Source organism: Xiphophorus maculatus, chromosome 1 (assembly GCF_002775205.1).
Source record: "Xiphophorus maculatus strain JP 163 A chromosome 1, X_maculatus-5.0-male, whole genome shotgun sequence".
Taxonomy (NCBI): Eukaryota; Metazoa; Chordata; class Actinopteri; order Cyprinodontiformes; family Poeciliidae; genus Xiphophorus; species Xiphophorus maculatus.
In genome coordinates this window covers 20,238,129-20,341,881 of record NC_036443.1, presented here as the reverse complement: position 1 = coordinate 20,341,881, position 103,753 = coordinate 20,238,129, and the positions used below count along the sequence as shown (strand labels likewise).

The window sequence follows — 103,753 nt, the reverse complement described above, 5'->3', positions numbered from 1 at the left end:
CTGTTCTGTTGGCTTTCTGTTGTATCCTGAAAGGCACAAATCCCTCTCAGGATACAACATGACAAGCAGCACAATGTGTTTATGAGAATATAGACACAACAGTGGATGCGACTTGTAGATTTAGGCCAGCACCCTTCGTCCTATATAGACCAAAATATAAGAAGCGTTCCTGCACAAAGCGAGCCCCTCTGCACAGTTAACATGTCTCATTTCTTCTGCTCTACTTTGTATGTAGGTCATCTGTAGTAGAGTGACAGTTCGACACTGCTTTGCATTTCTGCCCGCTCTTATCAGTCACAGCAATTAAAATAATCTCTCAAATAGAAGAATAACAACAAAACATAGGATCTTGTGTGTTGGAATGGAATTCAGCCATTTTAATGATAAAATAGACAATATTCTAAATATTATATATCTCATCCTGAGGGTTATCATAAAAAAAACTTGTGGAAGGTTTAAAATATGAATAAAAATCTGTCTTGAGATTTGAGAAGAACATGCCTTCATAATGTGTTTAGTAATTTTACATTATGTTTGAACAAATATTAAGAAAATGTGATCATTCATATGTGTTGACATTAAAATAACTAAAAAGGGTTTTATCAATAATTCTTTCTGGAAAATCTAATTAATTGAACTAAACATTTTTACATTTTATAACTAACACTTCATTGAGTAAATCATTCAGTGATACATAGTGGGGTGATACATTCTCAAGAGTAAATTAAGTCAAGTTTAAATTAGATTTTGAGGTGATTTTGTTTGTTTTTCTGACTTCTAAATTTTATTTAAAGAGCACCATTTTAGTTCTGAAAGAACATATTTTATTGTATATGTAAATGACTCATCAATATTAGGTGAACATACATTTTAGTGTGTATTTTCTATTATCTTGTATTGCAACAACACCAGTATTGGACTCCAAAGTGAACTTGCCACTCACAATATGGCGGATGCGATGACGAGCAATTTCTACTGATCCGGCCTCTTCTGTTGAGTCATCATCAGCTCAGCAGCGATTTGTTGTACTTTTCCCTTCAAACCATATCAACGTCGTCTGTTGGAAAATCTGAAATAAAGTCTACAGATGCATCAAATGTCTGCCAAGGCTCCTCTCAGATGATCAACCACCCGAAGCAGAAGAAATGCTGCATCATCTTCAGTGCCTCTCTGTGCAAGAAGCCATCAAACCCGTCTACTGCAGATACACAGGGCCACGTTTCAGTCTGCCTCGATCATGACACCCAGTGGTAAATATTGGACTTCAGAATGAATTACTAAACTGATTTTCAAAACTGACCACAAAGGGCTTGAGTTACGTTTCTCAGGTCAAGAAATAATTTGTACATTATTTTTTAAAATGTACAAATTAGTTGGTTTTTTTAAACAAAACTATGACTTATGAAATTCTATTTAAACTGTTATGTAGCATCAGGCTAATAATACTGTAATGTCCTTCTGCTTTCCTTTGAAAATTAGATTATTTAGTAAAAAAAATATATATATATTCATAATGGCAACACATTTTCCTGTTGGATGTTACTTTTAATTGCACTATATAATGGGTAAAACATAACGCTAACATATGTTAGGTTCTGAAAACTATAAGTCAGTTGGATTCATTCATTTAATTTTGGTTATACTGTATTGTATTTACATTGCTTTTTGCTATTTTTTGTATTCTTATCAATGGAAATGTGATTTTACATATCCCATATAAATATATTTTGACTGATATCCATAGAAATGAAGTACAACACTCCTTTGAAAAGCCTTTAATGCAGGTTTATTTAAATGTTAATCGTAAACATATACTTTACAATTCCTGTGGTCAGACAGAGGCAAACTGGAGGCGGTGCTTTCACTTTAAAAGATTGACCGAATCGTGTTGTGGCCCTGTTTCCCCTAATGATGAGTGATAATCAATGAGTTTCACCAGAGCAAACATAATCTGACAAAGCTAACAGCATGCTGCTCTGTGACATTTTATTTGAAACTCCAGTCACAGACGTTTTAGACCTAAGACAGCAGTAGGACCGAAACAGTTTTTCCATGTGCTTTCATGTGACAGAGGAAAAAGAGCAAGAAATTTCATGAAAAGTAAGTCTGTTGCCTTTTGGAAAATGCATGATACAGAATAGACCATTTCCTCTGTGTTTATTAAACATGGTCCCTTTCCGTCAGTTTTCTGGATTTTTAGGGCAGCCATGGCAGCTGAACTGGATGTAGTGAACCTGTTCTTCATTGCTGGAGCAACACTGGCTATTCCCATCCTGGCTTTTCTGGCTTCCTTCCTTCTTTGGCCATCTGTACTCATTAAAGTGTATTACTGGTAAAGCAGCTTGCTATGCATGATGATATAACATCAGTAACACTGAATTTAGTTTCCCTTTGGGATCAATAAAGTATTTCTGAACTGAATTGAATAATGGGTGCCAGTGTTGTAAATGTCTCACTCACCCATCCTTTAAGTTTAGTTTAATTTTTTGTTACATTATTGGCATATTACTCTATTCTAGTCAATATGAAGAATCTGAGAACTTTCCAAGCTACATTACACTACATTTTCATTAAAAATCTGATAGGCTTTTGTAATTGATAGTCCAGATGCAGCATGTAAACAGGGAGCAAAGTGTGTGTATTAATATCCGAGGAGACGCTTCACTGATATATCAATGAATGTCTCGTTATCTTTATGAAACAGGAGTTGTTCACTACTTTACAGCTGTCCAGGATTATAGATAAGATCTATTTCAAGATCTCTTCTGAGACAAGTCTTCACCAACTCGTAAATGAGGGGAATAATTCTGCTCTGACAGTAAACTGTGAATTGAGGAACCACAAAAAAAAACAGCATGTAAAGACAACACTGCAAGACAGTGTTTATGAGAAGAACACACCACAAAGGACCAGTGGTGGTTCTTGTATGATTAGCGCCCTGGAAATACAGAAATGTATCTACATCTTAGAAGATAAAATTCAGTGCAGTCCCTCACAAAGCATGCAAAGTTCCTATTCTCAGTTGCAGCTGCAACTGCAGTTTACCCATTAAAACATTTGCATTTTTTTTTATAATCTGAAAAGACATGTACTCACTGATGATAAAAATGTGCAAGTAAAAACTAAAGATTTTGCCAACTCCTGTCATTGGTAGAAGATCTCCTGATCTGAGTTTCTCCTCTAAAACTTGTCATTATAAATAGATAAAACTGCAAACAGTGGGTAGGCATCTTCCAAAGAGCTCCAAGTAATTTTCCCATCCAATATTTGTGCTTGTGTTAAGGTACTGGAGAAGGACTTTGGGCCTGCAGGTTCACTATGCAGACTGTGGAGGTTATCGCTTCTGCTATTCCTACAGAGGAAAACCTGGGATGAGACCCTCCATCCTGATGCTTCATGGCTTCTCTGCTCACAAAGACATGTGGCTGACTGTTGTCAAGGTTGGACAAACTAGAAATTACTGAGAAAAACTAATGGAACAAGCCATAATAATTAAACACTGAAAGTACACACAATTAATGAAAAACTGGGTTTTTAGCTGTTCTACTTTCTCATTATCTATTTTGCAGTATTTACCAAAGCACCTGCACATTGTGTGCGTGGACATGCCTGGCCACGAGGGGACGACACGCACCAACACTGAGGATTACTCCGTTCAGGGGCAGGTCAGAAGGATCCATCAGGTACTCTGAGGAAAGGTCTTTCAAAATATCTTGTATAAGAGTATTTGTTAGTTCCCCAAATATTTTAACATCTCTCATGCTTCTTAGTTTGTAGGAAGCATTCACTTAAACAGAAAAGCGTTCCATCTGGTGGGAACCTCCATGGGGGGAAATGTTGCTGGGGTTTATGCAGCCTGCTATCCCTCGGAAATCTGCAGCATGACTCTCATCTGTCCCGATGGTCAGTTATACTGCACAATTCTTGAACTTTTCCACATTTTGTCATGTTACAACCACACACTCAGTTCATATACAATTATTTGAATTGTATATTACAAACCAAGACAAAGGGAGGAAAATGAATTGGAAGGAAAATGATGCATGGATTTCAAAAAGTTTTATGATTGCAACCAACTGTCTTTGCAAGTAACTTAGATATCCTAATGTGCGTGATTTTATCCTTGTTATAAGTGCAGGTGTTTTATACCAGCAAACAAACAGCATCATGACAACCAAGCACCAAGGAACACAACAGGAAGCTCAGGGAGAAAGTTGTGGAGAAACATAAAGGTTATAAAACATGTGCCTGTTCTGAAAATAGAAAAACTATGACAGACGTGCAAACCAATCATGGTCACTCTCGAAAACCTCCAGAGACCCACAGCTCATTTGGGAGAATCTGTGGACTGGATAAGCATTTTTCTCACTTCACAAATCTGGTCTTTATGGTAGTTTATTGACTTCTTCAATGAAATGTTTCCCATGCCACAAGCCATAAAGAAGGAATAAGGGGGAAAAAAACGTGCTCTGATCAAAGCATTATGCTGTGGGTATACCTTTTTAATTCACCCTGCATTTAGAGAAAAATACTGGGCAATTCTGGAAGAAAACTCATTTAAGACTGCAAAGGTCTTGAGGCCAGGGTGGAGGTTAAATTTCAATCAACCATAAACATCCAGCCAGAGCAGAACAGAGCGGCAAAGGAATGGTTTAGGTCAAAGCATGTTGAGAACTTGAAAAAAACATGTTCACAGTCTGACAGGGTTTGGACTATTTTTTTAAAAAAGAATGGACAAAAATGTCAGACCATACACATAGATTGAAAAGGCACATCCCAGATGACTCAGAACTGTAACTGTAGCAAAAGAAGGTTCAACAAGATGCTAGAACAGAGGTCTGAACAAGAACTTTTCAAAATTTTACTACATTTGGCTTTTCTTTGTAAATTTGGAAACCACACATCACTTCCCATCCACCTTAAAATAGTGCACTATGTTGCTTTATCACATCGATCTGAGAAAAATACACTCAAACTTTGCAGTTATAATGTTACCAAATGTGAAAAGGCATGTTTCTAATCAGTAAGACTCTGGGTACGTCTTTCAGGAATCAGACATCCATGTGAGACCAAATTTGACAATCACCTTCAAGATCTGGAACACAGCAACTTCACACTGAACATCCCGCTGATCCCAACTACACCAGACGAGATGGAGGACATGTTCAAACTCTGTTCTCATGTTCGCTTTAAAATTCCTCAGCAGGTCAGTCATGAAAAGTGAATTTAACTCTAAACTAATAAGGGGTGCAGACCATGAAACGATTGTCACATTCTGAGGATTTTCAAGGCTTTGTTACATTTTCTTTTAGATTCTTCAGGGACTGGTTGATGTGCGAGAACCTCACAACGCGTTTTATGAAGAAGGTTAGTTCATTGTTGTTGTTTTTTTAAATGTCTTACTATGATGAATATATTGAACAAATAAAATAGGGCTTTTTTCTATTAGTTTTTATGGAGATCATCGGTGAGAAATCAAGATATGCCTTACACGAGCATTTGCATCTCATAACCTCACCTTTACAAGTGATTTGGGGCAAACAAGATCAGGTAACTATGATGTTTGATCATTTTGCAAAATCTCTTTAGACACATAAGGCGCATGTGCTGTCAAACCTATAAGCTTTTAAAGATTGTGCCACAATTTTCCCTTCTGAAATCACAGTGAAAAAGTGTGAAGAATATATGAAAGTCTTGTATATATGTCCAGGTGGTGGATGTCTCTGGAGCTACAGTCATTGCTGAATTGGTGCCTGGATGCAGGGTGGACTTGCTGGACAACTGTGGTCACTCTGTGGTGATGGAGAAGCCGTGTCGGACAGCCAAACTTATTCTGGAGTTTATTATCCTGCAGCAAACTGCCAGGAGCGGCACAAAGAAGTCTTCTTGAATATTTAATGTTTCCATTACTGTGTCACAGTTTTATAAAGTCTTCAACACGTGGCCCAAAAGGCAAGAATTACAATGTAGAGTTTTATTGTTTTAAGGAACTGCATTTTATAAATTACTTAAACTTGTTGTCAGTAGGTTTTGGATATTGCTAAGCTTTTGCTAGTGTGCCCGGATGTTTCTGGCAAGATTTACCCTAACTTTCAAAGAATACATTTCCTGCTCACAACTGGAAAAAAAAAATCTCACTATAAGAAATATCAAAACTGATATTTTAAATTTTTTAAATGTAAGTTTGTTTTTTGATCATGTTTTTCATATTATTACTGATAAACTGACATATGTGTATAATAGCACATCCTATTTCACTCTCACCTATTTCAGTTAAACTCAGTTTTGTGAAGCGATTTAAGCTTGATATCCACTATTGTACATTCTGTGAATAAAGTCATAGAAAAATCTTCTGGTTGGTGCAGGACCTCCGAACTCGGGATTTCGCCTGTCTGCACCTAATCAAATAGTCGTTTGGCGTCTCAGTCATGCAGTTTCGTGTCTTCTTTGGCTGTGCAGAAACGGAAGTGCTATCCAAATCTACGTGATGGGTGTCTCTTTCCGCTCGTCTCGCCTGTAACCCTTCCAGTGCTGTGTTTTTAAGATGTGGCTGTAGTTTCAGCGGGACCTCCTCCCCTCTTTCACCCGCCTTGGCTGCATCCTGGAGTCGACCACAGCTGCCCCAATGCAGCATCATCAGTGACCGCCTGTCTCTTCGGTTAAAATCTTACCCCGATCTGCTTTTATTGGCTGAGAAAAAAATATTACCAATCCCTAAAGTTGACCTGGTAAGGCTGTGCTTCATTGCGGTCCGTTTATATCCGCAGTTAGTTCGGTTCTGATCCAGTTGTTGAGCTGAGTTGTAACAGCGGCTAGTTTAATGGGTTGCTAGCTTTGTTAGCTTGTTAGCTAAAAACTAGCAGTGAGCTAGGCTAGCAAGGGCTGGGTTTAATATGTTCGGTTGTGTTTTCGTGTTTTTTTGATGGCCAGACAAAAGCGAAATGAACGATTGATTTGTACAGATTTATAATTAAAAATTAAAACACACTGATAGAGATACTTATTGCTACCTAAAAGCTTATTCCAAGCTTTTTAAATTTTCGTTCCAGCAAATGCATAAAAAATTCTAGTGTGTAGCTTTATACGTTAAGACTCAAATGTATTACGATACTGCACTAAATAATATGCTGCCTACCCAGATTATCATGGTCGTAAGACTATGCTTTCTGCTGACTTGTACACATGCTCACACGGAGAATAGTATAAAGGTTTGAATCATATCGAGCTGCCTTGTTAAATGTGGCACTTAGATTTTCCTTCAGTCTCAACACTAGTTTCATGCAACTAAAATTAAATAACTGAATCTTTGGTTGAAAAGAGATTTATAAAAGGGGTTGATGCTGAAGGCAGTGCTGGGTTCCACCTTCATGTGCTCTCTCCTGACCTGCTTTAGCCACATCAGCATTACTGCTCAGTACTGCAGAGAAAATTTTGCAATACATCTGGCAGGGCAAGCCATGTGAGATTATTTCATTATGATGATTTTACAAACACTTTTGGTGTTATTAACATTTACAACACCAGATCTTAACTGTTCGTAACTAATGAATAGTTAAGATTCATTAACTATTTTTTAATGAATCTTTAAAGATTTATTAAGAATTGTTCATAATATTTGTCCTCAGTCAGTGTTATATCATAGCATTTTGAAAACATGTCTCCATATTTTGATGTTTACGTACTATTCTTAATCTTATAAAGGATCTTTTTTTAATTTAAAAATTAACTGATTTAAAAAAAAATCAGTTAATTTATGTAGCACCTATTTATCAAAGGCCTTCTCACTTCCAGATATGTGTTATATCAGATATAATATAAACTCTTCCACTTGGGGAGGAATTTAGGAGTCATCTGGGAGGGACTCAAAGTAGAGCTGCTGCTTCTCCACGTAAAGAGGAGCCAGTTAAGATGGTTCGGGCAACTGTTTAGGATGCCTCCCCGGTGAAGTGTTCCAGGAAGACCTAGAAGATGCGGCAGGGTCTGTCTTTTTAGGTTGGCCTGGGAACAATTTGGGCTAGCTCCACTTTTCTCAATTCCTGCTTTAGCTCAGCACAAAAAGTGAACCAGCTCTGAACTACAAAGCTAATAATGTAATTTAACATACTTGCATTGTGAAAAACACAATTTGATTGAATTCTAAAGACCATCTCTAACTTGACCTGCTAGTCTATTTGTTTTGGGCCTCACATTCTTCTTGTTTTCCCACAGGTAAAGTTAAAGTGAACCAACTTTAATCCCTTCTCTGTTTTGGTTCGGACCTTGTGGGTATTAGTCTACAAATGGATAATGGAGACTGGGGCCATAGGGTAAGAGTTGAATGAAGTCCATTTTTTCGGTGTTAAAAACTGTCAAAATTGCAGTTAGTGTGTATTTTTCCTGACAGATGACTACTCCTGTTACCCTGAACGTGGGAGGCCATCTGTACACCACCAGTCTATCCACCCTCCAGCGTTATCCAGACTCCATGCTCGGTGCCATGTTCCGGGGAGACTTCCCCACAACTCGTGATTCCCACGGGAATTATTTCATCGACCGCGATGGAACCCTTTTCCGATACATCCTGAACTTCTTGCGGACGTCCGAGCTCACCCTTCCTGTGGATTTCACAGAAACAGACCTGCTGAGGAAGGAGGCAGACTTCTACCAGATTGAACCTTTGATCCAGTGCCTTAACGACCCCAAGCCACTGTACCCCCCAGATATCTTTGAGCAGGTGGTGGAGCTCTCTAGCACTCGAAAACTGTCGAAATACTCAAACCCTGTTGCGGTAATTATTACACAGCTGACCATAACAACAAAGGTTCACGCACTGCTAGAGGGCATTTCCAACAACTTTACCAAGTGGAACAAACACATGATGGACACCAGAGACTGCCAGGTGTCTTTCACCTTCGGACCATGTGACTATCATCAAGAGGTGTCTTTAAGAGTTCACCTCATGGACTACATAATGAAACAAGGCTTCACTATTCGGAACACGAGGGTGCACCACATGAGTGAGCGTGCAAACGAGAACACCGTGGAGCATCACTGGACTTTCTGTAGACCAGCTCACAAAGTCGAAGACTGACTTATGGCACAGCAGTTGTTGCTGGGACGTTACAGTGAGACTTGTCTTTGTATTACATAAATCATTATTAAGCAAAAAAAGAAATCGTCCTCTGTTTTAATGATGTACTGCTGTTTTTTATGTTTCGCCCTATATGAGAGAAGGCTTGAGCTTAATAGCAAGGTCCATGCAGCAAAAGTAAATTAAAAATATAAATTTATGATTTGTGAAACTATTTAAGGAAAATATTTCTTGAGCTCAACCCGCATGTAGATTTTCTTGGAGTATTTGGAATCTACAAAACATCAAATGTGTTTTTCACATGTCTAATGATGCAAAAACGTAATTTTGACAGAATTGAAAATGAGCAAGTAATAAAAGTGATGCAGGTATTTGAGACACATTGCCTGAGTTTGGTAGCAAATCTTTGATTGTAACACTAATTTAGTTAAAACCTCAATTTGTAGGAACAAGTTTAAAAATTTTTTTTTTTGGAAAACGTTCTCTTTAGCAAAAAAGTAAACATTTTTCCCTCCGCTGATTGTGGAGTGTACTACGGTAATTAATTTCTCTACTTGTATGTTTTGTCCAGTAGATGGTGAGTAAAATTAGACTTAGTCTCTTAGATCCCCTGTACGGTACTATTAGGCCCCTTCATAGTTGATGCATGTGTCTTGTGTATGTATAAGTTATGTATCTGCTGTGTGCATTTTATGATACTCTGTCATAATGTCAACAGTTATGTGTTTAATTGTTCCTGCCAAAAATAAACCAGTTTGTGTATTTCATTTTAATCATTTAGCTCTGTTGTTAAGATTTTTCCCTTATCAATGACATCTTGAGTTGCAACTCATAAAAGGGTGCAACCAGTTTTAAAAATGTCTTTTTCTTCTTTCATTGGATGAAAATAATGCCTTGTTTCAGTATGATTTCTAAGTAAAATATAAGTTGCTTTTTATTGTTTTGGTGTCAATCTGTGTTATATATTTGACCTCAAAATAGATGTCAAGTGTGTCTAAATGCAAAATGTTTTCCATGTTTGGGATAAAAAGCAAGAGGAAAGTGAATATGCATTTATTACACTGGTTAGTTTCAAATTTATTTTTCCGAATTTGGACGAAAAATTCGGAAATATAACATCTTGTTCCTCAAATTAGAATATTACATTAGATTTTTTTTAAAAAGGAAAAATATTTAATGTTTGTCAGTGGCGATTTTAGCCCTGTTTTAGGTGTGCTTTAGCACTCTAAAACTGTTTCTCAGCACCATTGAGTGGGATCGCCACCCATCCAGTAAAATACGGAGTCGTCCCATATTTGGCCGTTAAGTGTGCGTCCCGTATTGAACCGATACATAATTGTCCGATAGACACGCCTATAATACACACATCAACACTAAGTTTAACAATAATGGCCAAAATAAAACAGGAAATATGAAGGTCAGCTACATTGTCGTGGCGGGAGCTAAAGGACCCCTGAACGCTACGGACCGACGCTGAACGTCACGGTTGCCTAGAGACGGACACTACGCAGCCGCGGTGAGCTGCTTTCAGGACTGTTTTATTGGTGGAAAAACTCAATATCTGTTGTCAGTTTAAATATTCACTCTGCTGAGACGTTCCTCATTTTTAGATGTTCTCTTGTTAGAGCTTTATCTGATAACTGACCATCTGGTTGCTTTTGGTTTTCATTTGCAGATAAATGACGGAGTTTCAAAGAAACTGTCGACTCCTTCATAAGAACCTGGAGTGAAAACTGACCCATAGTTTGCAGCCATTTTCATGTGAGCGTAAACATTGAATTGTGGGGCGTGGCCAAAAGCAGCTTATTGGGATTTAAAGTGACAGAACTTGGATTCTGACAGGAGCTCAAAATATGCAGAACTGATCAGACTAAATTCTCATTATCTAATGATTTTCATTCAACTCTAGTAAGATAAAAAAAAATGTAATGAACATGTTTTGTATAGACCATAAATTTATCCTAACATTTCCATAATGGGTCACCTTTAAACATACGATTATTATTAAAGTTGAATTTTAATAAAAGCTCCTTTTTATGTACTTAGTTTGGGTGTTTCTATTCTGGAGCTGGCCTTTAACAGTGGTGAAGGATGGCAGCAGCTCCAACAGCGCCACCTTCCCTCAGAGTTCACCAGCGGTAACATCCGCCCTCCGTCTGCCAGTAATGATTCTATACAGATAAAATAAGGATTTTTTTCTGCCTGTGTTTCCAGGCCTGTCTGTTGAGCTTCAGTCAGTCCTGAGGATGAAGCTGGTCCCAGAACCAAATGAAACACCAACCGTCTCTCAGCTTCTCGCTCTGCCATTCGTCAGGAAACGCAGATGGACTTACCGCATCGTTGCTGAGACCATCCCGACACTGCTCTCCTTCTGCCGAGTACTGGTTCCACTCTACATTTTGCATCAAAAATACATTTATTAAAGGTAAAGGTTTTTAATGTTGGATTGTCTGATCAATAATCTTTTCATCATTGCATCTTTTATTAGTGACATTCATGCTAATATTTAATGTGTTTTAATAACTAATATAAATTACCTAACTCTTTTTTTTTTTTCACTTTTCCCCTCAGAATTAAATCCCGACAGTCAGTGGAAAGCACATCCACTCCTCTGCCGAGTTCTCCGGTCCACGGCCCGGTCCACTCAGTCGGTTCTGGGCGGCTGGTCGTCCTGTAATCTGCCTCTGACTCCAACCAGCTCCCACCTGACTGGCTCCTGCCCCAAACATGCAGAGCGCCGCCCGGGCTCCCAGTCCACCGCGTCCTCCGAGCGGCGCCGACGCGGCCGGGTCTGGGGGACGAGGAGGCGGCACCGCGACCCAACTTTGAACCAAAGATCCTCCTCAGCCTGTTTGAGGGCACTACTAAGAGTTTATTTTACGGCGTCCCCTAGTGGACAGAGGGGCTATTTTTCTCTCTGCTTTTGCCTTCCCTTGTAATAAATGAGCAATTTCTATTTTATACACAGTCACAGTGATTACAAATGTCAATTTAATACCACAAATACCTTTAAAGTTCCTCAGTGAAAAAGTGTTAATGCATTCTTAACCATAACTATTTTTGTCGCCTTCCAGACAATAAGGCCACATTAATAGAACTTTTAAAGTAACATTTGTGTTCAAATACTGTTTTATCAATCAAGTCAAAGCAGTCTTTATCGTATGCTAGAGGTGCCATTTGTAAAGTTACACAGTAAAAAATAGCAATAATTTGATTTAATTTGGCCTATCATACCTGTCACAAATTTATAAAGGTAAGATTTCCAAACTGAATATTTAATGCAGATAAATATTTATCTAGCTTTATTTAGCTTTCAAATTTAATATTTTGAATTTTGATTAGCTTGAAAATTCAAAGCTAAATTTCAACTTTAGCATCAAATTTAACTTGAAGCTTAAAAATTAGGTAAATTTGAATTGAAAATTTTAAATATTGAATTTCAAATTTGTTAAATTCAATATTTGAAAGTTAGGTAGTAGTTAGCTTCCATTTGGGTAGTTGGGAAGATAATTATTTAGTTCAACTAAATATTCCTGAATAAATCTTTAATTGTCTCCCAAATAAATATTTAATTTTAATTTAATTTTAATTTATAAAAACTTGTAAATTGAAGGTCAGTTTTCTCTGCATTTACGTAATATAGTTAAGTTGAAATTGTTTGCCCCTGTCATCTTGAAGTTCTTATTCAGTAATAAACTTTTAAATTTCAATTCAATTTTTTTACCTTTAAACTGTCACAATTTTTAACAGACAGAAACTTTAAATAACTATCAGATACTGAAAGCTGAGGTTGTTCTGGAAAAAAGAGCAAAAATACCAACTCCATGCAAAATTTTTGAGAATTTTATAGCCATAAAATCAAAAAAATACCAGGCGGCCCAGTTACAATTATGGGAATAAGAGGGTTAACAGGAAGAATTTCCTAAAAGAAGAACTTCCTTTTAACAGGAAGACTTCCAAACACACCCAGCACCGAACCATTTATTTACATTTGATAAAATTACGTTTAAGCAATGCCTCCTATTGGGGATTAATGTGGTGACAGTGATGAGGAAAAAGTTTCCTTTAACAGAAAAACTTTCCAAAAAAGCTTGTGCAGAAGAAATTAAATCAAGATTAAATTTGAAGAGGCTGCGTGTTTCGACACAAAACCGGTTTTCACATTTAAATTTAAATTGTTGAACGTAAATGAAATTTGTTTCAGTTATTGACTTATTAAAATATGGACCCTGTGTTTGAAATATTTAGATTAAATTTAAAACTAAATGTTAAGTAGATGCAAAAAATAAAAAGGTATGTATTTTCAAAAATAAAAAAAATACACTATTTTCACCCAAAACCATTTAATATACATCCAAAAGATAATTATCTTAATGCAGCTATACTATGTCAACATAGCCACATTCAATTATCACTAAGAATATATAGGTATGCTATGAATTTTATTATAGTAATTTGCTAAGCTGAGTCCCTTCCTGCAGTCTCTGAACTGTATTTGCCAAATCCTTGGCAGCCATTTTTCTTTCACATCACAACTGATTTTCAACCATGCATACCACAGCACAAAGAACCAATAACACACACACATAGCACAAAAAAGACAATGATTTGCAACAGCAGAATTCTTCTCAGCTCATTGACTCTCAGCAAAGAATCAAACCAAAAAAGCAAAGCTTAGGCCTTCAACAGCGTTAGCATCAAACGACGTTAGCATCAAACAGCGTTAGTATAGCATCAAACCCGCAGAAGACATGGCGGGTCACAGAAGCTTGACTTAACTTACCTTTGATGGAGCTTGAAGCGGCCCTCAGCTTTATTGTCGTTCACCCAAGATATCTATTATCGATCAGCTACTAGTTCCAGACGCCATTTTCTTCCTCCTCAGATATTTCAGGGATGCCAGCAGCTAAACAAACAAACCGCTGCTGAAACGCCATAGTCGCTCCTCCTCTCCTGCTCTGTTTAAACAGTAAAAAAATAGCTTCAATAACTTTATCAGGGACAAAACAAACAACTTTGAATAAAGTTTCTGAAAAATAACTTATCAAATAAACAACGCAGCTATTTCAAAAATGGCGCTTCCGCGGCCTGCTCGCCCTCAGTCGTGTATGGACCTTACCAAGCTCCGCCCACAACCGACCCACGTGACCGCAAGTCTCACAAAGTCTCGCGGCGCGTTGTTTCTACGTAAACATGACTCGATTTGTACATCATTTCTACCGGATTTTCACAATCGGCAGATCCACACACCCTCTACATCAGGGGTACCCAAACTTTTTGAGACCAAGATCTACTTTTTCTCTCACCAGCCGGCTGAGATCTACCTCATGACACGAAGACATAAATATTGTAAATTAAACTCTATTGACTTATTTTATATGCGAATATACATCAGTTATAGCAGAAATATTAAAGTGAATGCAGTTTCTTCCTCAGTGAGACTCTGTCACTGGTTTCTCAGTCACAAGCTGGTTGCAAACCTGAGGCCAGCAGGTGTCAGTCAGTTATGGTAGATCTGAACTTTGGTTTGATGACCTCAATATGAGAAGCTGCAGACTGACAGGAGGAACCAAAGGGCTCTGTAAAGGTGAAGGCAAATCTTCTGAAGTTGGGATATAATTAATTTAATTTCATATAGTTATCGCGGTAGAAGCCATTTGTTTGTTAAAATTTTACGAAATATATTTGTTCTATTTGATGTTTGTTGTGAATGACGTAAACTCACAAACGAACGAGGTAATTAGTCCAACGTTTAGAAACTACAGCGGCTGTAATGCGCCACAGCAAATGTAAACAAAGGTAAAATAACCCGAACAGGTGATCAACTCAAAACCACTCGTACCTTTTTATTCTCTCTCTCTTTGTAGTTTAAGCACACCTGTTACCGTGGCAACCACCTGACGAGCAAGACGAGCAAAGATTACGTTAAAAACATAACATTCAGTCCGTTACGATATCAAGTTTCCAGGCTTGGAAACTTGATATCGATTATTAACCAGCGAATAACCAGGGAAGCGCTGTTCAGGGAACCAGCGCTTCCCTGAACACAGCGATGGTTGATTGACTAGCTGTACTTGGTGCTAGAGTGGCTAACACGAGTAACAGTTTAGTCCAAAGCCTTTTCTGCTAAAATAAAATCTTTGGTGTATGTCAGATACAGACACATTGCATATTGACCTGTTTAACTAACGTAAGACTGTGTAGCAGACAGGCTTCAAGGTGTAGAAGTTGTATCAGTTCTGCCATTATGCTGTACTTAGCTAACGGGAAGCTAAGTGTGTTTGTGAGACGGCCACGCATGTTGTAGCCGCGCTACTACGTAGAATGGGCAAAGCGAAGCAAAAGCTGCCCCTGTGGTAAGGTCTGTTAGATTACCAGTGAAACGTGAATCATTTCATAATTCATTTGCACGCGCAGCACAGCCGGATGTCGCAAACTCCTGCATGGTGCGTTCGTTTTAAACTCCATCACCGTTCGTCCCTGATGTGTCCGTAGCTTGCAACACACTCCGCCTATCTCAACTGACTCTTAAAACGAGCGCACCTCATCATTGCTCTCGTAACGTCAGTAAAGGACGCAGTAAAGGTGGCTTCCTCTGCTTCTTCGTTTTGAACCGCTTTAATGAAAACGCGGCTGTAGGAGTGTTTAGGAAGAGAAACACAAGCTTGTTCGCCGAGATGTTTCACAGAAGTAAAACCATGAAAGGTTTGCTAAGTATTGTCCCTGGGAAACAACGACTAGGGGCGTACAGGTTCCTACCTATCTTTTTCTGCATTGGAGGAGTCATGGAGTGGATCATGATCAACGTGAGGATAGGACATGAAACTTTCTGTAAGTGTAAACACAAAGTCCGCGTCTGCTTCTTGTGCACGTTTGACCTTGATGGGAGATTAGCATGTGTTAGCCTTAGCAGTTCAAAATTTGATTTCTTTAAATGACAACTTGTCATATTACAGGTAATCACCAAAATAAAAGCTTTGTATTTTAAGACGGTTGATTGGTTAGTGGTGTTTACTGTAGTCACAATATTGCTCTTCCTTGCGGAAGTATTTATACGTTTATGGCTGTATATTTACAGTTATTTACTGTGAAGTGCAGCCTTTCTTACAGTATTTAGCTTCATCCATCTTCGGTTCAACTCTATCTACATTTCTATTCCTTGCTAATGAAATGTATCCACAAAGCATGATTCTGGCACTACCACATTTTACTGAGGGCATGCTGTATTCAAATTGATGTCTAGTGTTAATTTTCTTCTACATGTGGTATTTTTTTTATGTATTAAAAAAGGCTTAATTTTGGTTTTATATAAGTTGTCATGCCTTAAATTTAAAAGTGGATTTCTTTTAAGGACTACATCCTTCTCGAAGTGCATCACTAATATTTCCCATCGCTCAGCCAGCTCAAAACAAAGTGCATCAAAAAACATGCTGCTGGTTACTGTGTATAAAGACTGAAAATGTATGAACTTTCAGTTTTTATATGTGCAATGAACTGGAAAAAAATAAAATCCTAATTTTAAAATTTGATTACCTGATCACTGGCAAGAATCAATCAATGGACCAATTTGTAGGTCCAGTGACCTACAAAATGGTCATAGGTAATAGGCGCATCAATATCCATCCACCCACCCACAAAAAAACTTTGTCACAAAATATTGAACATCCTCGTATTTTGTGTAGCACCTCAAAAACTAAGGTTTTTTTGTTGTTCTTTTTTATTATTATAAAAGCAAAACATGAAAAATCTTGAATCAGCCAAGATAACAATTATCTGCAGGTGAACTCTGTACAGCTCAAACAAATGCTACTTACTGTATAACTGGATTTAATTAGAACCGCTCTACAGATTGTGTCTGAACAATATGAACATACAACAGATATTGTATATCTTACAGTTTTGTAAAATGTTACCTCCCTAGGACATAAACTTCATTCCAAGTATGTCAATAATAGTATTTTAGTAGTTTTTCTGTTTTTGCACCTGTGATTACACCTATGCCTGGGAGAACAGAATAAATGAAAAGATGAAAAGCAATAAACCAGTTATTAAACCACCTCTGTTAAGGCTGAACCACTGTTATTTTTTTTTTGTCATTTTGTACAGAGGTTCTCACTTATGTGGTTTCAGGAAAACTAACATGATTCAAAAGCCTCTGCTGATTTAAAAAAAAATGAAACCGCGTTTTATCCTTTTGTATTCTGAGCTTCTCCAAGATAGAGAGGAATGTTGGGGTTTTTTTCTACAAGAAGAAGACAAAATTTTTTATTCCTCAGATTCTGGTGACTGTAAAACTGCCTTTATTCTGTTGTTTATATTGAGGTTGTGTCAGAAAATGTGCAGGTAAAAAAAAAAAAAAGATTTTTATCTATTAAACATCCTGGTTAATCAATATAGGAAGTACCAGAAAGGCAGCAAATATGAAATTAGATTCCACATATGCTGCAGTGACAAGTATGTTTGTCACTTCAGCTGGGTCATGTAAGTGGAACATGAATAGTAACACGTGTTCTTTTCCTGCTGTTCCACATTAAACACCCTAGGAAGTAAGGATGCCAAGTATCAGTCAGCTAAGTGTTTTACTGTATTCATAAGAAGGCAACACTTCATTTCTCATGTCTCCATTGTTTGGTTTTTTTCTTAACAGACGATGTCTACAGAAGAAAAAAATCAGAGCGGCAGTACCAGCAGAAGACAGCAGACAGCAGTTGATCTAGTACTCATTGTACTAGATCAACACGGAGCCAAGTGAATGATGGTCAAACTTCACAAGAGTCGCCTAAGGACGCACCGCTGGACTCAAACTCCCTCACAATTAAATCGCAAGCATAGAGACGCTCTGGACGAAAAAAAGATGTTGGAGGAATCCCTACCAGCTTGCAAGTTTTACAGGCTTTACTCTGAAAATACAGAGTCAAAAAAAACAAAAAAACAACACAAGTTAATCTTAGTGTAATATTATCACATGTTTGAGATTAAGACTGTTTTAAGTGACAATAAATAATACTAAAGCAACAGAACAAAATATTTGTATCTATAATTTGAGGTATTGTATGGTTGAGGTAATGACAGTATAAAAATGCATCTCAAAACTAATCAGCCAGATTGTTCTTATTCTGTCATTCGTCCTTATCCCTCATTCACTCAGTGAAATTGTGCGTTTTTATGTGTCAGTTGTACCAGCCGACAGAAAGAGACTGCAGGCAGATGAAACTGTTTGGGTATCCCGACAGCTTGATGGGGTCCCCATTCAGCCTCACACGGTCCAGGTTGGATCGTATGTAGTGGCTGGTGTCGCCTTTGCAGAACATCTCGTCCGTTATAGTTGAGATATTGTTGTTCTGTAGGAAAAAATGAAAGGAAAAAAAAGCCTGAAGTGCTAAAAGGATTAACTGTACGTCTTTCTCTTCTCTTTAATTAAAACAAAAAAAACTTGCAATAGACCTTACATGCAGGTGAAAAATACGAAGGGATTCTGTAAGTTTAGACACTGCTGTTAGTTCATTATCTTCGAAGTATTTTGAACAGTTCCACATTTTGCATTGTTACAGTGATGAGGAAAATAATGATGGATGGCTTTGAACATATACAAATAAAAAAAATCTATATCTTTCAGCATTGATCCCTTTTAGTCAGAAACCCTTCAATAACATCAAATACTCCCAGTTGCATTCAGAATAATTCAAACTGAGTCACATGAATAAAAATAAAGCACTTACTCTGTGAAGGCATCAGCCAGTGCTACAACAGGAGCATCTTAAGCAAAGCATTTTCATGTGTTAGAATGGCCCAGTCAAAGTCCAGACCTATAGCCAACTTGAATAAAGCTTAGCAACAGCGGTTTTTGCAATAATAAACAAAACTTTCATTCCCTTCCTATGCAAAGCTGGGAGAAATGCACTCTGAAAGCTGTTAGCTGTACTGGCAACAAACAGTGGTTCTGTAAAGAATTGACTCACGGAGGCTAAATAGAAATGTAGAGATTTTTCAGATTTTTATTTGAAACAAATATTGAAAATCATTGTACTTCCTTTCCACTTACAATTATGCACTACTTTATGTTGTTGTCTATCATCAAATTTTAATGAAATACATTAAAGTTTGTGCTACCAGCTTGACAAAAGGTGAAGTCCCTGGTGTGTGAATACTTTTACAAGGCATAGCATATAATTAATTCTATGTTACCCAGGTCAATAGAGTTTTGTTTGCTTATTTTTGAGATTTTGTTGAAATGTGTATGCAGGTATGCAGTTTCTTTCGGCAGTGATGGCACAGCAGCCAGGTCAGGGGGAAATCTCCTCACATTTAACGAATGCGCTCAGGCAGACACACATCAGACATGCTGGCAGCTCTGAAAAAGGTCACATCTGCTCTTTAGATTCTTTATACATGCCCAGACTGCCTAATGAACAGTCCAGCTCAGTGGTCTCACCAATGTCACTTTGCTGTTTAAAATGTGACACATGTAGTTTTGAGGGGATCACATAATCAATCCTTTTATTGCATCAGAATCACAGTAAAAAAAAAAAAAAGAAGTGGAAAACACCTCAACAAGTGTTACATAATCAGACTGAACAGTTTTCAAAAACTAATTTCCTTAATAAATGTCACTTTTGGCCTCCTGAACTGCTGCCATGTCAGGGTCCACATCATGCTGGAGGCCGTCATCGGGAATATTCACAATCTCAGTCTAAAAAAAGGTAAAAAAGTGTTTCTCAGCTCTTCTTCTATCACCCTCAAACCTGTTTTACCTGTTTATTTATTTGAATGGTACATCAACACCAGAAGACACTCATTACAGGTTGCCTTGCTTCCATGGATTCATCCTCTTTGAGCTAAAGGTCTGACAGAGAGAAAAATGGATGCAAAGATTAAAATCCATGGATGCATTATTGTCGAAGAGCCTAGTCAAAGAGATCGCTGCCTCCTCAGCTGTGAGCAGAAAAACATTTCAATTCAGTTTTCATTAAATGCCTGTTTAGAACAAATAAAGTCTGAGATTAGTCAAATGTGGAGTGACTTGGCATGAGCTGGTAGGAGATTCTGTATGTTAACCTTGTTTAAAAATATAGTGGTTTAAATTTACAATTTTGAAATATGTAATGTGGTCTTTTATTAAACACTGGACAACAACAATTATTACTACTTTTAAAATGCAACATTGACTTTTAACCTCAAAGTAATGTTAAGTGTAATTACACAGTTAAAACTGTATAACACTGAACACATAGTTTTTCTCACAGAAATTAAATCAGACACATTTTGGTAGTCCATTTAGCAAAATTATTTATATTAGCTGAATGCTAAAATGTTCTTATTACTTTGACATGCTGTGACATTACTAAAGGTTTTGGGAAGCCCAGATGATTGTTATATTTTAGACTTCTGATTGTTTAGCGTTTGAGTGAATTAAAGTCTCAATAAGCTTTGCCTAAATGAATAAAGAAATAAAAATGATACATTGCCTTGTAATAAAATGTAGTTTTAGTACATTCTTGTTGACTTTGGTGCATTAAATAGTTTGTATTTAAATATTGATACCAAGACTTTTGGCAGTTCTTGTGTGAAGTGTGATATGGAGAGTTGAAGCCTGCTTTGCATCAACACTGATGATGAATACATGAAGCAAAAGGGGAGGCTTTATGTATCCAAACATTTTACTTTTCTGATAAAAAAGTATTTGCCTATTCACACATTTTATCAATAACATCAAATTAGGTTCATAGTTAAAAGTATCTTAACTGGGTACTTACCCTGTTAGGAAGTATTTGAAACTACTATTTATCATGAATGATATGTACATACTGTACCACCATTTTATTTCTATTTTTACGTTTTGCAAAAATAGGATGGATACATCTTCTTCCATGGGATGTTGATATTTATGAAAGAGCACATTGCTTTTAACCTAATGACAAGAAAATTGGAACACAAGTAAAATATTGGTACTTTTAGTGGCAATATGTTGTGAAATTTCAATGAAATTATTCAAGGAAAAACCTGAAAATCTGCTAAAAGCCGCATTTGTTATGTCTGTACTTAAAAGCATTAAGTTGACTCTTTATCATTTTTAGCTTCAGTTCAGAGCCATTGTAAGGAGCCATCTGCAGGTTAGACACCTTGGATAGAGGATGCAGAAGACAGTACTAAACAGACACATGAGCTGTTCGCTGTGGTGACGCTTTAAGGGAAGAGAGAAGAGTCTAATTTAATAACATGCAGACTTTATTGATGTGGATTTGAACAAACTTTCATGCTTAGAGAAATTTTGCAACAACACTCTGAAGTTGGAAATCAGTTCTATCTTAGTACGAAGCCTAGAAGAGCTGCAACAGATTATATAAGAAGTATGAAGACATTAAAAACATACAACCATATAAGCTAATATACTCGTTCTGAAACGGTAACAAGTTAACTTAGTCTTCGTAAACGATGTTTTATCTTCGGCAGAAAAGCAGCGCCTGCATTACGTAAGGCAGATGTGTGGTGAGAAAGGAGGAAACAGAAGTGCCAGTGTAGCGGAAGTGGTACTGCCCTGAACGCTGAGCGAGACGGAGGACGGAGGCTGAATCGTCCAGAGAGTGAAAAAAACGACAAAAAAAGCAGGATTAAAAGTCACCAATTTTGTAAGTGTAGTAACCTAGCGCGTCGGAATATCGCACGATAGCACTACCTTTTCATTGGTAATTCGGCGGGAGAAGAGCTGTTTTTCATCGTGTGCGGCTGGATCCTGTTGAGAAGCCATCATAACCGAGAGGCTAGGCTAGCTGCTAACCGACGGTCGGATTCCATGACACTTTGTTCTGACAGGCTCGGCAGCCTGGGCGGGCCGAGTCTTACAGCAGGGGAAAATACACTAAAACGTTCACGTAGCTCACCGAATTGCCACGATTTGTTCTCGTCTGGTTTAACAGTTCCACAAGAAGAACCGTTGCTGTCCCGTTCTTGTTCTAAATAATTTAACGTGGCCGTTGAAATTTTCTCTACTGGCCTAGCGAAAGACAGCGGCAGCCAGGCGACGGTAGCTAGCCAACTGTTAGCTTCTCCATTCGTTTTGCGTTATCACGACATATTATCTCCCTGCGCGTTCTCTGGTCAATTAAGGACACACCCTTAAATGTAATCTAATAGAAAACTTCAACCACTTCTGACGTATTTGTCAAAATAGCGTTAATATTGGGCCATTAAATACTGCAGCCCGCTAGCGCTACTAGCAACCTCAAGGGAGGGCATTAAAGGCTGACCCGGGAAAGCTTCGGTTGGTTTTGTAGATTAGGGGATTAATTCGAAATATATTGATCCAATAAAACATTCACGAGTGTTAAATTTAAGCACCTTACACCTGTGCATGCTGACGAGTGAACACATAGCAGGTTAGGGAAGAGTCAAGATTGGGGAGTGCTACGAACGAGCTAACAGCTAAACCTTAGCTAGTGATGTGTATGGCTGACCCAGTTGCCAGGGGGCCCAGTTCAAACTTACACATAATTTCTGTATAACATAATGGTTTCTACCAAAGAGCTAGCAAACGGTGTTAATTTCAACAGAAAGTTATGATTATTCCATAGAAATGTGAACTATCCACCTTAAAATATGACTACCCATGTGTACTGTTCACATATCTAGCTCTTGACATTGCCTCTTCTTTTTTTCCAGTCTAGAAAATGGATAAGAACGACCTGGTACAGAAGGCCAAGCTTGCTGAGCAGGCTGAGCGCTATGATGACATGGCTGCAGCCATGAAGTCAGTGACAGAGCAAGGCGCAGAGCTGTCGAATGAGGAGCGTAACCTTCTCTCTGTGGCCTACAAGAATGTGGTTGGGGCACGTCGTTCATCCTGGCGTGTAATTTCCAGCATCGAGCAGAAGACTGAAGGCAATGACAAAAAACAGCAGATGGCACGTGAATACCGGGAGAAGATAGAAGCTGAACTGCAAGAAATCTGCCATGATGTGCTTGTAAGCGTTTAATTGTGAGAACTGTGCCCTTTCTTGTATTCCAGGGGATGTTTCTAAACTGGTTATCTCGTGTATTGATTTCAGGGGCTACTGGACAACTATCTCATTGCCAACGCATCTGCTGCTGAGAGCAAGGTGTTCTACCTGAAGATGAAAGGCGACTATTATAGATACCTTTCTGAGGTTGCATCTGGAGACTCTAAGAAGGGTAATTATATTACTTAAACATCGCACAACAATGTTTAACTTGACTTGAAAATAGGGATTTGAAAGATGATTAAAACGCTCATGAAAATCCTGATTCTCAAAAGAATATTTAAATAAAACAATTGCATTTTCTGTCAAACTGGAAATTTTCTTTTAACAGAATATTTTCTGCTTCAAAATTCCGTCAGTTTTTACTTTGGTAATATTTCCTTAACAGAAATCAAAGGAAAACACAAAACGTCTCATAACTTGAGTTGCATACTACCTTGGTGTTTGAGACATTTTTATGTAAACTTATTAAAGTATTCTGCTTAGACAGCGTATTAGTTTCTTTTCTTTTTTTTGCTGCTCTGGTGTCTACCTTAAAAGTTTGTTAATAATTGATCATTTCATTTTTTTTTCTTCTGCTAATACAGATACAGTGGATAATTCCCAGCAGGCGTACCAGCAAGCTTTTGACATTAGCAAGGGGGAGATGCAGCCAACACACCCCATTAGGCTTGGCCTGGCTCTCAACTTCTCAGTCTTCTATTATGAAATCCTCAACAACCCGGACAAGGCCTGTAGCCTGGCTAAGACGGTATGAACCAAACCCTACTAACAATCTACTTGTAGTCTCTTTTTTTTATTTATTTTTTTTATGTAAAACTATGGCAAACTGATTGACGATCAGTTTTAAATTTAACAATTTGGAGATGGTATAAATCAGAGGAAATTAGACCAACTATTGTGGAAGTTTAAGTTTTGTGGTTTTTGGATATTTTTTTTTCTGTCAGGCATTTGATGAAGCAATTGCTGAACTCGACACTTTGAACGAGGACTCTTACAAAGACAGCACCCTGATCATGCAACTACTAAGGGACAACCTGACTGTGAGTTCCATATTTGGGCTATCCTGTGTGATCTTGATGTCTTTCCCGACAAATATTACTCTAACTTTTCTCTTGCTTTCTTTCTCCAGCTGTGGACATCAGAAAACCAGGCAGATGAGGGAGAGACCGGAGACGGGGAAAACTAATGGAATTGCACTGTTAATCCACCTACACTCTTATCTTAAACACAGACAGCTTATATACATCCCCCCCTCCACTCCATCAGCCCCTCCCACTTCTGTATGACAAGCAGCCTGAATTGCTCCTGACCAACTAGTTTACCCCTCTCAGTTCACTGTGAGGTGACAGGGTAATTTTCAGTTGTTAGCAGATTCAGTCACTTTGTGGAAACATGTTGTATTGATTAGTGAGTCCATGTTGCTGTTGTTTTTGTCAGCTTCGTGTGTAGGTCTGTATGTAGTGAGTGTGAAAGTGCGAGCGAGTGTGAAATGATTGCGCGTGTGTGTTTCTGGGGGGGAGGGGGGTGTTGTGAATTCGAATCGTCCTTCCAACTTCCTTTATCCCAGCTAGTTTGGTGTGCATTTTTCATCCCTTTTTTTTTGTTACTTTTCTTATTTGTGATTCCTCATGATATTTACAGGTTTTATTGTATGGTAATTAAACTGGCAGTTGATTTCCACCAAACACTGTGATGGTAGGCTTTCCATTTGCTTCACAACCCTCAAAATAGTTTTTGTTTTTGTTCCAGACACGTACGATCCTGTATTCAGTTAACTGCAATTCTGCTGTGGGCTCATACAGAAAGGAGGCAGGCTGTATTGTGACACTGACATCTTGGTGTAATATTCCTTGATCATGTTCACAAATTCAGTTTTCAAGTTCTAAGGGACCCCGTAAATTGTCATAATAGATTTGTTCAGACATAAGACATTCCACATTATTAGGCATCTTGAAAACAGCAGTGCTCCTTATTGTTTTTTGAACTAAGTATAGATTGTCATTGTAGTTTTCTCACTGTTCTGGTGCTGCTTGATCTCAGTACAATGAAAATTGTATGCGTAAATGTGGTTCCATGTATTTTGCAAGATTGACTATCATCTGTATGTAAAACCTAAAGTAACCTTTTATTGATGTTAATTGAAAATGTCTTGCCACACTGTATCAACCCTGCTTGCAAAATATTCCTCTTAAAGCGGTTGTTTTCTCCAAAAAAGCTTTTGTGCCTGGCTTTCTCTTGCAGCCTCCTGCATTTTTTTCCTTTTAAGGTAGCAGCATCTGCTTGTTTAAAATCTCATAGAACGAGTTAGACCACAAAAACATAAACCCTGACCTCAGTTTTTACCCAGGTGAATCTCTCGGCTATTTAAGCTAGCTGGTGGGAATAATTGCCTCTAAAAATCAGGTTTTAGAAGGTGAAAAGAAGCTCAGTGTCACAATACCATGTATCACCACTACATTCCACATTACTGTAGTTGAAGACACCATTCCACGTTATAGCTGGCGGTCTGTTTACTCTGACAATGCTCCAATAAATTGAAATCTTTTGTTGGGGGAAAAAAAAAAAAAAATGTCAGTTCATTATTTTGCTTGATGAAAATGCAGTTAGTGAATGTGGAACGAAGCCTGTCTGTATATCAGGTATTTACTTGCTTTGTTTTTACTGACAAGTCTTATGGCTAAAATTTGCTTCTGTAACAGTCTATTACCCAGTGCACACACGTGGTTGTGAAAATTTAGAATAGCTATTAAAAAAGCAGTGATGAAATGGAGATAAACAATGGTTGGTGTAATTCTAGCTTTGTGTTTATGTATCTTAAAACCATTCTAGTTTCACTATACATGTAAGAAATAGGAAAGTGTCAAAGACCATTCAGTGAAATAAAGTTTCGTTTAAGATAAGAGGCAAATTACGTCTTTATTTCTGTTCAGAAAGTCCTGTTAATTTTTTTTAAAAATGTATCAAACGTGGCTTTAAATACATGGACTCATTCCACTGCATGTATTTTACTAGGCTAAGAACTAGTTTTTATCGCGGAATGTGACGTACTTTTTGTCAGTGCCTTCTCACGTCTTAATTGAAATTGCACTGCGCGGAGCAAGCGTGCAGGTGTTCGGCGATGCTAATTAAATCAAAACAAGCTGAGGTTCACGTGGAAAGTGTTCACAAACTGCTGCGCTGAATAAAAAGACATCCTCGCTTTAAACGTAAGTTTATTTGGTTTGAAACGTTGGGGTGTATTTATTTGTAGAACTGCGAGTTTCTTTCAGTGCGTGATGCGCACGCACTGGAAAATTTAGCTAACGACTGTTTTAGCTTAATGTTTTTTCTTTGATAAATGTGTTGCTTGTACCGTTAGCTACATCATTAAACTTTTAAAAGTATTTGCTTCCCCGCTTTTATGTTAAGATAATAGTTTTATCTAAACATTTCAGCTGAAAATCTTCTGCCCACTGTTAAAACTACCACCGAGTGTCAGGTTGCTTCTTCTGTTTCAACTAGAAACAGAACGTTTCTAGTTGAGTGGAAAAAGGTCTAAACTCAACAAATCTTTGTGAATTCTCTTTAAATTTAGTATATACCGAGGTGTCTACATAAGTGAGAATATAATCAAGTTAATTCAATTAAAAAAAGTTTAGATTACGTACTGTTTTAAGCCTCCACTTAACACGGAGACAGTTTTATTTTGCCTGAGGCTCACAATAAAAACCTTATGCTTTTTAGGGATCGTATATAAGCCAAATTAAACAAGGGATTTCAATACCGAAATGTTGGCCCTCTGAAAGGATGTGTATGTGCTGCTATATGCACTAAATATCTGGTTCTGCATGAATTACTACATCAATGCAGCAGAATGGATTAAGGAGATCGGCCCCTGTACGTGCACCGATTGCAGTTTTCTGGTCGATTATTAATCTTTAAGAAGCCTCACTGAAAATTCCCTATTTTTTGTGTCTGAAATGTTGCTAAATATAGCAAGAAATTCACTGAGCTGGCAACAGTGGGGTGACCATTGCTAACTACAAATGTGCAGACATGAACTGGTGAGTAGGTCTGTCAGTCAAACCTCTCTCAGAGCAGAGCAAAAGAGGACAGTGGTTAAGATCGTCTTCACATGTAACGGCCAATCACCAATCTTCCAAAATTAAGGGTATTGGGAGCCAATTTACCAGTGCAGTAAAACATGCATAGTTGCGTTCTACTCTCCATAACCCCCTTTTGTTTTTTCATCCAGCTGGTACGCAACATGAACAGCAGTGGTCCAGCGTATCCTCTAGCCTCTTTGTATGTTGGGGACCTGCACCCTGATGTTACAGAAGCCATGCTATATCAGAAGTTTTCTCCTGCTGGACCCATCATGTCGATCCGCGTGTGCCGGGACATCATCACCCGCAGATCCCTAGGATACGCCTACATAAACTTCCAGCAGCCAGCTGACGGTACTGCTGCCTTTATTTAAATACAGTTGGGCACAATTTATTTACAGTCCTGATTTGAATCTGACAGAGTGGGGGTTTTCAAAGTGTGGGAGAGCTAGCCTTCCTTCTGAGAGCAAATGATCAACTGTCACCTGATATTTCTATTACTTTTCTTATTGCTGTTTCTATATTTTATGAGATTTACCTGCTTAAGCTATCTTTGGCTTAAGCATGATGGCCTAATTCCTTCATCAGGATATCGTCAGTTCTGCATAGGCATGATAATGAGCCATTCATTTAAGAAGGGGTGCAACGAAAAGTTGCAGGGTGATGGACTTGCTAAACCAGATCTACAGAAATGGGAATAAACACAGGTGGATGTTGATTCAAAATCCCCTGCATTCAAAATAACTTAAATAAAATAAATCTTGTTCCATTGTTTTATACATGGATGCCCTTAATTATTTTGTTAAGCTCAGCAAAGACAGACTGTAAATTAGGAAAACTTTGCTAGAGGGTACAGTATTACATTTGTATGTAAAGTTGTGGCTTATTTTTGATACGTCTTCCTTCCTGATGGTGTTTTAATTTTTTAAAATAATTTTTAGCGGAGTGTGCCCTAGATACGATGAACTATGACGTCATTAAGGGTCGACCCATTCGGATAATGTGGTCTCAGCGTGACCCAGGTCTCAGGAAGTCCGGTGTGGGAAACATCTTTATCAAGAACATGGATGAGTCCATTGACAACAAGGCGCTGTATGATACCTTCTCTGCCTTTGGCAATATTTTATCCTGCAAGGTAGGCCTTTTTTTCTTTTTTGAAGATTGTTGTATAATTTTTCTTTTTTTAGCATGACTCAAAATATCTGGATATTTGTAGGTTGTCTGTGATGAGAAAGGATCAAAAGGCTATGGCTTTGTTCACTTTGAGACTCAGGAGGCTGCAAATCGGGCCATTGAAACAATGAATGGGATGCTTCTGAATGACAGGAAAGTGTGAGTAAACTTTCACTAAAAGTGCTTTTGCAAATAAGTCCATCTGAAGGCTACAGACTCACTTGTTGCACTGGTGGCACCTAACTTTCTTTTTCAGTGAGCTGCACCACAACAATACTGAGGTGCACCCAAGTTCTCACAGTTTCTATCCTGCTTCTTTCTAGTGGTACTGCTTCAGGAATGATTGTCTTGAATGCCTTTGAGAGGCTGGTTGTTATACATCATTTTGGCTGTCTTTTTGTGTCTAAGGCCTGCAAGCTGGATAGCCCAGATGCATGAATTAATATGCACTGAGATGAGGTCCAAACTCATTCCATATTTTATTTTCTTATTGGGCCTCTTTTTCCTAACAGTGGAGCTGCTCCACAGCAGAAAAAGAGATGTACAGGAATTTGTTCACAAACTTAAGTTCATGTTTTAGTCCAGCAGATTAGCTTCTGTTGTTTGATGAATTTAAAACTAACACAAATTGTCACAGCTGCTCTATTGATGCACTTGCAATGTACAAGGATGGTTTGAATCAGATAATCTTAACATCCGTAATTTCCTCCGATTCTTATTGAAAGTTGAGCATATCACCTGTGGCTGGGGAGACAAATGATCACCTTACTTTATGAGTACAAAGTGTCATATCTAAGGGAAGCTCTGATTGGTGTTGATGTTCTACCTTGAATGAGTGCATGAAAGACAGTTTAACAGAAATGCAAAAAGTTAGGCGCACCAGTGCTATCAAGGAGAAAAAAGTGATTGCACTCCAAAGACTTTGCCATATGTGTGACCAGATTGGTCACACATGAGCCCATTTGTCTAAACCTGAGGCCAGGCAAAGAAGTGAGCAGATATTAATTGTGCTGCTTTTTTAAGAGAGAATTTTTGCAGATGATTTCTCCATGTGTCTTTTTGTTGTTGTTGTTTACTCAGTCAAAAGACAGGTAAAAAGGAATCTGGCATTGTCAACCCAAAGGACCGTTTCCTGTGGGAAAAATGTCAGTTCTCCCAGCTTAGGTCAGCAAATAGGTAGGATCTTTGTCTAGGTTTGTTGCTCATGTTTGTATTTTAATTATTCATGAAGGCAAAACTGATACACAAACTATTTGAAAGCTTTACTTAAACCATATTAATTCTGAAGCTGAAGTATGAAGTGTTGTAATTCGTATATTGCAAAGATATTGTTTGTCACGTTTTGCCATTGCAACCAAAATCCTCGTATTTTATTGGGATTTCATGTGAGACCTAAACACAAAGTAGTGGGTAACAGAAAGGTGGAAGGAAAGTGATGAATACTTTTTAAAATTCTTCTAAATTAAAATCTAATCTCTTTAGTAAATGCAGTGTTCAAACACCTTGTGCTGTACTTACCACTAGTGGAGAGTCAGACTGCAAGGCAGGGATGTCCAAAGTGCGGTTCTGTATGGCCCTGATCAGTGTTGACAAATAGCACAAAATAAGTCTGAAAACATAGGTGATTGATGCAGATAAAGTTTGTTAAAAATATTTATTTGCATGATTTTTACAGACAAATGATAAAATGGATTTTTTTTTAGCTATAGCAGATTGAATTTTTTTCATTAATCTTTCTTTATTTCTTTCACTTTTATTTAATAGTAAATTGGACCACAAATGTTCAGCCGATTTCTGTCTTTTAAGCATTTTTAAGCCTAGCAATTGTAGTGCACATGACAAGGCATCGTTTGATGGCAGTTGATTGCACTAGATTTTATTTAGGGATGTTGGAGATGCCTGAATACAAGTAATGACACTTTTCTTGTGAAACCATTTATTATTTTGCAATTATACATTATTGATTTGTCACCTAAAAATAATATAGTAAAGTATGCTGAAGTTTGTGGGGAAAGTATGGATTGAGTGCCCAGAAATCACTCCTAATTTTAAGATTTAAAAAGTTCCTAATTTAAGAAAAGCTGAGACCCAGTTTTATTTAAACTGGGTCTGATTTTTAGATTAAAAAATAACAAACAATGCATTGACAGTTTTATTTCTTCAAGTTTTTATAAACAAAGTTGTCAAAAAAATTATTAGACAATCTGTATTCAATGTAAATAATCCAATCCACATTTTAAAATCTTTAGAATATGTTTTGAATTGAATCTTCTACAAGTTGGTCTAGATACCACAAAATGTCAATACTGAATCATAATCCAACCTCAGCTTGATTAAAAATATTGTACATGTAAATCTGACATTTTTGCCTTTAATTTGTTGTCATCTGGTTGGGTTCCTTGGCTCTGTCTCCAGGTTTGTTGGCCACTTCAAGTCTCGCAAGGAAAGGGAAGTTGAGTTTGGCTCCAAAGCTATGAAGTTTACCAATGTCTACATCAAGAACTTTGGAGACGACTTCACTGACGAGAACCTGAAGGAGGTTTTTTCTGCTTTTGGTAAGGAAATTCTCATTCTTGTTGATGACTGGCTCTGCCAAGGCAATGTGCTTTAGTATTAGTACATCCTTAACCTGTTTGCCTTCAGGGAGGACTCTCAGTGTGCGGGTGATGAAGGATGAGAAAGGCCAATCCCGAGGGTTTGGGTTTGTCAACTATGCTCACCATGAGGATGCTCAGAAGGTAGCAAATGCCAGCTGACTTTATTTTATCAAACTGACTACAAACCAGTTGTCTTTTAAACAATATACTGTGGCTATTGGTATGAGTATCGTTAATAATTTTGATGTCCAAAGGAAATAATGATTTTGATTTGAACTTTCGTATAACCTTATGTTAAAAAGTAGTCTTCTGGGAACCAGGACTAGACCAGGGTAGAAATCTACCCCAGAAAGCAGTCCTGGTGAAGACACAGCTCTATTTAGATGGACACTGAACCATCTGTGAAATTTTGTGATGGGATAATTAACATCTCTTAATGGATCAATTTTCCCAGCATTTTTTTCAGTTGTCTCAATTTAAATTTCCCTGTATTTAAGTTTGGCACAAATAAACCCAGTCACTCATATTGAACAGTTTATACTTGAATAAAACCATCTAACATTATTGGAGATATTAGTTAAATGTATTAAATTAAATACTGATGCTATCTGTGGTTACTAAAGGAGTAACGATCAGGCCAAAGTCCTTTTCTTTTGTCACGCCTTATGAACCCAGACGTATAGTTTACCAAAGCAGAAACACGCCAGAAAGTCTAAAGAATATTGGTGTGGGTATAAATAGACAGTATATGTTAATCAGCTTTTTACTGTTGAATAAAACCATCTAACCTTTTATTCAAGGTTAGATGCTGAAACGAGGAAGTAGCAAAATGAAAGAACAGGATTTCTGTGGGGTATCTAAAGAAAGTAAAGTCCAAATTTGAAAATCACAATTCAGGCTTTAAAATTACTGAATTATTTGGTAGTCTTAAATGATTTTAAATGCCTTAAATTTTTCCTCTTGTGTAATGAAATCTCCATCCCTTCTGATGAACAGAGAGATGCAAAACTATCATTTAAAGATGCCAGGAGTGTCTACAGTCAGTGGTGAGAGTGACACTTTGTGCTGTTCACTTGAGCTGCCTTTTTGTTGTAGCACCTCTAAATGGGTTGTTAGAAATGTTAATATGTTTCATGGAGCCAGGTTTTAATTCACCATCATCCGTTGCTATTCATATTACAATTTTTCTGTGCTATGCCCTCTGCTTTTTTTGTCATCATATCTTTGCCTTTGTAGCGAAGATGTAATGAGAAGTTATGATTACAGTAGCAGCTGCTAAGGCAGCTGAATGAGCGATATTTAGGTGAAACTTAAGGAGCTTGTTCAGTGTTTATATTTTAAATTGGAACAACATGAAGTGCATGTAGCATCCCACACTGTCCATTCGGACAGTTTCACTTTCCTGTTCTGGGATCCCGCTGCCATCTTTATTTTTGTGTCAACTGGCTCTACTTAAGGATGAGCACTGGCACCCTCTCCTGGATGGTGGCCACACTACAACACTGGAGGGTTTAAGTGAATGTTATTAATCGATTGGAACTCATTTTAATCTAATGAATCATTAATCAACAACTAATTGTAAGTGGATTAATTGTTTGCTCCTTTTGTTTGTTTCCCAGGCTGTGGATGAAATGAATGGAAAGGAGCTTAATGGGAAGACCATTTATGTAGGTCGCGCTCAGAAGCGTATGGAGCGCCAGGGGGAGCTGAAGCGCAAGTTTGACCAGATCAAACAGGATCGCATCCAACGCTATCAGGTGTGGCTGTGTTTGACCCCAGATTACCAGAATTGTAGATTTAATCAAATTTGACACTTCAAAGATGTTTTGAAGTGTCTTTCAGGAGAATGTTGTTTTTATTTCATTCTCTTGAGAGACACTAGCTTTCTAAATTAAAGTTTCAGTGTTGATCATAACTGAATTCCCCAGACATGTTCAACAGGTCTCTAAATGTGAATGAAAAAAGGAACAAATAATAATTTGATGCTCTTTTTCATGGTTCAGGGGGTGAATCTGTATGTGAAGAACTTGGATGATAGCATAAATGATGATAGACTCCGGAAGGAATTTTCTCCTTATGGTACAATCACAAGTGCTAAGGTAATATTTCTGCAAAATCCACCCAATGGTGGCTATAAAGATTATATACATATATATTGACAGTTTAGTCCATTCATTTTTTAACCTATTCTCTCTCATTAACTGCAGGTGATGACTGAAGGTGGCCAAAGCAAGGGCTTCGGCTTCGTCTGCTTCTCGTCTCCAGAGGAAGCAACCAAAGCAGTGACTGAAATGAACGGGAGAATTGTTGCGACCAAGCCACTGTATGTTGCGCTGGCGCAAAGGAGGGAGGAGCGGAAAGCTATTCTAACTAACAAGTACATGCAGAGACTCGCTACCCTGAGGACCATGAGCAACCCCATCATCGACTCGTACCCCCAGTCGGGATACTACATGACCGTACCACAGGTATATTATTTGGACTATTAAGAGGAGAATTATGAACATGATTATTTGTCTGATATCAACCATCTGCCCTGTAGAATGTGTGAAGCAAAAAAAACAAACTCTTTTTTTTTTTGGTAGTGTAATTACCTTTGCTGGCTTAAAAACAGCAAATTTGCATAAATCATTTTAAAAACTTTGACTTTCTGCCCTGAAAACTCTATCCATCTAAATTGTTTTTTCTATTTAACCCTGTTCATAGTCTCTCAGGGATTTGAAATAATCCAGTGGCCTTATGTGCTTTCCATTCAGTCAAAACAACCCCTTATCTTGCAGCCTCCCACTCGCTCTTTCTACAACCACAGTGCAGTCAGCAACCTGAGACCAGTCCCTCGTTGGATGGGGCAGCCGCCCAGAGCCCAGGGTAAATTTCTTCAATTCTTTATTTAAAACAGATGTTTTTTGCTTTTTTTTTCTGATAATGGGTAAATAAAAGTGTTCATGCATCCAGGACCTTACTCAGCCCAGTATATAGGGAGTCCTCTTCCTCGCCGCGGTTCACCAACCATCACTACAGTCCGACAAGCTTCCACTCAGGCTCCACGCATCATAACCTCCTCACAAAAGACGAGTACCTAAACTATAACGGGTTTTTTTCTGGATGATTTAATTGAAGTCTTACTGTTTGACGTGTTGGAGCTCTTCCTTCAGATAACATAGGGACGCAGACTGGAGGAGTGCCCAGAGGAAATCAGTACAAGTATTCGTCTGGAGTGAGGAACCCTCTGCATGTCGTTACGGTTCCTGCTCCCATGACGAGACCACAGGTACAGCTGCTGGGCCTCCATTATGTGACTTATAAACTGGATTGAGAAACAAACTTAAATATTTTAAGAGACGGTAGCTGCGTTTCCATTACAAATATGTGAAATCTTTGTTGGTAGTAAACTAATAAAAAAAATTAAAAAAAACAGTTTCACAATTGTGGTGTTTCTATTTACGGAGCCAATCGGATGAACTTTAAACAATAGCAGGAATGTTCTAACTCTTCAAACAGGAGTTTTGATGCGTTTCAAAATGATATGCATAAAAAGATAAAAAATATTGTCTTTGCTTTGTTCCACCCTAATAGAAGTCAGCGAGTTTTTAAGTTGATCTGTGCAAGTCTGACATTATTTGTGTTGTGGTTTTTACATCAAAGCATTAGGGTGTGTATGTGGGAACATTATGAGCTTTTTATTTGTGGTTAGGAAAAATAAAATTACAATAATGAATGTGGTGACTGCTTACATTCTCAGGTTGCTCCTGTGCCTGTGGCTGAACCAGCAGCTCACATTCCAGGCCCGGAGTCTCTCACCGCTTCAATGCTGGCTGCAGCTCCGCTCATGGATCAGAAACAACTCCTTGGTCTGTCTTCTCTCAGTTTATCCTTTCCCTTTATCATGTCGTCTGTTTGTATTTGTTTCCATACTTCCTTCTCCCTGCTGTGACACACAGGGGAGCGACTGTATCCACTGATTCATGCCCTTCACCCAAACCTGGCAGGAAAGATCACAGGGATGCTGCTAGAGATCGACAATTCAGAGCTGCTGCTCATGCTGGAATCACCGGAGTCCCTGAACTCTAAGGCACATTAATTTTTCATTCAGTCCCTTCAGATTTTACACATCTTTATTAGGACAGACTGTCATCATAGACTGTGTAGTACATACCTCCACAAAAATCTATTAAGTATCAAATAGTGTCGATCCCAAAGTTGTATAAATAACACCTGCAGTAATTTTTGTGGATACAAGAATGAGATTAAGGCAAAGTATAGTGAAATATTTTTTATTTGCCCATTTGTCTTGTTTTGGTGAATTGAATATGTTTATTCTCAATGAGAATTAGATGTGTAGTTTTTTTTTCGTCCTTAACTTATGAGTGTCCAGCTCCAATCCTCAAGGGTTCCAACCCATGATTTAAATGTCCATCTACCTTCTCAGCATATCGATGTTCACACTGCAAATGTAGTCCAAATCTGATTGTTTTTCTTTCTCTTTTTTGTGACCAGATTAGACTTGTTGAAATAAATGTAAAGGCTCGGATATGGGCCATATCTGATTTTTGTTTTTTTGTCAGATTTGAGTCACTTCTGTATGTAGTCCTTTATCTGATTTGTATTCAAGCGTTTTGAATGCGATTTCAGTTGGACCTACCAAAGTGGTTTTGATGTGACTTTGATCCCTCTTTCCATTGTCGTTCCCCAATACTGTGCACCGGCAGGAGGTGTTAGTAGTGACAACATTTCACTCTTTCAATCTGTGTTGAACACTTTGGAAATGTAAATGCACATTTCCTTCATGTTTTCCACACCAATGAGTACAGTGCAAGATATTATCATTCTTTTGTGCATGCCGGTCAGATTGGAACCAAATAGTTCACACTGAATTCAGATATGGGCAAGATTTTCAAAGTATTGTGAATGACCATACAAAAAAAACTGATTCGAGCATCAAGATCTGCAGTGTGAATGTAGCTGTAATGTTCTACTGAGGCCTGCTAATGAACCATCATGTGATTCAGGCAGGGAAAGAACCAGAACATGTAGGATACCGACCGCAGAGGACACTGCTGAAACTGGTGCTGTTCTTGGTAATCCAGAGGAATCCGGGAGTTAAGATGTTCTTTTCATCTCTGTCCCGTTTCTTCTTTCTTTCAGGTGGAAGAGGCAATCGCTGTCTTGCAGGCTCACAAGGCAAAAGAGTGTTCTCCAAAAAAGTGAAACAATTTAAGGTCTGCTTTAAATCTTTTAAATGCATTTGCAGCATTTTGTTCATAAGTACAAAATGGGTTGCAGCATTTTTGTTTTTTGCAATAGTTAGGTATATTTGTTAGACTGTTTCATCTTTCTAGTGCTAGTGCTTCAGTCATAAACCATTCAAGCTATAAAAAGTAATAGAGGTTTAATTAATGTTTTTAAATCAGGTGGCTAATTTTTCAAAAATATGTAACACTTTTTGATCTTTAGAGTGATATCATATCTTGAGGCTGCTGTTGCACCTGAATTGTCCCACAGTTTTATTGTCTGTGGGGCAATAAAGGCTATTTCTATTCTATTTGATTTAAATCGGCTCAAAATTTAACTGCTGGTAGCTTTTGATGCATTTTACTTGCTGTACTTCTCAATTGCAGGTGTTTTTAAAAATACTGCTTTATGTAGTGATTTTTATGGAAGTAAAAAATAAAATAATCTTTAGCTCTAGATGCATAGTTTACAATACATCTCAGTAAATGTCCAACTAATTGGCTTATATTTTGGAAAGATTACTCACCAGCTAACAGCTAAAAATGGGCATGAATAAATAGTTTATTCATGCCATATTTTTCCCAGCACAAAGACCTAATTATGTGTTTTGTTTTTCCCAGGTGTGAAGATTATTCTAGAGGAGAAAAAAGGTTCTAAGTATCAGTTTTGGGAAAAAGAGAGCAAAGAATAAAACTTGACATGTTTAGAATGATAGTGAAATGTTTCTGAAGTTCAAGCTATTTTGTTGTTGCGGTGACTTTTGTTAGAAGATAAAGTTTCCAGAATATGCATGAAAATTGTGTTGTCATATTTTTTTTTATATCAAAAGTGAATACTTCTATACCATTTCATCCCCTGGTTTGCATTTAATCAATTTACATAAATGGACCAGAATTCAGAGCTAGTCAAAGATGTGAGAATATTGAGATGTCTTTATTGCTTCATCTACAAGTGCACCGCAGTAAACTGGAAAATCACCAAAAGGTTATTCAGTAATTCAGTTCAAATGGTCAAGCTCGTATAGTTTTATTAGACGTTGATGTATTAAGTGTTGTAAGATAACAAATGACCACAAAAATCAGCTTCCTAGAAAATTACAAAACACTTTTTTTCCAATTCATTGTCAGCATGTACTGTACAGTGTATGTACTCATTACTTGGTCAGGATTTCCTTCGCTACATCAGTGGAGACAAACTGCTTGTGGCTCTGAAATGAATAACAAAGACCAGGTGTCTTCAATGCGGCCTTAATCCGATTACATTTGGTCTGTTTTCTCATCCTGTTGACAGACTTTTATAGATTGTCTTGGGGGTCTAGGTTTGGTAGTTTACATCAAATAAAGTGCCATAGTTGTTAAATTAGGTACTCTAGGCAGTACAGGCAGGTGCCAAGTCCAGCTGGAAATTTAAATCGGGATCATTTTAGGGTTTATCACCAGAGGAAAGCATGAAGTACTTTAAAAACAAACCTGGTGGACAGCTGTTTTCATGTTGGACTGGACAAGACAGTGGACCAGCAGATGGACTCCCTGAATCATCTCTGGCTGTAGAAATTAAACACTTGACCTCAAGTAATTTGGGGACTCTCCAGACTTTAAGGATCTTGATTTCCATATAAAATCTGAAAAGAGGACTTTGAATTAAGCACAACAATCCAAACCCTCCAGCCCAGGCAAGATTTGAGGCCGTCTCCAGTCTGGGATAAATCTATGTGGCAACTCTCACAAAACCTGAATGGACGTCGCTTTAAAATCACAAAGGCGACGGTTCTCTTTTACAAACAGCCTTCCATTTATGGAGTCTGTTTCTTGATCTGTTTAACTTCAGTGCAGACAGTTCAAAGAGGTGTACCGTTTCCCTTTACTGTAATGACAGCGAGGAAGGAGACTCGGTTTATTTTGAATATCTGTACTGGCTAGCCACATGGATGCATGTGATGGAGCATTGTCCTGCATAAAACAAATCTTTTTGAAAGATGACCCCTTCCTGTAGCACTGCTTTAAGGTAAATAGTTATGGAATATGACATAACTGGAAGATAATGATTCCTGGTAGCTTCATGCTAGTTGATAATTATTTGCATCTTTCAAGTTTATTATGACCCTGCTCACAAAGTTGCAACAATGTTAAGAATTTAGAGTGCTAGGCAGTTTTCAGTGTTAACTGTTTTTGGCCATGTTAAGTTGCCTAATAATTCTGCACAGCTTGTTACAGTGTTGATGTTGTTAGGCCACATCACCTGTTATGTTTAAATCCATTAAGTATGCAAAGTTTATCCAGCTTGGGTTTAGAAACTGCCTAAAAATATGGTCAAAAAACTTGATAATTATGTGCTGTGATTTACAATATTGGTGTACTTTGAAGTCTATTTTACACCCACATACAATTAGTATATCAGCAATACATTTGTGAACATTTTATCTACAGGTAAAGTTAAAATTTTTGCTAATTCACTTATCACCATGCATACAATAGAGTTCCTGGTGTCCTCTGTAAAATGAAAACCACAGGCTCCAATGCTGCTATTAAGACTTTAATCACAAATTGAACCTGGCCTGACAAACTCAAATGGGAACAAAAGAATGAACTGAGGTTTGCCAGATTTATTGGAAGCCTTCATACAAAAGAAATTATGGCTGTATAAAGTTACAAAGGATTACCATTGACATCAATATACTTTCAGCATTTTAGGTCAATTAACCCAACAGTATTCTGTAATTTCAAGGTAATGAATTTAAAACGGCGGAGTTTAACGAGCAGATAAGACGATATTTAAAAATGTACAGACCAATAGATATCTGCAGATTACTTTTCAGTGGTAGTATACAACACAGACCACAAATCTGAAAAGCAACTTCAAAAAAAGAAAAAAAAACCTTGATAAATGTCAGGCCACTTCATCAGTACACAGCCAACTAAATTCCAATGCATCTTTGCTTCAATTGAGATTTTTATGAAATGCAAACAAATGTATTTACACAGATTTTCTGAAACACGTCTCAGACTATCGACGTGAAGGCATTAGAAGCTGCTTTGCCGTTACTGAATCTGGGAAGAGGTTGTGGTAGGTTGGTAAAGGAACATAAGCAGCTGTTATCATTTTACCTGAAAGGGAAAAAAAAAATAAAAAAAACGTCATTCATAGCTTACAAGTCTCCATTTACTGCTGCAGCAGCTACTTAACATACCTGCAAACCAGCGTCCATGAAGTGCATTTACTGTTGCCATTGCTGCAGGTATTGAGGGACACTTCACATACACATTACCCTGTGCACAAAAGAGACAATTGATTAAAATATGAAAGACTGTTGTAAACTATAGAACATTGCTGGATGATTACAAATTTACCTGAGGAGAGTTCTTATCAACGTAGATGTGTACGACTCCCCCGTGCTTGTTGCATTCATCAATCACATCATCTTGGATTTCAGAGGCCCAGTTGGGATCGTTTTCTCTAATGGGAAAAAAAAATAGATAAGTATATCATGCCAGATGATATACATGGTGATAGTCATGTTTTTTATTCCTTTTGCTACCAAAAATATTTCACAAAGTAACTTTCTACATACAAATAAAAAAGGACGTAACAGCAGCCAAACACTTAAAAGAAATGTGAGAAGATCTGTGAAGCAATTAGAAACGGTTCTTACGCCTGCGGGTTAAACAGGTTGGACAGCTGCAGACAGTGTGTGGCCAGTGGCTGTGATGGGAGGTTCAAGGCTTGGCTTGGTGCAGGAGTAGGAACTATGAGAAGAATACAGATCTGTTACTGACATTTTTGTGGTGAAGTAGGCTTAAGAGAGGGCGGGGTTACTATTTTGCTATTCACCTGATGGAGGAGGTATGCCCCCAAAAGGTATGGATCCAGTCATCTGCAGAGCCTGCTGAGCAGCAGGGGGGATTTTCAAGCCAGTTCCTGTGGAGGAAGAGGAACATTTTTCAACTTTCATATTGAAATTAATTTATAACCAGGACTGAAAAACACATCTGCATTTGTAACAAACCTTCCGCCAGCCGAGCCATGAGCTGCAGACGGCCTGTTGTGCCAAGGTCGATGCCAGTCCTCTCCAGCTCATCGTTGTCCAGGAAAGAACTAGCCGTGGAAGAATCTGAACGTTCTGTGACGTGTCCCACCTTCATGGGACGTCCTGCCAGCTCAAACCCGTTCAATTGCTCCAACGCCTTCTTTGCACACTCTGCATCTGCAAACTTCAGAAAAAAAAAAGAGTCTAAAGACTGAAGCTGGCAGCGAGCATTGGTTCTAACAGCAGAGCTTCAGTTACCGATATGAAACCATATCCTTTGGATCTCCCAGTCTCGCTGTCCATCATGAGTTGGATCCCTTCAATCTACGAAAAACCAACAGGAAAAGATGATTAATATCAGAGCACGTGAAATGAACATGCACTGTGAAACATAAATTATCTTTCTAACCTTTCCAAAAGGTTCAAAAATTCCTCGCAGCATTTCTTCAGTGATGTTAAAATGTAGTGAACCCACATAAAGTCTCATTGGACCTGCGCTGCCCTTCTGTAGGTTATTGGCTGCAGCAGCAGCTCTATTTTTCTCCGCCTGGAAACAAGTTAACAAGATTTAATTAAACTGAGAAGAAATTGTACAATAAATACTGCTTCCTTAATAATGTTACATCACGTAAAATTAATTTGTTCAACTTCTAGCAAAGCTTTTACCATCATTTCATATCAGACTAATGTCTCTAAAGCATCTACATGTTTGGTGGATTGAGCTGAACTGACCTGAGAAGCCTGGACAATGATGGGCACACCTAAAAGCCTCTGACCAGTTAGTCCAATTGCCAGTGGTACAGAAGACGACTCCACAAACTCTATGTATGCAATACCCTTTGACCTCCGAGAGTTTCTATCAGAGATGATTCTCACATCTCTGACCTGCAGTTAAGTGAGAAGAAAAAAAAAGACATAAGATAATTTCCAAATCAAAGCTGATCAGTCAGAAAATGTATCTAATGGAGCCGACCTTTCCAACAGCTGAGAAGAAATCCTCCAGGTCACGAGCTCTGATTCTAGCAGCAAGCTGCATGCAGAAAACCGTGCGGGCATCCCTTTCCTCTGGTGTCAGATTGTCGATTGGTTGCCTTGATGACAGGAAGAAAAATGGTCAAATACAATTCTGTTGAAAGTCCAACAAACAGCAGCCACAACATGCTCATAAAATATCTGCTTAAAACAAAAGTTTCTGATGTGAAACAGGAGAACAGGAAAAGCTTTTGACTTTCATACCCAAGCATGAAAACAAGCTGAACTGTTTGGTGAACTTACCTAACGGGACTCTTTTCTTTTTTGAAGGGACTTCGACTTCTGGAACGTTTTCGACTAAAATAATGAACAGGAAAAAAAAGTCAGCTTTTGTTTTGAATGTTACACTTGAATAGCTGCCTCTCTAACCATCCTTATCAAACAACATATAGAGTTCCCAGAACATGTATGCTCTGGCTGAGTGAATGTGCCACATTAACAGTTAAGGAGCTACATACATGGGGCTCTTGCGTGCTTTGTAGCGCCCAGCCCGATCCCTGCTTTTGGAGCCACTGCGATGGCGCTCCCTGCTGCGGCTGCGCTTTTTATCTTTGCTCCTGCTTCTTTTCTTGCTCTTCTTCCTGTCTCTGCTCCTGCTACGGCTTTTCTTCTTCTTTGAGCCTGGACTGCGGCTCCTACTCCGACTCCTTCTCTTCCTGAGGCACATCAAAACCAAGAAGGAAAATTACCACAAGCAACATTTTTGTAAAGTGCGAAACTTAACTTGATCTAAATCTATAAAGATTTTGATCAAGACAATTTCAATTTATTAATATGGTGTGAATCACAACACCTTTTTTGGAAAATTCTGTGAAAGAGTAATGACCAAAACTTACTTCTTGCCGTGTTCATCGTGTCCATTTGCATGATAGGACTTGTTCTCATCCTAAGCAAGGTTTATAGAAGAACATCATGAGGACGTAGATGAAACATTTCAAGTCGTCAAGGTAAAGGGGGTTGGGGGTGAGAAGAGAAAATGCAAAAATATATTCAATTAATAATAATTCATACTTTCTAACAAATCTGGACAGTTCTTCCACCACCCCAATACCTTCCTTCCCCCCCCCAATATAAGGCTGGTCAGTACTTAATGCTACAATGAAAAAGTTAAAGGGATGTCCAACATATTAGCAGAGTTCAGGAAGCTTTGATAACTGTCAGGTCCTCTCCACCATCCCCCCCTCCCCTAGCAGGTCGTACCAATGCCACTATTTGTGCCTAAACACGTGACCACGCATGGCCCATGGCCACTAAAAGAGATCCTGTGTGGTTGGTGTCAGTCCAGTGATCTTCACCCATTTTCGTTCTTGGACTGTAAGAGCTCGATGCCACCTCTGTCACACATCTTGCCCTGAAGCAAACAGGGATTCACACTTCTTAGTAATACTGACGCCCAAAAAATAAATAAAAATGATCAAAAAAAGCCACCTTTTAACACTAAAATTATCTGAAGATTGCATGAATATTTACAATTGTTTGGCTTAAGAAAAATAACAACTGAAAATACAAGGTTTTCTTAAACAACAATTACACTAAATAAGTTGTATTTTACAGTCATTTCACTAAAATGTCATGGTAATATGTCTTGTGTAGCATGCAATTAAATCAAGATGCTGAAAGAGGCAGTATTCATATTTACGAGAAAAATATTCATCTAAACTAACCAGCGTAACTGGCATAATTAAATACTTTGTTAGGGGAATAAGTGCATCAAAAGTCTTTGTGGCTCAGGGACATCCTAGTGCAATTAAGTAATCAAATATTTAAGGAAGTTCATACAAGTAATGTTCTCCACACAGTGAAATGTTATGAATATTCACAATTAAATGCACATTACAAAGGGGGATAGGAGTCAACAAGCCAATTGTAAATCTGAATACTGCCTCCTTTGCTGGACAGATAAAGATGGGCTCATCAACCATTGGCATTCACCTTGTTGGAACCGAATTGGGACTGGATGGTTCTAGGTTGAATCTCTTTTAGTCCTAAAGTGAACCACAGTACATCAGTATATGCGCAATAACTACCTTCCTTTTTTTTCACAGTTCACAGTGGAATCAAAGATGAATTCATGGGAGTAGAGGTGAGATATCATTAGGGAAGTCTATAAAGAGAGATAGATGTGGATTTATTTATATTTCTGTATTGCGTTTTTAAATAACTCAATCACCAGACACAACATTCAAGTGAACTTCTTCATAACAACAACACTTTAAGATCTAAGCAAAACAAGGACTATAACAGTTTACAGGCCCCATTTCTTCAACTCTCAACTCACCTTTCTGTAAGGCGCTTCCAGCATGGCCTCGACGTCAAAATCATCCGCCATTTCGATCCTGCAAATAAAAAAAATAAAATAAAATAAAAACCCACTTCTGATCAAATAAAAACACCCAAACACACACACGAGAAGATTCCAGGAGGGAGGTAGACGGGTTAGACATGATGGGTGCTCCTATAGTATCAAAAAAAACCATTTAGTTTTTCATGTAAACACATGTTCAGGTTATTATTCGGATAATGGCGCCAATTGTGAAGCTACGCATATAACTACGGTCTGCTAAAACGTTTTAACACAATTCTCAAGCCACGCACGGGTGTACGTCGCTTCAAGCTATTGCTAACTAGCTGTAGCTTGAAGACACTTTACCGTCACTTTAATTTTAACCAATTTCTTTTCAAAAACTAAGCTTTAACAAACAGACAAACGAGACTCTCGATAAACAGATAAACCAGTTAGCATAATAAATAAAATACTCAACTACCTAGAAACGGTTACAGTTACAGGGCCGCAGAATGCGCCTGGGTGGATAAAACAAGCGTTTAGTTCAGGGTGCCAAAATGGCCACTCTGACTCGAAGCGTTTCCGCGGCAGCGAGCTGAAAGTGGCAAACAATGACGTTACCGTCTGAAATGGAGGATATGCTGGGCCAAAGTCTGAATACCACGGCTAATATGCTGCTGACGAGATTGGCGTCGACGGTTATCCCCTTCTTAAACACAGACAGCAGCAGTGAAATAAGACGTTTTGAAGTTATGTAACCTTTTCTTTTTCCTTTTCTGCTATTAGAAGCTACTCGAGGCAGGTCGTGGCTTTACGATCTCCTTCCGTCTCCTTCGTCTTCTTCTTCTTCGATTGTTGCTCAAGTGGTGAAAAATTACAACGTTACTGCCACCTGCTGGTTCGAGGTATACATTGAGTGTATACAGTATTTATGTCCTATCTAGAAGGCATTAAACGTTCAGATTATCAGAGATTTTTTTGTGTGCTAATATATCAAGTTGAAAGTTTAAGGACTTATTAATGGCTGCGTATTTTGTGAAAATCAGACTGAAGATTTGGATAATTTATCTTTTTCACTGTAAGTTCGTTCAGACTTTTTGAAATGATATGTAGAACTGCAGCTCAAGAAAATCTATCTGCCCCCATTGATAGGAAAAAAATAAACACTAGGTGATTTTATTTCGGAAAATTGTTTGTAATGTAAAATTCTGATAAAATGCGGACGTTTGCATTTATTGAATGACAAAGAATGACAAATATGAAGTGTCAAGTGGTATATGTTTGCAAGGCAATGTACAGTAGACCATTTTTCAAAGGTTTAAAATTAGCTTGCGGAGATAGAATCCAAATACATTTAACAAAAACACTTATGTATTATTTAGACTTATTTAGTCTGCACTAGCCTACAACAAAGGGATGGCCAAATTTATATTGGTTCCCTTGGTTTTTAACTTCTACTATTAGTAATAGTTAAATCTGTACATTTTTTAAAAATAACAACATTCTATTTTTACTCATATTTTGTAATTCTTTTAGAATGAAGATTATATAACTTAAAAATTATTACAAATTTTGGCAGAATGTATTGGGGTATCTTTGGAATTAGTCTGAAACAATGGAAAACAAATATACAGTGCCTCTATGTTTATTTCACTGCAATACATCTAAATGCAGATCATTTTTCATTTTGTTTAAAGTCTCACACATTACTTTGTAATTGGATTTTACTTTTTTAAACACTCATTTCCATCCAAACCTAAAATAACATTGATAGCAGCTCATCCAATGCAAGAGTTACACATTAGTTATTTTTTTAGGGTGAGAAGGAGGTCAACATTAAGTATACTTGAGGAGTTAAATGTTGAACAGTAAGAGGTGTGAGGGTAATTAAGTGTCTAACATTCAAAACTGTAGTCTTGAAACAAACAACTTTTTTTAAACACCTGATTTAAAATGTAATCTAAACGGTAACCTCATATTGAAACGTATTTCTTTAAAATTTGTGATTCTAAACATTTATTGTAAATAAAAACATATTCTAATTGTAATTTGTGTTTCAACTAAAGCACATTGGGTTTGTTTCAGTTATTTGTTGCCATCTATTCAATGATGTAGCATTTGCAGCAGCAGAACTGCTTATTGTTGTAAACACAGAACGGATTGTTTTCTTGACAATGAACACCTTTCTCAGACAAATATGTTTAATGGAAGAGTGGCTGCTTATTAGCAGCACATAAAAGGATATATTCTTTTGTCATCCCTAAAGGAAATGTGGATGAAATACATAGGGATAAGATCAGACTTCTCTCCACTAACCTAAAACAACATCTCAGTTCAAAATAATTTTGATCCAAGAATGTTAAGCAATTGTATTTGCATAAATCTGTGTCTAAAGCAGCAAGGGATTGAGCTGGCTAAGGTTCAGAGATGAAGACGTGGTTTTGCTTTCTCTAAAATACAGGATTAAATGTTAAATTAACTAAGCAATTGCATAACAATGTAGTATTCAGTACTTTATTAATTTTAGTGTTTGATAATACAATTACTTTTTGCAGGTAGCAGCTGACAGCTCTGTTTTTGTGGAGCATGAATTATATCAACAAAGTTACTGAAAGGTATTGCAAAAATATAAATGCCTACAAGAATTCTAGAGTGTAATGAATATAAACATGTATTTAATAGTGAGATACACACGCCTTCAGTCAGTTCAAAAGACCAAGTCAGGCACATTTATTTTCCATGTTATTGTCCATTAATTGGATGACAACTCTTTGGTGCTGCACATCTGGAGACTCCTCTGCAGTCATTTTGTAGCTGAGTTTAAGTGGTGCATCATAATCTGGGGGAACTTCAAAAAACACCACATCATCAAAGCAGAGATCATCCGAAGGAGCTGCAAGGTAAGGCAGCTTCAACACATAACCTGTCAGAATGCCCCCCAGTGCCGACAGTCCTATCGTGGAGAATAGAGCTGCAACCTGGAAGAGAGCCTGCTCCCTTGCAGTCCTTCCCAATCCCGGTTTTAAACCTGGAATCAGCATCTGCAGTTCTTGCAGTTTCGGGTCCCCCTCCACTGGTGCTCTGTGAGTAAAGATCTCATACAGACTTGGGCCGTAAACTTCCTCATCAGCCATCAGAATAGCACATATCCCTGCTGCGCATGATATAAGTCCTGTTAGTCCGTGCAGATTGTGTATCCCACACTGATCCTGGATCCTGCAGCGTTGTGCTAAGAATGGGCTCAGGTACTTGTAGCCCAGCATGCAGGCAGTGCAGCCCATCATACCCAGCACATACGCAGCTGCAGGTGATATCATCATATCCACAGATGCCCCAACTGTTACTCCCCCAGCCAGGGTCACATTCTGAATATCTGCCATGGTGAGCTTTCCTTTTTTGTTCAGCATTGCAGACAGAGCAAATGCAGTCAGTGTGGAGGCGCTGAGGCCAATAAAGGTGTGCAGGATGGCTCTGTGCTGGTCATCCCCTTTAAGGGTCAGTGCTGAGTTGAATGAGGGCCAGAACACCCAGAGGAACAAGGTGCCCATCACAGACAGGATGTCCGAGTGGTAGCTGCTGTTCTCCTTAACATGACCCTCCGTTAAACCTGACCTGTACAGCACAAACGTCACACCCAGTCCAAAATAACAGGCAAAGAGATGGATGAGAATAGACCCTCCTGCATCATTAATCTTCAGATACTTCAGAACGATCCACTCTGTGACCGCAAACACAGGCACCTCCAACAGAGTCATGACCAGCAGCTGCAGCGGGCTGGTCTTCCCCAGCACCGCTCCGAAAGAGATGAGGACCACCGCACAAGCAAATTCTGCATTTATGAGGTTCATAACTCCAAAGTGGATCTTCCCATTATGATAGAACTGGAAGTAGCCCTGCACCAGGATGGCCCATTGGATGGCAAAGGTGGCAGTCAGAAAGTTAAAAACCATCCCACCGAAGCCGTAGAGTCGGAAAAATGCCAGCAAACATCCAAAGCCGAGAAAAATCATGACCTGTATATCTGTGAAGAATGGGTAATCCTTGTACATGTCATTGTGCATTGGATTTGTCTGATTGGTCTGAAAACGGGCATCAGCATGCTCGTCGTAGGTCACAAAGCCAAAGTAGATTGCAACAAAAATCACCTGGGATACAAACAGGAAAACGGGTAATCTTACTCGAAGGTTAGTCGACCGCTTCTTCATCCTGACAGCTGTCTGGTGCTAATAACAGTATTCGTTTTTGCTGCTTGGACTGTCTCTGTTTACACAAGATAGGTAAAAAAAACATTGGTCAACCCTGCTCTCAGTCAGACAATTACTGTACTGTTTTCTCTGCATGAAAAATGGAGCGGTGCGGACTTTGTCTGTTGTAATAAACAGTTCTGAAAGGTCAGCAGTTTTTACTCAGCTCTTTTTTTAGTATTTTATTACATTTATCTTTGAATTCCTGTTTCAAAGTAAATGTGGTGAAGAGGAACACAATAAGCAAACCTGTATCTGGCTGAATTGTAATCTGCTCATGAAAAATGTGCCCCAATGATAAAAAAATTTATTATCCTGGAACTCCTAACAACAGCTGTGTTACAGCAGCAGCCACAACACTTGCACTCTCTGTCCCCAGTAATAGACTTAATAATCATTGCCTATTTCTGTGTAAAACTGTGGGAACTATTCAAGGAAGCTTATCACTGAAATGGGGAGGGGGAGGGGAAGCTGAGTTTGCAGTTTGCAGGCTCCTGCTTCTTATATTTCTTCCTAAAAAAACACTGGAGTGCCACAAATATTAAGAGAAAGAATGACTCTGCGTGTAACAGTTCATACTTAGCCTTGACCAAGAAGTCAAGGCCAAGTATGTGCCTCAATGATAAAAAAAATCATACTTAGCCTTGACCAAAAAGTCAAGGCTAAGTATAAACAGATTTTTCAGTTTTAAATGCACACTGCCCTGCAAAAGTATTCACACATCTTAAACTTGTTCAGGTTTTTGTCACATTGTAGTTAGAGCAAGGTGGCTCAATCCAAAAGATTGATAATGTTGACAACAAGTCATCAATATTGGATTTGATTGAAAATGTTTCACATTCCCTTTTGAAATTGCATTTTATTTTTGTATTGTAGCTTCTCAACTCTACCTTTGAAACCTCAAAGTTCACTTTTAAATAAAATATTTCTTTTTACTGGACAATGAAGATTCCGGCTCCTTGATTTGGATTCACAGCACAATTGTTACCTTTCTCCTAGAGCTAATGCCTGCATATGACCAAGAATAATGAACAAAGCAAAGTGGATCAGGTTGGTCTCTTATCTTTGTCCTGTATGGTTCATATCCCCTACACAAGGTCAAAGGTAGCTTGAACCACAAGTTCATGCAACGGGCACAATTAACTTCAGACACTGTGTTGGATGCCTTCAGCAGACGCAGCTTCCTTATTACTGAAAAATGTAAAATAAGCTCTCAAAAGAAAAGAGTCCTCATATTTCCAACTTTTATTAATTTAAAAGTTATTACACTTTGTGCAGACATAAAAATATGTAATAGTTTTAAACACATTCCTAACTTAAACCGGTCAACAATGCTAAATGTATCATTATGTTTTGTGTCTTTAATATACCATTTAGTGTAAAACAAACCCAGCATGCACAGTCTGCAAGAAAGAGTTTAAAACAGTGCAAACTAGGAACCAGTATGTATGACTTGTAAAATAACATCCAGTACATGCACAGGGGGTGTTGCTGCAACCACCTTTATCAGTAAAATAAAGCAAACACTTCTCTGTACAAACATTATTAAATAAAGCAATATATTATTGTATTAAGGATGAGGTAAGATTTGCAAACTGTATGCTATCATACAAATGAGAGAAAATTAAAACACAAAGTGAGTCCTATACGAAAGGATGGGGTAATAGTAGATAGAGAGGGAAGTGGGCTTTCGTCATTAAACTTTAATCACAAAGGTCCGTCCAACTCCATAAAGATAATCTATACATGTTCTGGATGCTGGAAACACACTCTGATTTATGAGTTATGTGACACCAAGCGGTGAAACTGCTGACCAAAAACATACAGTAATGTAAATAACTTGATATGCCCCATTAATTTACAGTCTCTTATCAAGAAATTCCCACATGTTGATTACTAATCTATTTCTTTGTCTGGAAAAGAAAATAACTAACTGCACTTAACAATTATTAAACTTGTTTTAGTCTAGGAACAAGAGAGATAAGCAAAAATGTATATTCTGAAGAAAAAGTTAGGACACCCTACCCACCTAACTGATGTTGCCGCCATCAGTGAGATTCTTTTAGCTGTCTACCAGTCTCTGTCCTCTGCCTGAGCCTCTGATATCGGTCTCCTCACTTTCATCTTTTAAGATGTTTGAGGGGTATGCTTGATGTACAATTTTTTTTCAGGTCACAACATGTTCATAATAAAAAGATCTGGGTTTGAACTAGGCTGAGGACTTTCTTCTTCTTAATTCTTAAACATTCTTTAGTGGATTACTGCCATATTTGGGTCATTGCCTCACTTTCCCCCCAAGCACAGAAGCATTCATGGTGGATCATAAGATGATGAGCTGGCTGTCATTTACAAATAAATGAAACTTTAATACCAATGATATTCTTCCTTTGACTGTTCAGCTAAAATAAAACTTTGCAAACACACACGACCAATAAGCTCTCCGTAATATCTAAGCAATTGAACAGTTTTCTTATTAGGAGTCAGAAATGTTCATAAACACTGACCTCCAGTGGTGTAAGTTATACAGATGAAGTTCTCCAAAGGGAATTTGACTGCTTGTTCACAGTTTAATCTAATGGCAACATTGTTAGAAAAACAATCTATAGACAAATAAAACATTAAGATATTTATTTAAGTTGCAAATGTAAAAAATAAACAAAAACACTAAATAACACAATCTAACAGGAAAGGAGCAGCATATTTGGAAAACATGTTGGTAATATAATGATCTGGGCCTGTTTAGCTGCATCAGAACTATACAACACTGTAAATGTTAATAAAACTATGGTTAAAGCAATCCCCCAGCAATAACATCAGATCCATGAATGCAAAAGCTATTTAACCAAAATGTGAAAAACAATTAACAAAAAAAAAAAGAAAAAAGAAATACTAAAGTTTTAGATAAGCCAAGTGAAAGTCCTCAACTTAGTCAAATCAAAAGCTTAAAAATCAAAGTTATTTTATACAGAATAAACTAAAATTAAAACACTTTGATTTGAGGTTGTTGCTACACAGGGAGTGTCAGACTAAATATTACATCTAAGGATCCAATTTTTTCCTTCTTCATTTACCTAAATGAATAAAATATATTATGACATGTGGATATTTTAGGCCTATCTGTCCTCCACAGTTATCTGATGAAGTTTTATGCCAAATATAGACAAAGCTTTGTGGTTTAGCCTTTCTGTAAAAGCTAATGTAATGTAAACTAAACATAAAAACATAAAATAAGCTGGAGAATTAAATAAACCATTAAAACATATACACCCTAATGAATGTAGTTTCTGATGAACAAAGTCTTCTCAAAATTGTAGCAGACACCCTCTGAAATTCACTTTCAATACATTTGTGTTTGTATTTGTGCGTATTTGTATTTTGCAGGTTTTGTGCAGCTGTGAGTTAGTGAGTGACCTTTAGTCAACAGGGTTACCTTTAAACAGATGTTTCTGCATGATTCAATTCAACATGTCAGAAATTCTCAGTACCGCAACTTGTGAAATAAGCTAATAAAAAAGTGCCAGAACATTTCTCCATTGTAATCTCATTTAGGACTAAATTGCATCTGTAAACCTATTTCTAAACCACATACTTTACTGTCCCTATCAATTAAAAGGGTATTTTTTAAAATAGTTTTAAAATTTGGATCTAATACAAAGTTGTTCCTCTAACTTTTAGCAGTTACACAGCGTGCCAGCAGAATGAGGGCAAGGTATAATCAGACCACAAAGTTGACCAATAAAAACTGACAGAGCTTTTTGTGAGGGAACGAGACTTTCTCTCTATTTAGTGCTGCAAAGCTTGGTCAATTTACGAAATTAACTGCAACAGATTCAGCTGACATGCACAATCCTGCCTTTCGAAAAAAGAAAAACAACATCTGAATAAGAGCATTGATATAAAAAATTCATCTTTAAAAATAAGCTAGCATGTGGACATTTTAGATAAAAAATGGCTCTGACACAGCAGAAAGAAAATACATCGTGATGAAGCACATTGTTTTCTATTTTGTAATGTCATCTGCAGTAATGTGATATTGCTCTTCAAAAAGAGATACCACCTAGAATTTTTACTTTTTCCACCGATAATTCTTCAATTATTTAAAAATATTTTATAAAATATATACTTGAATATGAATTCTACAATTTACTAGGTGGTTAACAATTCAAAAGAATGCAAAAATGACCAGATTTATGGCCATGATTTCTATAAAATATTTGTTCTTAGATCTAAAGCTCTATCAAATTTTCTAAAAATGAAATTGAACAAAAGCAATTTGAATGAATGTCATTTCTTTGTATTGAAGTAAAAAAGAACCCACCCTTAGTTGCTTTTACACACTAGTTTTATCTAAATGAACACAGAATAGTCGCCTCCATTAATTTAGTAATTTAAATTACTACGTGGGTGTTGTCATTCATACAATCTCGGACAAAAACCAAGATGATTTAGGTTGAAAAAACTCTCAAATAGCACAGATGTCAAATGACAGATCAAAGACATAAAGGAATTTTTTTTCTTATAGATGAGCAGGAAAAATCCAGAATAAATCAGAAAGTTCTTCCAAAACGTTATCAGGTGAAGTGAGCTCAGATGGGTTGGAGGTAATAGATGGAGTTAGGTCATGGGTCGACGTTCCCGGAAGCTCTGCAGTCTGGTTGCCAGGTGAGGGGACAGGTGATGGGTTTAAGAGAGGATTTTCCTAGAATCACAGAGAAGCAGAAGAACTCACAAGTTCTTTTAGATGCTAATTTAAGCCTCTCAGGAGTAGATGGTGATGACTTCTCGCCCGCCTCCTCGCACTAGGAGAACCCTGTTGAGACCTTCAGTGAGAACCTCAAGGAACTCCATATCTGAGAGACACTCCAAGTGAAGGATTATCACATTAAATAATATGAAGTCTATGCTGTTTTTTTCTAATGCTTATTTTGAGCACACAGAATAATATGAAGTGTAACAACTTTAGAAAATGTGCTTTATTTTTTTATTATTATAATGTTTGAAATTTCACCAAATCCTGAAGAATCCTATTTCTTTGTCATATTTTAAGAATTTTATTATGTTACTTATTTTGATAAGCACTAGTACCTGTACTGTCACTTTAAGAGAGTGTCTTATGACATCAGTACTGTACTACCTTCAGTTGGTGCTAGGCTGCCTGAGAAGAGGTAGGAACTTTTCTTTGCTTTAGGTTACGCTCACGTTTTATGAAATATATCAAATATTTGTAAGTACATGCAGCTGTGAATGTTAATTTGCTTAAATCCATACAGAGGAGTATTCTTTTTAACAAGTTAAAAACATTTTTCTTAAATGTTAGAGCAGATATTGTTGTTAGTTAGTCACAGGGTTTCTCCATGTGTTTGTCTGCTAGGGGAATTCTGACTCCTGTGAATGGAAGAGCTGCATGTTAAAGGGCATTTTTATTTCTATTTATTTCTATCTGCCAGCAACCTGCATTAAAGAACAACCAGCAACTCCTGTGGTCTGACTCCCTTCTTCATCTGAACACAACGCAGAACTCATAAAGGTTAACCGACTGTATAAGACCAAGTAATCAGTAAAGAACACTAATGGTATACACCGGTTACAGAAGGATACAGTTTTCATCGCCCACTCGGTTCTTTGGTGGTCCTGGCATGTTGAGCAGGACTAATTTTGCCTCCTTGGACTTCTTTGTGATGACCTCATTGAGTCTCATTGCTGTGTGCATGCGCCTCACATCTGTCTGGTTCCTGAAACCAGAGAAATTCAACTCACAACTGGAAAAAAGAAAAACAGCTTTTTAGATGCTCCAATCAGAAAGGAAATACAATTGATTAGAAAATGTGAATACTCACAAGCTCTCCCATTCCCTGAAGCGTGAGTTAAAAAAAATAGCAATATTTTTTCAAAGAGCTGCTAACATGTAGCTGCATTTATAAGTTCAATAGATTTCTTTTTATATATGATATATATATATATAAATTATATTTTAACACATGACCCAAAGGTATTTTACTTGGAGAGATTAAAATGTTCAAAGGTAGGCTTTATGTAAAAAGTACACACACAAACTACTAATATGTTTCAAGATTTCACAAATTCATTTTGTGAAAATTTGTATTCCTTCAACAAGGGAAAAGACAAAGTGTAAGTTGACGCAAAAAACGTGTATCTCATGGAAACAATGTAAAAAAAAATAAAAATCATATGTGAACACAGTAATTTAGGTTCAGTTTAATTTGAAGTTACAATTTCATAAAAACAGACAAATAACTAATTTCTGCTTTTATTCCCTAAGTGATCCAGATTATAACTGAAAGTTTACATCTAGACATTTTCCCCAGATGAGTTTTATATATATATATATATATATATATATATATATATATATATATGTATATATATATATATATATATATTAAAAAAAACTCTTTTCTGTGAAGTCTAACTTCCTGGAATGTTTTTGATCTACCTGGCCCATTTGTTATTTTGGGTCTTTCATATAAACCTCAGACAGGCTCATGAGTTGAAGTTAGGTACTAGGTGACTTACGGTTTCATATTAAGGGGGTCTTTGCCTGCCCCTGGTGTCGCTGCTGAGTCCGTCATCCCTTTATCTGGGCCCTTGCTGCCTCTCCAGGTGACAGTGCCTCCTGCAAGCGTGGCAGCAGGTGAAGTGGGACTTGTTGGGCTGGTGGCTGCATTCTTACTTTGGATGAGGCGGACCTGTTTTGGGTTGGAGACAGCCTCAGACTGAGAGACAAACACGTGTGATGACAGGGTGAAAGGATGAAAAGAGACACCTGTCAGTAAAAGTGAAAGTGATTATTCACCAAGCTACTTCCTGCTTCTGGGATCAAGCAACCCCATTTCAAGAAAGAACAGAGGTCACAGAAGCTGAACAACAGAGAGAGAGAGAGAGAGAGAGAGAGAGAGAGAGAGAGAGAGAGAGAGAGAGAGAGAGACAGGGGATGTTTTAAATGTTTACCTTATCTTCTGGTTTTTCTGCCAGGCTGGTTCCCTCCTCTGTGCTGTGTTGGGGCTGCAAGGTTGGCGGGTTTTTACGACGGATGGATCCACGGGAGAAATCAGTAATACTTTGAATCTACAAAAATGAAACACGAAGCGCCCCTTTAGTTCCTGTAGTTTGTTCCAAATTGGTAGAAAATGGCTGTGAAAGTATTCATACCCCTTGACATTATTTCAGTTTGGCTCTTAATAGCCAAAAACATCAATGTATTTTGTTGGGATTTTATGTGTTAAACCAATATAAAGTGGTGCAAAGCAAATCAATAGAAATTTAAAAATTAAAACTAAGAAAATTGTGATGATTAGATAAATGTTGCTGGATAACAAAACCCGTGAAAAGTTTCCTATGTTAATTTCTTCTGGTGGAAGTGTTTTCTAATTTACCTCTCTCTCCATCTCATTCTTTGTCAGATGCATCTGTTTGAGGATCTGAGATCTTTGCTCCATTACTAGTGTCTTCTCGTAGGTGTAAGCTGAGATGTCACTGTCAAGCTTTGAGAGGAAAGCAGATGTTTATGTTAATAAGCATTCTGATAATCCAAGGAACAGGTTTTATTTAGAAACAATGAGCAAGCTTTCCTAGAAAAAAAAAAGTCTTCCTGGAAATAATGGGGGATGTAAGTCTGAGACAAATCTCTCACCATCTCCACTACTTCCACAGCAGCATCAATGCGCAGGTGATAGAGGAAAGTGATGAGGTCTTTCTTCATCTGGATGCTGTTGTCATCCATTTGTGCCACAGTGAAAATGCGCATTTTGCACTTCCTCCACACCTGAGGCAACAAACATTAACTTGAACATGCACTGAAATCCTTGATGTTTCATACTGTTTTAAATTCTCATCACTAACCTAGATGGATTATTTCTCACTACACAGTAAATGTCTGAAATAAAAAGAGCACAAAGTGCTGATTCTCACCTTATGTTGGCGGAGCAGGAAGGGCAGAAGCATCAGCATGCCTCCGTCATGGACGATCCACCACACATCTATGTGGCCTTCAGTGAAGCGCTCTCCATTGGACGGATAACTGGAGATATTCTTAGGAACCAGCAAGGCCAAACTAGCTATGGTTGTCTCTCTAACGGTCTCTGTAAACAGAAAGAGGAAAGAGACAACAAAAGATTTGTACAATCTTTTACCAACTAATAAAATAATAATATCTTGGGTCAAAATTAAACTTCATGTTCTAATATTGTATAGTAATTGATTAAATTTGAATTTATTTATTTATTTTCCAAATATAGCCATAATAAAAGGACATGAAGACGAGGCTGTAAACAGTTTCTTTACCAATGAAGTTCCTGAACTGCTGGTAGCACTCGGGCTGCTTCCAGTTCTGAGGCCAGCTCACCATCACAGTATTGTGCTTCAAACCCCCAAGTCCTCCAACCTGGATCAGGTGTGATGTCCCATCTCTCATGTTGGAGGAGAAGACCACCTGAGAAAAACCTTTCACCCTCTCTGTCTCCATCAGCTTACGCAAAGACTGCAGACAAAGATGCACAACTGGAAATTCCACTTTGGAACTGAAAATGTGGGTAGAAAAGCTGTGTATCTTTCAAAGGGAAGCAAGATACCTGATCTGCCCTCTGGGCTTCACTATAGCTGTCAAGGAAAGTTCCTTGAACAGCAGTACCTACAATGGTCAGGCCTTTGCCTGCTTTAAGCTGATTGGTCAGAGAGAGCAGGCGGGGCTGCTCCACATTCTGCTCAGCATCCATGCTCACCAGCACCAGGATCTGAGGCCTTGTAGCAAGCAGAGAACCACAACACCACAACAAATTAGTGGAAAAATAATCAAAAGGAAAAAGCAAACTGGTTTGAAGTTAGCACATTTTTTCCATATGTTCAAATACAAATCATATGACTAAACAGACCTCCAGTTTTTGGTGTGTGGCGGCCCCTCCTCCAGCCTCATCAGAGCAAATCGTGCAGCACTGAGCGAAATTCCTCGAATGCCATCTCCCCACTCCTTCTCAGCTCTGTTTTAAAACATAACAACAATTGACAACAGATTTATTGCAACTACGATGATAAGTAATATACCCTAAACAAAGAAAACCTTGTAATTTTAAAAACCTTATCCATCAATGATGAATTACATGCTGCTGTAATGATTACTCACCCACAGAACTCAATATATTTGTAGATGCAGGTGGCAATACCCATGGCGACTATGGCATAATACCAGGAGCAGATGAACATGAGCGACAGACACAGACTCATACCCAGGAAAGACAAAGCCCTGTTGGTGACAGGATGTCAAACGTATGTGACTATTTACAGAACATTTGGTCCTCTCCATTGCTTTTAAAGGCCAAATGTCATATTTTAGAGCCACCTAAAACCTAAAACCTAAATATTTTTAATGAAACATAAATAAAACAGTTTGCCTTACTTTTTTTCAAAAACAGATATGTTTACAACACAATATTTGGACTTAAAAATAGTCTTTCAAGTCATGCACTCTAAAAGGGCGAGGCTGTTGTTTTTTCCCCTCATGATTACGTAACCAATAAAATCCTGAAATTAAGATAAAGAATAAAACTAAAATGAGAAAAAAGGATACAACCCAAATTATGCCATATCTGTGACAAATAGTTCAAGCACAGAATGTGTGATTTTTAATGAATGAAATTATTTAATAATTTTTTTTTTTACAAAAAATATATAAAAAATGTCTATGCACATGGCAAAAGTCTAACAACAAAACTGCATTAAGCTTTTAATGTTTGTACCAGCAAATTTTAATGTACTTCTATTTAAAACTGTACTCCTCCCTAACTTCACCTGCCATTGTTACAGCAACAAAAATCTCCCATTGATGAATGAATTTTGGGATACAGTGGGTAATGAAGGATACATCAGTCCTTCATATCCAGGGAAAAGGAGAACACATTTAAAGGAGCTGTCGAATTTGGACAGCCTTTGTTGCACTGCTGTGATGTAATCAACCTTCAAAAGATGCAGTCCCTAATTTTAAATGCACTGTCCAATGTATCCTTGTCTTTTATTTGGAACTTTAAGGTGCAATCTTGACTGCTTTGTCTTCTTTTACATTCACACATGTTCCACATATCATATGGAAATGAACAGAGCTAGTGTGAGTTGCAAGCCTGAACACAACTGAAAAGAAAAATTCTTAAAAATGTTGATATGATATATATGGGCTTAAAGGCTTACCAGTGGTAGAATTTAAATCGTGGCCTCCAGTTTGGTGTCCTCAGCAGGGTCTGCAGGGCACAGGCAAGATTGACAAACATATAGCACATCAAGAAAAACCTAAAAACAAAAACAAAATGTTAGAAATAACAAAAAGATGAAAATAAGTAAATGCAATTATTTTGCCTAACAGTGAATTCATCCTGGTATTCTTACATAGACAGGATGGGAGCAACTGAATCCAGGGAGGCAATGATAATGCCAATCTCACAGATGCTAGCTGTTAGTAACAGTGCCCAGGTTGGCTCCCCGTTAGCTTTACCATGTCCAAAAACCTAAAAGCAATAACCACAAAAAAAAAAAAAAACATACATCAAACTTTAAATCCTCATGTGTTTGTTTCTGCATGACAAGGGAAGGTAAATAAATCGGGCTTTAGTAGGAATTCCTGGACTAACTCTGAGAAATGGGATGATGCCGTCTCTTGAGATGGCTTGCAGTAGACGTGGAGCTCCAGTCAGACTCTGAAGTCCTGCACCACAGGTGGAGAAGAAAGAGCCAAACACGATGACCCAGGGAGAAGGCCATGCCAGGGTGCCAATCACCAGGTTACCGTTAACCCCTTCACCAAACCTGAAGAGAGGAGGCAAAATCTCAGCTCTCTATCTCTTCTCTATCAATGCGTGCAAGGGGAATTTAAAACCATCTGATGCAAATGATTAAAAAAAAGTGAAAAGTAAATAAACCATGCAAAATTACTTGTCTCTCAGTACGACTCCTTCTATGCAAGCACCAAACAGGATTACACAAGACATATCTAGGGAGGAAAAGTTAAGAAACACTACTTGGTTAAGAATATTTGTTTATATATTCATAATCCTCTGGCACATGTTGATCTTTCTTTCCTTTCTGCCAATGTTTGACCAATTAAGGATACACACAGTGGAGGTGGTAGTGATGGCTGCAATGGTACCAATCGGGATGGACTTCTGGGCATCGCGCAGATCACCAGAGCGATTTGAGCCTGCCATGATCCCTGTGAGTCCCAGAAAAAAAAATCCATTTAGAGATTCACTCTTAAAATTCTGTCTCCCCCCCCTCTCTTTTTTTTATAACCAGAATCACTCAAATATTTTCACAGTTTTCGGCTTAATCTTTCATAGATTTTCTTGCTCAGAATAACCTGTCAAATATAACTGGTTTGCTCATTTTATAGTCAATGTAACATTTTATTCCACTGAGTCCATTTGTGTTTGCCATGACAGGTGTGGATGTGTGGACTTGAGACTACAGCTCCTGAACCTTGAATCCAAACATATAGTATGATTCTGTTGGATAAATTGTATTTTTAGTAATTATCAAATATTCGTTGTATCATGTAGCCTTGTAGTAACATTTAGATAAAGTTTAAATATATGCTTTTTCTCTTTTTCCTCTATTCTAAGTAATGTCTCTGTGTGTTGAATAATTATGATTCCTTCCTGTGACTTCCTTGAAGATGCCATCAGCAAAGCCTGGGAGATAGCGGAGACAACAGAGTTTATTGCCCAGCAATAAACTCTGCTTTCCTGTGTGATATACAACTTGTTTTACTCAACGTCGGCCTGTGTCTGGTACCCGACTGAAGCAAGAAGGATTTAGATTGTAGATAACATATGTCTAAATAGTAAAGGTCATTAGCGCTGCAGCCATGTGATAAATTGTTTTGTCCCTCCCTTTTAGAAGCTGCAAGCGCCCAGTGTAAGAGGGTCCCCTAAAAAAGCAATAAAATAGAGGGAGCGGGAGATGTGTTTCCAGAGTAGTTTGGAGATTTGTAACTGGAAACATCTCTCTGTCTGCTCTCCTCGCGAGTATACAAGAATCTAACTCTCTTTGTCTTTCTTGTGTTTGTTTAAATTGTCTCTAATAGGTATTTAGACCTGACATTATTTTGGTCCTTCGATTGCCGGTCGCCAATACACCGGAGGGATTCCGGCGGGTCTGGTCGACTCCAGTGCAAGACCGTGCGCACGGCAAGTTTCCTAGTGGAAGCTTATGAGGTCCTGTTCAAGGGCTGGCTCTCGACCTGCCTGCTGGGATCTGACGGTTGACGGTGCTCCAGCGAAAGACAACGGGGGTGAGTGGATTCTTGTTTAAAAGTGTGGCGAATGACTGAGGGTCATTGCGCGAATTAGAAAACCCTGTAAATTCTAGACTCTAACAGGTAAAAATAGGACACTGAATCCGTGAAGGGCGTCCGAAGTCCTTACGTAAAAATTTCGTGGAAAAGGCGCACGGAGCCTAGTATAAACCTGCTGTAAAATTTCGTGGATTAGGAAATGTCAAATTAAAATAATAAAAATTTAATCAACAATAAAATTCTTTCAATCAGGCACTAAAATTGTAATTGGAACGGATGGCGGAGTCCGGTGAAGCAGGCGCTTAAATTCCGCAACAAAACGTGTGCTTGTGTGTGTGCTTGGAGATATAAATACCACTTGGTGTTTTATCTCATATAAAGCAGTAGGGTTGTAACCAGCAAACCTGTCTTGGATGCAGAGGTAAGAACCTCCCACTCGAAAGAGTTGAAGCGGGGGTTACCACTACAGGTATTTTTAATTGCTGGCCTACTGGAAAGATCTCCAGTTATTAGGATTCCCTAGGAGTCGAAAAACTGGACCAAATTTTATAAAAACGCAGATTTTTTATAAAAAAAAAAAAAAAAAAATGGGGAAGAGTATCAGTAAAACTAAGCCGACAGCCAGTTTAAAATCAAATGACTGGAAATATGTTGAAGATCGGGATCCGCATAAAATAAAACATTTAGATAAATGGATAACAAACTATAACTTTGACGGCCGTCTAAACTCACAAAAACTAACAGTACTGCAAGATAAAATAAAACAAAAAGCAAATTCAAACCAAAAGAAAATGCGTAAAGAAGGCTATGAGGATGTAAAATTTTGGTTAGAATTAGCACAAAACAGAGAAGCGGGGGAAAAGAGATCAAAAAACCTGCTGTTTTATAGACGGGAGGATGATGAGACGGGGCCTAGAGGTGTGAAAAGGCAGGCAGCGGAGCAGCACGCAGCAGGAGGGGGAGGGGAAGTAGCTGAAGTTAACAGATATCAAAATAACAAAACAGAAGGGGAGAAACAAATAGTACAAAATACAAAACTATACCCCGACTTGCCTTCACCACCACAATATGAAGAGAAAGGTAGTGAGGGACCTATCACTAGATCACAAAAAGTAAACTTTAAATGGTCTAAGAATTGGGGGGAAGCTTTAGTGCAGGGAGCTACAGCTCCCACTGAGCCTAATCGCCCTCCTCCTTGTTGCCCTTCAGAAGAGCCAAATAATCAGCCACACACAACTGGCCTTTATCCTATGATTCAAGTAGCAAATCCGAATGCAGGAGAAGATGGAGCAGCGCCCACGATTCTAGTATATAGAACGTGGACCCTGGAGGATATAAAAAAGGCGCTAGAAGGGATCACACCTCTTAAAGAGGATGTGAACCGCTTTGTTGAAGACATGAATAACATACGTGAATCTTATCATTTAAATGGAAATGAGGTTCAACAGGCTTGGATGACTGCTCTAGGCAGTGACTGGCATCATGTTCGAGGAGACTGGACCCCATTGTTAGCAGGGAACCCTCCTCAAGTTCTTGCACACAATAGTAATGAATTAACAAACAGAGTTAATGCTTTAGCAGCAAGGACAGTTCAAAGATATCAACGCAGAGCAAACTACACTGAGATAAGTAGAGTCAAACAGAAGGAGGAAGAATCGTTTGATGAATATAGCCTGAGAATGACAAAAGTATTTAAAACACACAGTGGGTTAGTGGAAAATAATGATGAAAATGGTCCATATAAGCAACAGCTAAAAAATGCATTACATGCAGGGTCAAAAGATGCGATTAGAGCGTGGGTAGCTAAACATTACATAGGATTGGGCACTGGTACTTTAGACGAATACATTAACCATGCTATACACGCAGAAAAGGTCTCAAAAGAAAAGAAAAAGGTTTCAGGAGCCTTTTTCCAAGATGAGGAGCAAATATTTTATCAAGAAAGGAGAGGCAGAGGAAGCTTCAGGGGTAGAAGTCAAAACCCCAGAGGACAGAGAGGGAGAATGGGAAGAGCAAACTACAGACAAAATAATTACAGACAAAATAATTTCAAACAAAATGATTTAGGATGTTGGTGTTGTGGGAAGGAAGGACACATAGCCAGACATTGCCCAGAAAAATACATAGATCAGTCAGCATGACTAGAATCAGAAAGTTTAGAGAGTGAAGAAGTCCAATTAAATCTACAGGATTTATTATCTATGGATAGTGTAAGACCAGAAATAACTCTTTTCATAAATGGTAAACCTGTAGTTTTCCTTTGTGACACTGGTGCATGTAGAACAACGTGCAGAGAAAACATTACTGGGGTAAAGATTAGTGGGGAAACTGTCGTCGTGAGGTCAGCTGGGGGAAAATTAACGCAAGTCAATGAATCAGAGCCAGTCTGGCTTAGAGATCCACAGGGACAAGCTTGCCAGTTGTCCATTTTGTTGCTCCCAGAATGCCCAGTAAACTTATTAGGCAGAGATGGCCTTATACAGCTAGGTTTAGCTTTGATTCCAACCACTGATGGGCACATAGCAGTTAAAAGGCAGTCAGAAATGAAAAAGGGAGATTTCTTTGTTGTTAAGGGCAATGGAAATCCACACTATTGTTATACACTAGAAGTGCCCTGTAGACCCCCACATAACTTTGCTCAGGCACTCCTGACAGAGGGAGATAAAGCCATCTCTGCCCTACAGGATCAAATGCCTCCTGACAATTTACACATAACTCTTTGGTTCAGGAATACGGCTGGGCCTGACAAGATTTATGAAGACAGGCTCAACAAGGTCACTCCAGCTAAAATTACAGTGACCTATCTGTATACAGATACAAAACACACAGCCGTTGCAGCTGTTGCTCTTCCTGATGATTTAAAATCTTTAGACAGAACGCAGACCTCCCCGCATGTCTCTCTGTTTAAACAAAGAAATGAGCAGTGGAATCAATTAGGTAATCTTGTTGAGGAAGGAGAAGCAGCTACCGATTGGGTAACTACTTCCTCAAACATAGAAACTAGTGCTTCCACTGGGTTAACTAGAAAAGCATTGTTCTGGACAACATGGGTGCAAAAGGGACAACATTTGTACTCCAAACAAAACTGACAAATGTTTCTTACAGAAGAAGAGGAAGTCCTTTTAAAAGACGTTCCTGATAAATTATGGTCAAAGGGGCCCACAGATGTGGGTCTTGTCAAGGAAGCTTTGCCAGTACAAATTAGACCCAAAACAGAGTTTAGACCAAAAGTTAAGCAATATCCTTTAAAAGCAGATGCACAGGAGGGTATAAAGCCAGTAATTAAAGATCTTATTGAGGCAGGAGTCATAGTGCAGTGTGAAAATTCTCCATGTAACACTCCTATTTTTCCTGTTAAAAAACAACCACCTTCTGTTGGATGGCGCATGGTTCAAGATTTACAAGCAGTAAACAATGCCGTCATTCAAAGGGCGCCGTGTGTACCTGATCCATATACATTGTTAAACTCTCTTAGATCAGATGCAAAAATATTTACTGTTGTAGATATCAGTAATGCCTTCTTCTCAATACCAGTTGATAAGGAGAGTCAATTTTGGTTTGCATTTACTTTTGAAGGGAACAGGTACACATATACCAGGTTGCCCCAGGGCTACTGTGAGAGCCCTACAATTTATTCTCAAGTGATGAGTGCCAGTATGTCAACATTTCAACCTCCAGGAGGGAGCCAAGTCTTGTTGTATGTAGATGATGTTTTATTAGCATCTCCAAACATGGAAATCTGTAAACAAGACACTTTAGCACTTCTAAAACATCTAGCTGAGGAAGGTCATAAGGTCAATAAAAATAAACTCCAACTGTGTAAAGAACAAGTAAAATATTTGGGTCATAATTTAAGTGCAGGAGGGCGGACCATAATGGAGGATAGAAAAATAACGATTCTCCAAGCACCTAAACCACAAACAAAAAAACAGATGATGTCTTTTCTAGGATTAACTAACTATTGTCGAAACTGGGTGCCTAACTATGCAGAAATTGTGGCCCCTTTAAGCAAATTAATGTATGAAAAAGATCTGAAAATGTCTTCCTCTTTGGAATGGACAGAGGCAGCAGAGACAGCACTAAGTGAAATAAAGCAGGCCCTAGTGTCAAGTGCTGCGCTCGCCTTACCAGACTATAAAAAACATTTTTTCCAGATGGTGGATTGCAAAGGTCAGTATATGACCTCGGTGCTAGTTCAGCAACATGGTGATAAAATGAGACCAATAGCATATTTTTCTTCCAAACTTGATAGTGTGGCGTGCGCCCAGCCTCCCTGTGTGAGAGCAGTGATTGCTGCTTCTATGGCAGTAGAAGTTAGTGCTCCTATAGTACTGTTTCATCCGTTAACATTAAGAGTACCACATGCAGTTTCAGCACTATTATTACAAACAAATATGATTTTTTTATCGCCTGCGAGGCATCTCTCTTGTATGAGTACATTATTATCACAACCTAATCTAACTATTGAAAGATGCACAATTTTAAATCCTGCAACTTTGTTACCTCTTCCAGATGATGGTACAAAGCATGATTGTCAGGAAATGGCAGAACAAAATGCAAAGAGTAGAAATGATTTAAAAGATCTACCATTAGATCACGGTGAAATACTTTTTGTTGATGGTTCCTCAAAGAAAAATGTACAAGGGATAACTCAAACTGGTTATGCAGTAGTGACTGAAAAACTAGTGTTAAAAGCTGAAAAACTTCCCTCGCATTATTCAGCTCAGGCTGCAGAATTGATAGCGCTAACTACCGCTTGTAAACTAATGAAAGATAAGGAAGTGACGGTTTACACCGATAGTCAATATGCGTTTGCAACAGTACACACGTTTGCACAATACTGGAAAAATAGGGGTATGATAACTTCTACAGGAAAACCAGTAACTCATGCAGACTTATTAAAAGATTTGCTACAAGCTGTGCAGCTACCAAAACAACTAGCAATCTGTAAATGTGCTGCACACACCACAGGGAAAGATAAAGTGTCTCTAGGGAACGCCTTTGCTGATGAGATGGCAAAAAAAGCAGCGGAGGGGCAAATAAAGGTCTTACATATGGAAGAAAAATCAAACATATGACAAAAGATCCTAAAAGACATGCAACATTTAAGTCCTGACAAAGAAAAAGATCTTTGGATTAAAAATGGAGCAAAAATAGAAGATCAAATCTATAAGTGACCTGCAAATAAGCCTATCTTGCCAAAAAACTTGTATAGGTGGGCTGCAATATTGAGCCATGGCGTTTCGCATGTCTCAACTGGAGGGATGATAGGGCAGGTGCATCAATATTACAAAACTTATGGATTTATTTCTTTTTCAAAAACTTTTTGTAGAGCTTGTTTAATTTGTGCGAAACACAACTCTCAGGGAAATTTAAGACCGCGCAGAGGACGATTTCCTAATCCGCAATATCCATTTCAAACAATACATATGGATTTCATAGAATTAAATAAAAGTGAAGGGAAAAAGTACTGTTTAGTAATAATTGATGCTTTCTCTAAATGGATTGAACTCTTTCCCACGAAAAATCCAGATGCTTTAACAGTAGCAAAAGCACTTTGTAAAGATATCATTCCTAGATATGGGATTCCTGAAAAAATATATAGTGATAATGGAACTCATTTTGTAAACCAAATTATAAAAAAAATAGGAACCATGTTTCACATGGATTTAAAAAATCACTGTGCTTATCACCCTCAGAGTGCCGGATTGATCGAAAGGATGAATTCGACAATTAAAACTAGACTAAAAAAGTGCATTGAAGAAACTGGTAGGCCCTGGACGCAGTGTTTAGATTTGGTAAAATTATACATTAACATTACAAGCACATCAGGGCTTACACCGTTTGAAACTCTATTTGGAAGACCGTATAGACTGCCACAGTTTAAAAATCAATGGGAAATAGACGATGAAGCTAATTTAGCTGATTATATGAGAGCCATGTTAGAAAAACAAAAAGAAAAACAAACTGAAGATCACTCTTCTGTGTCTCAGCAGGAAAATCTCTTAGTGGAACCAGGAGATTGGGTGCTCATAAAAAGCATTAAGAAGAAGCACTGGTACTCTCCGAAGTGGGAAGGGCCGTACCAAGTTTTGTTGACAACGCCTACAGCTGTGAAAATAGCAGAGAGATCAACTTGGGTACATTTAGTACATTGCAAAAAGGTCATTTCATTTTAAAAAGTAGCTAAAAGAAGACAAGCTTGAGACGCTCACTGACCTGCAGCGGAAAAGCCCAGGTAAACAGGGGGCTAAACTGAATAGAGGTTTGGTCGTTTGAAACTGGTGAAGATTGTCCACAACCCTGCAGTGTTTTTAGGAGCTGAACAAGTTTGCAATCTTAGCAAAATGACAAATAAATGTATTGTTTTTGTTTTTATTGTTTTTGGTTTTTTGTTGTGTTTTCGTGTGGAGAAACTTTATGCAAGAAAGAACTCTTGTAGCACTACTCATGGAATGAGAGTAGGGATTCAAGTGTGTATTCCACCTCGTTCTAATACTATTGTTTCAGTCTCCTGGGCAGGTTTAACATCAGCAAAAAAGAACAAAGGGATAAATTACAGGGACAATACTTGGTATATGACAAATGATATCTCTAATACCGGTTGGAAAACTTTAGTAGCTGACGAGGGTAATAGATGGACAAAGACTTGGGGTACTACAACTTATGCACAATATCACAAAAAACTACTGACTATTTCACGCACAGATGAAGGAGTACAGATAGTTATAAACACGATTAAACATCCTTTAATTCCTCCTAGTTTTCAAGAAAAAGCAGATACAACATGTTGGGGATTTTATTTATGGGCTCACACATCAGGGGCTGATCCAAAATTTTTAATAATCTTTTGTGAAGAATCTAAGGAAGAAGGGGGAAGTGATACTTCTCCATGGACAATAGGGGTAAAAGTGAAAGAGGTAAAAACTGTTGATGACTGGTTCAGGGTTGCCACAGGTGTGTCAGGTAATAATAATAACTGGTTGTTAATGGTAGAACAAGCTGCAAAAATGACTAAAAAAGATTGTGTAGTCTGTATGGAACCACGGCCTCTACTTCGTGTGACTCCAGCGATAATCACAAAACAATGTTTGTTAGAAGTAATGACTAAAACAAATCTAAAAGGCACCTGTGTGATTTATGATGCAATATTTCCCCTCGCTGCAGCAGATGAAAAGAAACCTTTATTTTCTAAGAAAATAGCTCCAGCTAACTTCACATGTGTAAATATAACGGGAACTGGGAAAAGAATAGGGAATCTTACTAAAACTATGTGTACTACTGTAATTACTGTAAACGATGACTTTAACCCTATTTCTCGTGCAGATGTCTGGTGGTGGTGCGGTGATGACAGACTCTTTGATAGATTACCTCGAAAAGTAACAGGTTTTTGTGCATTAATTTCTCTGTTATTACCTGTATCTGTATATCCTACATCTGTTGAAGATTTAATGCTCTCTTTGTCTAGTGTTTTATTTCAGAAGAGGCAACACTTACAGAAACGTGAAGTGACATGGAAAAATACAGATATTGATCCGACATACATCGATGCCATCGGAGTCCCTCGTGGAGTGCCTGATGAATATAAATTAGTTGATCAGGTCGGGGCTGGTTTTGAATCTACAATTTGTTGGTGGTGCACGATTAACAAAAACGTAGACAGAATAAATTACATCCATTACAATGTGCAAAGACTGGGAAATTGGACACAGGCTGGTTTCGAGGCAGTGCATGAACAGCTGGCTGCTACTTCACTGATGGCTTTCCAGAACCGTATAGCTCTTGACATGTTGCTGGCTGAGAAAGGAGGGGTGTGCATGATTTTTGGAGAAAAATGTTGCACATTTTTACCAAACAATACAGCAGCTGATGGAAGCTTAACGAAGGCCATTACAGGGCTTCGAACCCTTAACGGCAAAATGAAGGAACACTCTGGAGTGGATACTTCCATGTGGGATGCATGGATGGATGCCTTTGGGAAGTATAGAAACCTTGTGTCCTCTGTCTTAGTATCAATTGCAGTTTTTGCTGCTATTTTGACTTTGTGTGGATGTTGTTTTGTTCCGTGCCTGCGTTCTTTGTTTAACCGTCTCATTACCACAGCGATTTCACCCATGGAGGACCAGATGGCACAGATGTATCCTTTATTAGAGAAAAAATCTGATGTTGACAAAGAATACTCTGATGATGACTCTTCTGACAGGTATCCAGATCCTGACTTTTGGACTGGGTATAACCCCTGAGTGTAAAAATGTTTGCTTTCCAAAAAATGAACTCCCAGCTGAAAATCATTTGAAGTGGCTGCTCTTGGAGGGATAAGAGATGTGGAACAAATTTTTGATAAATAGGGGGAAACTGTTGGATAAATTGTATTTTTAGTAATTATCAAATATTCGTTGTATCATGTAGCCTTGTAGTAACATTTAGATAAAGTTTAAATATATGCTTTTTCTCTTTTTCCTCTATTCTAAGTAATGTCTCTGTGTGTTGAATAATTATGATTCCTTCCTGTGACTTCCTTGAAGATGCCATCAGCAAAGCCTGGGAGATAGCGGAGACAACAGAGTTTATTGCCCAGCAATAAACTCTGCTTTCCTGTGTGATATACAACTTGTTTTACTCAACGTCGGCCTGTGTCTGGTACCCGACTGAAGCAAGAAGGATTTAGATTGTAGATAACATATGTCTAAATAGTAAAGGTCATTAGCGCTGCAGCCATGTGATAAATTGTTTTGTCCCTCCCTTTTAGAAGCTGCAAGCGCCCAGTGTAAGAGGGTCCCCTAAAAAAGCAATAAAATAGAGGGAGCGGGAGATGTGTTTCCAGAGTAGTTTGGAGATTTGTAACTGGAAACATCTCTCTGTCTGCTCTCCTCGCGAGTATACAAGAATCTAACTCTCTTTGTCTTTCTTGTGTTTGTTTAAATTGTCTCTAATAGGTATTTAGACCTGACAGATTCCAAGTCCCCTGACTCGAGAAACTCTTCTCAAAATTCAAGATCTCCTGGAGATCCTTTGAACATTCTTAGTTCACCCTCATCACTTTTTTGACTTTACCAAGTCTGTCTGGCAGACCTTTCTTCCCCATATCCAACTCACCACAAAGTGATGATCAATTGACAGCTATGCCTCTCTCTTCACTCTAGTGGCCTAGTGACATAATTCCACAGGGATAATAATACATTTACAAAACTAATCTTGACCTTTGGCCAATGATGGCCTGGGACCAAGAACTCTTGGGTTCTATGTACTTGAATATGATTGTTATCAATGGTTGGACATTACTGCCATAAAATGTGCTTTTTATACCTTTAAATGTGAGAAAAAAGGACTTGTCACCTGTAACAGAAGGGAAATAAATCCCCACCAGTAGGGTGAAGAAGCTGGTGATGTCAGCTAGGACGTAGCGATTGGCATTGGTGGTCGGAATTTCAGGATCCACATTGGATGAGATTCCACGCTTCTCCAAGATCATACCCTTCTCCAGATAGTTTCCAAATAGGTTCTCTGGGAGAAAAATGAGTGTGCATAAAGTGTCTGTGGTGTAATCGTCAAACTATGGTACGGTTGTGTTACAGAACCAACCTGCAAGGATCCCACTAGTGACCCCAGGAATGCCCTGCATCTCTGTAACATTGTTGTTGATGAAATATTCATCACATGTAGCATTGAGGGAATCAGAATCACAGAATGACCTCCACAACTTTGTGGTGATCGTCTCATTGTCTATTTCAATGACCTTTGCACAAACGTCATATGATTTAGAGAGAAGTGTTCGATTTCCAAGGAGACAAACACTGCCAAGTCAAAAATAGACAATAAAATGTATTGTTAAGTTAAGCAGAGATTAGTAAAGAAACTTAACAAGAGTGTCACTTACGGAAAGACAGGAGGCTCAAGGGCAGTCTTGATGATTCCAGCATAAACGGCCAGAATAGATAGGATAACACAGGCCAGGAAGGCTAATGCCAACTTATTGACATATTTGACCCCAACAAACACAACTATGGCCATGAAACTGAGCACGATGGTGCCATATACCCGCATGTTATTGAGGAGAGCAATCTCTGCCTCAGGACCCTCCAGGCCCTCAATCTTAAAGATGGCTGCCTGTGGAACAATATAAATCTGAGGGAAAAAGGAAGGTATAGACAAAATAAATTATTTCAATATCTAAATACAGCCCCCCCCCCCCCACGCACATATATATATATATATATATATATATATATATATATATATATATATATATATATATATATATATATATATATAATAAATGAAATGTTTACATGTTCTCTTACTAAAATAAATGTACCACATCAAACCATTTGACAAGACAGTTTCAAAGTTTCAAATGAAATAGCCTGCATAACAAAAAGTGAACATTAAAAAAATAAACCTTTAACGTATTGTGTACATCGTCGTACTAATTATTTTAAAAAAGTAATTGTCAAAAGTTGAAAAAGCTAGAATTCAAGCAAAGATGTTTGATTGACAACATCTGGGACCTCAAACATATTTTTGACAACATGTTTGATTGGCGTTTCTCAATTTACGGATATGCCTGCTGCATTATAATTTTATCAATCACTTTGCTAACAGTCACACTGAACAATGTACTCTTTTCTTTTCTATTGCTCTTCTCTTTTATGTTGTTTGTCCACACATAAATCATGTGTGTAAGATTGTCTGTTTGACTTCAACACAGGGTGATAGGATGACATGCAGCTCACCAGAGTCTGGCACCAATAAAAAAAAAAAAGTAAATCCAGCAATGTATCAAGTAACTGATTCTTCTTCTTTCTTAGGATGTATGCACTACTGTCTTCTAAATAAATATTGTATTTTGATTTGATTTTTGACATTTTCTAAACTTAAATATTGCACCACACAGAACGAAGACACCAAATGAAATAACTGCCAATTAAGACAAATACGTTCAAAAGCTGTGTTTTTTCATTTGGATCCACTCACCAGCAGAATTTCAATACAACCCAGTATATACATGGCCCCAGCAAAGGTGGTTCCCAGGTAGAAACAAATCCCCACAGCACCACCGAACTCTGGCCCCAGGGAGCGAGAGATCATGTAATATGACCCACCAGCTGTGGGTCAAAACATATACTGGATTCAGTGTTCTGATCTGTCATACTCATTAAGACAATCCTTTGCAGAGGTATTCATACTCTTGTTTGAGTAAGTATTTCTCATTAGCCGTAGTACTACCCCAAACTTGAAAATATGTTATTGGGATTTCATCTTCAAGACCCACACATATACCTTTCACCTGCACATTTTCTATAGACTTCAAGAATATTCCTGATAAGCTTCCTTGTCCCTGCTGAAGAAAAACATCCCCACAAAAACATCCCACACAGGAGGAAGACCCTTACCTGGTACGACTCCATTTGTTGCTATGGCACTCATAGAGATGGCTGTGAGCATGGTCTGGAAACAGCAACAGACAACAAACATCAAGTCAAACAGCAGACTGTCTTATTTGGTTATTGAACGGTTCAGTGGACAAATAATATCTCTGATTTGTCTCATTTGATTATCACGTACATCTTAAAATTTTGTTTTATTCTTCATATTGAAGGTTTAGCACTTTGTTGAATCTCTCTTCACATAATGACCTCCAAGCAGCACATATGGACGCTTTGCTTTGATTTCTTCTTTTTTTTTTATTTGAGTAATTTTGACAACTAAAGCCCATCAAACCAGATGTCAGGATTCAAGTTCAACATCTGTACATTAAACTAAGAATGAATATGCCAGACAAGGACATCTGCAGGTTTAATGCACTGTGTCAGAAAAAAACATATATATTTTTATGGACAGAAATGTATTTCCCCAAGTGTAATTAGTTTTTTTTTAAAGATCATCTTCATCATACAACAGATGAACCATAGAATGAACATTTGAATTTTAACACACCGTAGAGCAACACATGAAGACAATTATGAATGAGCCAAAGACTCCGCCAATCCCAACCATCCATGTCATCCGCAAGAAGAGGATCACTCCAAAAATATTCTGGATGCATGGCAAGTAGACTCCCATCAGAGTGCCGAGCTGGGGGGCCTGGAAAGCACAAACCACAATGACAAATGGGAAATGTAAAGGGCCAAGTGCTTTCTCATTACATACCTCAATGCATTTGTTGTTTTGGCCTCGTGTAATATGACAACCCATTCTCACTCCCGACTCGTCATATATTGACGCTTTTGCAGGTTCCCTCAGCGTCACATGTTGACGCGAGGGGAGTACCCAAACCCTAAGCCTAACCGTAACCCTTACCCTAACCCTATCCAGATCGTCGGTTTTGGACGCTTAGGGAGTGGTACAGCATTCAATGAGAGAACCCGTCTCGTCAATTATTGACGTAAAGAGGGGTACCCGACGCGTCAACATGTGACGCTGAGTCCCAAATCGTCAATATATGATGAGTCGGGAGTGAGAATGTGTTGAATTCTGACTTTCTGTTTGCATGAAAGTACTTATTTTAACTGCTCGTTTTCAAGTCTGTATATGCACTATGAGCTACAGTATATTGAGCAACTACTAGTTTTTCATATAAAAACCTTGTATAAGAAAACACTGACAGATATTCTATAAGTTCTTCACACTCCATTCTTGCATGTGCATAAAAAAAACGTTTCCATTGACGGACCCAGGCCCAGAATGTTGTTTAGTTAAACTTCATTCTGTGTTTTCTGTCATGAATATTAGTCAGCAACATTTGTTATTAGAACTAATAGAGTCATCCCTTCGAATATGCTGCTGTAAACTGGACTGAATTAAGCTGAAATGTTTGAGCTGATGCATTGATTAAAATGTTATGTTTGATGTTTTTAAGTCACTCTTTCTCCCTGTATTTCTGCAAATTTATTGTTCTACAAAGCACTTTTAATTATCTTGTCTATCAGTGAGGAGGTACCAATGAAATTGAATTATCTAATGCTAGAAATTTGAACACGCACAGAATTTGTGTCACCGATACTATGTTATTTTTCCTGCTACTATTAGGAAACTGTTCAATAATCTAAACTTTACAATGGATGTCATAACAATACTCAGGTATGAATCATTTAAAAAAATGTAAAAGAAAAACTAAATAAAGTAAATTTTTTTATTCACACAAATATTGCTGCAGTGTTCTACCTTTACAGGTTTTTTAGATGGCCGAGCCCCCTCCTCGTTATTCTCAGCCTCTTCGTGCTCCTTGCTGCCAGTTGGCAGGTTGGAGTAGTTGGCCAGAGAGCTGAGCAGAGAGGAGACCATTGGACTGGTATCAATCTCCTCCTAGAGCCCAAAGTGACACCTGGGTGAAAATATTCACTTTACACGAACAATCTGTGCTCATTTCTAAGAGCAGCCCCCACCTCAAAGAGGGCCATGCTCTTGCCGTCATATTGCTGGCTCTTTTCCATATCAGAGGCTGCGCTGCTGTTGATGAAAGGACTGCTCTCTTTGGGGTGTCCATCACCTGAAACATGAAAAACATTAGCATGTGGGATGATTCTTCATTCAGTTTAGAAATATCAAAGTATAGCATGTGAGTGGCGTTTCCACTGTTGTAGAAGTTCCACTAAAATAATTTTTATATGTTCTTCACCTGTCTAGAATATTCAGTCAGAACAATTATTTATAAGCATTAGTTACGATACAATCAGGCACTTAATAATTTTGTAAGAGCCAGTTAATGGGGAATTCATATAGAATAATAATTTAGATTAAAAATTTATAAATATGCTTAATTTAGTTTTAAGAAATTCATGATGAGTATATTTTCTAGAATGTATAACTTAGTTAATATAAAGGGATACTTTTATTGTGAAAAGTAATTTTGGCTTCCACTATGTAATGCATAACATTAATATTGCCAGTATGCACGTTTGAGGTCAGATTGCAGTCGGATACGGTGGAAGCAACACAATTTTTTGACCGATCTGTATCGAGCCTTTCATTTCTTTTGTAAGTGTACTTTTGGAGTTCTTTAAGTAAACATCATAAAAGAAGACTTGGTTTCAGTCGAGTGATTCAAATATTGGTTGTTAGACAAACTGCAAAGGTGGTACAACGAACTTTTGGGACGCAGGGTGCCACTACAAATTTGTTAAAAGTCTATATAGTATGCAGGATGCAGATATAGCATAATTTGTCACAGGGTGCCCAGTTAAAATAATCAATTTTCATGTGGACAAACTTTCAAACCTTGGAGAAAGTATTCTTCAAGAGTACCAAAGTAGGGTCATACAACACATCACCACATAATATTAAACACATCAATGACAGTTGGTGGCTTTACACCAACTGTTGTTGATCTTTTTCAATGAGACAATGCTGTTAATGTTTTAGAAAATGGCACTTGAGTTAGTTGTCCCTTCCAAAGTGATTCAAGATTAAACTATGGGATAACATGTGTAACCCCCATAAACTATGCTGATCTGTCTGTATGTTTAATGTGTTTGTTAGTTCTTAGAATGTCCTGTAGAGGGCACTAGACCCACATTTCTCCTGTGTCGGTACGAGAAGAAGAGTAAAGAAGAGGGAAGAAGAAATGCAGACTAAGCAGAAGTAGAGAAGTTACTACGCATAAGTGCTGCTGTGATATGAGAGAAATCTGTTTATTTTGAACTGGATAATGTCCATTCTGTTCTGAGAGTTCTCCGGTGGGTTTTTTTTGGACGACCGATATCTGAACGAGCCAGTGGAGTTCCAGAAGCAGGAGGGTTCCGCCGCCATCTTTGTGACTCGGACTGAAGCCTAGAAAGACGGAGGGCCTGGTGCTGCTGGAGCTGGAGATTTTGCGTGGACAACAGATAAGCTTATTGAACAAAAAGGGGGGCCCCCCAAATCTTTTTTGTTATTCCACAAACTATTTGTTCATGAACATTTTCATAACGGACAACTTATGTGCACACTGACTGACCTGACTGACTGAACTGTTATATTGAAGGACTAACTGGAATATGTAATTTCTTTTGTTGAAATAAGCTTTAAAGCTACTGTTAAAAAAAAACTACCCTCAATTTTCTATATATTAATTTGATATTTTTGTGTAAGGGTGGACAATTTAAGTTTTATACCTTAATTTTATTAAGGTAATTAGTGTTACCGGGATTATTATTTTTTTGTGGGGAAAGAAAAATAAACTTGAGTTGTTAAAACTTGTATGCTTATCCTCCTGTGTGACCCTAGAACAAAAGTAACTTTCCTACTGAATTTATTGCTAATTAAATTAAGTAGTGGTTACACATGTAACATAATGCTTTGAGAAAGTTTTGACTTAACACATTGTTAAGCCAAGTTAAAACTGACTTAATGAAAAATAATTGTGAATCTCCAAAAGTAAGTCAACAGAGTTGATAAACATGCACAGAATTTGCGTCAACTTGCTATTTCAGGCCCGTTGGTTTAAGAGCAGTAGGGATTTTAACACAAGTACTAGAATAGTTAGTGAAAGCAGCTCCTTGCTGTACACGTTTCTTCTCGTTGAGAAATGATAGCTTCCTGTAGGCATGGACTGTGCTAACGTTTCAAATTTTACCCCATCACCAACACTCGCCTGTGACACATGTAATGCGCCAATTTGATGTTATGAAGCTTACTGGAAATTGCCTGCACTGTAAACAACCATCCTCCACTGTGAACAGAGAAGTGCAGAGTCAAAAAATCATGGCTGTTCATGTTCATTTAATACTAACTGGACGGAACCTCTTTGTTCACTTCCTTCACGGCCATTGCTAAAACTACAGGACCTACACTTCTAGAACAGTGCAGAAAATCAATGTTCCCAACTTCTCCTTTTGGGACTGACTGGCCTGGAAAAAATTCTACCAGAGAATTCCAAGATAATGAGAGAAAGCCCAGACTGAACTATAAAGTGAGATCATAATTGAACTGATTGCACAGGAATGCAATGGCCAAGCTAATAATACTATTACCTTATTGGGAAATGAAAATACACTCTGTTTCAGTTCTATGGTTTTAACACATATGCATATTCAGATTTTTTTTTACCAGGTTTTACCATTACATAACTCTACACTCAAATGTATAAAACTAACAAAATGTGAAGAGTCTGCTCTTTGCGTGTATGCGTGTGAGTTCATGTGTGTGTCTTTGGCTCTTTGGTGTTCCTCAGTTCTGTCCTCGTTCTCTCCCATCAGTTTCTCTCAGATACCCTCACAGCTGTTGACCATCTGCTGTCAGTGCATCCACTTTCCATCCAGTAATCACTCTCCCCAGTTTACACTCCTTCATTTCAGTTGCTCCTTCCCTGATCCTGCTGTTACCTGCTTCTTCCCAGAGCAATGCAACCTGATTATGGTTTTCAGATGTTCTTCCTCCCTGAGGATTTCCTATGGATTACTACAAATTATCAATCCGTCGGTGAAGTTGATTCACTGTGGGAAAACTCTGACTATTCGAAGAAAGTGAATTTGGGGAAACTAAATTTCAAGAAATAGAAATCTTTAAATTCTTAAAAATATCACCTCTACTAACAAATTCTTTGAATATGGGCTTTTCACTTTCAGGTTATCTCATGAGGTGGAGCCAAAATGCAGACAGGAGCTCAAGAGGATCGTAGTGAAAGAAATTTTATGGCGGAAGTGAAAACTAGTCCTAATAATGAGGGTGAAACACACCAGGAGCGAGGGCATGAGAGAAACAGAACAAAGGGTTAAACAAGAGCAGCAGAATAATGGAGCCAGGAACGGTGGAGTAAATGGAAGGATCCAGTAAGGGAAGAAGAAGAGAGAAGAGATTGAATGCTGTAGGACAGGTAGAAATGACAAAAGGAAACAGAAGATCTAATTACAGGTGAGTGGATGCAACTGACCTCTCGCCCTATTTTTCGCTCATTTGTGAAGGCCTTTGAAGTGTTCTGCTCAGGACATCCGGAGGCGGTGGGCCTCCGGATGCCGTAGCACTCCATCCCCACCATAGACAGTGTTGGTGATGCACTGCTTTCCCCTCCTGAGATGTCAGGTGGTTGACCAGAATCTCCTCGAAACCATACAGAAGTAAATCTTCATGACCTCACTGAACTGCTCCCAAACCTGAGTTTTTGCCTGTATGACCGCCAGAATCTATATCATAGAAAATACTGTTCAAAAGGCAAAAGAGGGAGACAAGCAAAGAGTACCTAATAAAATGGCCAGTGATAAAAAAAACCCCAAAACACAAATAAGACATTCCACCTCATTATTCAGTGCAATGGTATTTTATTCATAAAAGCCATTTGACATTATGTAGTTGAGTAACATCTGGCTGCTCACAGAGAGCATAGCCAAGTCACCTCTTGAATTCCCAAAGCTGTAGCAGTATTACACGCTAATCTCTAAAGTAAAGGGGAAAGACAAATACCAGCCAAACTGCTCTGACGCAGCTGGTAATCCTGTGAACCACAAATGGTTCTACAAAAAACACAGCCCATCAAATGTTTTTTTTATTTTTAGTTTTGTTAAACATTTTTAACTTTAGTAGCAATTCTAGCATTTTGATCGGCAAAAGAACAATTCTCGAAAGTGAGAAAAAAATATGACTATAGATGATTTTTCCTTTATAACAAGATCCACAATCGATTTTATTTTGAGTAAGTGTGCTGTAATCCCGCAGAACACTGCTCTGCTTTCTAAATCTGCATTTTAACCTCACTCCTGCTCTTAGCTTTGAATAAAATCTGCTTTCGAAAAAATGCATCTTAACAATGCTTTATTAAATGCTTGCGTGCTTGTTTGACCCGAAACAACAATGACTGGGTGGGATTTGCTTTCTATTTGTGGAGTTTTCTGGTTTTCCCATAAAACGTCCAATCTCTGATCTCATCATCGTAAGACTTGTTTTCTGTATGTCAGGAAGTGAGAAGAAGGTCTCAGGTTTTAGGAACTGAATGAAAATCAGGTATAAAGCAAGATCTCGCTCATCTGCCTCATTTAATTATCATGAAATGACGAGTGACCAATTTTAGATGAAAGACATTTATTTGTCATGCATTACTCAAAACGTTTATATTTATAAAGTGAAGGCTTTTGTCACTCACTGCATTATATTATCTTTATTATTGTATTTTTCTGACAATGCAAATGCTTCCGATTACAGACCACACTACACATTGTTAAATTAAGTCCTTCGAACTCCATGATGAAAAATGTAAAGCTTCAACTTTATTTCTATAAAGATACTAAAATGATCAAACAGACCTATTCCCATCAGCATCCTAATCCTAAAAAGTTGGCTGCCTGTGTGGATGAGAGTGGGAGAGAAAAGTAAATCTGATGGGGCTTTATAGATCCCTCTTTTATCCCATAACTGTCTTTCAAGCATTATTCTTCAAAATCATCATTTTTGTCCAGTACTGTGGGTGATTTGTACCACATCCAAAAGTCTCAAAATGTATAAAAAGGGTCAATTCAATATTTCCTGTGAAAATCTTGTTCAAAAACAGGAAATTCCCAAAAGTTAAAAACTTATCAAAGGAACTCATGAGCTAAATGAATAAGTGACAAACTTTAAGTGTGTTTGTTCAGATGTTACAACAAAATCTGAACTATAACACATAGGAGTTATTCAATATTGAATAATTATCCCTCTCCTTTGAGGGGATAAATGAATACTCCGGGCTGCACGGTGCTTCAGTAGGTAGCACTGCCGCCTTGCAGCAAGAAGGCCCTGACTTTGAATCCAGGCCTGGAGTCTTTCTTCATGGAGATTAGATGTTTTCTCCAAGCGTGCGTGGGTGGGTTCTCCCCTGATAGACTCCGGCTTATGGTAAGTTCACCATTGCCATCGCTTACAAAGAATCAAATTAACTGTTAACGAGGTTCAGCTGCAATAGTGATTTGTACATTTGCATCAATTGTCTGAAGCTGGAGTTTACAGATGCAAATGATTAAGATGGTCTAAGTGAACAAAGGTATCATTCTGAAGAGAAGCACAAAAAAGTCATCATGGCAAAGTGAAGGCAATCACTAATAGTTGAAGAAAATATGGAACTTTTTATTTATTTTTATATGTAGAAGTTTTATTGACTATCTCCACCGTTGCTTTAGTAGAAGCTTTTGTGTGCAGATTCATGTAAAAACTCCACTGAACTGAGATTCCTCGATTTTTGAGATTACCTCTTATTTGAGAGGAAAGCAACTCCCTTCATCCTCCTCCATCGAACCTCATACTGTATAATACCTCTGGATGCTGTGTTTCCTACTCCTTAGGACAAAATGTTCTTAAAAACAAGATGTTTATAAAATATACCCAGACTTCATATTTGGATGAAGGATTTGTTGCATTTGTTGTTTGTCTGAAAGCCACAACTTTTTAAAATCCTCTAATGCAGAAAATACCAGTTTTCCCTTTAGTGACTCATGTGAAGAACCCCAATAATGTGAAATACAGCTCAGAATCCCTCTGTGCAGTATGCTTACATGCATTTTATTAAAGTAAAAGCACATGGACTGAGCCTTTGCTTTGTCCCAGACAAACATGTCTGCTTTTTAAACACCCTCTCACATGCAAGGTGTTTTGTCCAGAGAGTAAAACAGTTTTAAAATGACAGCAAATATTTTGACGCTATTACAAAAGTTAGTTTTGTATTGTATTTTACATCATGGCACAAAACTCCAGCTACATATCTTTGAGGGGCCAGATTCAAGCAAACAATGATAATTTGTGCAATTTACAACAATGACAAATTAAAATAAAGGTTAAAAGCAAAGAATGTCATGGTTTGGTATTAAGGTGGACACAATAGTAGACAGAATCTGAGGTAGAAGGTGAAATGAAAGTCCTTTTACAACTAAAACATAAAACTTACAAAGTGGCACGAAGGGAACTGTGAAGCCAGCCTTGACAAGAGACAGGTGGCTGATTGGAAACAGGTCTGCACTTGTGTGGGAAGGCATAACAGGCTGAGGAAGGGAGACTAATAAATATGAAGGAAGCTGCAGAGGACGCTCATTAACAATAAACCCAAAGAGAATAGACTCCAGGGAAGCTAAATTCAAACACACAAAGAACATAATGCAGCAATAAACTAAGAAAAGAAAAACAAAATTTCTGAAGAAATTTAGCCGGGGCCTGCCAAGGCGCGCCCGTCGGGCTTGGGCCCGGCGTCGTCACGCCACAAATTGGCGTCGACGCTAAAGAACGCCGCAACGTAATCAGTGGCACGCGGAGAACCACAAGAACGTTAAGCGAGGCGGACGTGCACCATTCAGTACGATTTAAAATGTTGTCAAGGCTTTTATTTTGGAAGTTTTGTTAAACTTCATTTCAAAGGGCCAAACTAATCCCATGCGTAATAGTCCTTGGGTTAAAATAGTTATATAATGCTCAAAACACAAGTAGCTGATGTAAAAATATTCAAGGCTTTTATTTTGAAATTTTCAGTATGCTCCATTTTAAAGTTCCGAACTAATCCCATGTGTAACAGTGCTTTGGATGAAAAAGTCATATACGGCCAAAAAAAGCAATTACGTCATGTAAAATATTCAAGGCTTTTATTTTGAAATTTGCAGGATGCTTCATTTCAAAGGGCCAAACTAATCCCATGCGTAATAGTCCTTCGGTTAAAATAGTTATATAATGCTCAAAACACAAGTAGCTGATGTAAAAATATTCAAGGCTTTTATTTTGAAATTTTTGTTAAGCTTCATTTTAAAGGGCCAAACTAATACCATGTGTAACAGTGCTTTGGATGAAAAAGTCAAATAAAGCCAAAAAAGAGCAATTACGTCATGTAAAAATATTCAGGGCTTTTATTGTGAAATTTTCAATATGCTTAATTTTAAAGTGTAAAACTAATCCCATGTGTAACAGTTACTGAGTTAAATCAGTTATATACAGCCCAAAGCAGCAATTAGTTCTAAAGGCCAGTTCAGTCCTGATCTGTTTCAACTGAGTATTCCACTATAGATAGAACTACAGTGATGCGTATTCGTAGTCCTAACCAGCAGCCAATAGCCTCTTGAGTTCCGTTGCTATGGCAAATAATGGTCTCAGCAGGTGTGAGCTCTGAGCTCTGAGCTCTCAAACACACAAGTGTGTTTGAGCAAACACACTTTACTGAAAAAAAGCATTGGAAACAAATCCTTCTTGTTCGGGAACCGTAATACATATTCGAAAAGCGTTTTAAGCGTATGACAGTTCAATGTGTCTTCTGCGATAGTCCCGAGATTCATATCTGTACCTCACTCAGAGCATTTACAGTGATGAGAGAAAGAAATGTTGTGCCCAGATATGAACCGAGATGGGCTGTCACTCTAATTTGAAGAAAAATGAGAAACTTTGGGTCGCTTAGAGGCAAATTGTGGACAAACCGTAACTGGTATCGACGAGCCGTCTTCACTTTCGAAGAAATCACAGACGTATCTACAAAATGAAATTTGAATGGCATTTCTAGGTGAATTTGTGACGACACAGCAAATCCTCAAAAATAGGGTATTTCTAGGATTTTTCCCATTGAGTTATAATGGGGTTTTTTTCGTAGTTTTTTGCGAATTATGTCGCCACGTTAAGCCCAAATCCCACCAGAAGTAATAGCTGGAATGGCGTGAATTTTCTGCATGTTTTGATACCTCATTTGTAGGTGTGCACCCAGCGGTACGAGCCGCATTAACGGTTACGGAAGAAAAATAAAGAATAAAGAAACACTTTCTCCGACAATAGCAATAGGTTCCTGCCATTGCTTTGCATGGCAGGCCCCAATTAACTAATATGGAAGCACTTAAGCTGACATAAATAAACTCCAATAGAATAAAATTACAGTGAAATGTTTTTTTTTTTCATTAAATGTAGCTTTAGACCTTATCTGTAGTCTCATTTTATTGCAATGTTTATCGCTCACTTTCGCCCTGAAATGCCAGAAAGATTTGACTCCCTGCGGAAGTCTATCCTTGCTTTAAAAGGAAGTCATTCAGTCTATCACCTGAGGACATACAAAATCATCTCCATCTGTCCTATGATTTTATCTTGCGTTCATAACTGACTCATAAAATAACCTAAAGCTGGCTGAGCACTCATGGAAGTATTTTCTTTTCTTTCAGCAGTTGCATGCTGGAGAAACAGAAATCTCCACATTCAAAATATAATGTACTGAAATAATAAAAAAAAATTTTTTACCTTTAATTAAACAACAGAAAAGAATCAACAAAGGTGTTAAAAGCTATTAAAGACTAACTTGTCAAGCAAATTCAAAAGAATTTCAAATATGATCAAATATGGAAAGAAAGATGAATTTCACAACATCCAAGTAAAACAGGATTAAATAAAAGACAATAAGGAGTATAGAATCCGTTATCCATTCTGGGTCCATGACTTTCAAAGCGGTATTGGCATCTGGTTGTCTGATCTCCTTAGAGAGGGCCCCACATCTTGACAGACTGGTCTCCACTATGTGTACTATAGCTGTGTATTCAGTCCCCCAGTACTCCCATTCAGTCTTGCAACTCCATCATAATGTCTTTCAATTACACCCCTCTGCAGTCTCAATGTCGGGAATGGTCTGACCTGCAGCAACAACTCTGCAGAGTTGATTTAAAAAAAAAAGGCCCAGCAGAAACATATTTTGACTCTTCATAATAATGAAAAAAGAAACTACATCTCTTAAAAGCAGTTGGCGACATTCTGCCAAAGCTACATTGAAAGCAGCTGCACAGCAGCCAAGATGTCAGGTATGAAAAACATAAGCTTCCATTATGTAGAAGATTTCTCTTACACAGCAAACAGATGGAAAAAGGTATTCTGGTCAGACAACCCCCCCCCCCCTAAAAAAACTCTCTAGCCTATATGCCGAACACTATGTGACTGAAAACTCACATTTCATGAAACCCTGAACAAACAATCCCAACAGTTAAATATGGTGGTGGCAGCATCAGGCTGTTGGAATCGTTTCTAAAGCAGGAACAGGCGAGCTGGTCAGAGTTGATGGGAAGATAGATGGAGGTGAATACAGGTCATTCTTGTAAGTTAATATGGGAATGTTGAAAGGGGGTGAAAAAGTTCAAAGCCTTTTCATATTTAAAGTAGTGTTCATCCAGTGAAATCCAGTTTAATTAAACAAATAGTTCTGTTAATCTAAAAATGCAACATTTTCAAAAAGTGCAATCGCTTTTGGGTCAAACGTCAAACATCCGTGAACTACAAAGGTTTTAAGCTGTGACTTGTGTTCAACTCGCAGCAGTTATTCTCCACCTGATGAACCTGAAACAATATTCAGTTGTACTAGTATGAATTTCATGGTATTTACACATTTATGCCTCTTATTTACAGCCAAGATCTCCACTGAAGTAATGAATAACTAAAATATCAATGTACAAAAGCATCAATCATTAAGATGTGGAGAAATATGAGGAGAGAAAAAACACAAATTTCTCCAAAAATGATAAAAAGACAAGACAAAAATGTGTGAGCGAGACTACTCAGCACCTAAAGAGTTTCCAAAAGGTTCTGGTTGTGTTCTGCAACAATCTCTTGTGTGTCACAGATCACAGATCACTCCCAGGCTGCCAAAAATGTGCTAAAGATCAACAGTGAACATCAACCTAGACGTATTGTGCTCTGATCAAGCTGAGTCACCACAGACCAGTCACTGTGACTACTGCTTCAGGTTCGAGTCACCCAAAACTCAACACCTGGTCACCCGTTAGAACTCTCCGAAACTTTCAACCGCCACAACAGGATATTCTCAACTGCCATTAAAAATCTCCTTATGTGAAGGATGAAGACAGAAACCTTTTCTTATAATGAAACATGCAAGCCTGGCTGAAACTTCCCAATGTGTTAGGGTCTGATGAAATCAAAGCTGTATTTTTTGCCACAAAAACAAACTGGTCCAAACACAACTTTTCTTGACCTCTTGGATAGTTAGCTTGCAGTAGAAGCTAAATAAACCAATATAATATGTTTCAAGATAAAAAAAACAAACTTGGAAAATAACCTTTGTATCTCAATCAAAAGATGTTTTAATATACAAAATGAAAGTTAATACACAGTTTGACCACCAGGTAATTGAGCAATTGTGCAGAAAAAAAGGTGGCTATTTCCCTCAGCCTCCCCCGTCTCACCCTTACTTCCCCCAATTTAAAAAGTGACTGAGCAAACTAATGTTTCTGCTTTCCAAATAAATAAATCTGATTGCTTCCCGCAGTCTGACAAATTGACAAAAGCATTTTCATTGTGATTCTTTTTAAGCACAAATTAAAAAGACAGAGCTATATCGTCCAGTGATCTTATACGGTGTCTTGTTTTACATCCCTAAAAAAATTAACAGGAATGCATAAACTTTTCAATATCAACCTTACCTGTTTTCTAAATACAAGCACTAAGTTTGCACATATGACTACATCTAATGCCAAGGTAAAAAGTATTTGCAAAATTTAACATTTTTTTTTGACAAACAGCTCATACTTTTCCAAGTGACAGAAAAAGTACTGTTTTTGGTATTAAGCAGTCCCATATTGTACTGAATGAAAAAAAAAAATCCCCATCTGAGATACATATCATAACACAATCTTGAGTGTTTATAGTCAAATTCATCAATTTTATAATTTTGCATTCAAAAACCCTGCTACCATTAACTCTGTCTAGTACTTTCTTTAGGTGTGCTGTTCATGTACGAAAATGGTAAGAAGAGATCAGTTGATAAAGAGGATTTTGCTGCAGAAGATGAAATGTTTGTACTGATGCCATGGCCGCTGTTCGGCCGGATCATGCAGATGAAAGGCAGTCCAGGGTGGAGATTTGTACCCTTGATGTGACATGGTTATTAAAAAATGGACAGTTCATACCAGCTTTTTAAAGCTTAATAGGACACAGGCTCAGGGGGATTATACAGCAGCTGCTGGAGTCCGTAGAGGAACGCTGAAATGAACTTCTTCACGTGAGAAAGGAGCACCAATCAGCTTCGCAAAAGCGACACCAACATTCATTTTCACCTCGCCCGCTGTAACCAGGAATTAAGGCTAATTCCATAAAGTGATTAATTTAATTTAATTTCATCGTCTCACTCACTTTTCTGCTGCCTGTTTGTGCTTGTCAGCCTCTCGGGGGCAAAACAGGCACGAAGCTGTTTGTTGGATTTCAGAAAAACAGAACCACGAACAGAAAATTCAAAGAAAGAATCAGAAAAATTACAACTTCCACAAATGAAGTTCTGAATTATGATTTTAGGTATTCATCACACAGCTTTGGTCTACAATGAAATAGTAGAGTTTTATGTCCCATCACTGAGAGTTAACTGTATAAATGTACTGTTAAATTCACTTCTATTATTTCTTGTAGAATGTAGACATGAAAAAAGAGTATGTTTTGAACAAAGAAAAACATGCAATCTTATTTTTGTTGGTATTTATTGTGATAGCTCAAAATCAAATAGTGAATAAATGTTAAATCAGAATACATGGTTTTCAAACTTTGATATCCCTAAATAAAACCAAGTGCAACCAATCTATATCAGAAGTTACAAATTTAGTAAGTCGAGTCCACTCGTGTGTAGTGTAATTTCAGTATGAATCCATCGTATTAAAAAAACATCTGAGGGCCTCAGAGGTTTGTTAGATTTGTGAACAAACAACATCATAATGACCAAGGAACAGATCAAGCAGGTCAGGAAAAAGTCACAAAGATATTTAAAGTCGTCATAAAAAAACAGAAAGATGATATGACAACAGCCAACAGCAGACCCACCGGAAAATGGTTTTCCATGACGAGCTGAGTGAGACATAAACCAGAAGACTAATTGGAATGAAAGGTGGTTCTGACCGAATACGAATAAAAAGCACACTATTCAGATGTTATTTAAAAAAACATTTAAACGTTGTATCACTCTCTTTTTTCTTCACAATTAGGCAAGTCTCATAAATACAAGAGTCTTTGTTTGCACATTATGACATTGAGCCCGCAATTATCCAAACGCCTGGCAAATTTAGATTAAAATTATAATCTTAAAGAAGTTTGTTTCTGAACAGAAATTAACAGGCATCTCTCAAACAACATTAAAAAAGGAAACAATTTTCTTCTTTCTAATAACGTTTTGTTTAAAAAATGCTTGCTTAAAATGATTCATTTTAAAATATATTCATAATTTTTGGCTTAACTGTGTCTACACCCTTACACACAAACCTCACTGGTGAAACAAAGGATCCAGTTGACTGAACTCCCAAGTGAGAAAAACGATTTTCAGCAAATCCAAATCCATTTTATTTATAAAGCACATTTTAAAAACAATTTGTTTAACTAAAGTGATCTACAGAACAAAAACAGGTCAAACCAAGACACAAATCATGGCTTCCACAAAGACCGCAATAAAATGACTCATCACAGCTGCTGATAGATGCTCATCAATGAAAATACAATACTGGACTTGTTTCAATTAAAGGCTGCCTCCATAAAAGCATGCTACTATCTTCTGAATCTTCAAAAAACATCAAGAAGAATTAAAGTAGCTGCTGGAAGAAATTTACAGACTTCACTGGATTAGTGAATGACTTTTGCAAATCAGTTAAAACATGAAAGAAAAACTTTGATTTTACAAAAAAGTTCAGAAAAATCCAACAAAAACATTTCAGCAACAAAACATAAATGAAGAAGGCGTGATTTTGGGGTTATGCTGTACTTAAACTATTTTTTTGTGTGTTTTTAAATTTATAGTACAACATTCTAACATTTTAGCCACACTTAAAAGAAATAATACCACCTTTTTGTAGGTAAAATTTAAATAATATTAGAACTAGGATCATTAATCTAATCGTTAACATATTAAATCACCAAATCTGTTAAGAGGGCATACTTTCTTTTCGCAATGACAGCACTTTTTAGAATTGCACATTAAAACCGAAATATCCAATCCAAGTCAAATTTCAATTCAGTCTGAACTTAATCTCATCCTGCCATATAGTGACACAATTAATCTCATATTTATAGCAAATATGATGCAAATCTGTAAACTTTTAACCTATGAATGATTTTTAAGAGTAAAATTATTTATAGCTTAGTCACTAAATCGGCTTTAGAAAGAAATCTATGTCCCATGACATAAAACATAATTTGGGAAATCATTGTCTACTTTTAAGGCTCTAAATCAGTGGAATACACTTCCAACTGACTGGAACTGACAATCAACAAAGCCTTGATGTTTCTAGACTGATGCATGAGTCAAGGTGCATATGTGGAGTATTTTAGGATAAAGAAATTATTGTATTGAAAATTGGTTTTAGATATTTTATGTGATTTTGAGAATGTCACCATTTGCTTGTAAACTTTTAGTGAACAAATAATTTTCTGCTCCAGTTTTTGTTTATATACATATTATTATCTGCGAACAGCTGAAGTTTGCAAATACCCGAGACAATGCTTACAACTGTTTATTTTATTCATTCAAACACCAAAAGTACCTCACCATGTCAAGCTAACATTCAGTCTTTTCTATCGCTGCTCTTAGTGCTACAGCCAATCAGAGCAAAGGAAAATAATGGTTATCCTGGATTGGTTAATTTGAAAACAGCCATTAGTGTGTCAAGTAGCTTTGTAAGCTGCATTTTCTTTGAATATTTTAGATATGCTTAACAAAACGAAAATCTGCAAACAGGTAAATGTGTGAATACTGACCTGTGGGTAGGCAGGGCAATTTTGGCTTTAAATTATACAACTGTACTAGTCTTTTTCAAGGATCAGATGATGATACAGCAGAAAGCTTCAATAATTTTTAAAATATAAATATAATATGTGTGTTAAAAATTTTAGTCATGTTTCTTTAACACAAAGGCTCAAATATATCCACACATCCCCACTAAAATTTGTTTCTTTTTCAAGTTGTACTTCGACCACACGTTTGTGTTTTCATAAATAAGCATCTATAATAATTCTGGATGGATATTTGACCTCTGTTCTTGGCAGGACTCATTTAAATTTTAAATGTTTGACCCTTTGCTTAAAACTTTGACCCAGTGTGGAAACAGTTATTTTTGAAAAATATGATCAAATATTGAGTCTGACTAACACATATTTTTAGTAGACAGCATCAAATGAATGTTAAAGTGATAGTTGAGTTAAGGCTGAATGAAGTTTTGCATTCAGTACAGCGACACAGACAAAACACACTGATTCCTGACTGTAACCCAGAAACAAAGAATGATGCTCAGGCTGCGCAAATGTGTCAGGTGGACAATCTTCATTAATGTATGGGCAATCAAAAAGATTGATTCAGATTCAAACACCAGTGGATGATCTGACAACATCTGGTAAGCCGATTAAATCCATCTCAGTGAAGGCAGATGTATCAGACTGAGTTCAGCAGAACAGGCCAACATTTGCTTCTTCGCCCTGACACATTTAACAAAAATATGGCCAACAGTGTTGTTAAAGCTAACCAATTAACAGATTATTTCTCACTGTATAGAAACTGAAGTTTAATCCTGCTCATAAATTCCATTGACGTTTAACTGTGACCTTTAATGTGGATTAAACAGATGAGATGTTGCATGTTTAATGGATAAAACTGGACATGAGGAAATTCATTTATTAATCTGTAATAGATTTTTTTGTTTGTATTTTCTTTTTTGTATGAAGCAAAATTCATCCATAACCTATATCTACTGGAGAAGCATTAGGTTCAAAAGATTTTTTAGATATCATATAAATAATGCCTTCTAAATTTGAAAAAGTGCTTTAGTTTTAAGTTTTAGGCCTTTTATCTTTTGTATGTCTCCGTATTTTCCTGTGAAGTTGACCCGTCCATGATGTACCCTGCAGTTATTTCTTTTTCAACAAATGTATTTAGTTTAATAGATTAGATTTGATAATTTTTCTGTATTTAAATTTTCTGTATTTGACTTTAATTTATCCTATTTGTTTTGTTTTCTAAATCAGTTTAATTACTTTTCTTTTTTTAACTTAGTAAAATTACCTTTTCATTTAATTCATTATTTATAGTGTTAAGTTTCTTGTACTTTTTTATTTAGTTATATTTACTGATTTGATTTAATCACATTTATTTAATTGTCATCTGATTTAAAATATATTTATATTTAGCTGATATATTTATTTATTAATTTTTTACAAACAAAAATTAAATAGCTTGTTTTGTTTACTAAAATTGACTTTAATTACTGCTATGGTAATTATGTTTAGTATTTTATAATCCAGTAATCTCCAGCTGTTTCTCCTGCTGCATCAAGTTAGGAGTTATAGCCACTGTTATGGAAATACGAACTAAGATGATCACTGTTTAATTTAATTTTTAACACTTCCTTTAATTCTTTAATTCTCCAGTAAAAAAAAGCTTCCTCATAGAGCTAAGGATCACCTTTCCACCAAAGTTTATTTACAATCACCACCTTATTTTGATTTTAAGTCTAACAGTGAGACAAGACTCACTGTTTACCCTCTACCGATTGCCTGTAGTGGGCAAACAAGGGTGTATCATCAGTGTGTCATCTCATCACTGGTTTGGTTTCATCCTATATTTACACAATACCAGGACATCTGTCATAATTTGAAGTGAAGCTGGGTTTAAACATTAATTTATTGGCTTGGGAGGATTATGGTAAAGTTCCTGCAGCTTTAAGAGAGAGTGGAAAATATAGAATTTTATTTAAAAAAATGAAATAAGTCCAAAGATCCATAAAGAGAGATAGAAAAAATATGTTTTCTGGAGTAAAAAAATATTTACAATACTTCAGTGTCACAGCTGAATCCCTGTGAATTAAACTGCTTTCAGTGACTTACTCTGTAGTGCTGATATGAAACATTAAATTAAGTTTCAGCAAAATAGTCAATGGACTATTTTATTATTGCACATTTCTACTCATACTGACCACTCAAAAAACTTTACACTAGAAAATGTTCACCCATTTGCACACGCCAACACATTTATACACTGATATGACTGGCAGGGAACTTGGGGCTAAGTGCCCATGAGCAGATTGTCATGAGACAAGAAGAAACTGGATTTCAATCTCATTTTTGAATCATGTTCAGTTCCCTGTCTGCCATTTCTGTTTCCTTTCCCCTTCGTTCAGTTCCCTGCTCAACTTCTCCCCCATATCCTGCATTTCTCTGATTTGCCTCACCTGGTTTAAAGATCACTAATCATGCCTCCATAGTATTTGAACTCTCTGATTTTCATTATCCACTGCTGAATTCTTTCAATATGCTCACACTGGTTTTAAAGGCGTATATTCCTCAAGGGCAGAATTTTTTTTTATTTTACACAAGAGGGCTTAACAAAGTTGTTTCTGGCCTAGAGCTTCATAAGTCAAGTATCTTGAGAAGTCAATTGTAGGCTATATAATGGTTGACAAAACACCACAAGTAAAAAGGGGAACAAGACACAAACTCCTAAACCAAGGCTACAAGAACAAAATGAAAGCATTTCTCTATTCTCTTTAGACCTTAAATCAGAGACTAAAATGCTAATTTCATCCATCAGTGGCTTCCTTTGATATGCTTTAAATCTTTTTCTATACCTATTTAAACATTCATAGTTGGTCATATCTGACTATTATGTGTCACAAAAAAGTACCAATGATATGTTTGTAGCAGGAAAAGGACTGGTGCCTTTAAAGCTACATATATGTACTGTAATGTGGACTTAGTCTTCATTGAAGTGACATTTAAATCAGTGTTTGTCTCCACTGATCTGAAATTTATCCCAAAAAATGTTTGCTGCTCTTTTTTTATTATTGTTTTACACACCTACAGGAAGTAGAAAAGCCCAACTCTTGCCTGCGTGTCCAATATCTGAATCTTGTCCAAATAATCCACAACTGATACACAGAAGCAACTCTTTAAGCTCAAACTGATTCTCCCACAACACGGCTCAGTGACACATGTTCGTCTTACATCAGTCCATGACCGATTTCGTCACTCACCCTGGCTTGTGGGTCCCCCTTCTCCCTCTTCACAGTCAGTCATGTTGTTCTCCATCTCCTCTCCTCAGCAGGCGAGAAAAAAACTCTCAGCAGGATGGAACCAAAGATGAGACTTCTGCGTCCCTCCACGTATTTCTTTCCTTGCTTTACAGATTTGTTTCTTTTTATTGAAATCTGTGCAAATTTTAAAGGCTAATTTAAAATCAGCCTTTAAAATTTTCATGTGTTTTTTAAATGTTTTTTTTATAAAGTGCCTGATTTTCTCCGTCTCTCATTAAGAGGAGTCCAGAGAGACTGAGAGCCGCTGCAGGGGAGAGTGGATGCTGGTGCACGATGCCACTCACATGCACGCTCTTAGCCTCTGTGCGCCACTCACCTCCCAGTCAGTTTAAGCCTGGTGTCTACATTCATCGTGTATTCAGGAGGTTTTTAACCCACCCACCCCCATCTCTTTCTCTCCGTCATGATCATCTCATCATGAGAGATAGACAGAGAGGGATTGAGAGACAGAGAGGATACGCGTCAGCTCTCGGAGCGCTGCCTCCTCCGATTAAGCATCTCTTTTGATGTGCTTTTCAGACAGAAGACCGTATTGCATTTTGTCACTCGCTGTGTGTTCATCCCTCTCTCTTTTTCTGTATTGCAACATTTCTCTATTATACTCATCTTTGTGGTCTTGGCCCATTATCTGTGAACTACCTGGAGGCTACACTTTATAACTCAGTGAACGTAGCTCTCACTGATACCCCCTGCACTGGCTGAATTGTCTGGGAGTGCAAGCTGACTCCTGGAGTGCGTGGGAGCCACTTCCCCAAAGTTTCTTATTTATTTCATATTTAGTACTGCTTTATAGCATTACAAGTACATTTAGAGTGCAGCACCGGGAAACTGAACAATCTTGAACTTAATTTATTTGATTTATAAGGATTATTTTTATTTACTTTTTACTTGAGGACTTTATTTTATCCAGTGAAAATTCATTATTAGATAAATGCAATCTAACAATGCCTAGCAGAATTGATGAGTAAGTATTTGTGATTTATCCAGCCTTATTTATCTCACTGACCTATGTTTACTGAGCTCAACTGATCCACACCACCTGCTTCACAATATGGATAAAATGACCAAAACACTACTGGCATTTAATGGATGAAATGAGGGAAAAATTATTTTTTTTCTTTTATAATCTGTGATTATTTGTTTGCTTGATGTTACATCACCATTAACTGCATGCATCTCTAGTCTGATGATCTCAGTTTGGCAGATGCTCATTTAACTAACAGAAACCAGCTACATTCATCCCCTGTTGGGATATACTGCATGTACCGGTAACCTTTCTCTGAATTAAACTTAGAGTAGACTCCTGATTGGCATGACTCAGGTTTCTCAATATGACAAACAAAGCCTTACAAATATTTTTTCATCCCTTAAGACTTTATCACATTTTTTGTTACAACCACAAGTTTTTAAATTTTTTTTTTAAGGAGGAGGGGGAATTTTTCTGTCATGTTTGATGGTTTATAAAAGCAGGTAGATGGTAAAAAAAAGTTTAGCAAAGTAGTTAAAATAACTTAGAATACAGAACTCAAATTTCAATTTAGTTTTCTTGTATTAATTAAAAACAAAATAACCTACCCAATGGAAAAGAATACATAGTTTTCTAAATTTCCTGCTGAACAAATCTAAAAAGGTGTTTTTTTTATTTGGCACCCTTCCCTCTGAGGTTTCTCTTTGGTAAGCAGTTCACCTATGAATAAGTTAATCCAAGAAATACAGTTTTTCTGCAAAGGAATGAGAGGTTTGTTTGAGATAATTACTGAAGAAACAGCACCATTGAGATCAAGGAACAAATTAGACAAGGGGGGGGCAACTTTGGAGGAGCTGTGGATATCTACAGCTCAGGTGAGAGAATCTTTTCTTTTCTCATGAACTATTAGTCATAAGCTCCAAAATTCTGGCCTTTTTTTTCCATTAAAAAAAAAAGCAAAACAAAAAAGCAACAAAATAAGTGAAACAAGCTTCTGCCTAAAGCCACTCAGCAAACATGCAGTCAAAACCTGACTATTATATTGTCCATATTTTAGTCTGTTTTCTCTGGTATTTTAATGATTTGTCTTTGGTAATGAACTTAAAGTATTTGAGGATGGAAGAGCTACTTTCCATCACCCTCGTCTTTATCTACCTCCACAGAGGTACAATTAATTTTTTATCTTAACTTTAAACCATGTAAAACACCACTTTCACTTTAAAAGATTTTGAGGGCTTTACTGTGAAAGGCTAACAGAATCACTTCCTGCAGGCCAATCAGTAATAAAAACCGAGACTCTTAGTCTAAATCAACGTTATTTTGAAAACCTGACAGCATTTTTTCCCCCTCATTACTACAATTCAGTTGGTGTTGTGGTAATTGTTTTTATAATGTTATCAGCAATGAAATACTGAAGACTTTTTAAAAGTTTTTCTAAAACTTTTATTAATAAGTCCAAATGATTTCCCTGTTTACTTGTTTATGCTCATTAGGGATTGTTGCTACTGTACCAAGGTATATAGGACTGAATCTTCTTTTTAAACTGAGCTGTGAGTTGAACGTTAGACTGAGCATGTGGCACTGTGAGCACCACAAACATCAAACGTTCATGTTAATCTAACTCACTGTTCTCCTGCCCTGTCAGTGAGAGTGGGTTGTTGGCTGCACTTTGATTGGCAGGAAGCCTGAGAGCCATCTTCATCTGGGCCAAGCGGCTTTAGGTCTTAACCCGCAGGCTCCTCCCTCCTCGCCTGCTGCTGCTGCTGCTACACATGTGGCTCTGACTACCACAGCTCCCAAACTCAATCATCCTGGTTGCCGGTTTTACAAAAGCATGCAAGTGCATGCTGCTTTTCATATTTTTCTTTTAGAGGTAGTGAAAAAGGGTGGGGGGGAAAGCATACACCGGCATGTGCATGAGCACACCTACAGACACCCTGGAGTGAACTTCCTGGTTGCCTAATCCCACGGATTAAGGCCATGGAGTGCTGGGATAAAATCCCTGTCTTCCTTTTCCTGATTGAGCTCAGTTCTCAGTGCTTTCAGTGAACTCCTGTGGTTGCTACGCATAAAAAATTATACCTATTGTCTCATCAAATAATTATGGATCCTGATAATTGTGTCATAAAAAAGGTGGTTTGAGGATAAGATTTCTTCTACGGGATAGATTTATAGAAAATGGAAAAACTGCCAAATTTGTGGAAATTCAGTATGACTACTCTGTTTTAGTAGTCATACTGTTGGAGGCATCACTTGTTCAAACAGACAGAAGACAGGAAGAGAGCATCTAAGCTCGACCATCAAGATCCGAACCAGCAGCTGAATGAACGAGAGGCAACATGCCATTTGAGTTGCTAATACTATGATAGTAATAGTCTCAGTGGTACATTGTTAATCGCTTATGTCTCTGTCCTCAAATGAACATCATCAAACCAATGTCAGCTCCTCCAAAAATATTACAGATTGATTTGCTTTCGTCATTAAGTTTTGTTTTTTTTTCTCCCCAATCAAATTGGCTAAGCAGTTTAGCAGGGAAAAAAGTCAAATGGTGTAATCCCTTTTAGCAGTGAAATCCTCTCAGAATGATGACATGTTGTAGCTTGTCTGTGGGATCAGTGACTGGCTGGAGCTGAAAACACTGCCGGCACAGAAGGATAAGAGAATATGAAGACGCTCAACAAGTTGAAGGTTTTTAATGAAAGGAATGAAATTATTTCAACCTTTGTCAATGAATTTATTCCTCTTGGTTTAAGAAAGTGGTTTTCAGGCAAATTTTAAACCACAGAACCAAGAACTTTACATGTAGGAAATGTGACAAGAATCTCTCCTAGATTAATAATAAGGTAAAAGGAGTGTCAGTTTTTGGGGAATTTCTGCTTTTGTTTATATTTTACTATATATCGGTACATTGGAAATTATTTATTCCCTTCTCAACAATAATAACAATAACAACAACAACAACAACAATAATAATAATAATAATAATAATAATAAAAAAATCTTTATTAATATTATAAAGATATATATATATAATATATTAATAATTGCTGGTCAGATCTTTGGTATTTTGACATGGACTTTTTGGAGATAAGTTCCAAATCTCTGAAGTTGGGCAAACTTTATGCCATCACCATAATCTTTAGATTTCTCATGAGATTCAAGTTGCGACACTGAAATTTTTACTGCCCTGGTCTGGCAACCCTTTCAGAAATTTTCTGGGGGTGCCAAAAAATTTTCATAAATGTAACCTTAAAACACATCCTATGTTTAACTACAATGTTATGAATTACCAGATGTTTACAAACCCTTTCCAGATTGTTAACAGGGATCCTAAAGGTCACATTTTACATGGAAAAATGTAAACTTCTAGCTTTCAAGAAAGTGATAAATCAAGAGAAATGTCTCCCCCAAAAATGACACCTCTCATTGTTCTTGGACTTAACACACAGAAATAAGTTTGGAAATCTTAACCAAAAATAGAAATAAATTCCATCTTTTGTGTCACATGACCTCAGTGTCTCTCTCTTTTTTGACAAGTCCAGTCTTGACAGTAAAGGCAAACAATGTAGTGGGTCTTATTGCCTGCCTGTCTTTTTGTCAAGGTGACAACACCACCAAGGGGTTCGGTGGTGTTGCACAAGTCACACCTCACCCTTCACCACAGCCTAAAAGAAGATCCCAGTTCCAGCCAATGACCGTCACCCCACAATCACCACAAAGCCAAGGGACACAACCCCACCAGAACACTGCTACCACCACCTGTCAAAAACACAAGCAGAGGGCGCTTCACTCGGAGTGAATTGTGAGCCCCTGTACAACCCATCCCCGGCAGAGGACCAAGAGTAGCCCTGCCCCCACCTGGTTGCTGTCTATTCAAGTAATAAAGTAAATGTGTCCATTACATCAACAAACGGATCTTAATACAGAAAATGTACCAAAAGTTACATCTCTAAATTGGATTGAGTATGCTTTCCCCTGCCTAAAAAATAATGGTTTTAAAAGCTAGAGTAATTCCTCTGACATGCACCCAGACCTTTATGATTTGGATAGGCATTTTTACTGCAAACCTTCTGGATGGGATTCAGTTACACAGTGAAACACTCGTGCTGATTTATCTAATAGCCAACAGATGGCGACACAGACTGGTCTGGTTACACTTACAGTGCTTATAATATGTGTTTTTATTTGAGCCATTTCTTTTCAGTGATTATTAAATGCGACTCTGTGAGGTTTAGTCTAAAGTGTTGTAGTGGTATATAACATTCCCTACTTCCATTGTTATTTTGTATTACAAGATATCATTTTGTAATACAAAATTCTTTAAAAATCTTGCTCCCTGCAGTCTCTGTTTTGCGATTTTCATGGGTTTGTAATGAAGACTGCCTGCTGGAATATAAATTTGAGCATTCATCCAGGGGGACATGGTGGTAATGAAAAACTGGCGTGGCTGCAACTGGCGTGGCTGCAGTTGTAACATGAGTTACCACCAAAACTGTGAGAAACCAAGAGAGAAACCTTCTCATCTCTGTGTCCTGCTGTGTTATGACAAGTCTCAAAGATACTTTCTGTGTGCCAGCAGGAAACCATTTTATTACATTGTGGGAAAAATAAATACTCACAGATAAGGATGTTACTATGTACAATGGAGTGATAATGCCTTCTTTCTGTTCTTTATTTCCTTGTCCTCTAATTTGCCCCAATTCTTTGGTTAGTTTGTTATGAGCATTCTTGGAGATAAAACAGTATTGTATTATGTTAAGAGAAAGCACTATAAAAGCAGTTACACTGCCTTAAAAAAGAATTCACATGCCTAGAATTTCTTCACATTTTGCTTCACTGGAAACACAAAACGTAACGGGATTAAATTTGACAAGAAGCCATGAGAAATCATAATAACAATGTATATGTAAGAAAAAGAAAAGAAAGGCAGATAAAGATGTAACTAAGGTGTGATCAAACAAGTTGATTATGTGTGCTGTAGAGAATCATCTGTTCTCCATGCTGAGTTCTTGATGTATGAGGTTAAAGAAGAGTCGATGAGTTGAATTCATGAATTCCATTTATTAATACCAAAATACAGCTGGTCCATTATGACCTGCTACCTTTAAGAGCTAACAGACAAAATGGCACCCCAGATGGGTTTGTGATCTCCTTTGTTAGCCTCCATCTACGTTCCCTAGTGTGTCCTCCCTTACCCCTACCTCTTATTTGCATTTCCTAACATGTCATTTCCTTTAGGTTTAGCTTAGCAACTAGCTAACAAAGATAAAAGGAAAACACAGTATTATTTATTCTCAACAGTGCCAATTAACCTGATTTTGCAATGTTTCACCATCATGATACTTTTCTTAATCCAGTCTACATTATCAAATTTCTATCAATTATCTAGGGGGTTGTGTTTTTTTGTTTTTGTTTGCACGTTATTTTGTTTTGTGTATCAACCAATCACAGTTTCCAGAAAGGAATTTCTGTCATCTCCTCGCTCAGGGTAATTCTTAGCAGCTGGCTGAAGCACTCTTAAGGGAGGACTCTATGAGAGGACTTTTTATTTAACCTTTAGTTTATTTTAAATTTGGATCAGAACAGCTAAATACTTGTGGTCCTACAGATAAAAGTGATTATACAAAGTACTGTTTAAGGGGAGGATGAACTTGAGGATGAAGTGTGCCACTTTTCCTATGTTAACCTGTAAGAAATTTTGAAAGAACTTTGCTGTACAATTAGGTGCTTCCTTGTGTCTGTCATATAAAAGGAAGACATTGGTTTGTGATTTTAATGTGACTAGACACTACATTTATTATATATATTTAGACATATTTCATTGTAAATATACAAGATAACTTATAGAAATTAAAGTCTTTGTAAAACTTAATCTAAAAAGCTGAAGAAAGACTGGTGGTGTGTTTGAAGTAAGATTGATGAGATGATACAAGCTACCACAAGGTTGCGCCATGCACTCTGACATTACACATAGGGTCATCCTTAATAAAAATAATCATCATCTTTCTCTTGATAGCATATGCAATCTTTGGACCACCCAGTGTTTTTTGTGCATGATGCTGTTGGCAAAGCATCAGTAAACTGGGATGTCTCTCTATTGGGCTGCTGCAGAGAGAAGGAACTCTTGCTGTACTAAGTTGAACCAGACTGCTGTGAGCAGCCACGAAAGATAACACAGGGTGTGAATTATTAGATGGCCAGGATGATTCAGCCAGACATGAAATCTGTTCCAGATGAGTCTTCTCTCTTAGCAGAGAGTAGATCATTTAGACAAGTATTGACAGCAGCGAAGCATCTTCTCGGACATGAAGGTTGGTGCGTTTGAAGAGGTTTTCCTATTCCTTACATTCCACCATTTTTCTGTTTTACCAACTCAGACAGATATGTAGGCATCTTCTGATGATTGATTATTGAACCTGGGAAGTGCTCATTTATTTTATTTTCAATTTATTTTGGAGAGCTCTTTGGCGAGTATTGCTTTAAATTGTAAATTAAATTATATTCTTATGATGTTTAAAACCAACTAATGAATGAACATAATATGGTTTGTGTTATTTTAAACGTCGGGCAGAAAATGCTCTTAGACTTTCATGTTAACAGATAGACATAATTTATGGCAGCACTCTGGATATTGAACGTTTTCACAGACTGTCCTCGAAAACAAAAGCCAACAACAGTGGAGGATACCATGACTAAAAATGCCAGCGTCTCAATAACGTGTCGTGTTGCTTTGAGCATCAATTACAGATTGACGTCTCCTGCTGTTCACAAGAAGACTGAGGCTTGGCATCCCACTATTCTAGAAGAGCCGCCTTTAGGTCATTGAGGTTGTGGGGTACAGAGTTACGAGGCACTGGTTGGCGACTCAACTGATCCTAGAGAGTTTTTATGGGATTAAGGTCTGGAGAAAGTACGGGCTAATCCAATCGAGGTATCTCTGTCTCCTGGAGCCTTTCTGGTGATGCAAACTCAATGAGCTGAACCATTGATGAAATGAAGTCTATGTTGTTGATGCACAGGCACAGTCACTGAACTAACAATATGTTAAAATGTTCATGGTTTATAAATATATCTGTAAGGAACTGTCAGGTAAAGAGTTTAATAATCCAGCAACTCTTTAAAATTAGCATCTTCTCAAATCTATTTGAGTGAATATTAAACTTTTATATCTAAAACAGTTTTGTATTATGTAGCCACACAATATTTGGTAAACAATAATTTGTGTTGCAAAACTTTGTCACTTATTTCTTTAAATAAATGTCTTGAGGATTTCCTTATTGCTGTTGCAGGACAGTTTGGTCATCAGAGCCTCACAAAAGTACAGATTGTTTACTCACTGTTATGATTTTTATAACGAGGTGAGGTGGGAGTGACTGTCGGCTGCCTGAGGCATAAATAAATACTGATCCTCCAGCTTCCATATACTGCAGCTTCTGTGGGGTGAGAAGACATGAACTCACACAACCATTGGATGGTGACACTGCAAGAGCTCTTTTATCCTGCTCTGGCAACAGTCGGGATCCCATGTAAGTAAATATCAAGAGCTGCTGACTGATTTCACTCCAACATGCATAATTGCTATTTGACTTATAGGATCCGGTCGGGGAAATGTCAGCTATGTTTCCACTGATCTAGTTATTTTCCTCAGCCAACACCATCACCTTCCTGGTCATCTGGAAGAGGAGCTGCATGCTCTCCATGTCCAGCTCATACTATCTAATGGCAATCTCAGTGGCGGACAACCTTGTCCTGGTCTTCATTGTGGTTCTTGAGCTTTGTCTGAAGTACCACCGTTTTGGAGTTTTGAGCCATGGTGCAGCCTGAGGGATGTTTTTACTTATGGAGCCTACAACGCTTCGACGTGGCTGGTGGTTCTGTCCACAGCATTGCGTTTCATCAGCATCCACACTTGGAAAATAAAAAACTAAAATTTGCACCCAGAGGTGTTCTGTGTGGACAGTCATCACAACTTTTGACGTCAGCCACCTTTCTGCCGTTCCTTACTTTTGGTCCAACGCTTCGATCCAGGAAAACAACCACACATCATGCGTCTACAAACAAGAGGCCCCAACTCAGTTTATCCATACCCTGGTTTGGCTGAAAACACTGCAGGCTTACATTCTCCCCTTTGTCATAATCTTGAGTCTGAATGGGCTGACCCTGCATCTCATTTCTCTCAGTAGCAGAGTTCACATCTCTGCAGATGAAACTTCCAGGAAAGTCAGACCGCTTCTTCGCTCCCGGAGGAGAAAATCTGTGCTTCTTTTGGTGACTGTATCCATGAGTTTTGTGATGCTGTCCATCACCCGCACTACAACTCAAATCATTCTCTGCACCACTGACATGTACACGTGGGATTGCGATGATTACAAACTAGCGGTAAACATCGCGGCAGATATCGGCACCATGCTGTGCTTGAGCAACGCTGCTGTCAACATGCACCTGTACGTGTGCACCCAGTCCAAGTTCAGGAGGGAGTTCTTAGATTGCATCAGGAAAGTGTATTTTTACTGTAAAGCAGTGCTTCTCAATTCCAGTCCTCAGGCCCCCATGTTTTAGCTGTACCCCTATTTCAGAACAGCTGATCCAAATGATTGCATTACCTGTTCTACAGCCATCGAGTACTGCAGAAGCCTGTTAATCACTCATAGATTCAACCCAGGTGTGTGGCAGCAGGGAAACACCTAAAACATGCAGGGGACAGGAATTGAGAAGCACTGCTGTAAAGCAATAGTTATCAAGAGTTGAAAGGTTTCACTGTAATTTTACCTTATGTAACAGTTCAACGCTAATCTGGAAAGAGACTTAATAGACACACTTTGTAGGCGTCACGGAACAGATGAACTATAACAGAGACCATTTTCTGATTATGGCTTTGTTTTTCTCAATGGGCACAAAGCCTTGTATCAAGCCATAAAATATTTTATTAGTCTTTAATTCACTTTCCCCCTTTATTTAAAAACCGGATAATGGCTAAACCTGCATACTACCCATGCTTTCACATTTCTACAATGTTTGGTCTTGGACTCTAAACATGCTGATTTAATTTCCTGCAGTTGGTTTCCAGAACCCGAGCAAACAAACATGAAGACCGGACTTGACAAACATTAGGTCCAAACTGAAATTATGTGTTTTTTTTCTTTGTTTTTTTTGTATTACAAATAATTACATTTTAAACAGAACCAACCACCATATTTTTCTTAATAAAGTGATCGCTCTTGACAATCTATCTACACAGGAAGCACAGAACTTTAAGTGGGAAAAACAGTTTAAAGAAAATATTTACTAAACATGCATTGATGCTATTATTGTAACACAGTGAATAATAGTGAAGTGAGAAGAAAAAAATAATAAATATATTTTTTGTTCTTGAAACTACGAAACGAAAGCCCTGAAAGGCAAGGGGGAAAATACTTTTTTGAAGACCCATTTTCTACGACTGATCAAATTTTCTTTTTCTCTCAACTTTAAAACTTGGGTGGCAAAAAAAAAGTTTTTATGTTTTTGTCTTTACTCATGAAACATTTTTCCCCAAGGATGAGCATAAAAGATTGTGATGTGGAAAATCTTCTATTAAGTACTGTCAAAATACCATAGCGAAAGATTTAACAAAAAACAAAACAACATAAAAAAACAACTTACAAAGTTTTGCTCACACTGCGTTAGCCAAGTAATTGTTTTCACCTTGCAACAATGTTTTTCATAAACGGTTGGTATGAGAGTTATTTTAATGTCTCTGTCTCTGAAAATTGATCACATAATTTGGAAATGGTAGTACTGGAGACAAGGCTTATTGCTGTCAGTCACAATTTCCTGTGGCATTGCTCATTCCCTTTTTCCCCGTTAGCAGATCCTGTTGTGAATGCTCAGGCTAGTCAGCATATCCACCAATGACTGCAAATAAACAGTTTTTCTGTAGTGGTAAGTTGTTTATTCGCCATGAGCACATTGAGTCTCAAGATCCTCCTGGCTCCTATTTGTTGTTTTTCATCAGGAACGGTGCATTTCTTCAGACAGCAATAGCTGCTCAGGAGCTCCATCTTTTTACAGATTATCTGTCTCGTTCCATATTGTCATAACATGGTGACAGTTTTAACAAATATGTAAAAAACATATTCTTTATAAAAGTTACGTACTGCAGCTTTAATAGATGGACATGTATGAAGTCATTTTCTCTGATTAATCATCCTTCCAACTGGAAATCATAATTTCTGAAAGAGATCTTGGAGGAACCTGAAATGATGTGTAGTCTTGCTTTTCATCCAATGGAGTGGACTTTCTTATAAATTATTCCAAGAGCCCTGTTGAAATGAATAAAAGGTGAGATCAAAATGTTCTCTAAGAGGAACTGTCTGGTGTTTATCCATAGTTAACTGCGCCACACTAAATAAGTGATGAGGCACATTAAAGATCAGAACACAGGAGTTTTTTATCTGTGTCAATAAAACCCCAATAAGAGGCTGTGGTTATGTCTTAAATAGCTGGTGGGGAATCTGGCGACCAACTATTTGTGATGAGTTCCAGGCACTAATAAGACAAGAATGGATCCTCATCAGACTTTTGCTCTCGGGAGGATATTTAACAAGCCAGAGTTAATAGTGGTTCTAAAACTGAACATCCCACACTGGAAATATTAACCCTTTCAATAAGTTTTATATATTTGCTAGTAAAAGCCTTAGAAACTAATTACGTGTTTTCATTTTTCTTCTTCAAAAATATTAAATGTCAAAGCCCAAGAACACATCACCTATCTCATTGCCATGACTAAAGTAATTCAGTAACAGTTGCTCACTGTCAAGCCAAGCAGAAGGAAACAAACTGTTTTAAGTATATCTCTTCTTTATAGCAGTAATAATATAGAGCTCATTTTGTGAAGCTTTTATTGAGTAATATTGTCATATAATGGTGTGGTGTGAGGTGGTGAGGCAGACGCAGATGACCCAGGTGAGATGAATAATGGTTGTTTTAATGATAAAGGAAATGTCAAAAACAGTCCAAAACAAGTCCAATAACACAGGCAGCACGACTAAGCGGAAACCAGGGCTCAACGCCGGTAGCAACTGATTATGACGGGACACACGAAGGACTGAGCGCACATTAGACAAGGACCCAACAAAGACACAGACACACAGGTGACACTAAATACACAGGGGGATAATCAGGGAATGAGAAACACCTGGGAGTAATCAAAGGGAGGACAGGACAACATGAAGACTCAGGGACACAGAAAACTCTAAATAAATACACAGAAAAACACAGAACATGACAAATACTCCAGTTAGAACCCCCCACATATTTGTGCACAGTCTGAATGCTTCAACTAGACACCTACATCAAACATAGAACATGTTGATTACCCCCATAAACATTGCACTGACAAAGTTTAGGGAACAGCAGATAGCTAAGTCCTGGAAATACATGTGGCCCCATCTTCGTTCAAACACTATACCGTAATATGCACAATGGGCAGCTGATTTTCCATGTATATTTTGGAGCTATGTTCGACAGAAAAATCCATCTTGGGGTCTGTGAATACTGATCTGTATTGTCACAATAGTTGAGAGTCAGAATCTAGATCAGTGGTCCCCAAACTACGGCCCGCGGGCCAGATGCGGCCCGCCTCCACATTTGGTCCGGCCCCCTGAACAATACCAGAGTATTTTCATATATGTGCATTTTTATTTGATAAGTTGGACTTTTGCAATAAAATAAATGTTCCTTAGTAATGAACTTTATTTATTATTAACTACTAGTTAGTAACTATTTTATACATGCATATAATTGACCCTAACCCTTTTTTTATGTGGAGAACCCAGTGTTA

The 103,753-nt window shown here is 37.7% G+C and overlaps 7 protein-coding genes, 1 long non-coding RNA gene and 1 pseudogene across 12 annotated transcripts; 5 read left to right on the top strand and 4 right to left on the bottom strand.

Annotated features, from left to right (window-relative positions):
- Positions 1 to 928: 928 nt before the first annotated feature.
- Positions 929 to 6,159, top strand: LOC102238404 (monoacylglycerol lipase ABHD6-like). Its single transcript, XM_005805684.3, has 9 exons — positions 929 to 2,100; positions 2,185 to 2,332; positions 3,284 to 3,440; positions 3,570 to 3,683; positions 3,771 to 3,903; positions 5,049 to 5,206; positions 5,313 to 5,367; positions 5,450 to 5,550; positions 5,711 to 6,159. The coding sequence occupies exons 1-9, from the start codon at positions 2,094 to 2,096 to the stop codon at positions 5,888 to 5,890; spliced, it is 1,053 nt and encodes a 350-aa protein (XP_005805741.3). The 5' UTR covers positions 929 to 2,093; the 3' UTR covers positions 5,891 to 6,159.
- An 80-nt stretch (positions 6,160 to 6,239) lies between these two features.
- On the top strand, positions 6,240 to 9,850 carry LOC102230920 (BTB/POZ domain-containing protein KCTD6). Its single transcript, XM_014471255.2, has 3 exons — positions 6,240 to 6,728; positions 8,209 to 8,306; positions 8,384 to 9,850. Exons 2-3 carry the CDS (start codon positions 8,280 to 8,282, stop codon positions 9,068 to 9,070), a joined length of 714 nt encoding a protein of 237 aa, XP_014326741.1. The 5' UTR covers positions 6,240 to 6,728; positions 8,209 to 8,279; the 3' UTR covers positions 9,071 to 9,850.
- A 3,025-nt stretch (positions 9,851 to 12,875) lies between these two features.
- On the bottom strand, positions 12,876 to 15,531 carry LOC111609000. Its single transcript, XR_002752964.1, has 3 exons — positions 15,446 to 15,531; positions 14,913 to 14,967; positions 12,876 to 14,028 (listed from the first exon to the last, which is right to left on the bottom strand). It is a non-coding gene; the product is annotated as an uncharacterized LOC111609000 (long non-coding RNA).
- Positions 15,532 to 15,633: 102 nt separating this feature from the next.
- On the top strand, positions 15,634 to 18,166 carry smim4 (small integral membrane protein 4). The gene is made up of 2 exons (XM_005805653.3): positions 15,634 to 15,901; positions 17,718 to 18,166. The coding sequence occupies exons 1-2, from the start codon at positions 15,748 to 15,750 to the stop codon at positions 17,780 to 17,782; spliced, it is 219 nt and encodes a 72-aa protein (XP_005805710.1). The 5' UTR covers positions 15,634 to 15,747; the 3' UTR covers positions 17,783 to 18,166.
- Positions 18,167 to 18,217: 51 nt separating this feature from the next.
- LOC111610033 lies at positions 18,218 to 21,815 on the bottom strand (annotated as a pseudogene).
- Positions 21,587 to 25,967, top strand: LOC102230394 (14-3-3 protein beta/alpha-1). Its single transcript, XM_005805652.2, has 6 exons — positions 21,587 to 21,696; positions 22,727 to 23,028; positions 23,113 to 23,236; positions 23,652 to 23,815; positions 24,012 to 24,107; positions 24,197 to 25,967. The coding sequence occupies exons 2-6, from the start codon at positions 22,735 to 22,737 to the stop codon at positions 24,251 to 24,253; spliced, it is 735 nt and encodes a 244-aa protein (XP_005805709.1). The 5' UTR covers positions 21,587 to 21,696; positions 22,727 to 22,734; the 3' UTR covers positions 24,254 to 25,967.
- Positions 25,968 to 26,106: 139 nt separating this feature from the next.
- Positions 26,107 to 36,951, top strand: LOC102230133 (embryonic polyadenylate-binding protein-like). Of its 2 annotated transcripts, XM_023331892.1 has the most exons (17): positions 26,107 to 26,273; positions 27,302 to 27,506; positions 28,094 to 28,287; positions 28,369 to 28,484; positions 29,406 to 29,501; positions 30,741 to 30,880; positions 30,969 to 31,063; positions 32,542 to 32,679; positions 32,926 to 33,021; positions 33,130 to 33,390; positions 33,703 to 33,790; positions 33,878 to 33,997; positions 34,078 to 34,193; positions 34,665 to 34,773; positions 34,864 to 34,994; positions 36,068 to 36,141; positions 36,775 to 36,951. In XM_023331892.1, exons 2-16 carry the CDS (start codon positions 27,314 to 27,316, stop codon positions 36,128 to 36,130), a joined length of 1,956 nt encoding a protein of 651 aa, XP_023187660.1. In that variant the 5' UTR covers positions 26,107 to 26,273; positions 27,302 to 27,313; the 3' UTR covers positions 36,131 to 36,141; positions 36,775 to 36,951. The 2 variants fall into 2 exon arrangements, with proteins under 2 accessions (XP_023187660.1, XP_023187666.1); XM_023331898.1 differs by lacking the exon at positions 29,406 to 29,501.
- A 1,719-nt stretch (positions 36,952 to 38,670) lies between these two features.
- On the bottom strand, positions 38,671 to 44,356 carry LOC102229869 (RNA-binding protein 39-like). 3 transcript variants are annotated; one of them, XM_014471261.2, is made up of 15 exons: positions 44,254 to 44,356; positions 43,489 to 43,546; positions 42,047 to 42,096; positions 41,669 to 41,866; positions 41,454 to 41,507; positions 41,152 to 41,269; positions 40,911 to 41,063; positions 40,588 to 40,725; positions 40,437 to 40,502; positions 40,158 to 40,362; positions 39,983 to 40,069; positions 39,804 to 39,897; positions 39,502 to 39,607; positions 39,342 to 39,420; positions 38,671 to 39,258 (listed from the first exon to the last, which is right to left on the bottom strand). In XM_014471261.2, the coding sequence occupies exons 2-15, from the start codon at positions 43,537 to 43,539 to the stop codon at positions 39,158 to 39,160; spliced, it is 1,500 nt and encodes a 499-aa protein (XP_014326747.1). In that variant the 5' UTR covers positions 43,540 to 43,546; positions 44,254 to 44,356; the 3' UTR covers positions 38,671 to 39,157. The 3 variants fall into 3 exon arrangements, with proteins under 3 accessions (XP_014326747.1, XP_005805707.1, XP_023187653.1); XM_005805650.2 differs by having other exon boundaries at positions 44,116 to 44,351; XM_023331885.1 differs by lacking the exon at positions 44,254 to 44,356 and adding an exon at positions 43,976 to 44,096.
- Positions 44,357 to 45,992: 1,636 nt separating this feature from the next.
- On the bottom strand, positions 45,993 to 91,199 carry LOC102237626 (solute carrier family 12 member 5-like). Of its 2 annotated transcripts, none has more exons than XM_023331868.1 (26): positions 90,906 to 91,196; positions 73,416 to 73,519; positions 73,195 to 73,335; positions 71,968 to 72,114; positions 71,424 to 71,478; positions 71,005 to 71,135; positions 69,908 to 70,155; positions 69,613 to 69,824; positions 69,367 to 69,534; positions 58,849 to 58,947; positions 58,671 to 58,728; positions 58,370 to 58,544; positions 58,128 to 58,246; positions 57,933 to 58,031; positions 56,875 to 56,994; positions 56,627 to 56,731; positions 56,327 to 56,495; positions 56,040 to 56,235; positions 55,668 to 55,837; positions 55,390 to 55,521; positions 55,133 to 55,240; positions 54,708 to 54,824; positions 54,273 to 54,472; positions 53,576 to 53,590; positions 53,353 to 53,497; positions 45,993 to 47,573 (listed from the first exon to the last, which is right to left on the bottom strand). In XM_023331868.1, exons 1-26 carry the CDS (start codon positions 90,958 to 90,960, stop codon positions 46,215 to 46,217), a joined length of 4,647 nt encoding a protein of 1,548 aa, XP_023187636.1. In that variant the 5' UTR covers positions 90,961 to 91,196; the 3' UTR covers positions 45,993 to 46,214. The 2 variants fall into 2 exon arrangements, with proteins under 2 accessions (XP_023187636.1, XP_023187631.1); XM_023331863.1 differs by lacking the exon at positions 45,993 to 47,573 and adding an exon at positions 49,017 to 52,588 and having other exon boundaries at positions 53,337 to 53,470; positions 90,906 to 91,199.
- Between the last annotated feature and the right edge of the window lie 12,554 nt (positions 91,200 to 103,753).

Excerpts from the sequence above, each read along its gene's own strand:
- LOC102237626 (XM_023331868.1), bottom strand. The coding sequence starts at position 90,960 with ATGGAGAACAACATGACTGACTGTGAAGAGGGAGAAGGGGGACCCACA. Across the intron at positions 69,825-69,907 it reads CTTGAGCCTCCTGTCTTTCC|TGTTTGTCTCCTTGGAAATC; the intron begins GTAAGTGACACT and ends TTGACTTGGCAG. Across the intron at positions 69,535-69,612 it reads CACTAGTGGGATCCTTGCAG|AGAACCTATTTGGAAACTAT; the intron begins GTTGGTTCTGTA and ends TTTTTCTCCCAG.
- LOC102230394 (XM_005805652.2), top strand. The coding sequence starts at position 22,735 with ATGGATAAGAACGACCTGGTACAGAAGGCCAAGCTTGCTGAGCAGGCT. Across the intron at positions 23,029-23,112 it reads AAATCTGCCATGATGTGCTT|GGGCTACTGGACAACTATCT; the intron begins GTAAGCGTTTAA and ends TATTGATTTCAG. Across the intron at positions 23,237-23,651 it reads ATCTGGAGACTCTAAGAAGG|ATACAGTGGATAATTCCCAG; the intron begins GTAATTATATTA and ends CTGCTAATACAG.
- LOC102229869 (XM_014471261.2), bottom strand. The coding sequence starts at position 43,539 with ATGGCGGATGATTTTGACGTCGAGGCCATGCTGGAAGCGCCTTACAGA. Across the intron at positions 42,097-43,488 it reads TGGAAGCGCCTTACAGAAAG|GATGAGAACAAGTCCTATCA; the intron begins GTGAGTTGAGAG and ends AACCTTGCTTAG. Across the intron at positions 40,726-40,910 it reads TCATTGTCCAGGCTTCTCAG|GCGGAGAAAAATAGAGCTGC; the intron begins GTCAGTTCAGCT and ends ACTTGTTTCCAG.
- LOC102238404 (XM_005805684.3), top strand. Across the intron at positions 3,684-3,770 it reads AGGTCAGAAGGATCCATCAG|TTTGTAGGAAGCATTCACTT; the intron begins GTACTCTGAGGA and ends CATGCTTCTTAG. Across the intron at positions 3,904-5,048 it reads GACTCTCATCTGTCCCGATG|GAATCAGACATCCATGTGAG; the intron begins GTCAGTTATACT and ends TACGTCTTTCAG.
- smim4 (XM_005805653.3), top strand. The coding sequence starts at position 15,748 with ATGTTTCACAGAAGTAAAACCATGAAAGGTTTGCTAAGTATTGTCCCT. Across the intron at positions 15,902-17,717 it reads GATAGGACATGAAACTTTCT|ACGATGTCTACAGAAGAAAA; the intron begins GTAAGTGTAAAC and ends TTTTCTTAACAG.
- LOC102230133 (XM_023331892.1), top strand. The coding sequence starts at position 27,314 with ATGAACAGCAGTGGTCCAGCGTATCCTCTAGCCTCTTTGTATGTTGGG. Across the intron at positions 30,881-30,968 it reads GGAGGTTTTTTCTGCTTTTG|GGAGGACTCTCAGTGTGCGG; the intron begins GTAAGGAAATTC and ends GTTTGCCTTCAG. Across the intron at positions 34,995-36,067 it reads CGGAGTCCCTGAACTCTAAG|GTGGAAGAGGCAATCGCTGT; the intron begins GCACATTAATTT and ends TCTTTCTTTCAG.
- LOC102230920 (XM_014471255.2), top strand. The coding sequence starts at position 8,280 with ATGGATAATGGAGACTGGGGCCATAGG. Across the intron at positions 8,307-8,383 it reads ATGGAGACTGGGGCCATAGG|ATGACTACTCCTGTTACCCT; the intron begins GTAAGAGTTGAA and ends TTTTCCTGACAG.